General features: G+C 31.3%; 11 protein-coding genes and 1 pseudogene across 18 annotated transcripts; 8 read left to right on the top strand and 4 right to left on the bottom strand.

The window, feature by feature from the left end:
- Positions 1 to 2,135: 2,135 nt before the first annotated feature.
- LOC114192997 lies at positions 2,136 to 4,634 on the top strand. Its single transcript, XM_028082681.1, has 3 exons — positions 2,136 to 3,258; positions 3,356 to 4,308; positions 4,394 to 4,634. Exons 1-3 carry the CDS (start codon positions 2,169 to 2,171, stop codon positions 4,604 to 4,606), a joined length of 2,256 nt encoding a protein of 751 aa, XP_027938482.1. The 5' UTR covers positions 2,136 to 2,168; the 3' UTR covers positions 4,607 to 4,634.
- An 851-nt stretch (positions 4,635 to 5,485) lies between these two features.
- On the top strand, positions 5,486 to 11,039 carry LOC114193017 (beta-glucosidase BoGH3B-like). Of its 6 annotated transcripts, none has more exons than XR_003606197.1 (10): positions 5,486 to 5,761; positions 5,952 to 6,165; positions 6,864 to 6,954; positions 7,893 to 8,038; positions 8,556 to 8,811; positions 9,085 to 9,189; positions 9,265 to 9,447; positions 9,722 to 9,923; positions 10,086 to 10,612; positions 10,718 to 11,039. XR_003606197.1 is itself a non-coding variant. In XM_028082706.1 (10 exons), exons 1-9 carry the CDS (start codon positions 5,611 to 5,613, stop codon positions 10,556 to 10,558), a joined length of 1,821 nt encoding a protein of 606 aa, XP_027938507.1. In that variant the 5' UTR covers positions 5,486 to 5,610; the 3' UTR covers positions 10,559 to 10,593; positions 10,718 to 11,039. The 6 variants fall into 6 exon arrangements, 3 of the variants coding, with proteins under 3 accessions (XP_027938507.1, XP_027938508.1, XP_027938505.1); XR_003606199.1 differs by having other exon boundaries at positions 10,704 to 11,039; XR_003606198.1 differs by having other exon boundaries at positions 10,701 to 11,039.
- A 4,662-nt stretch (positions 11,040 to 15,701) lies between these two features.
- LOC114194660 (transcription factor DIVARICATA-like) lies at positions 15,702 to 17,915 on the bottom strand. 2 transcript variants are annotated; one of them, XM_028085016.1, is made up of 3 exons: positions 17,377 to 17,911; positions 16,796 to 17,214; positions 15,702 to 16,479 (listed from the first exon to the last, which is right to left on the bottom strand). In XM_028085016.1, exons 2-3 carry the CDS (start codon positions 17,041 to 17,043, stop codon positions 15,987 to 15,989), a joined length of 741 nt encoding a protein of 246 aa, XP_027940817.1. In that variant the 5' UTR covers positions 17,044 to 17,214; positions 17,377 to 17,911; the 3' UTR covers positions 15,702 to 15,986. The 2 variants fall into 2 exon arrangements, with proteins under 2 accessions (XP_027940817.1, XP_027940816.1); XM_028085015.1 differs by having other exon boundaries at positions 16,796 to 17,915.
- Positions 17,916 to 44,741: 26,826 nt separating this feature from the next.
- LOC114193539 (laccase-4-like) lies at positions 44,742 to 47,597 on the bottom strand. Its single transcript, XM_028083376.1, has 6 exons — positions 47,394 to 47,597; positions 46,949 to 47,100; positions 46,614 to 46,858; positions 46,310 to 46,438; positions 45,301 to 46,224; positions 44,742 to 45,184 (listed from the first exon to the last, which is right to left on the bottom strand). The coding sequence occupies exons 1-6, from the start codon at positions 47,487 to 47,489 to the stop codon at positions 45,054 to 45,056; spliced, it is 1,677 nt and encodes a 558-aa protein (XP_027939177.1). The 5' UTR covers positions 47,490 to 47,597; the 3' UTR covers positions 44,742 to 45,053.
- Positions 47,598 to 56,040: 8,443 nt separating this feature from the next.
- On the top strand, positions 56,041 to 59,598 carry LOC114194017 (annotated as a pseudogene).
- A 430-nt stretch (positions 59,599 to 60,028) lies between these two features.
- LOC114193743 lies at positions 60,029 to 60,990 on the top strand. Its single transcript, XM_028083659.1, has 2 exons — positions 60,029 to 60,164; positions 60,362 to 60,990. Exons 1-2 carry the CDS (start codon positions 60,125 to 60,127, stop codon positions 60,799 to 60,801), a joined length of 480 nt encoding a protein of 159 aa, XP_027939460.1. The 5' UTR covers positions 60,029 to 60,124; the 3' UTR covers positions 60,802 to 60,990.
- Positions 60,991 to 65,049: 4,059 nt separating this feature from the next.
- LOC114193073 (protein OCTOPUS-like) lies at positions 65,050 to 66,828 on the bottom strand. The gene has a single exon (XM_028082770.1). The coding sequence runs from the start codon at positions 66,620 to 66,622 to the stop codon at positions 65,126 to 65,128; it is 1,497 nt and encodes a 498-aa protein (XP_027938571.1). The 5' UTR covers positions 66,623 to 66,828; the 3' UTR covers positions 65,050 to 65,125.
- Positions 66,829 to 68,297: 1,469 nt separating this feature from the next.
- LOC114193552 (acyl-coenzyme A thioesterase 13) lies at positions 68,298 to 70,344 on the top strand. The gene is made up of 3 exons (XM_028083393.1): positions 68,298 to 68,567; positions 68,694 to 68,834; positions 69,998 to 70,344. The coding sequence occupies exons 1-3, from the start codon at positions 68,301 to 68,303 to the stop codon at positions 70,139 to 70,141; spliced, it is 552 nt and encodes a 183-aa protein (XP_027939194.1). The 5' UTR covers positions 68,298 to 68,300; the 3' UTR covers positions 70,142 to 70,344.
- Positions 70,345 to 78,599: 8,255 nt separating this feature from the next.
- Positions 78,600 to 83,433, top strand: LOC114195270 (probable anion transporter 4, chloroplastic). 2 transcript variants are annotated; one of them, XM_028085676.1, is made up of 9 exons: positions 78,600 to 79,124; positions 79,431 to 79,657; positions 80,096 to 80,465; positions 80,732 to 80,776; positions 80,860 to 81,006; positions 81,802 to 81,939; positions 82,026 to 82,059; positions 82,500 to 82,679; positions 83,170 to 83,433. In XM_028085676.1, exons 1-9 carry the CDS (start codon positions 78,738 to 78,740, stop codon positions 83,178 to 83,180), a joined length of 1,539 nt encoding a protein of 512 aa, XP_027941477.1. In that variant the 5' UTR covers positions 78,600 to 78,737; the 3' UTR covers positions 83,181 to 83,433. The 2 variants fall into 2 exon arrangements, with proteins under 2 accessions (XP_027941477.1, XP_027941478.1); XM_028085677.1 differs by having other exon boundaries at positions 78,601 to 79,124; positions 83,173 to 83,433.
- Positions 83,434 to 88,559: 5,126 nt separating this feature from the next.
- Positions 88,560 to 89,162, top strand: LOC114193519 (histone H4). The gene has a single exon (XM_028083349.1). The coding sequence runs from the start codon at positions 88,631 to 88,633 to the stop codon at positions 88,940 to 88,942; it is 312 nt and encodes a 103-aa protein (XP_027939150.1). The 5' UTR covers positions 88,560 to 88,630; the 3' UTR covers positions 88,943 to 89,162.
- Positions 89,163 to 96,222: 7,060 nt separating this feature from the next.
- Positions 96,223 to 100,034, top strand: LOC114193283 (calmodulin-binding receptor-like cytoplasmic kinase 2). Its single transcript, XM_028083013.1, has 6 exons — positions 96,223 to 96,614; positions 96,808 to 97,052; positions 97,225 to 97,390; positions 97,475 to 97,564; positions 97,722 to 98,017; positions 99,488 to 100,034. The coding sequence occupies exons 1-6, from the start codon at positions 96,368 to 96,370 to the stop codon at positions 99,824 to 99,826; spliced, it is 1,383 nt and encodes a 460-aa protein (XP_027938814.1). The 5' UTR covers positions 96,223 to 96,367; the 3' UTR covers positions 99,827 to 100,034.
- A 1,791-nt stretch (positions 100,035 to 101,825) lies between these two features.
- On the bottom strand, positions 101,826 to 103,426 carry LOC114195340. The gene has a single exon (XM_028085766.1). The coding sequence runs from the start codon at positions 103,039 to 103,041 to the stop codon at positions 102,118 to 102,120; it is 924 nt and encodes a 307-aa protein (XP_027941567.1). The 5' UTR covers positions 103,042 to 103,426; the 3' UTR covers positions 101,826 to 102,117.
- Positions 103,427 to 114,947: the final 11,521 nt, after the last annotated feature.

Below are 114,947 nucleotides of genomic sequence, written 5' to 3'. Positions count from 1 at the left end.
GTGGTTTTTGTATGACACCGCGTCGTGCACACACCCAATGCTTATCTATGTCCGTAGTGCATCAAAAGCTTTAAAAGAGTCGATAAAACAATTTTTTAATATTTTTTAACCATTTCACTAATTCGATATTTATAAAGTTTGTAGAGATTTTTAAGATATTTTTCATTTTATTATATATTTTATTTTAATTTTTTTTATGATTTGACTTTGTTTAATAGCGTATTGAATAGTTTTTAAATACACATTTTATCATTTTTATTTTCTTTAATATTTTAATTTATTATTTATTTTCATCATGTATGTTTTTTTATATAAAATGTTTCATTTATTATAATATAATAATTTAATATTGTTATTATTATGGATTAAAGTTTAAAAATTTATGTTTAAATTTGAATTATTATTAGTTTAATTTCTTTTTATTTTTTGTGTGAGGTTCAAGTAGTATATTATAATCTTTATTAGTATATAAAAATAAATTTCATTCGAATTTAGAGAAAAAAATAAAGAGACATTTAAAATATTTTTAAATTTGCATATTTTTTTCTATAATTATTTAAAAGAAATAACTTAATCAACTTGTTTTCATTAATTTTTGTAAAATTAACTGATGTTTTAGTTATGAAATTTTATTTATGTATAATATTTTATATAATTGTTTTACTATTATCTAATTGTTATATAATACCTTGATTTAAAATTTATACCCGTCAGCTAAAGAGATAGAGATATGACAAATATTTTACACTTATTGTTAGGAATAGTTCAAATGTGAGTCAAGATCCCATATTAGATAAAATAGACAAAGTTAAACACTATATAAGATAAAAGATCCATAAACTTATTGTCTTAAGGTTTTGAAAATATAAGAATTAGATAAAGTTATTCTTGTTTAGCTTCTACCCGATTATGTCTAGTGTCAGTAGATTCACTGGTCAAATTTTTCCTTGATCAATGATATTTGAAAAAAAAAAACATTCATTTTACCTTATCTTTCACTATCTCTCACTCTTCTTCTTTTGTAAATAGAAAAGTTCACTTTTTTATCACTATTTTAACTTTGTATTGTCAAATAAATGAAAGATGTATGAAAGTATCATCACTCCTTTGACAAAATAAACAATGGGTGTACATTTGAACTCAAATCCTTAATCATCTCCACATGGTAGCAACCTACGATCCAACAACATATTATAAATTATTTCTAAATGCGTGTAATATTTTGAAAGAATGTTATTATAATACTTGTTGATAATTATCATTGTTAAATGAACTTTTTCATTTTCTTTTAATTTTATCTGGAATCAATTATGTTATATGATAATTAAACTTATTACCATATAGTGAAATTACTCACTTGTAAAATTCGAAATACTAAATTTTCACTTAAAAAACTTTGAAAATAACATAAAATTAATGAGCCATTTTACGTAAGAATTCAAATATAAAATCCCCCAATTTTCAAGAGCCCTGTGTTTTCCCAAGTAACGAGTGTATTGCAACTTTGAGTTTGATTTGTGAATTTGTTTCGTAAATTTTAGCCGTTTTGTCCCTTTTTTCCGGTTACCCAAGTGGATAAGAAACACAACACAGTTAAATTCCTAAATTAGAGGGCTCTGTAAAATTCTCAACCGAAGGAAAAATTTCCTAAAAAAGAAAAAATAAATAAATGGTCATAGTTTCAACGGCTAACCATTTGTTAGGGAGAGGGTAAAAAATATTTCCCACTACTGACCGTAATTTAGGAGTCCCTTTACCTATTTTCTCTTTATTATTCTTTCTTTAGTTTTTCGATTTTCAGAATGTTTTGTATGGACTGAACTCAAAAATCACATCAATATTTTCATTTCCCATCATTGAAATTCTTCCACTTTGTTGCGTAGCTTAGAACACAAGTTACACATACATTTTGTTTCCTCGTTCATGGCAAAGGACCACATTTTTCTTTAAATGTTTCAATCGAAGTTCGCAAAAAACATGTCAACCCAGTTTGATTATTACCACGATGATTATAATAACGACTTGTTTGGATATGGAATTGGCTAAAATGTCCCACATAAGAGTTTTCCATCGTAGGGTTGTGACAAATGCATGCATGCATGCAAAAACAGAACCTTGAAAGAATCGTAGTTACATATATTATAGAACCTAGTTTGAAGGAAACAAAAATGGGGTTGAATTCAAGGGATATTCAACTTCGATTGTCCAGAATGCTTCGTGTTTCAGCTGAGATTGGATACAGTTTCATGAGAAAGCATCCATTGATTTCGGGTGCTTTGTTGGTGTTCTTCCTTTTGTATATTTTTCTCTCTTACATTTACAACCTGCTGGTCTTCTTGTCCCCGTTTTTTGTGTGCATCGCCATTTTTGTTAGAATATTTTGGAGCTCTGAGCAAAACCAACTTGAAGAAGATGTGAAAAAGGCAAAGGAGAAAAGGGTTGAGATAAAATCTCCGCCAAAAGTGGTAAAGAACGAGAGACGTGGAATGCTGTATAAGTGTCTATCACATAATGCAACAAGCAGAAGAAGAAATTTCACTGGGAAGAGCTTGGAGGTTTATGGTGGTTTGGAAATAAGAGCCAAGAATTTATCATCAGTGTTTCGTAATGAATTCACCATCTCTAACAGAGATTTTAGCAGAAGGTTTAAACTTTACGATGAAGACACATGTTTTGATTTCTCGGAGGCTCCGACAAAGGAAACATTGATGTCTGAACCTTTTATGCTGGAGCCGGTGGTTCAGGGTGATCATGGGCAACAGAAAAACACAGAAAACAAAGTGGATGTGGAAAAAACTCGATTAGAAGATAGCAACAAAAGTGTAGAACCGAAAGAGGATGATCAGAAGAATGCAATGGATCTTGGGACGAGTGCGTTGGAGAGACACAAAAGGCTAGAGAGTCTAATGGCGAGGAGAAAAGCAAGAAAACAATTGAAGTTGCAGATATCGAACGGTGTGATTGACATAAAATCGATGTCCTCAAATCAAATTGCTCCTTTGTTCATCTCAAGACTCAATCATTTTGATTCTCCGAGAGAATTTGAGGGCATACAAATGCCTGGTTCTGCCCCATCATCTTTGAGAAGCCCATTTGATATTCCATATGATCCTTTTGAGGAGAAACCCAACCTCACAGCACGCGAAGGTTTTGATCAAGAATTGAAGAATATATTAACAGAACCAAGACAAGAAGACCTTCAAGCCAAAGAGCACACATTGTTAACAGAACCACACCCAATAGACCAAAGGCTTCAAGGTATAATTTATCTATTTTCGTAATATATGGAGAAATTTGCTTTTATGTAAAAAAAACTTGATGAAACTGAATGTTTATCTTATGCACAATCCTACAGGTACAGGAGATAATAATCCACTCGAACAATTACCATTGGAAGAAGCCAGTGAAAGTGAATCCAAAGCTTTTGTTCCTTTAAGTGAAGAAGGAAAGGAAACAGTTCCTTTAAGTGAAGAAGGAAAGGAAACAGCACAAGAAGAGAATGCAAAATGTGAAACTGAGAAAACGGTTGACATAAATGGCAAAGAGGTGGAAAATAATGCTGAAACAACAAACTCCATTTCAGACCATGCAAATGAGTCAGACATAATTCCAACAATAGATGATGATAGAGCTAAACTTTTAGAGAAGGTAGAAGAAGCAACAGTTGCAAAGCCTGAAGAGGGTGACAACAATGTACCATTAACAAGTGCTAGTGCTACCAAGATCAATGACTCTTTGTATGGATCTCTTCCACCATCTGTTGAGAAGAACAAGCCACCAAGTTTGAGTGGTGGCCCAATCCGTCACACCCCTTCATGTTCTTTGGCTTCTGACTTACAAGTGGAGGTTTCTGAAATCGGTTCACCTACACTGACGGTTGACGAGAACAACGAGACCACAACAACCACCGACGGAGAATCCATTATTTATGATGGCGACATTGACAAGGATGTTACTTCTGGCAGTGAAGACATGTGGGGAGCCTCGTTGCATTCAAGAGAAGTTCGTAGAGTAAGTGAGCAAGATATTTCAGAATTAAACAACTGGAGGGACATTTCTTCACCTCTTTCTTTGCAAAACATAGATGAAGAAAATGCAGCTGATGTTAGCTCCATATCTTCTGACATACCTGATGATACTCCAACTTATTCAATGACCAATGACCAAAATAACATCTTTGGTGTCAAGGATTTCGTCATGGAACCTTCTCATTCTTCAGTTGTTGCAGCACGTTGGAAGCGGTTGATGCGATTGATGGATAATCGTGCTAACCATTCATCACAAGAAACGCATTCGGAAAAACCAAGGGTGAGTCAAATTTCGTGTTGTTTTTTACTTCATGAAAGATGTTCTTTTTTTTTTGTCATTTTTAATGTTTGTTGTTGTTCAACAGGAAGTGTTCAACATCTCAGAGGATTCAAGTAAAGCACAAGTTACGAATGATGGGAATAACTCGACAACCTCTGAGCAAGAAAACACGCATAACTCACAAGGTAATAATGAAGCGTTAAATTCAGAGGTTCAACAAGAAATAACTGATGAAGTCTCCATCAACTCTAATTCATCATCTTCATCTTCGTCTTCGTCTTCAAGGGCAGAACCATAGAGTGGGCAATTTAAAATATCATAGCTTGAAAAAGAACCATTAAATTTTGATACTAATGATGTATGTAAGAAATTTAACATATTTTTTTAATGCACATATGTAATATATAATTTTCTTGAGCATGCGATACTAACACACAAACGCGAGTAGTACATAAGTGAAAACCGATGGTGAATGACAAGATGACAGAAGAAAGTGGAAAATAATAGCAGCTCAAAACAAATAAAAAAATAAACATCCTTAATTTTTCAGAAGAGAGACTAAACCGATAGCATACAACATCACCAATAAAGTGTTTATCTTTTAATAATATCAATATCAATTTAGCGAATTTGTATAGAATTTAAGAAAGAAAAGTCTAGAGTGAATAAACTCTAGAAGTTGGTGTCTTTGGTACAACATATTCGTAATGATGTAATTCACATTCTAACCGAAGAGTATAAATGTCTCCCAACATTATAAAATTACGTTTACCAATTTGAATATAAAGAAAAATAACAACTTGATATTTAGTAAGTAAAAGTAATATATATATATATATATATATATATCAACAAATTATGTAGCTTATATGATAATATGGACTTTAGGGTTCCTTTATTTTTATTTTTTAACCTTTTCTGGTTAGAGAAAGATAATCATAACATTTGTTTATAAAGAATAATTTGAAGCTTTTTCAGTTTTCTAGAACTTTTTCTTCTATACTTAATTCCTTAAAGCGTGTTTGTCTTTATTTATTTTTTATTATTGGAACTTATTCTGGTGTAATCAAGTAATCTAACACTAACCTGAACTTAGTAGGGCTTTAGATGATTATTAATTAATTATGATTGATGTTAAAAAGGTGAAAGGTTATAAATTCTCGTAATAAATAATAAAAAAAGTAAGGAGAAGGAAGAATAAAGCTTTGGTTGAGACTTGAAAGGTCAAATTCTTTCAAGGTTTGGTTTTGGAGGCGAACTCTGCATGAAATTGCAGAGAAATTTGGTTTAACATTACATTCCATGGATTGTGTCTACATGAATCCCCATGAAGCCATTGAAGCACGTGTGAAACACCTTCTTTCTCTTATGACATTGAAGGAGAAGATTGGTCAGATGACACAAATTGAGCGCTCAGTTGCTACCCCTTCTGCCATCAAACACTTCTCAATTGGTAAATGCTACCGTTCACACATTTATATATAAAATCTGTGTTTGTGAGTGTGTTTTGACTGAATCATGGAAATTGGTCACCTGGGGTAGAATAAAGATGGTTTTTTTATAGTTGAAATGAAATCTCTGCTGTGGTATTATTTATTACTTTCATTTTGGTGAGTTGTGTGTGTTTTTTGGTTTGAGCACAGGGAGTGTATTTAGTGCTCCACACAATGGAGTGAATGGACCTTTTGAGAAGGTACTCTCATCTGATTGGGCTGATATGGTGGATGGGTTTCAGAAGTCGGCACTTGAGTCACGGTTAGGCATACCAATCATTTATGGGGTCGATGCAGTTCATGGTAATAACAGTGTTTATGGTGCTACTATATTCCCTCACAATGTTGGCCTTGGAGCTACTAGGTTGGTATACATTCTGTTTCACTCACTCACTACTTTTATTTTCTAGGGTGAGGCTTGGTTAACTTTGTTATGATCCATTCATTTTTTTATGGTGTACAATGCTCACACGATATTCCATTGATAATTTCATGTGTATCCCTAGTGGGTTGTTTGATTAATTGATTTGACCTTGCATCTTTCCGATTTTAGCCAATTATCCCTGCCTGAATTTTCCAATTGACTTTGATTTGCTAGTAGGAAAAAGAATAAAAGTCTTCAGATTGATCTTCTTATAGTTTCTATCGGTGCTTCTTCTTATACTTTTAGATCTTTCAGGTACTAATTTGGTGATATCTTACAAAAACTTTTAAAGGACCAGGCCCATGCAGTGACATGATAATTTTTTGAATACCAATTTAGGCTTTACTGCAGAAAAGTTCCTGCTTGGTTTACGGAAATTTCAAAATATAAATATTACAAAAATAACAGGTAGTTACTGAGACTTTTTAATGTTGACAAGAATTGAAAGTTGCGGGGTTATTTGCATTTTATATGAAACAGTCCAATGATTTTTATGTTCTTGATTTTTAAGAGCAAGTCATCTGCTGATTTGACCAGAGAATTCTCTTATGCTCATGTACAATTGTGCTTGTCTTGACAAACCATTCTCGCTTTTATCTTAAACAAACATTGATTTTTCATTCATGGTGTTCTTGTAGAGATGCACATCTAGTTCAAAGAATTGGAGCAGCAACAGCTCTTGAACTTAGAGCAAGTGGAATTCACTATACTTTTGCTCCTTGTGTGGCAGTAAGGCATCATATCAACTTTCTGAATTTATGCTGATAAACTACAACTGTGTCTGTGTTAAATGGCATTTCCGTAACAGTTGATACTTATTTCTTACGATGTTGTGCAAAATTAATAAGCTTTACTTGAAAGGAAACAACACGATTTAATTTGCTAGAGAAATAAACAAACTCTGAATATCAAATTTATGTGGTAGATTTTGGATTGCTACTATAGAAGTTTTGTGCATCCTATCTCATTTGTAAAAAATTGCCTTCCCAAAAGTTGTAGAGCAGCAGATTTTGGCACTTCTTATTGAGAATCATTTGAATTTCAAGAGGATATCAAATGGAACCTGATTAAAAGATGTTAAAATACTTCTTCCATGACCTGGTTAAAGTTTTGCCATAAGGATCATTTATGCAAGTAGTGTATAATGTGACTACAACAACCCTTAATGTATATTGAACAAAAACACGTCAAATTCATTATATTGATCAGCATAATCTGTGGTTTATTCATCCTTGAAATAATTAATTTTGTATATTGGTACATTTGGATAAACAATTTGATGAAGCATTATGGATAGCTTATCACCAAATAACATATAGCTTGAGAAAATAGCTCATGACACTTCTGTAAGCACTTTTTAACATATTTTGGTAAGCTTTTTCATGGTTCTACATCTGTATTCTTATTCTCTGCTGTACTACACTGTCTCTTTACTTTTCTAAATAAGACAGGAATAACAGTAGAGACGTATACTGATATAAAACATTCATACTAAGGGTTCTCTCTCTAATGTTTCTTCTTTCTACAAAAATTATATAAAAACATCCAGGATAATTAAGATATTATGTTGTGTCTCTTTTTTACTTAAATCTATGCCTTCTAAAAATTTGTTCCAAACAAATAGATGAAATGCAAATGTTATCTCACTTGGATGGGTAAATGGATAGGTATGCAAAGATCCCAGATGGGGAAGATGCTACGAGAGTTATAGTGGAAACACTGAAATAGTCAGAAAGATGACTTCTGTTGTTCTAGGCTTGCAGGGTCATCCTCCAGAAAGACATCCGAGGGGCTACCCTTTTGTGGATGGGAGGTACACAGAAGCCACCAATTTTAACTTCCATTGCATACAAAATTTGCATACTATCTTCATTCAATAACAGCTTATAGAGAATTAATTTCCTGCAGGAGGACAAAACTTAATTTTCCTTTTGGTGTCATTTTTTTTTGTTTCTTTTATGGACCATTTTGCCTAGATTCTGAATGCACATGAAAAATAAATAAATAAAAGAAAAGAACAAAGAGAAACCTCTTTGAGCATCTTGAACTGATTGAGAAAGGGACAAGGATTCCCCTTCCTGTCACTTTTAGGTGAGAAACAAGATTTTTTTTCTCAGGGATGTATTTTACCTACTATCCTAGGATAACCAGTTCTGCTGTAAAATGTTTTATGCTGGTTATTTTAAACCATTAAATTTGTTACATATTTTCAAGTTTGTAAGTTGACGTGTTGTTTGTTTCTGTCATGGGGAAGACTAACTATCATTTTTGAAACTCAATACTGCGTAAGGATCCATATATCTTCATCAAAATCACTTTCATACATCTAGTTGGTACTTCAGGAACAATGTTATTGCCTGTGCCAAGCATTTTGTTGGAGATGGAGGTACATTGAAAGGTGTAAATGAGGGGAATACCATACTATCATATGAAGAATTGGAGAGGATCCACATGGCCCCTTACGTGGACTGCATAGCTAAGGGAGTTTCTACCATTATGGTCTCATATTCCAGCTGGAATGGAAATAAACTCCATGGTCACCATTTTCTACTTACTGAAATTTTGAAAGAGAAACTAGGTTTCAAGGTAGATCTTTTAGTCAATGACCAAATTAATCAAATTGCCTATGTTCATTTGTCATTTTTCAGTATATTATTAGTTATTGCTGCATAAAGAAAACACATGCCAAATCCTTTGAACATTTTTTTCTTTGTTCAAGAAAGGAGAGTTTCACTTGTATTCCTTAATTCAGCGTAAAGTGAAACAAGATACTATAAAGCATGATTGAATCTGTTCTGCATTTTTCTTTTCCTGTGAATTCAAATAAAGCATTGTGTATACACATATGCTCCACTGTAGGGATTTGTGATTTCTGACTGGGAGGGAATTGATGAATTATGCTCACATTATGGGTCAGATTATCGATATTGCATCTCCACTGCCATTAATGCTGGAATTGACATGGTAAAGATCTTCAATTCCCATAAAAAATAGCACAGATTCCTTGATTTCATTATATATATTCAATTAAATATGCAGGTGATGGTTCCTTTCAAATATGAAATATTTATAGAAGAGTTGATGTCTCTAGTTCAATCAGGGGAAATTCCAATAGCCAGAATTGATGATGCTGTTGAGCGCATTTTGAGAGTAAAGTTTGCGGCCAAACTTTTTGAGTTTCCTCTAACAGACAAAACTTTGCTGGATGTAGTTGGTTGCAAGGTAAGAAAAATTCAGTTCATAGTGAATTTCTCTTTCAAGTTTTTAAGGCTAAAATCACACTCAAACCAAAATGTTGCAACTTAGAATGTTGTACGAGGGAAAATCATCCTAACTAATCAGAATTTGTATCAATATTGCTCCTTTTTAACGTAAAAATAAAAAAGTATGTTTTTATCCAAAATGTTAATGGCTTTATACTCTTCTATCATCTGATTACATACGTGAAATCAATGTAATTGGTAGATTATGCTTTACCATATAATTGTTGCTACAGCTACACAGAGATCTTGCACGTGAAGCAGTTCGAAAGTCCATGGTTCTGCTGAAAAATGGAAAGGATACTAGTAAACCCTTTCTTCCACTGAACAAGAATGCCAAAAGAATCCTTGTTGCTGGAACTCATGCTGATGACATCGGGTATCAATGTGGAGGATGGACAGGTACTAAGTATGGATCTAGTGGCCAAATCACAATCGGTAAGACAGTGTATTTTTTTTTATGTTTTTATTCATTATGTCTCAACCACACATGTCTGTTTCTTCAAAGAAGTTTCCTTATTTTGTGCAATTGCCTTTCTTTTGTTACATTATTTAGCTGTGGATGGTTGCTATAGGTCTCTTATATGACTGCAATTTCAGGCACAAGTATCTTGGATGCTGTTAAGGAAACTGTGGGGAATGAAGTAGAAGTTATCTATGAGCAATGTCCATCAGCAGACACCATAGAACGTTACGAGGTTTCTTTTGCCATTGTTGTGGTTGGAGAAGGTTCCTATGCTGAATGTGGAGGTGACAATTCAGAGCTTGTTATCCCATTTAATGGTGATGGAATTATAAGCTTAGTTGCTGAAAAAATCCCCACACTTGTGATTCTGATATCTGGTAGACCTTTGCTCTTAGAACAGTGTCTATTGGAAAAGATAGATGCTCTTGTTGCTGCATGGTTGCCAGGTACTGAAGCACAGGGAATCACAGATGTTATATTTGGAGATCATGACTTCAAAGGTCAACTACCAATGACTTGGTTCAGGAGAGTTGAACAGCTTGATCAAACAGTTGTTGAAGTTGGTTCATCTGACCCTTTATTCCCTCTTGGTTATGGCCTGGACTAGACTAGGCCCAACCTATCTGGCATAGTCCCACTCGGGTAAAAATTCATGGAAATGGTATAAAAAGAGTTCATTGTTTATGAGATAAAACTATTCATTTATTATATTATGCATTGCATCTGACATATTGTTGACTTGAGCATAGAAGTGTCTTGTAAACAGATCTGTCCAACCAATTGGCTGAGGAAGATGATCAAAGTAAGGAAGGGATCATCTCGAGGCATAGGAGAATCTTGTAAGGACAACTCGGCTCTTTGCAAGAACATCTTATTCTGTATCTCATGATGTTGTGTAATGGATATTTCAAGCATCTTCACTGGCCTATCTGGTCTTGTAATATTGTTGAGAGGACATGTCCTTTACCTTTTTATTCCTCCATAAATGCCTAAATTGTTAACCTTTGTGCCTATATTGTGGTTTATTCCCATTGGTCTGAATCTTTTGGGAGACAATTGCAATCACCCAATGGGGTATGATGCACCCACTATCAGTCATTTTGGTACATAAGCCCCACTATTTATAGATTCATAGATTATGGCCTTATAAAAAGCACCATAGAAAATTGTACCCACTTTTCTAGCAGCCTTTAGACATGATTTCTGATTAATAATTCCATTTGCAAGCTACTTCAACATTGGTTGCAATGTTTTTGGTTTGAATTTTGATTCACCCAAGAAATTTAAGTGCAATCCTGATTCACTTCAATCTGATAAAGGAGAGTCAAAGACAAATACGCTTTAAATAAGTGGTGACTGTTGAAGAAAAATTTCTAGAAAGCTGAAAATTTGATTTCTCCAAAATTATTCTTTATCAAAAAAATATTATGCTTTATATCTTGCACTGACCATAAAATTTAAAAAAATAAATAAAAAACAAAATTATCCTAGAGTGTTCAATGTTATGTGTGTGCTATATAAGTTGTTGTATGTATATACACTATCACAGTATTAAGAATGTGTAGAAGAAGAATACGGAACCACAAAATAATGTGTATAAAAATTAATTTAGTTTTCAAATATTTTATATAAAGTAGAAGTGTTTTTTGTTACAATTACAATAATTTTACCTTAAAATGTATACTTTTTAATTCTTTGTTTTTTCAAAATCAAATATTTAAACTGATTTTTCAGAATAAAAACAATTTTTATGAAAATAAAAACTGAAATAACCATATGCTCTAAATGATTTCTATGATTTAAAGTGAAGGTAAATGATAAAGTCATAATAAGTTTAGTGAATCGTTTTGATAATCATTCTCATAATTTTCCTCTACAAGTTATGTCGGTTATTTCAATGACCTGGAAACCATTTTGAATCTAAAAAAACATACTTTTTCATTTTATTTTTTCTTATTCCCCTAAACTTTTGGCATTTGGCAATAAATAATGAAGAAAATATGGAGTTATAATTAATACAACTTGCCAAAAAAGAACAAAACACTGGCTTTGAGAAAAGTTGGTGGTTTGTCTCGTCAAACCATGCTGGCCCATTTGGCTTGTACTCTTTTTCATTCTTGATTTCATTTTAGAGGTAAAATGATGAAATTTGCTTTATATATACTGGCTTAAATACAGTGCTATCGTGTTTACTTACGATTTTTTAAATATACGTAATATTATATTAGTAAGTGATAATATTGTAATATTATTAAATTAATATATAAAATAAAATTATATTTATTAAAAGTAATATATATCAGAAAAATGAGAGAATGAACGTTAATAAATAAAGACGAAAAGAAGAGGTAGAACAAACAATTTTATAAAAAATTTGTAAAAATAACGATAAATTTTCAAAAATTTAATAAATAATTATATTTTAAAGAATAATATTTGTATTTTGAAATGTGGATACAAAAGAAATAATTGTTTTTATATATTGTTATAGATTTCATTGTTTTATTAAGCTCAGATTAATTGCAAGCATTGCCAAAAACAGTCCCATTAGCATCAGAATTATGTTAATTGAGAATACAAAGATAGCAAAAGTAAAATAAACCTTTTGAAAATGTTACATTTGTTTCTTTGAGAAAACACACTTGGTTCAGTTAAGCTACCTGAAGATTGTTTTTAGCTCTTCAAAGTTGAAAATATTAAGGATTTGTTTATGTCATTTCCGTAACTTTCAACCAAGTTCGTATGAATGAAGTTTGATTCTTAAAATTTAACATTAATTTTTGTAGAACTTAATGAAATTTTAAGTATTTATTTTTAATTGAAAGTTTATTAACAAACATTGTTTTAGTATCTAAAGTATTTTATATTTTTGTTTAAATATTTTATAATTTGGTTTTTCTATAAATAGGTCGTAGGGTCATTTTTTTATTGATAAAAAAAACAAATTTAAGCACATAATAAAGAAATTTTTAATAGTGTGTGGGGTCCTTAAAATTTAATTAAGTTTTACAATTTAAAAAGAAATTTTTTTGTTTCATTATTTTTGTCCAAACATTGCATGTATAATTAAATAATATACAGTTATTTTTAATTAACTATATAAACAAAATCTTTAAACATGTGACAAAATGAAAACAAACTAAAAAATTATGTTTAAATTTAAAAAACTAAAACAAAGTTATTTTTTATTGAAGATTTGAAAAAAAAAATGAATCAACCTAAATTTAAACTTGAAATTATTTGAAATACTAATTAAAATATGTATTATTTCCTTTTAGTTCATCATTAATATTTTTGTTGTATTATTCTTCTTTGAGTTACTAATGAAATATAACTTATTATAATAATATAAGTGGAGAAATTGATCAAACTCAAATGTTTCTATCTACATTCAAGTGAAAATTCAATAATTGTTTCCATTCACTAGTTGTGGATTCAACAAATTATAATTCATGGACTATATTAATGTCAAAGACCAAGGTTGATTTTTGGCCGAAAGTATTTAGCAACCTCTAAAAATTTATTCTAAGTATTGTACAAGGAAAAAATGTAATAATGTAATTATGTTATTGATGATCTGATTTTATTTTATTTTTCTTTAACAGTTGTATAAATACTTACAAGAAGAATGTTATGATCAAGTTCTTGTTGATCAATATTTTTCTTTTTTAATTATGTAGAATTCTCTATTCTTCTATTTTAAACACATGTATTTTAACTTCTCTAAACTCAAATTTATTTATGGGCACAATTTATTTAGTGTGTTTGTGTTTGTATGAAAACATTTTTTATACTAATATACCTTTGTCAAAATCTGGTATTATTTTATTTACTCTAGAAGGAGAAGAAACTAAAACAAACAAAGTTAGATGGTTAATTATAGAAAAAAAAATTATTTATTCGAATATTTCTAATAGTCTTACATTTTTAAAGCTAAAATCACTGACAATTCAAATATATTTTTCTTCTTTAATTTTTCGAGACATCTTTTAATTGACTTCAACAATGTTATTTCAATGAATTTAAGATCAAAACAATGTAATATATATCACATATTTTAACAACCTAATCGGACAATAACAATATAGTAAAGATATATTTTTGTTAATATGACACTTCTTTTGATTGATCTAAAGAGATATGATCTCAATATATTTAAAATCAAAAGACACGTAATATAATAATTTTTAACAACATAATTAGACAATAACAATATGGTTAAGAGATTCTTCATTAATATTATTAGCAAGAATAATTACGAAGTTATTTAATACATTAGAAGTATTTCTCCACACACACTTGGACATAAATTAATTTCTGACAAAAAAAATTATATATTATTTTTCTAATTTTTTGTTTTTAACTAATACATAAACATTTTGATTCATAAATACATTTATTTTTCATCCAAATATTTATGGTAAATTTGGTCCAAACATATTTTTTTAAGACTTATTCGATTTTACCATAATTGCTTTTAACAAATAGACTTGTCCTCTTTATTAAATATACAGGATTAAAAAAAGGTCAAGCAATATTTTCTTTGGGGTAGGTTTCCTCCATAAATGAGATCAACAAGAAGTTTTTGAAGTTACAAAAATGTGATAAACGATTTTGAAACGTAGATGTTGAGAACAGTGAAACGTTTAATTTGTTTAATGGCCATGTTCCGTACATTCAGGATCACAAGGACTATGATGCTTTCTTTGGATTAAGTGTATACAGTATTACTTACTACCCTACATCACCAAAATCCACTTTTCTTAAGAATATATTGCTGTCTAATCACTCTTCTATCGCTCTTTCTACCATGTTTTACTCTAATTAAATAATTAATACTCCACCTGTAAGGAATCTTTCTCTTCATGTAGGATTCTTAAGAACAATTTTAAAACTTATCAACTATTAACAAACTCAACAGCACTTGAAGTACGTGATTCTTGAATTACTGCATGCACATTATGTTCATGTGAAACCAGTAAAACTCAAGTCTAAACAAAAGAGACAACAAGAAAAACAAGTTGGCCATTCAATTCTTTGATACCTAAAATTGAGTGCAATGTCAGGCCTTAACATAAACTCATATCGATCTTAGTAAAAAAACATAAATGTGGAGGAACAGAGATCTTCACTAGTAGTCACCTAGACATAGGACACTTGTTTATTGTTAAAACAATCTTTTAGGTGCAATCATATCTCCAAATCAAATTTGAACAACTTTTGTTTGATTCTAAAATGATTTCTCAGATATCACTATGAATTTTACCATACCTGAACTTTAACATCTCTGATATGAACTGACATCTTACAAATCCTGTGCTAACTCCTTCTCTTGTCTACTTAGAACAAATCACAATATCACCATGCAATTACACAATAGAGATCAAGCTCCAAATAAACGTATCTTTATTATCATGTTGGCAGAAACATTCATTACCCTTATCATGGAATCACTTTATTGTTGCACAGCATTCATAGAGATGCTTTTTGGTCTTTCACTAATTGAACTAATGGCGCTTGCAGGGTTGGCAAAGCCCTTCAAATAGTGATGCATAATATTCTGCTTAATCTTACCCTTCAAATAACTATTGCCAAGTATCAGATTATGGTTTCTGAAACAATAGTTTGCTTTGATTTCAATACCAGTAATAGGATACTCCATACACACACAAACATATATATGTGTGCCTAGATAGTTATCAACTTGGAAGTGTCTCTTTTCCTCTCTAAGTTGGCATTCCATTATAGACTTGGCTTGAAATCCATTATTATTAGACAACATAGAAAACCAACCAAGACACAACGTTATGGACTTGGTTTGCCTGCAACTCTCCTTACAAGAAGTGTTTATTTGCTGAAGAAACAAATGTATGTACCTTCCTTCAAGTTCATTACTAACCAGCATTCTAGGATATATTCACATGAAAACTCGGGGAAAAAGCTCAACTCAAGCACTGTACTTATTGAAATGGACACAAGATTCGGGTTCTATCCATTAATAACTCACTACAACAAGGGCTAAATGATGCATAGGACTAGTGTTGTGAGGACTGTTGCATTTGGAAAACCATGTTCTGTGTCTGAGGTCCCAAGTAAGAAGACTCGTTATGCAGATTCCGTGCTTCCATTTTAACCCCAAAGGAGTTAGCACCATAAGGAGACATGAAAACTCTTTCATGAGCAGGGTTGAAAGTCATTGCCATTCCTGTGCTTGATTGATTACTCCACTGAAAATGAGTTGTGGGTGTAGTTGGAGTAGAATTTTGCTGCTGCTGCTGCTGTGAGAGCACATGTGGTGAGGTGGATCTGTTGGTGTCTTCTGAAGAAGTTGTGGTGGTTTCTGTCAGATTCACCGTTGTTATGTCATGTATGCTAGCCCTTCTCTTGTCTTTGCCTCCTGAAAGTTGCCTTATGAAGTACTTCTGAGCATGGCTAGCCACTTGTGTTGGGGTTCTAGAGATCACAAAGTTGCGAGAAATATTTCTCCAATCACCTTTCCCATACTTCTTCAGACCCAGAAGAAACAATCTGCAGAGAACATCCAAAGGATGTTTAAATTCCAAAACTTTAAAGTAAAGAAAACAGCTTTTTCCACCTAACAATTGAAAAAAAGTAAAATCCAACCCTTTAATATCTACAATGAATTCTTGTCCCTACACCTCTTGCTTTAATTAACATTAAATTCTATCCACCAATTCTAGCTTTTTCACACCATGCTTTGAAACAGATGTACATTCCCAAGTGATCATGATATCATGTATTAAAAAATCTACATGTATAGTTAGCAGCACCATAAAGAAACAGTGTATGTGTAAAAACAAATGCAAAAGGTGAAAAAATTTACTTATGTTCCTCTTCAGTCCAAGGTACTCCTTTCTTCCTTTCCTGCTCATGAGGTCTCACTGAGGATGATCTCTTGCCACTTCCTTTGAAACCATCATAACCAGGAGTGTTCACCCAATCTAAGGTGAAGGGTGAAGTAGCAGTGCTATAGCCAGGAACTGGGATTAACCCAGCTTCTATATTGCTAACATCAGCTTCAAGTTCCTTGTACTGCTTGATCACATCAACTACTGTTTTTCCAGGAATCATTTCAGCCACTTTGTGCCACCGATCTGGAGTGTCTTTATCATGCACTGCAAGAGCATTTTCAAACAGTTTGTTCTCTTCAGGAGTCCATTTTGTGCTCCTGTTATTTTCCACCAACCAATTGGTGCTGGAGTTTGGAGAACAAGGTGTAGGAGAAAGGGCTAAAGTTTCCCACTTCATCAGTTCAGTTTACAAGTTCATACAATCAAATTTAGGCTTATTGATGGGAAAATTGAAAACCAAGATAAATCAAAGAGAAATGAAAACAGAAGTTGAAGCTTTACCAGAACAATATCAAGGATAAACCCACAAACACTTTGAAGGGAATCAGAATACCTTTCTCTATAAGAGTAGAAGAGTCCTCGGGAATCTAGAAAAGACCCACTTGATCAAAAAGATCAGAGAGAATGCTCCAAATTGGTGATGAATGAAAACTAGTATCTGTGACTCAATTGGTCTAAATTCTAACAAGATCACAGAAAACAACAATGACCCAGAAATAAAAAATGGAACTTTTAAGTGAGAAACAAAAAATGGAAAAGCAAGAGGAGAAGGTAAACACAATGAATGTGATAAGTGTTAACCCAATTTGGAAACAAAAGAAAGAGTCAAAGAGTTTGAGAGCAACAGAGGGCAGAGAAAGACTTATTCAGACGTGAGAGGGAAAAAAAAACTGTTCTTTCTCCCTTTTTCCTTGTCTGTGTAACAAGGAAAGGAGAAGAAATAATAATAAAGAAACCAACTCAGCAGAAAAAAGAATTATAGGATTCTGAAGCAAGAAAGAGGATGAAGAAATGAATTTAAAGAAAATTCCAAGATTTTTCAGCCTAAAATAAAGTGAAGTTGATGTTGTTGAGTTGTGATTGGATATAATGTGATTGTGGGGACTGTGTCTGCAACTATAGCAAGAAAGAAAGTTCTCTCTTCCTATATAATGGACACCATTGCTTCTGCTGTGACATTTTTCATACAAATAATAATTATTAACACATTACTTACTTCATACATACATAGCTTTGCGAATTGCAATGCGTTTGTTTATTCATTATTTAATTTAATAATTTTATCATTTTTGAATTTTCTTGTCTTCCATTGGTTGGAATTGCGACAAGAAATGAGGATTGGCAGCTCATCATAAATGATGGAAGAGCCAACTGCTACGCACTAGTCAATCACATTTTGCTAACATCAATTCTTAATTCTTTATTTATAGCATGCAAACACACTAAGCCAACTGTTTAATTTATTTTTAAAACTAATTTTATTTATTTCACTTACTTTTTCTCTTCATTATATGTTTTCTTTTAACCAGGGCGGATCTTGGAAGTATGAGAGGGGCCTGTGGCCCCCCCAAAATTTTTTATTTTTATTTAAATATATGTTAATTTTTTTTTAAAATAAATTTATAAATTTTTTAGAGAGAATTTTATGTTTTTAGTAAAATATAATATTTGTAATAAATAATAAAATATAAAATTAAATATAATAAGAATAATGAATTGTATTGAAATTTTTTTTTCTCTTTTTATTAAGTTTTTCACATATTATATTTATCTTTTACTCTTACGTATCTTTTGTTTTTTTAAAGGAATAGAAAATTACACATAAATTCATTCATTATGTTCTCATTTCGGTTTTCTAACATTTTTCAATATAGAAAATATAACTTTTTGTTGTCTAGTGATAATAAAATATTAGTTTGATATTTAGTATTTTGTTCATCTCATGAGTTTTTTGTATATTTATTTTTGTATGGATATAGAAGGAAAAGTTATGTTCTATATGTTTTTTCATAATCATTTTTTAGCATATATTTTCCTTTTACTAATTATGTTTCTCAATTCTCGATTAGATTTTGATAAAATATTTTTGAGTCTTATTTTTTTTTTAAATAGGTATAAGAAAAATATTCTCAAATATTAATATCCAATGAGGGGGAAGAGATCAAATTAGAAAAGGCTTATTTTAAATATGTTTCATATCAAATACAACTTCAAAATTATCATTTTTTTTTCTAAATAGAAACACAAAGAAATTTCAATACTAATTTATATATACTATTGGTACATTAGTAACAATGATTAACTATATAAACTTGGGTTAAGTATACTTTTAGTTCTTAAACTTTGACCCAAAATTGGAATTTGTCCCTATCTGAAACTTCAATACATTTTGGTCCCTAAACTTTAAAAATGAATAAATGTAGTACTTTTAACCCAACTACTTTAACATCTTGTGAGGTGTCGAATGCATTTTCCAGCAAATATTGAACCGAGAATGTGTCAAAGTGTAAACAACTTTAATATTAACATGAAACGCGTTCCACACGTCAAAAAAATTTAACGTGGATTAAAATAACTATATTCATTCATTTTTAAAGTTTAGAGACCAAAATATATTGAAATTTCAGACATGGATGAATTCCAATTTTTTGTCAAAGTTCAGGGACTAAAGATATACTTAACCTTATAAACTTTAAATATATTATTTTCAGCCCTAAAGTATTTTTCGTCAAGATTCGCCACTACTTTTGATGTTTAATCTAATATAACTCGCATCTTCTATAGCTGACTGAAATCACTTGTATTGTATATTCTTAATATGATTACTCTATTTCTCTCTCATTCTTGTTAAATATAAAAGGTATTTAAAAACTATGTAAAAGCAAAAACTTGATTAGAAATATGACTAAACATGAGTTGGTATTTTAATTGGTTATTTTTTGAACTAGGTTTAGCTATGACTAGCTAGATTCGGGTACTAACCCCTAACTTTTTAAAACAAATTTGTCAGCACTAATAAATTTAGATATTATGTATTTTTTTCATGCAATATTAGTAAGACTAAATTGAGTGTAATAATAGATTATTTAGATATTATATTTTAATAGAGTAAAATTTCAGAAAAAAGAGCATAGTTGATAAAGTGATTAAAAGTGTGTTACATTCTCAGAAGGTAGAATTAATATTTTTGACACTAATTTATGCCTATAGATTTTACTTTGATCTTAAGTTTATAAAATTCAAGCTATATATAAGGTTACAGTAGAGTTGATTTTTCTATAATTGAATGGGTATAACAACATTTGTTATAATTCACATGAATTTTGGATTACACCCCTTAATAATAAAATTAAATGTATGTGACCTTATCCAATCTTAAAAATATTCTGCATTTACTTTTAGGATATCACATAACCCATTAGTTAAAAAAATTAAAAAGAAGAATCTATGAAGTGTCCAAGTAGAAATTAGACATCAATAAATTATTAACAGAATTTTCTTTTAGAAAAATGGTATTTTTACTACTAAATTTTTACAACTTTCTCTTACAACATGAGGTGACATCTTTTAAGTGGTATTGAAATATTGATAATGAAAAAATACAAATATGAAAAATCACTTAAAAAATGACACCTAAGGTTGTAAGAAGAAATTATCAAAAAGTAGTCAAAAAATCATTTTCCTTCTTTATAATAATATTTATTATTTTTTAAGAGTAGAGTTAATGGTTTTTATTAATGAGAGAAACTGATAAGAATTTTTGGTCATATAAATACCACCAAACTTACTAACATCTGTTCATAAAACTTATATTTATTAACATCACAATATATAGAAAGAACTAATACTAACGAGCGACTTTAGGTATTAATTAATAAAATCTAAAATAGAGAAATTCAGTATTAATGTATAAGTAACTTTAAATCTGTAATACATTTTTAATTAAAAAATTGTCATTAATTTCCTAATTATAGAAATTTCAAAGAGAATTCTCCGTTTATATTTGTAAGATCATTCTCAGAAAAAAGAATGTACTCTTTTTCATAAGTTTCCTCTGTAATTGAATAACGTATTAATATTTTTCCGCACAAATTAACATGTTTTTTATCGTAAAAAAAATAAAATACTTAAAATGAATGAGATAATATTTTCCCTATCCGATTTCAGAATATAAATACTCGAAAGCATCAAAGTCTTATTCAACTACATTCGTTTAAAATACAATAAAAACAATTTTGAAATATTAATATAAATTATTAACCAATTTCTTATTTTCAACTAAATATTTAGAATACTATGAATTGTTTAAAACGATGTTATAAACAGAAATAGTCGAAGTTATTAAGAAAGTGAATAAATATAATTTGTTATTATGAAGAATCTAGAGCTGTCAAAATGAATTGGAATCTGCGAATCAACTCGTGTCATCATAAGTTCGGATTGGATTGAAATTCTTTTACAAATCTTAATATTGGTTGATTTTTTATCCGATTAACCTAGAACCCGCATGATGAGCCGGGTTAGCTCACCAACCTGCAAATAAAGAGTTACACAAGTATTTTTTGTTAAATTGAGTTTTGCATTTATGTCAGGTTAGGGTTCTTTTTAGCCAACATATAGATAATTTGTATTTTTATGATTTTAATTTGTATTTGGATGGTATTAAATTTTATTTAGATTTTAATTAAAATTATAATTTAGTTTTGACTGAAAAAAAAAATATTTTTTTAATAAAACAAAACCGTGAGTCAATTTGTTTAACCAACAAATCCGTAGTGGACCGAACTTGATTAAAAAAAATTTAGTTCATTAATAAGTAAATCGAATTAGATAAATTCATTAAATGTGATGGATTGTGCCGAGTCGAACCGAATTTATTATTTTAACACTTATAGAAGAATCCGGTTAAAATGTAAATAAATTGTGGAAATAAAATAAAATAGAAATATTTGAATTTAAAAAAATTAGACAATACTTAAAAGTATGCAATATTATTTAAAAAAGTTGCGAAACCCGAGGTAGCCGCCAAAGCAACGGTTGAGATGTATGGGTGGTAAATGACACGAAACAGCAAGTTGATGCGGTGGGTCCCACAAATGGTTACAACATAACTCACGTCCTTTTCTCATTCGGTGTCTTCCCAAAATAATTGTAGCATATTTAGAATCTCTAGGTCGTGGGCCCCACCCTTTCAGATTGCCACACGTGTACTTCATTCATTGGCTCAGACCACCGTTGTACCAACCAACCAATGACCTCCCTTTACGGTAACCAGGTACAGTACGCTATAAAAGCAGGTTTTTTGTGCATTTACTTTTGCCTATGCATCCACACCACTGTAACAATACTCTCTTATCAATTCTCCTTTTTCTTTCATGTAAAAACATTAAATAAATTAACTATGTATGTACAAATTTACGATCATTTTTTGTGTGTTTATTTTTGCATCAAATTATATAGAATTGATTTTTTTTAACATAGAATTAATTTTCAAAATTAATTAAAGGATAAAAAATTATGTTAAATGAAATATAACTAATTTTTATTTTTAGGTTGGAAATTGATTCAGACGACGAACCAAACACACTCTTAATTTATTCGATATAACTTTTTTCAATTTATTGAGTTAGGTAATTTAGGATTAGGTTTAATTCACTTCATTTTTTTATGTAAATTTGAATGTTTTAATTGATTTTTTATTAAACTTTCTCTTAAGCATTTAAATTTTTTTATATATTTTAATTGAATCTTTAATTTTCACTTTTTCGTTATAAAACAATTGTTTTAGTTAAAGATATGTTGGATAAAGAGATTATGTTCTCGATGACTTTTTTATCATATTTTTTGTCATCACCACTATTAACGAAGGTGATCGTCCCTTATTATCTAATATATTTTTTAATTAAAATAATAAAAATGATTTATATTAAGGTTAACATCATCCTATATTAAACATAAAGCATCATATTTATAAATATATAAAAATAAACAAGCATGAAATAAGATAATAACTATGTCATTCAATTAATGAAAAAAATAAATAGTAAGTGTATATTATACACGACTTATTATACTTATTATCCGCTTCCTTTTATATTTTTATGTTTGAGTACATGTATATATTTTAGGAGAAAATTAACAAGGATAGAAATATACTCCAATAATTCTGTAATGGCTGAAAAATGTATACATATGCTTAACATTAGAGTGTTTTATATGTTAATTTGGAGAAAATCAAAACCCTTTATCATCAAAATGTGACTTAATTTCATGAAACATTATTCTAAAGCTGAACCTATCTTTATTCAAGTCAATAGACCAAATGGTGACACATTGACAATTAAAACAATATAATGATAAAAGAATAGATTAAAAAGAAAATTTGAGATATTAAAATATCTTATGTTAAACATAAATATAATATGATGAACAAAAGTTCTATAATAAATTATAATATAATTTTGACATATTATTTATTAGAAACAATATTTTATATAATTTTCATAAAATATAGTTAAAATAATTAATAATTTAATTTAAAAATATAACATAATATTTATAATAATTTAAGGACGAAATATATGTTTGATTTAAAAAATTATTAATAATATTGTAGATTATTTTTATTTTAATACTATACACTACATAATTTTGAAATAAATATTTATTGCATTGGATTATTTGTATTAATCGTTATTCAGCGTTTTTATATGAATATATGTTTGATTTAAAAAAATTATTAATAATATTGTAGATTATTTTTATTTTAATACTATACAGTACATAATTTTGAAATAAATATTTATTGCATATGATTGTTTGTATTAGTCGTTATTCAGCGTTTTTATATGAATAGTTATATGATTCCAAAATAAGATATAAATTTGAATAAAAAAACGATAATTGTATATAGCATATACAAATTTTACTTAGACTTAATCAATTACGATCCCATAAGCATCATTAAAGAAGTTTTAATATTTTTTCTCCGGGAAAGAGATAATAGAAATGCATGCTAATTCCATCATATTTTTTCTTATTGCCAATTAATTTTACAAAAGAATAAGAAAAATGTCTTATCATTTATTATTTTCCACTCCACCCTATTTTCCTTTCTAATTTAACAATTGTTGGCATTTCGTTGAAACGTGTGGGCCACGGTGTGCGTTGTCTCTCGGAGTGGTTATTCACCGGAGTGTGGAAGGCACGCGCCGCTGCCCTCATTTACTCATACCCGTGATTTTATAGCTTATAGTTACAGTGTACTGTCAGACACTATTAATTAAGATTTATTTAAAAAGTACAAAAAATGAGTAGAAAAGTGTAGTAATTATGAAGTGTTTCACTAATATTAATAATTTTAAATAAACTTCTCTCAATACTAAAAATTGTGGTAAAATAAAATATGTTAAACAAAATATTTTTATATTTTTTTCAGAAACCAAAGCAGTTACCTCTACACTTATAAGTTCTATGCTTCTGCGTCTTCATTTAAGGACTCTCACTGTCACATGACCCCTTTTATTTAATTTGTTTGTATAAAAATATATTTAATTCAACCAACGTTAATCCATTTCTTGGACCATTATCCCAAATTTGTTTCATCTAATCCATCCAAAATTGCTCATGATTGGATTAGAGAGAGTTCAACGTGACATGAATTTAGTTTAATATTTTCATTAGAGTGTTATCTTAATTATAGTTTAGAAACAATAATTACTTATAATAAGCCTATCTAAGAACCCTAAGCCAACTTTATACTTATTTAACACGTTTTTTTTTTTTTGCAATTATGATAAAGATGAGGAAACAAAAAAATTGCCACGTTTTGCTATTCAAAATTAAGAGGAAAAAAAATCGTTTTCACGTAGAAGGCCTTAAAAAAATATCTAGCAACGATCTTTTATTATATTTGTTTTACTTATTTATTCATTCAGAAATTATGAATGTGATTTTGATAGTGCAAATAATAAATATTAGGGGTCAAAAGCGGTTGATTTGATTCCTCTGATCTATATATTTTACTGTAATATATTTGGTTAAAAATTAATTTTTTATTTTAATATTTTGCTGTTGAAGTTGATGGAACAAAATATATAGGAAATACGATCGAGAACCGTCAAACTATTTAATTATTGTTGTTTATTAAGGATGTCAAATTATGAACTGTGGGAGGAACCATTATTGTGACACCATGATTGAGGAACATGAAAAAGTTTTACACTTGGATTTGAAACAAAGAAAAATGTTGTTTAATCAAACCGTATAACTCGGTTAAGTAACAATATACGAATTTCTGATAATCAAATTTGATTTTTTTCTTATAAATTATTTAAAATTAATATATATATATATATATATATATAATATAACTTTTTAAAACTAGTTTATCTATAAATTAGTTTTTTATCTCCTAAAAAATACTCAAACATAGTTTGTCCAAATATACTATCCATTACATTTTTTTGTTGACACACATGGTACTTAATTTCAAATTTAAAAAATTATAGTACTTTAAGACCCATTCTTTTTATATTCTGGAGTTTCGTTTGTATTAGAAAATTAGAAATACTAACATAGTTATATATACTTTTTATATAAAATAAATTTATGACCTTCATTAAAATAATCAGGTAGAACCATAATGCAAACTTTACTAAATTTGTAATAGAACTACAATAAAGAATTTGTAATAAAGCATACACTATGAGGTTCCCCCACCCAGTGCCCATTATTTTCTCTTTTCTTTTCTCCTTCTCTCCCTTTTCTTTTTCTCATTTTTCTTCCCCTAATCTTTCTTTACATTCTTCATTCCATACTTTATTTTTTTTTTCGGAATCTTTCAGCACTTCACAATAACTTAGAAATAAGAAGATATTTTTAACTGATAAAAATTTTAACTAAAGTTTTTTATTTATTCTAAAAGATTTTTATTCTTTCTTTTACTAATGATTTTGTCATGGATTAATTGAGAAAATCATCATTTCAACTTGTTTCATCATATATTAAAATTTAGTTATTTCACTACTAGAAATTTTTATATTACATGCGATTTTTCTTACAAATTTGTTAAAATAATTTGTAAGAAAAGACTTTTTTCTGCCATTTTTTTAAGAATTTTAATTGGTAGTTAATTTCTTCGTGGGTAATCATTTCCTACAAAATTATAAAATTTGCAAGTATTTTCTACAAAATTTGTTGCGAAAAGTGTTTTATACAAAATATTTTGCAAGAAAATTGGTAGCAATTTCTTGCAATTTTTTTTTCTTAACAAAATTTGTAAGTATTTCTTATGAAAAAATTTTCAAAACAAAATTGGCAGGAAATATGAATTTTTTTAGTAGTGTTTGTTGCATATATTGCTCTAGGTCCTTAAACTTTAAGTAAGGAACAAGAGACACAATTGGAATAAAGGATTATATTTTAAAAAAATTATTTATGAGTTTTACATAACGATATGGATAGATTATTTGGATGTGAAAGTGACTTAGTCACTTGATTTTGGGTTCTATGTAAGGATTGTGATTTGATTTAAAACTATTTAAATGTTTATATGAGTTGTTGAATATTGTTTAAATGATTGTTTTAAAATGTTTTGAATTGCATATTTTTATTGAAAAATTGCTATCATGATTAAGTTGTGCATGTTGAGATATAAAGATAATTTTTGTAACTTTTATTAAGGTATTTTATGATTTTTATATGAATGTAAGTACTTATAGTATGAGTTTAAATGATCACGGTAGAATTAGGGATGGCAAAAATACCCGTGCCCGCAGATATCCGCGGATAAAATCCGCGACGGATAGTTACTACCCGCGGGTAGTGGGTAACGGGTATTTTAATACCCGGTTATAAACGGGTCGGGTACGAGTATCATACTATCTGTACCCGCGGGTACCCGTTACCCGCAAAAAAAATTAATATTTAATTTATATTTTATTAAGTTAAATTTAATTAAAATTAGAAGTAATAGTATATTTTATTATGTCAAATTTAATTATAATTATAATTTAATTTAATTTATATTTTATTTTTATAATTTTATATTAAAAAATTTATAAAATTCATATTTTTTTAAATATTTGCGGGTATCGGGTATCCACGGGTACCCGCGGGTTTTAAAAATATCCGTGGGTATTTTTTAAGCGGATACCCGGCGGGTAAACGGGCGGGTAACGGGCGGATTTTTTTTAGCGGGTCGGGTACGAGTATCATAGTATCCGTGCCCGACCCGACCCGTTGCCATCCCTAGGTAGAATGGAAACATTTGAAGGTTGGGATTTGAATTGATTACTTAAATTGTTTAGAAGTTGTATTTATAAAGTGCTTTTTAAGATATCTTTGAAGCTTATTGATTTTTTTACTACGATTGATATTGTGTAAGAAAAATCTACATAAAGTTTAGATTCATTACATTCAATCCCAATGAATAGGGAGTTTAGCTACTTCTACACATTTGAAACTCAAAAATGGATAAAAAAAAAGTGGAATGGATGAAGGAAAATGAAGGTTTTGAGCTTTAGACGTGCCTCTATCGTTGCTTTAGTCTCTGGTTGCGTTCCCACACCAAAAATTACCCATCTCATTCTAAAACTTAACTTTTCAACCACTAACAAAAATCATATTCTCATTGGGCGAGAGATTACTTTTGTGTTAGGAATAATTGCTCTCATTCATTGGGTGAGTGTCCTACACGTTGCACAAGTATGTAATCATCTCGTTGAGCGAGTATCTGAGTCATTGAGTGAGAGAGCTCTTATGGCTCAACGAGGAAGTCTTGGAAGGTAATTTCTCATTGTTCTCCAATCTTCCACCTCTCTGCAAAATAATCCAACAAAAAGGTAATTACATCTATATTAAAAGAAAATATTAAAATCTTAAATATTTTCCTTGAAAATAACACAAAATGCATGATACATAGATAAATAAAGGATTATAACAAGTTTGAAAAATAGATTATCACATTTATCAACCCTCCAAAACTTTGTACTTTTTCATGTTTGCATGAAAAATAAATCTAGCAAAATAAGAAGAAGAAATTAAGGCCAACATGATCAACATAAACAAAGAAGTAGATGATTTCCAAACACACTTTCCTTGTCACAAAGCAGAGATAATTTTTACTTGCATTTCCAAAGTTCAAGATAATATGATAGGGTGTTTTTATCAAAACATAACCTTAAACCCAAAATGGGATGTGACAACCAGATAATTGAATCATGAAAGCTCACACGAAGGGAGTGTTTCACTCTACACACGTGTTTATAGGTGACAAACTCACAATTAACATGTTATAAATTACTTCATCAGCTTTTTCATATCATCTCATTCACACAATTTACACACATTGGTTTAGATAAAAAAAAGTTCTTTCAAGGATTATAACTTGCTTAGCTAGAAGAATCTAGTTTTTCAGGGATTAAAAAACATCACTTGAGAAAAAGAGAACAAATATATGCATATATTACTCATTGACATCCTCTACACCCTTACAAAATCAATCTCCCATTTCCTTCTTAGAACTCAACCCCTTTTTCATTTCATGCAACCTTTTTGCCTTGTCTTGTTTTTTTTTTGTTTTTTTTTCTCTTTCTGAGAAAATTTAAGAGATATACAACCATCGGACTAGAATATTTTCAAATAATTCACTCCTTTCTCTTTCATAACTATATTCATTCTCCCTCAAACTTAATCCCATCTCATGTCATTATTCTCATTAACATATTACTTGTTCTTTTCTTCTTAGATGTGGGACAAGATTGTTTTTCTTTGTAGACTTGGGGTAAAGAAAGAAAGAATAATTAGGCACAAAAAGGTTCAAAGAGATTCATTGAATGCTTCAAGGTTGGCTATTTGGCCAAGTGGTTAATTTACATACATCACAACAAACAAATGCCTTTCTCATTTCTAACCAAGTGTGTGTTTGTGGTTACAAAATTATGAAAAAATCAAATTCATATCAATAACAACTCTCTCTAAAAGCTCTATTTCCATATGTTGACAAACACTCTGATATGTGTCATCCTGAAGCACAGACCAAGGAATGAAAAACATCACATTTATCTCCATACAAGACACTAGCTCGTAGATGAGATAGGATCACTCTAAGTATGAAAAAAAATGAGCTCTACATCTGTGCTAGTGAGCTCAAATGCTTCATCGGGATCCTCATGACTTGTTAGTATAGCTAGGGAAACACAAAGTAGACATTATTTTAATTTGGTCCATGTGACCACTCAACAATATACTATGAGAGATAACTTGCCTAAATTATATAAGAGTAATCCTTAAGAAACTCTTTGTCTTAATAAATTATTATTATCATATAACATAATATATATATATATATATATATATATATATATATATATATATATATATATATATATCAAGTTCCACGTCCAAGTTAACTCACATACCATGTTTTTCACACCTCTAAACAATTATGTTATTGGTTAGATGTGAATATAATTTCCAATACCTAGTTAAACATTCTTTACCACTTCTAAAAATATATAAAAATTCAAGTAAATAAGTCAAATATCAAACTATATCCTAACAACGTTTTTCATTTTCAAACCACTCCTATATATATATATATATATATATATATATATATATATATATATATATATATATATATATATATTTACACTTTCCTAATAGTTATCTATCCTTACTTAACTTTTATTTTAGGTTAACATATAATTTTTAATAATTATTCTTTAGGGTCAACTTATTTCAAGAATAACTTAAAATAATTATTTCACATTTTTTATATTCTTTTATTATGATAATTTAGAAAAGAAAAAAAATCTTTAACTTAAAAGAAATATTAATTTTTAAATAATTTAATCTTTTTAATAGATATATCACGTTTGAATTCACACTAGGATGATTTCAAAAATATATATACAAATGAAACCATGAAAATGTGGGTTTAAGATTTGACATCTCACATTATTTATATATATATATATATATATATATATATATTAATGAATTTTAATTGCACTAATTTATTGTGTCTGTATCAGCACATGTTGTACTGTTGTCTCTTAGAGGTCCTGTAGGGACGGGCATGGGCAGTTGTTGGGAAAGAAAGTGTCTCCATATGCATAAATAAAACATTATTATAATCAACGTTCAAAAAAAATTCATAACCAATTTAATGTTAAATATTAATTATGAATAAATTAACATATGTATTATTATTATTATTATTATTTTTTCATAAAGTCACCACTAAATCGTTTCCATAAAAGGAAAGATTCCAATGTAAAAGTCAAAAGAAAAGTCAGAAAATGTGATGGGGGCTTTTAGAAATCAAATAGTTATCTTTTGGAGGGTCCTTTCAAACAAGGACATAAAAGTAAACATATTGATCTGGATGCAAACTAATTTTAAGTGATTTTTGTTTTATTTAAATTAAATTTTAAAGTTATAATTAATAAATATTTTTAAAAAAATGGAACATTATTTTTCAGAAACATCCAATAATAAAAGTATTCTCACGTGCAAGTGTGCAAGTATGCAAATCCAGCCAAGAAGGATCCATAGGCATAAGTTGTCTACACCTAACTCAATAATGCTTATCTTTTCACAACCTTTTTTTTTTTGTCAAATAATTGGAAATAATGACCTAAAAATTATTAGAAAAAAAAACCTCTTTTTTGTTTTATTTCAACGATTGAGAAAGAAATAACGTAATCATACATATTTTAAATTAAAGTGAAGTAAATAATCCATTTTTTAAAATTTTGCTGAGGCATTTGTGTCCACATTCAAACACATTTTCTTTTGGTACAATTATTTAAGCATTCAAAGCAAACATTCACTTTGGTAATGGGTTTGGTATTTATTTTCTTGCTAGCTTTCCATTATAAGAATTGTTGTTTTACTAATGTGTAGGATTTAATAAAATACTATAATATATGTTCTCATATTTATATATTATAACAAGATTCTCGAAATTAGATTCACACTAGTTAGAGTAATTAATAATTTTCATAATTATATTCAATTTATTGGTTACCTAATTAACCTTACACGTAACACGTTTTCTTACCCGCATTTTAGTTAATTAGGTAATATTAAAAAGTTATTAAAATTTATTGAAACTTGACAACTATATTGTCAGTGCATGTAAGGTATGGGCCCATGGCCCATTTTTTTTTTCTCTTTCTTCATTAACTGTCTTTTGTTTTTTCTTTTTTTTCTTCTTCTGTTTTTCCTTCCCTTCCACGTCTTCCTGTTTCTTTATTTCTTTTTTTGGTTTTTATTATACTTATAATGTTTAATTAAATTAGAAATTTTAAACTTTTAATTAAATTTTTATTAAAAAAAATATATTCAAGTTCAAAATATTATTTTATTCTATTTAAATATTATGTTGTTAGACTTTTGTGTATAATGATTCATATTTATCAAAACCAGTCTTAAAAGTTCAACTTACTGAATTCAATCTTCACACTAGAACCCTAAAGTATTTAAATAAAATCTCTAGCAATTTCATTTGCCAAAATGTCTCAAATTTATAGTTAAGTTCTCAAGACATTACTTTTGAAAGACTAGTGTTTTGAATAAACCCGTGAGACTTTATACCTGTTATATTTACTACCAAATTCAGTCCATAATATAATCACATCCAAAAACACATGTTCATCCTCTAGTTATGACATGATTAACTTCGCTAGTTCCATGAGTATAATCCTTTTTCATATCATATTGTTTGCTTTGTGAGCTTTATTCAACTCTCGCCACTTGTATATATTTTTTTTTATGTGAATTAAATACTTAATAGAGTCCAAATAATCTCATTCACGAAATCCCCTTCAATACACATACACTAGTAGTATTTTTCCTTGAAAATAACTACTCAAACCTCACATTATCAACCAAACTCTAATTCACAAATTATATATTTTTAAATCATAATCATTGTCACAAAATCTGCTTAGCTCAATAGATCCACCATCCAATGCTAAAAATACATGAACTCTCTATGACATATACAATCATTCCAAAGCAATTTGAATTACATTGAAACACCATCATTTGAATCTTAACCATGGGTGCAGATCTCATAACAATTCTTTCACATTAGATACACTAAGTTTCTAATAGTATAGAAATCAACATTTGACCAAACCCAACCCTTTCCATACCAAGTTCAAATGGGACATAACAGTCTGATTTCAATCTTACAAAAGCACCACAATTTCAATTGTCTAAATTTTCTTTATATTTCAACTTCACATAAGAGTATGTGTCTAATCGATTTTGTTTTTCTTATCAAATCATAATCTCAAATTTCATCTAAAATTCACAATTCAAAATTTTCATTCACCATAAGTTTTCCATTTAAACATTTATAATTAGAATCAAAATTACCAAATTATTAGTTTCTCTTACCGTAAGAGAGATTTTTAGCACTGCACTACCCTTGCACAACTTTAAAATGTATCATTACTTTATCTACACAATGAAAGCTCGATCAATAATCATAGCATGATTTCTTTCCATATGTAATGAGGTAGATAATATTCAATTACATACGGATTTTATGCAATACATACGAATTTTGTCCGTAGAAAAAATCGTTCTTTTTTTTTTTTGCAGTGCTAGAAGATAGGAAAGCTACGTGAAACCGAAAGAAAGCCGCGTGCATAAGAGAAAACAAATTACTCAAATGAATAATGTATAATTTGAACTTACTTAAAAGATGAAATTGATTTGTAGGTTTGTGCACTTTGTAAAGATCACTCCTATAATTCTAGATATTAAAAAACTTGAAGGATGAAGTCATATTTTAAGAGAGAAACGAGAGAGAACCGAAAGAACCTTTGGTTAGAAAGATAGTGAGATTTATAAAAATGAACTCATTTTTTAAAACACTATATTTATAGTTTAAAATTTTTAATAATAAAATAATATAATATCATTTTACCATACATTGTTATTAAAATTATTTTCTATATCCTCACAAAAATTACCTAAATCTATAAAATATTTAAAATTTAAGTAACATATTTTTTATGATTAGATCATACTAGAAGATGTAATTGAGTATAAAATCACTTATATCTAATTATATCTTATAATTTAGTTTTAAAGTAAATTAGAGCTGTCAAAACGGGTAACATGGCTCGACCTGGCTCAATCTACCACGGATTGATGATTTAGTGAGCCAACCCAACTCGACTCACTTTTTAGCGAGTCAAAAAAATTTGAACTCGGTATGGCCCACCACGGGTTGGCGAGTTAAATAGGTTGGCTCACGAGTTCACTTAATTAAAAAAATACAAATTATATATTTATTTTTTAGTCAAAACTAAATTATAATTCTAATTAAAGTCTAAATAAACTTTAATACAATCCAAATGCAAACAAAATAAAATACAAATTATTTGTGTTGGCTAAAAAAAACAACCTAACATGACCCAAATGTAAAGTCCAACTTAATAAAAAAACACATGTGTGACCCTTTTATCTGCGGATTGGCTCACCAACCCGGTTTACCACGAATTCAACCTGGATGAGTCGGGTTCTAGATGAGCCGGGTCAAAAATCAATCCGTATTGAAATTTGTAAAAAACTTTCAACCCAACCCGGTTCGAACCCGTGATGAGCCAAATTGACTCGCGAGTTCCAATCCATTTTGACAATTCTAGAGTAAATATTCTTTTGCATAAAATCTCTCTATCCTAAATTCTTCCTCTTTATATATGAAATTTTTGAAATTTATATCAATTGAAAAATAACATTTCATTTTCAATTTATCCTTTTGTCATATATCATTAAGTCTGCTAAAAAGTGCATTTAACAACCTCCAAAATTGATCACTATTTACGTTATTAGATTAATTAAGATGCTAAAATATTCGTTGAAGTTTAAGTTTGACCATTGTTTTTGATCGAAAATGTGGTTACAATTTTTATTTTAAAAAAAATGTTTACAAATCAAATGTAAATTCTGTAGAAATATTTACAAATCAGGATATATTTTCATCGCTGATTTAGTTGAAAGCTATTTGTCAAATTTGATGATTTTAGTCGTTATTTCCGTAACCATTGTTCTTAATTATGCTATTTCTTTTCTAAAAAGTATACATGCTAGTAATTATTGCAAAATTGATAGGATTTTGATTACCTAATTTAAAGTAAAAAAGGGTTTTTAATCCATAATGACATTCACACACACGCACACATATATAATAAAAGTTAAATAAATTATTGCATCAATTTAATGTGAATTTAGAAAAGTTCACAAGACAACCTAATTAAAATTCAAAAACTTAGAAAAAATAAGTAAAAAAATAAAAGAAACTCAGAAACTATATAAGAGTCAATATAAATAAAAATGACAAAATTTAGTCAAGGGTTTTTAGTTATCTCATCAATTTAAAGTATCATTAATACTTTGATTGTGATCATCTATAGTAATTTGTGGAGAAGGGATTCACATTAAATATTGTAATATATATTGTATTTTTTGAGCATCTTTTTTATATGTACCTCTAATTAATTATTAATTTAAAATTATAAAAATATGGATTTTATTTTTTTATTTAATATTTGTAATAATTTTCAAAAGAAAATTAATTTTTCAGTTTATATAATTTATTTGAAAATATATGGAAGAATATTTTAATGAAAAGAAGAAAGAACGTAACACAATTTTGAAATTTGAAATTCAAATTTATTAGTAGATTTAAAGATCACGAAAATGGTTTAAGAGTATTAGTGATTTTAAAGATGATATTTGATTATTTTATCAATAAAAAGTTCAACAATAAATAGATTTTAAGTCGAGATTTATCTTATAAAAACTAACAATTTTTCTAAAAAGATTTTAAATCTTTTTCTACATTTTCTCCAACTTGAGTCATCTCCCATATGTTTGACAACTAGAGACTACCAGTGGATTTACAACGAAGAGACATACATTTCTGATGATCAAACTCTAAAATAGAATAAGTTCACTTCTTAGCTCTATTCTTGAATTAGTTTAGCATTTTGAGGCACACATGATTCTATGTTTCATACATGTGACTCAAAATAGTTCAAAATGAATATATCTTTAGTTGTAATCTTTGTGATATGCTAAGATCATTGGTTTGATGTTTGTATAGGTAGTTAGAGCATTTTGTGAGAATTAGAGCTCTAGGAGCAGGCTTGGGTTAAGGGTTTTCTTGCACCAATTAAGGGAAGCTAGTGTTATTTTGTATATATTGATAGATGGATTTATTCGTATGTTGATTTACGATGATATTATATGATGATTGGTTTATGAGTTTAGATATGCGATGTGCTTATATAAATTTTGATTATGGATCTACATAGGATGAATCATTTTAGTGAATTTGGTCCATCTAAGACACTTTGATATGGTAAAAATTCTATTTTTTTAAACTAAGAAATGTGTAAGAATGCCTATAGAGGTCAAATAGTTGATCTGATACACCTAGGGTGTTTCTTGTTTTATGCAGACTTTCTTGGCAAGTCAAACCATTGCTGAGCAAGAGAGAAAAAGAAATTACAGATAGCCCAGATCTTTCCACTACTGGGTGAGTCAACACTAATTGGGCCAGCTTGATAAAATTAGCTCCCAGAGGTTTGCTTGTTTAGCGAATAGAAAGAGTCGTTGAGTGAGTTATTTTGAAAATTCTAGAAGCTTGAGGTGGTTTGGGATCACTAGGTGATAGATAATGAAATTTAAGTGATGAGAGTTGAAAGAGTTCCTAAAGCGGGTTTGAAGTGAAAAAGCACCATTCTGACGATGCTATAGTGAATTAACCTTATCATGGATATCAAGTCAGGATGGGCCATGTTCATTGATTATAATTATGTTGGGAGGGGTTAGGTCTTGAATCACATCACATTATTGTATTTCTTGACAGGACTTCATGCGAATTCGACTCAATATATGTTATTCTGTCATGTCAATGTTTTGATGAATGGTGAATTGATTAAATAAGATTATGTGGTATATTAGTCTTGCGGGTTGCATAGTTTTCCCATGGCAGATGCTAGGTGGGCCAAGGCCTAATCCAAGTGGGATTTCTAGTAGGACAATTGCTGAGGGGGAGATTGTTGCATGTGGCATCAATTGTCCCATGGCGGAGACTAAGTGGGCTAGGTCACAATTGAATCGTGGTGCTTGGACTGTTATACTCTTAAGTAAAAAGAGTTGCGCCCTAACTATTGGCTATAGCTTTTGGTCTAGTGGTACGCACTCGATCCAAACAATTGGTATCAGAGCCAAGGTCATATCTCCATCGTACATCAATCACCAAGCCATGCGAGCACCAACTGCGACGTCCTTCACAAATCCAGAGCATCTCGCCACACGCAAACTCCACTACAGATCCAACACGACTCACAATCCTTGAACCTCCACGAACCCCAATTGCAGATTCACTACGTCAACACAACACTGACAATGATCCTTCCATCAAATTTCTCATTACAACTTTAGCAACCAAGAATGATTCTCCAATAACAAGGAATTGGTCTTTTCTTATGTGGAAGATCGAACTATGCTGCAACCACATAGCATACTAGGAAAAAATCCTACCGAACCATAGCTCTTGATACCACTATTGAGAAAAATGCATAATCAATTAAGAACATTACCGTTTTTATCCTCAAGAATCACCCTATTAATAGAGAAATAAGATAAAAACAGGGAACACAAGAATATAACGTGTAAATCCCAAAATCAGAGAAAAACCAAGTACACCCACCCTCTCCAAAGAAAGAATTAAACTCAAACCTCACAACACTCTACTATAAGAGTATAAGAAAAGTCAACTACAAGCTTAAAGTGTGTTTGACTGGAGCAAGGAACATCATGGACTTAGAGCCCATTATATAGTCATTAATACCCACCCCCTTGGTTATCTTAGACGATGTGGGACTTTTCAAGACATGTTATTTTTATTAGCCCAACAACTAGTTGGTTGAATTAGTGTGTGGTTTAAAATATAAATTGTTAAGACTTCACTAGCTTTACCTTGTGTTTTTGTGTGATGTGGTTTATTCACATGTTATGATCATATATTATATGTGAGCAGAAAATAATACATGTGGAAGAATGTGCAACAGTGAAACTCTTAAGGATCGAGTAATGGATTTTTATAAATCGAGTAATGGATTTTTATAAATGTACAATATATAGATTATCCTGGTTTGTGGATTTTTATATACATGTTTTAATTTATGATTTCTTATAGAGATATGTAAATACTATTATATATCCTATAAATTATTTAATACTTATACTGTAATAATTTAATTAGTAATATGACCCTATTCAATTGGAGTGTTACATATGAAAATAAAATAGTCCAAGCAAAACTTCTCTTGAAAGTTTTAATTGGTCAATCTTAATTTATCTTTTGTTGTTTTCTCAATAATAACATTTACCATAATTAGACTATAATCCATAAAATTAGAGAAAACCTAGATTTTAGAGAAATAAAATTTTATAATAAATAATGAATAAAATACTTTAAATATATTTATAATATTTCTCTAAAAATAATATACATTCTATCTTTAATTTAAATTTTATCATGAAAGCTTAAAAAAACTAATCTCACCTATTTTACTATCATTTCAACGACTTTGTGTTACGTAATGACATTAAAAAAATAAATAACTTAAAAAATGAAGACCTTACAGTAAGTAAAATACTTTAAAATAAATTATATTTTACAAAAACTATTTAATGTAAAAGTGGAAGAAACATTAATTTAATCTTCATATTTCCATCTATATCCCCTCTTCTTTTATCTTTAAATTTGGGTGTTGACCCACACTTAGATTTATTTTTATTTTTTTCAATAAATATATTGAACTTGTTTTCAAGCAATGACTGTTTTAAAGCAATAAATATAAATTGAACTTGTTTATAAGCTGTCTTGATAACTTTGTGGGAGTTATTGTTAGAATTAATTGACGAATTAATTCTATTAGTGACTCATTTGAAATATTATGATGGGCCCAATTGTAATTTAATAAAATATAAAGACTTATTGGTTATTATTATGGGAAGTGATAATAAAATAAAGATAAAGATAAAATAAAAACCAACTTGATGGACGTTGGTTTATAAAAGGAATTGGGGTTCTGTCTCTGGCCATAAGGTTCTTTTCACTGTAACCCATCAAGAACGTGTGAGAAGAGAAAGAAAGGCAAAGAGATAGATTGGGAAACGGTGGTTGAAGAGCACACAAGATTATAAATTGAAGAACGCATATTCACAGGATCTCTCATGGATCAAGGTTAGTGCTCTATTATGATTTATCGTGTGAGAATTATAAATCTTAAAGATCCTTAATTAAGTTTTACATGTGGTATCAGAGCAATGTTGTAGGATTTATGATTCTCCTCTTATGATGTTTGTTTCCATTTTTTATGAGCCCTAATTAAGTTTGAAGGGTTATTTAAGTTTTCCGCCGTTGCCATTAAAATGTTGCATCCACTGTTGCCATTAATCAGAATTTATGCGTGCGCGTGCTTTACTGTAATTTACTGTAATAGTGTTTTGTTTTTAATTGGCAATTGAATGGATGTGTAAAAATAAAACAAAACCGTTCCTGTGCACGTAAACGCAAATGGCATTGAATGCAAGTTAAAACAAAATTGTTACTGTGTGAACATTGAACATGGCATTGAAAGTTTTTTTTAAAAAAAAAAAAAAACGTACCTGTAAACGTGAGTTTGAAATGGGGTAGTGAATGAAATAAAGACTGCCCATATCTGAAACGTGCGTAGAGAAAATATGTATGTTTTGAGTGGTTTACGTTACAAATAGATTAATATTAATTATTTTATTTATATAAATAATTAATATTTTAATTTTAATTTGCAATAATATTTATGTTTGTTATTGTTAAATTAAAATTAATGAAGATGCTATATAAAGTTTATAGCAATTAAATGTGTATTTATTTATTTGAAATTAAGTATGATAAATTTTGTTAGTCACCAAAGTGGCCAAAATTTTAATGTTTATATAATTTCAAATTATTAATGTTTTTTATTTTAATTACCCATAGTATGGATACTAAATTATGAATAATTAAATTTATGGGTTAATTAAAATTCATTAATTATAAGACATTTAAGGATCGCCCAAAGGTTGATTAATTGTTCTCATAATTAATGAACATGATTGTAGATAATTTTGTATGCGTCACTAGTTTTATTTATATACCCAAAGGTAGTAGGTGATTCTAGTTGATGCATATTTTAATTATCAATAATGTTATAATGTGATTAGCATCATTATGTTTATGTTTGTGTATTAGTGGATCTCCCAAAGGAGAACATTAGTATGCATAGAATGATTGTTTATATCTGAATCTGTTTTTACGTTTAGTTTTATGACTCAAAGCATTAATGTTAGGCATGTGTTAATTGCAGTCTCTGTTCCGGTATCTTTACACGCGCTTGCTTCGTCTGTTCCAGTCTTTAATGGGTTGAATTTCCCTGACTGGAGTGAGCAAGTCCAATTTCACTTAGGTGTGTTGGATCTTGATCTAGCTCTTCTAGTTGAAAAGCCGGCTGCTATCACGGATGCTAGTAGCAATGAAGAGAAAACCCATTATAAAGCCTGGGTAAGATCAAACAGACTTAGCTTAATGTTTATGAGAATGAGCATAGCAAGTAATATAAAGTCAGCTCTTCCCAAAACTGATGACGCAAGAGAATTTATGAAATTTGTGGAAGAGCGCTCCCAAACTGCTGATAAGTATCTCGCTGGGACACTGATGAGTACGTTGACCACTATGAAGTTTGACGGTTCGCGTACTATGCATGAGCATGTGATCGAGATGACAAATATCGCAGCAAGACTTAAGTCTTTAGGAATGGCAGTGGATGAAGGTTTTCTCGTGCAGTTCATTCTAAACTCATTACCGTCTGAGTATGGTCCGTTCCAGATGAACTACAACACCATGAAAGACAAGTGGAATGTGCATGAATTGCACAGTATGCTAGTTCAGGAGGAGACCCGACTGAAGAACTTAGGAAGCCACTCTATTCAATATGTGAAGAATCAAGGAGCTGTTGGAAAGAAAGTTGCTAAGAAACATGGAAAGGGTAAAGGACCACTAAAGATTGACGAGTCCTCAACCAAAATCCAGAAGAAAAATGACAAATGTCATTTCTGCGGGAAGTCTGGACATTTCCAGAAGGACTGCATAAAGCGTAAGGCTTGGTTCGAAAAGAAAGGTGAGCATAATGCTTATGTATGTTTTGAATCAAACTTAACTGAAGTTCCCCATAATACGTGGTGGATTGATTCTGGATGTACGACTCATGTTTCTAATGTGATGCAGGGATTTCTTACAACCCGAACCATAAACCCAAATGAGAAGTTTGTCTTCATGGGCAATAAAGAGAAAGTTCCAGTGGAAGTGGTCGGGACTTATCGTCTAATCCTCGACACTGGATATCACTTAGACCTTATGGATACTTTTTATGTACCTAGTATCACTAGGAATTTAATTTCTTTGTCTAAGCTTGATATTGCTGGATATTCTTTTAAGTTTGGGAATGGTTGTTTCAGTTTGTTTAAGCGTACTTTTATGATTGGATCTGGTACACTTTATTATGGTTTATATAAATTGAATTTGGATAATTTATATGCTGAAACTCTTATGACTTTGCATCACAATGTTGGCACTAAACGTAGTTTAGTGGATGAACGATCTGCTTTCTTGTGGCATAAACGTTTGGGACATATTTCCAAAGAAAGAATGCAAAGATTAGTAAAGAATGAAATCCTTCCGGATTTAGATTTTACTGATCTGAATGTGTGTGTGGATTGTATTAAAGGCAAACAAACTAAACACACAAAGAAAGGAGCCACGAGAAGCACTCAGCTTCTTGAAATCATACACACCGATATATGTGGTCCATTTGATGTAAATTCTTTCAATAAAGAGAAGTACTTCATCACCTTTATTGATGATTTTTCGCGTTATGGACATGTCTATTTACTGCATGAGAAATCTCAGTCAGTAAATGCCTTGGAAGTTTATATAAATGAAGTGGAAAGGCAATTAGACAGAAAGGTGAAAATCGTAAGGTCTGATAGAGGTGGTGAGTATTATGGAAGATATGATGAAAGTGGACAACACCCTGGTCCGTTTGCTAAGTTCCTTGAGAAACGTGGTATTTGTGCTCAATACACAATGCCAGGCACACCACAACAAAATGGTGTATCAGAAAGGCGTAATCGAACCTTAATGGATACGGTTAGGAGTATGTTAAGTAATTCATGTTTACCCGTATCATTGTGGATGTATGCTTTAAAGACTGCCATGTATTTGTTGAACAGGGTTCCTAGTAAAGCTGTTCAAAAAACTCCTTTTGAGTTATGGACGAATAGGAAACCCAGTTTGAGACACCTGCATGTTTGGGGTTGTCAGGCAGAAGTAAGAATATACAATCCGCAAGAAAAGAAACTGGATGAAAGAACAATCAGTGGATTTTTCATTGGTTATCCAGAAAAATCAAAGGGGTATATGTTTTACTGTCCTACCCATAGTACAAGAATCGTTGAAACTGGAAATGCTCGGTTCATTGAAAATGGCGAAACCAGTGGGAGTGAAGCTTCACGAAATGTGGAGATTAAGGAAGTTAGAGTACAAGTTCCTATAACTAGTACTTCTTTATCAAGAGTTGTTGTTCCACATGTTGTAGAAACTCACAACAATCAAGAAGAACAACAAATTAATGATCCCGAGGTTAACAATGAACCGATAGTAGAACAACCACAAGAAATAGTATTAAGAAGATCTCACAGAGATAGAAAGTCTGCTATTTCGAATGACTATGTGGTTTATCTACAAGAGTCAGAAAATGACTTAAGTATTGATAATGATCCAATTTCTTTTTCAGAAGCCATTAATGGTGATAATTCTGATAAGTGGTTAGATGCCATGAAAGATGAGCTTAAATCAATGGCACATAATGACGTATGGGACCTTGTGGAATTGCCAGAAGGATGCAAGAGAGTTGGGTGTAAATGGGTCTTTAAGACTAAGCGTGACTCTCAAGGCAATATTGAACGTTACAAGGCCCGTCTTGTTGCCAAAGGTTTTACTCAGAAAGATGGCATTGACTATAAGGAAACATTTTCGCCTGTTTCTAAGAAAGATTCTTTTAGAATTATCATGGCATTAGTAGCTCATTATGATCTTGAGTTGCATCAAATGGATGTTAAAACTGCTTTTCTGAATGGGGATTTAGAAGAGGATGTCTATATGGACCAACCGGTGGGGTTCGCTGAAGAAGGAAAGGAGCACATGGTGTGTAAACTTAAGAGATCGATATATGGACTTAAACAAGCTTCTCGGCAATGGTATCTTAATTTCAATGATACTATTGTGTCCTTTGGATTTAAGGAAAACACCATTGATCGGTGTATATATCTGAAGGTCAGTGGGAGTAAGTTTATATTTCTGATTCTGTATGTTGATGATATCTTGCTTGCGACGAATGATCTTGGTCTATTAAGTGAGACTAAGAGGTTTCTCTCTAATAACTTTGAAATGAAAGATATGGGTGAGGCATACTATGTGATAGGAATAGAAATATTCCGTGACAGATCACAAGGATTGTTAGGTTTGTCTCAGAATGCATATATTAATAAAGTTTTAGAGAGATTCAGAATGGATAAATGTTCAGCATCTCCTGTTCCAATACAGAAAGGAGACAAGTTTAGTCTCATGCAATGTCCAAAGAATGATTTGGAACGGAAACAGATGGAAAATATCCCTTATGCATCTGTTGTTGGGAGTTTGATGTATGCTCAAACCTGTACGAGGCCAGATATTAGCTTTGCAGTTGGTATGCTTGGTAGATACCAAAGTAATCCAGGTCTGGAGCATTGGAAAGCTGCAAAGAAAGTTTTAAGATACCTACAAGGAACAAAGAATCACATGCTTACTTATAGAAAATCTGATCACCTTGAGGTGATAGGTTATACAGATTCAGACTTTGTCGGCTGTGTGGATACAAGAAAGTCTACATTTGGTTATGTGTATCTTTTAGCCGGAGGAGCGATTTCATGGAAAAGTGCGAAGCAGTCTGTCATTGCTGCATCCACCATGGAAGCTGAATTTGTGGCATGCTTTGAGGCCACAGTTCAGGCTAATTGGTTGCGGAACTTTATTTCAGGACTTGGAGTAGTCGACAGTATTTCCAAGCCGCTGAAAATTTATTGTGATAATTCCGCAGCAGTCTTCTTTTCTAAAAACGACAAGTATTCTAAAGGTGCTAAACATATGGAGTTGAAATACTTTGCCGTTAAAGAAGAAGTTCAGAAACGTAAAGTGTCAATAGAACATATTAGCACAGATCTTATGATTGCTGACCCTTTAACAAAAGGGTTACCGCCCAAATTGTATGCTGGTCATGTAAAGAATATGGGCATTATGTCTACTAGTGAATGTTAAATGTTGAATGTTAATGTTTTTTAATGTTTATGTGACACTTTGAGCTCCCTAATGTATAAATTTCTGAAATCTGTGTTTTCTTCTTTATGTTTATGCATGCAAATTATGATGAAGAAAACAAATTATGTTATGTTATTGTTTTGTAAAATGACATTATGTTTGAACCCATTATGGACTTCTCGTTTTTAAGGTCATATTAAGGAGAAAGGGATGATATAGTAGTACATGGAAGGGATCATGTCGATCAAATGATGTGTGACCGCCATGACTCTTATTATTTCTGTATCTTTAATTATGAATAATGATGAAACCAATTTATGCAAGGTCTTTTATTGCGCATTATGTTTATGTATTAAATCACATATTGTTATGAAATCATATGAGTCAAGTGGGAGAATGTTAGAATTAATTGACGAATTAATTCTATTAGTGACTCATTTGAAATATTATGATGGGCCCAATTGTGATTTAATAAAATATAAAGACTTATTGGTTATTATTATGGGAAGTGATAATAAAATAAAGATAAAGATAAAATAAAAACCAACTTGATGGACGTTGGTTTATAAAAGGAATTGGGGTTCTGTCTCTGGCCATAAGGTTCTTTTCACTGTAACCCATCAAGAACGTGTGAGAAGAGAAAGAAAGACAAAGAGATAGATTGGGAAACGGTGGTTGAAGAGCACACAAGATTATAAATTGAAGAACGCATATTTACAGGATCTCTCATGGATCAAGGTTAGTGCTCTATTATGATTTATCGTGTGAGAATTATAAATCTTAAAGATCCTTAATTAAGTTTTACAGTTATTACCTCTCCCATATGGGAACTTTGAGTCTTCGCTTTGTTTTCATGGCTCTGTAATCTTCTTTATCATGCAATCATGGATCTATACCATGAATATGTTTGGCACATCCACTCAAGTAAAAAAAACATTTAAAAGAAACTAAGGAAGAGGTATTATAAATAAAATTATTGTTTTACATGGAGATTTATTAAAACAATTCCTTGAAATTAAGGTTATTTAACGTCTTTTTCATTTCTTGTACATTTTTCTTAAATCACAAGAGTACCTTAGTTCTTATTTTTAAGAAAAAGATCACTATCTAAAATAAAATAGATTCTTAACATAATTTTCCCACTAGTGAAACACAAAAAACTAAAGTTCAAGAAAAGGGGTGAGGAAAAATCACTACACAGGACGAAGAGTATACCACTACAAAATAAACAATTAATTCAAGTTTATCTTAAACCATTTCAACATGAAAAGAAGTATTTATTTGAAGATTTTTCCTTGGAAACATAACTTTGATCTTAACTGTGATAAAAAAAAATAAAATTCAATGCTCTTCAACTACATTGCATAACAAGAATTGAAGCTTTGCAGAAACAATAAACAACTTAACAGAACTGTTGATGCAAGTATATCAGACAAGCATTTAGGAAATCCTTTAAATTTAGATTCATGCTGTATACATAATTATAGAAAGCGTAAGTTATTTTTCAAGAAGAAGAGAGATGAGAAATACAAATAATGCAAAAAAAAAAAATGAAAAAATTACAGGGAAAAAACTCAGAAACCGAAGACATGTTAACTGGTCTTATTTTCCTATTTTCAACTTGTTCTTTTCATTTTCTTCAAGAAAATCTTGTTATTAGCTTTGATGGTTGAATCCATTTGGAAAGTATATTTTCTTTCCATGTTTCCCTCTCTTCCTCTTTAAGCAAAGATTTTACATTAGTCCTCTTCTCAACATTTGGGAAGATCACTTGGAGGTGGTAGCAGTGACTCATTTGGTCCTTCACCATTGTCAACCACAAATGCCATCTTTAGTCCCCATGTTGTGTGAATTTCCAAATGGCAGTGCATAAACCAAACACCTAACCAAACCAAGAAAAATATGTAAGAAAAAAATGTGACTAACAATGCAAAATCTTTGATCTTTCTATGAACATAGCCTCATAATTTTATCAAACAGTTATATCGATCACTTCACCTGGATTATCAGCTCTGAATCTAATAGCAGTCCACCCCCCAGATGGAACACCAACTGTGTTTCTCTCCACAGGATCAACAAGGTTAAACTTTTTGGTGTCCCTTTTGGGGTTGAAGTTCCCTTGTCCTCTACCAACCACAAAGAAGTTGAATCCATGGAGATGAATAGGGTGGTTCTCAGGTGTGATCATTCCAGTATCTTGCAACACTAACTGAACAGTGGAGTTGTAGGCAAGTCTATACAACCTAGTCCCTCTGTTGGTCCTCAAATTCGCAGGTTGTTGTGTCCCTGTGAAGTCATAAACCACCGAAGGCTTTCTGGGAAAATCATCAGTGAAAACCCCACTTATGTTGAAGAAATGTGCTTGGAGAAGAGAGACTTTTGGCATCACAAAGGTGACATTGTTGATGGCTGCAACCACCCTGCTACCGTTGACACAAGTGGGACAAGGGTTGACTCCAAGGCTCACGGTGAAGAACAAGGAATGGTCAACCTTTGTAGGGACTCTAGCAGGGTAGTTTTTGGAGTTGAGGCTTCTGAGTGAGTCAGTGAAGGTGGTGGCAACTGGGGTGGCGTTTTTGGGAGGTAGTGAAGTGAGGGTTGTGATGGTGGAACTGAGTGAACCTGCATAGTGCAATGTTGCAGTGGCAGTGACATTGTCCACTGCAATAGGAGAGTCCATGAAGGGAGTGGCTGCTACTAAGTATTTGCCTGTGGCACGGTTGGCTTTCAGAAGCACGTTTGTGGTTTGACCAGGTGCTATAACTATGGTGTCGGTTTTCAAAGGTTTTGTGTAGACAGCATCAACCTCAACAACAGTGAGTTCATGACCTGCAATCTTAAAGAACAACTCTTCATTCAGTGCAGCGTTGATTATTCTTAGCAAGTAGGTGTTTCCAGCATGAACTTGAAGTTTGTACCCTCCTGCATGGTGAAAGTTACTATGTATTCAGTCTTTGACATTTTTGTAACCATTAATGAAATTATTTCCATGTTATGTAAGTTTCACCTTGAGAGGCACACTGTTGAACAGAACCTGGGTGACCATTAATGGTGTGTGCATCAGAGACATTCGGGGCCAACCCAGATTTCAATGCTTCCTTTATTATGGCCTCTGTATCTGATTTCCACCATTCACCTGAACAAAATTCAATTTTTGAAACATGTCAATGTAAGATACAAGCATCTATTAAAATGTGTGTTACTAATGTGTTTTTACTAGGGTTTCTGATATGAATTCTTATGGAAACTTTCTGTTTTGTTTTCTCTAATTCAATGAAACAGTATGAAAAGGAAAATGCAGGGAAACTGACTCAATAGGATAACTTTCTCTGCATTGGGTTTGGGAAAAGGGTAAGGAACTCCAAGCTTAGGCAAAATGACCAATGCACCATGCAAAGTTGACCTAAGCCAGAGGATATGTGCATGCCACCAAAGTGTCCCTCTCTGCCCAGTGAGGGTGAAATTGTACACAAACTCGTGGCCGGGTTGAATTGGGCATTGGGTTATGTATGCAGGCCCATCGGCCCAGCCCGTCCTCAATTGTCTCACCCCATGCCTGTTCAATTTTAGTTCACCATCAAATTAGTTAAAAAAAACAAGAGTCAAAGTTTGACTTTAGAGTATATAGAAATTGTAGCACACCCACCAGTGGATGCTAACGTTGTATTTGACATGGTTAACCACCTTCACCAAAACAGTGTCATCTTCCCTGGCATAGATGGTGGGGCCTGGGAACTTTCCGTTTACTGTTACTATTGGCTTTGTTGAACACAATCTTGTCACATTCTTCACCACCACCTGTCCACAACATAAACCAGTTAAGGTTTGATCAACAAGAAGCATAATAAAGTGTAACTGCATGTCTCAGACATCCACCAAACTTCAGTGCCTTGCATTGCTCAACAATATATATGCCTCTACCACTTTGCTCTTTCATAAAGATATGCATGCCTATACATATATACACATAAGCATGCATGTGAACAAATATATCCAAATATGTAAAAAAAACCTTAAATGGAACTTAAACTGATGGAGAAAGCAACTTATATGATGATAACTAAAATGAGAGTGAAATGCAATGCACCTACGTTGAACTTGTAGTGGCGAACCATGGCTTCCACTGAAAGAGGAAGCATGCAAGCCGATAATAGAAGAATGAGTCTGATCCACATGATGATGGCCATGAACACCTTGAACTTTCTCTGCCTCCACACAAACCAGAGATGGTAGTTTTTCCTTTGTGGAATGCAGTGTGCAAAGAAATTAAGAGAGGGGCATGCTTATAAAGAGGTATTCTCTGTTGTCATGTCCTTATAATCAGTTGGTTGAAGAAATACTTAAGACAGAATAAGCAGAATTAATAAAATATTATGCCGCAGAAGAAAAAAAGAAGATGGCCAAAAAGTTGTATTATTTTTCTTGTATATCACATAAAGTAGCAAGTTATCCATCAACTAAGACAACTTTTGAAGCTAAGAAAGTTGAGTTTTCTGGGTGATGGTTTTTTATAATGTTTATTTTTGTTTGTGATGGACTAGGTGGTCACATCAGATACTGGGTTTGGTCTAACCATATTGGGTGAAGTACAACGATTCTCAGCTAACATGGCAATTGGTGGAATGGATACACGGTTTCATCTTATGAAGTCAAGGAGATGACAGATACACCACAACAAATTATCAAATCTTTAACAATGAAAAAAACTGTTACTTTTATTTAGTATCGGTTATTGGAGTTTTTGGTTTGGTTGTTACAAACTAAATTTGTGACAGATTAGTTCCACTTCTTGAAAACAAAGTCATTCATGTACGGAATGCTAATTACTATTAATTTATTTCCCTCTGTCCCAAATGGAAAACATGAATTTGCAATGGGTTTAGGGTAAGCGTAAAATTAATTAAATTATGTTAATATAATTAATTACTGTCATAATTCATTATAATTAAAACTTTGTTTAAAAAAATTTACTGAAATGTTATCTTTAAGGGCGAAATTCTTGATCCAAAGTTCTAATAGAATAATGTGTAGAGAATATAGACGGCGAAAAATATTTGTATAGTGATAATTAATTTAAGCATTGTTTTTTTCTCTTAAAAAAAGAGAGAATGTTAAGAGTAAAGTGAGGGAAAATTAAAAATAGAAATTCTTGAAGAAAAGACCAACATCCACTTTCTGGTGAGTTATACTGCTATTTGAATACGATTTAATTTTAATAAAAATATTATATTAATGTTAAAAATCTATTAAAAATGAAGTTTCTAACAGATTCTCCAGACTCCATAGATTGGTGAGGAACTTGACATCATGGTAAGAAAATAATTATCGTAAAAAATTGAAACTGTGACTCATAAACAAATAGTTGTTTTTAATAACTTAGAAGTCTACCTGTTTGAAATTTTTTTGCCAACTCAAAATCAATTCGCATTAGGCACACTTGCCAAACCACTTTTATTTGAATCAAGCTTTAATTCCTTTCACTTTGCGTTGAAATATTTTAGACGAACATCAAAGATGTTAAATGAATACATCAAGTTTGAGGATACTATTTTAATAAATAAACTTTTTTATTTAACTCAATAAACAAAAATGAATTTATAAAATGAATTTAACATTTTACTTAGATATCATGATGTGAGAGATATATCTAACACTCTCTCGCTAAGACATTAATATCTCACATATGAGACTAGACATAAACATTTATAACTAGTATGATAATAATTCAATAACATTACGGATAATGCGATAGATTCAATAATTTTTTATTAAGATGAAAGTAAATTTAACCTAATTCATTCTCATAAAATTGGATTATAATATAAAAGATTACTTTTACTAATATATGATGCAAATTAGTCTAATTTCGAATCATAACATAGAAGCTCTAATAGTATACTTTTTCTTTAATATTCATGGTTTGATATTCATCAAAAGTTCAAGTAATGATTAGTATTGATAGATTACAATAGTTTTTACCATAATCTCATGACATAATTTTTAAGATAATTATCATAAAAATGAATAAAATAACATGGCACTTTGTGATTCGATAACCATGTAGCTTTTTTATATTACCAAAAGCAAAGAATTAAAGAAATGTTATTAATTATACTAATATTGTGGATGAACTAAGATTTTTCTTTGGATTTAGCATTTTAACCTTTAAGGGGTGGTGGTGGGTGAGGGTGACATAAGTATTATAATGGTAGCCCAACAAAAAGAATATTGGTGAAAAATGGTTTTCAGGAATTGCTGACAGTGGCAGATTAATATTTTTTTTCAGATCAAAATTACAAGTTTGTTTTTCTTCAAAACCAGATATTGGAGGAGTTGGTAGCAGTTCATCTCATTAAACAACTCTTATCATCACATTCATCAATTTAATAATTAATTCAATTTATGCACATTTTTCTAACTCCTGCCGCCTTTCTACCTGTTTTTTCTTCCCACACCAAATTCAAACAGATGAAGTAATATCTAAGCATTTTAAGCCTAACAAATATTAGTGAATTTAAGTAATACTATTTTAACATACATTCTTAAAAATATTCATATTTTCTATTAATTTTATTTCGAATTTTTTTTTAATAAATACTTATAAATTTTGTTATAAAAAATACAGGAAATTGCTACCAATTTTTTTTAAAATATTTTGTATAAAATATTTTTTACAACCAATTTAATAAAAAATACTTGTTAATTTTATAATTTTATAAAAAATAATTACTTACGAAAAAATTACTTAACAATTAAGATTCTTAAAAAAATAATAAAAAAGAATCTTTTCTTATAAATGTTTTTGACAAATTTTAAAAATAAAACTCATTTAATTTGAGAATTTTTAGCGGTTATAGTTTCACCATTTTAAAAACAAACAACTACTGGAAAAAAAAAACATTATTTTGGTTACCCTTGCATCCCTTCAGAAACATCATAAATTCGCTTCTGTTAACTATTTTCTTTGTATTTACAAACGTGGTAATATATTGTGTTAATTAAATTAAAATGAGTGAATGTGATGGTGTATGAAACTATTTACAAATAAGATGTATGTACTATGTGGTACAATTGTTGACGTACGTTGTAAACAGAAATTTATAGTTGGTTAGGTTTATACACGTAACGATTTATTTTATTTTTCTTTTGAAAAATAAAATAACTGTATTGTAATGTATGACATAATGTTTTATGTACTCACCTAAAACAATTATGTGGATAAATTCTTTTATATCCTTCTCAATCATAATGGTGTTTACCAATAGTCTTTGGATCACTGTGATGTGGTGGTGTAATTAGCAGGTTTGATACCTTAAACTCTAATCCTACAAAAATGACGTTTTAACAATGCATTTCAAATATACAATAATTTATTTCAAAAATATAATAATATATAATATACATATTTTTTTTCCAATTTTACTTTATTAGTATCTGGTATAACAACCAAATTAATCAGGTTATGTCTTATTAATCAAGCCATTTCATAATAGTATAAAGTATTCTTAAACATTAGGCTTGCATATGGATATATCAAAAAATATACGGTTTTTCATAAAAGTTAAGAGGAATTTTTCAAAATATAAAGATTGTATTGTTCGGTTATGTGAAGAGGGAACATTTTCACACTACATATGTAGATACATATCAACCCTTGCCTTTATCTTGTGTTTGGATTTGGAATATAGATTTCAACAACTTTAAGAAATCGAAATACCTAATAATTAATTTTATGCAATTGAAGTCTCTTTATTTCTTAAATAATTAGTTTGGGTAAAGTAATTGAAATATTTTAAATTTTAATTTTCTTGTTTGTATAAAGCAATTTAAATGAGTCGTGTAGACCCGTTTTGACATCCTTACTTCTGAGTCTAATTTAATAAAGCTCGACCTTCAATTCGATATAACTCGTTTTTATTTTTTATTCAAGTCGACCTTCGAAACAATCCGACTCATAATAATTATTTTAATTTATCCAATTAACAATTAAAAGCTTAGAAAATATTTATATCATTAAATATGTTTTAAATGTTTATTTATAAGTATATACACAAATAAATTTTAAAAATAAAAATTACAAAAATGAAATAAAACAAAACAAATAAATAAACTTAAAAAAAAAGTGGATAAGTTGCAATTTTTGTCCCACTTTTTTGTGGAGGGCTAGTCCGACTCATCCTACTTTGGACGGACTAGGTCAAAACGGGTCGAGCTGACCATTTTGCCACCCATATATATATATATATATATATATATATATATATATATATATATATATATATATATATATATATATATATATATATATATCCATGATAGATTATGGATGCTAGAATTACTTCAATAACATAATACACAAGAAATACTTAAAGTTCATAAAGCATTCTTTATGAACAAAGTGCCATAGCACCCAACATTGAATTTTCTGCCTAGTGGCACTCTTTAACGCTCAACGTCATTCCATCAACGCCCATTGTTGAGACCCCTAGAGCTTTCTATGAAAGGACTGACCTGCGTTACCTGTAGCAGTTACCTCCACGACCTACTAGAGCTCACTGTTAAGTGATCGTCCAATGGCCACAGGCAGCACCTAGTGCCAGACACCCTTTATGCCCTTGACTTGGAGTGTGCCTAACAGAACAAGAGTGGCGCCTAGTGCCAAAGCTCTAAAGCTCTTTACTAGATTGGCAACTAGCAATTCTCAGCGACATCCAATGCTATTAAAGTTAGCACATTTCCTTCCATTTGTGATTGAAATGGTCCAATGACTTATCTAAGTGCTTTACCTTTTTCTAATTTACTTCAAGAAACAATCTTTGATTTTCAAGCATCTTTGATAGCATTAGTAAACCAATTTGATCACTCTCATACCACAAGTTTATAATACCAACATACCAATCCAATCACAAAATAACATATATCAACAATGTGAATACTTTCTACCAATTCAACTACAATAATGTCCAATACATAAAAATCACAGTTCATACGATTTCATCAAATCATCTACTTTCTTCGGCTACATTTCAAACACCTACATATTAGAATGCACCAAAATATAAAATCATATGTTTCCCTTACCTTGAGAACGATTTCTACTATAACCCACACATTATACACAATTCCTACATTTATAATTGCTTTGTCTACTCAAAGAAAAGTTCAATCAACAATCAAAGTATAACACTATGATCACAAATAGATTGAGACTAACATCAAGCATCTAAATGTTGCATGCACTAAAAGAAACCCACATACACAAAGAAACAAGTTGCTCAACAAAGGAAAAAAAGTGGAAATAAACTTACTCTAAAAGAAAAATTGATCAGGAACTTGTGAAGAACTCTTCTTAAGGATGAATCCTACAATCATATCTTCAAAAGGATAAAGATGGAGTAAAGATTTCTAGAGAAGATAAAGAAGGATATTTAAAAACAGATTCTAAAGAGATAATTATTTTAATAAAATTGAACTTGGTCAATAGATTTTTTTTATAATTTCAATCTTTAATTAATAAAATAATTGAGAGTTATTTCTATTAAACATTTATGTACTCATACACTAGTTTATAGATTCCTATATATACTTTTTAAACTTAAATAACAAATAAAATATCTAGTTATACAATAAAACAAATTAAATATAATCTATAAATATTAATAAAGAATTTTTTTATATGGACTCTATACACGTACTAATTATACCTTTATGAATATAATTTATTTTATTATTTTACCTTTTACATTTTGTATGTGTTTTTTAGATTCATTCAACTATTTACTACAACAGCAACAAAATATCAATAATAAAATTATTTATTTTATAGTTACTCTTTAAGAACATTATTTTACAAAAATTTAATGAAAAAATTTATTTTAATCATAATGATAAAAAAATCATTTTATTATCATAATAGAAAAAGTAGACACGCATGCACATATTTTTCCAATAATAATCATAATCTACACTTATACATAAGAGAGATTTCTCTTTTTTGTGTCATGATTTGTTTTTCAATTTTAACCTTTAAAGTTTTTCTTAAATTAAGATAATTATTCTATTAATATTTTTTTTAGTCTGTTTGTTTAAATTTAACCATTTTTTATTTGATATTTTTTTAAACTTAACATTTTTTTAATTAAAAATTACCTATAAAACAAATAAAAAAAATACTTACAACAAATTATAAAAACTATTTATGTTTAATTTTATAATAATAATAATAATTTTATTATTTTTATTATCATAAAAAATAACACACATGTATATAACATATATGTTTTCACTAGTAACAATAATAATGATAATAAGATTTATTTGATAAAACAAAATTACTAATGGCTTACTTCTTATCAAAAATTTGTCGGTAAAATATTCATCAATAAATTTTACCAAAAAATAAGAAAAATAGTTGATAATTACCAAATATTTAAATTTACAGACAATTATACATTGTTGATTACTAATGAAGTTTAGACGGTTATTTTTCATTATATGGTAAAAAGAGTTGGTAGGATCAATTTTTCTTAATTGATTCTACCACGATTGACAATAAAATCATAACAAGAATAATAGAAGAAAAAAATGTATGGATAAAGTAAAGAGAAACTTACTCTATCTTAATATCTTATAAGACAAAAACCTCTCTTACTCCTCGACTATGAGTTGTCGTCAAATTTTGAAAAAAAAACAAAGATTAGGAGAAAAAACATAAAAAGAAGAAATAAAAGAAAGCTTAATAATAATAATAATTTATACCATTATATAGTATAATTTCCTTTTGACTTACACATGGTTTTCTAATTTTATTTTTCAAATCATTGTTATTTTAAATTAAAATAATTATTTTATCAATTTTACCTATTATTTTAAAATTTGTCGCTTATTTATTTAATTATTTTTTAAAATTAAAATTATTATCTATAATAAAAAAAATTACCTACAATATAAATAACCACAATCTTCAATAAATTATATAAATTATTTATGTTTATTTGTATTTATGCTATTATATAAATAAAATTCTCTACATAAGTATGTTTTGAGTAAATAATTATTTTATAAATTTTATTATTTAAGTAACCATTTTTTAATTTAAATTTTTTCAATTTCATCGTTTTTTTCTAAAGTTTAATTATTTTTTAAATTAAATTAATTATCATGATAAAAATTATCTAAAAAAATATATAAACATTACTTATAATAAAATTATAAAAATAATTTAAATTTACTTTTGTAATAATAATAGTAATAATAATTTTAAAAGTTATGTTAAGTTACGTGTCTATTGGTGTTATCGATACTAGAAATTAGATACCTTTTTTAAATTAAAGAATCTATGTATATTGTTTTATTTTCTTATAAAAGAATGTATTAAAGCGACATTAAGGTGATGTTCTAAATAAAAGGAGGAAGTTGATGCCAGATATTCTATTCTCGTTTACAACAACCCTAACCCCTTTCATACACAAGAGACCCTAGTTGATAAGTATTTTTTTATAATGAAAAAGGATCAAATATGTTTCAATTTTTCTGTAATTATGATCATATTCAAAATTTTACTTTTTTTCAATAACAAAATAAATTATATAATTTTTATGGTAAAGTTTATAATTTTGATTTATTATTATGTTTTAATAAATATAAATATATTTTAAATACAATGTAATCAATATAACCCAAAATGACCTTTGTTAGTTTGTCTAAGATAATACCAGAGTTTTATAACAATATTATTAATTAATATTTGTATATACATGATACTGTACAAATATTAATCATATAATATACAACTGCATTTTTTAACATATCAATAGGCACCCCTAAGTTGGTCTTAAATGGTCATTTAGACCTGCAAAATAATTTGTTTTGCGACATAATTAAATAAACCAACACGAGCAAAAGGTAACCTAATATTTAAATCAAATCACACTATAGATTTAATGCATAAAATTAATAAGTTCACAATTTTATCATAGGTAAACAATATGTGTAACCATAAACTAACATTTGATTTGTGAATTAACTTTTATTAATACATCAACACCAATTAAGTACAGTCACGATAATTCCTTGCACTTATTTTATAAAGTTTTGGTAAGAATTTTTTTAGTTTCTCAATATATCATATTTTAATTTACATTATTAAAATTAGTGAAAAATTAAGATATCCTTTTTTATTGAATTTCCACTACTTATTTAAGGGGAAGAAACTTATTCTAATCAAGATTTCGATTGTTAAAATCATATTAATGTACAACCTTTTAAATAATGCAAATAAGAAAAAGATAAAAATTTATTAAGAATCTTAGAAAAAGAAGTAAGAGAATTTAATGTTATTTTTATTTATCCTTTTGTTACTTAAAATAAATAAATTATTCAGTATTCACTAATCTTAAATTTCTTCATCAATGAAAGGGATTCTTAAACCAGGAACACATTAATCCTTAGTTTCTTTGAAATAGTAAGTAAATCTTACCCATAAAAATAAATATATTGGTTTAAAGTTAGGTAAGAATAACACTAATTTTAAACCATCAAATATAATTGAATTTGAAATGTGTGTTCAAATTAATCTGAACTATATAACCTTGCATTGGAGACATTAATTTCCAAACAAACATCCATTACTAGTTGTCATTAGAATATTTTACATGGGTCAGAAAACAAGAAAATGTTCATTTCTGATTGTCCTTGTTGTATTATACATGTCCTATTCCAGCAATGATAAACCCAACGTCACGCAAATAAACACATTACAATTTACAAATGATCAAATACTATTTTACTGCATTATTTTGCAGTTTAGTTTTCAGGGCAAACTTTGGTTCATAATAACCATATACATGACAAGCAGAAGCAGTTCCGTGATGATTGGATTTCACCCCTTGTTTGCATAGGTTTGTATAAGATTCAGCAGATTCAATGCCTTGAACAAAACGTCATCCTAGTCTCACACTACAAAACACTATATGTAACTTTTTCTCTCACTCAGACTCTTCATCAAACACTTGCCATACAAAGTGTTTTGCTTCTTAGGTGACAACTTCATCTCAAGCTGTGGTGAACAACCATAAACTATACTATTTCATGTAAGGTAAGGGTTCTACTTTCTAACCATGTGGCTATACACCAAGAGGAATAATGGTTTTTGGTTTTTGACATCTTAAGAAGTGGATTATTGTATTAAGAAGTGAACTGACTCAATCTTACAAAATACGTTTGTAATGTAATGTTTACATAGTGTAAATCTGTCTTATTTCTGGTTGATGTCTGATATCTGACGTGACATCAATTTCTAGCTTGATTGGTTGCAAGTGAATCCATTATCCCTCCACTGAATTACAATGGCTGAGGAAGATGTTTACACAAAAGATGGAACAGTAGATTACCTTGGAAATCCTGCTAACAGAAAGGAAACTGGAACCTGGAGAGCATGCCCTTTCATTTTAGGTAACCACTGTGCATCTCTATTCTCCAACAATTTATGTTTTGTGAGTTAAGAAATTAATTAGACCAATATACAGGAAATGAATGCAGTGAGAGATTGGCATACTATGGGATGAGTACAAATCTTGTGTCCTATTTCAAGACTCAACTAAATCAGCATAGTGCTACTGCTTCCAAGAACGTTGCAAATTGGGGTGGAACATGCTTCATCACTCCAATGATTGGAGCCTTTGTGGCTGATGCCTATCTTGGAAGATATCTGACCATTCTCTATTTTTCAGTAGTTTATGTCATTGTGAGTATAGTCTCTTCAATCTTTACATGGTTACTGTTAACTATCATGGTAGAGTCAAGAGAAAAGATAATCAGAGAATCCGTAAAATGTGAGAAGTAATAACCAAATCTTTTAATTTTTTTTTTCTTGCACAGGGAATGACACTCTTGACATTGTCTGCATCAGTTCCTGGGATGAAACCAACCTGCGATGCAGAAGGCAATTGTCATGCTACTGAGGGACAGAGTGCAATTTGTTTTGTGGCTCTTTACCTTATAGCTCTTGGGACGGGTGGGATAAAGCCTTGTGTTTCATCATTTGGTGCGGACCAATTTGATGATGCAGATGAAGCTGAGAAGGAGCACAAGAGTTCTTTCTTCAACTGGTTCTATCTGTCAATAAATGTTGGTGCCCTTGTTGCTGCTTCTCTGTTGGTGTGGGTTCAGACTAATGTAAGTTGGGGATGGGGATTTGGCATTCCAGCAGTGGCCATGGGAATTGCTGTGGTGAGTTTCTTTTCAGGTACAAAGTTGTATAGGAATCAGAAGCCAGGAGGTAGCCCCCTCACTCGCTTGTGTCAGGTTATAGTTGCATCCATAAGAAAGTATCATGTTAGAGTACCTGATGATAAGTCTGAGTTATATGAGATACAGGAAGACTCAGAATCAGTTATTCAAGGAAGCCGCAAGCTTGAGCACTCAAATGGATTAAGGTAAACCATAGCCACTAATGAAAAATACCCTTTCACACCCTTTATTATCTCATGTGATTGCCATTGATAGAGATTGAGTCCAAGTTATATTATATCCACGACATTTTTATCCAATAAAAGTTGAGAATGTTGGAAGTCCCACGTCGACTAAAGTCAATTTACAGTATATAAGTAGGTACAAACCCCACCATACAAGCCGGTTTTTTATAAGGTTTAGTTAGACTTAAAATTCACTTCTTAATATGGTATCAGAGTTATGGGTTAGAATTTATCCTAGCGAAATTTGTCATCTGTTAGGTTTATTATTCCACCCACTATCAGAACACCTATTAATGTCTAGTCCCACGCACAAGATGTATATATCTCGGCGTAAAGGGGTGTGTTGAAAATCTCACATCGACTAAGATCAATTTACGGTAAGTGGGTGCAAATCTCACCTTACAAATCAGTTTTGTAAGATTAAGTTAGTCTTAAAGTCCACTTCTTAACAGAAGAATGTATCAGTTTGCTGTCAAATTTTCTCCTATTCAAGACTAGAAGTAATTCTGAGGTTGCTCTTGATTTCTAACACAGAAAGGTAGTCAATTGGCCAGCACTTGTGTCATTTCACATGTCATCCTATCAAATAAGGACAATTTCATAAATCAATAGACTTCTAAAATTTTTGGTGGGGCTACAATTCTTGGAAATCATAAAACGTTTGTCTAGTTTCTCTTTCAACCTATACACAACAACTCAGTTTTAAGTCACAAAAAGATAGATAAAAAAAAAGGCATTGACCTATTGCTTTATCTGGTGTTTTATTCACATTTACCACTTGTGTGTTGCAGATTCTTTGACAAAGCAGCAGTGGTAGGAAATTCAGATAGTGTGAAGGACCCAGTGAATCCATGGAGACTTTGCAGTGTGACTCAAGTGGAAGAGCTGAAAGCTATTGTAAGATTGCTTCCTGTATGGGCCACTGGCATCATATTTTCTACTGTTTATAGTCAAATGGGCAGCTACTTCATACTGCAAGGGGGCGCCATGGATAACCATGTGGGCAACAACAAAAAGATACAAATCGCACCAGCTACTCTTTCTGTCTTTGATACCATCAGTGTCATTTTTGGGTCCCAGTGTATGACAGGATCATTGTGCCAATAGCAAGAAAGTTCACTGGCCACAGAAATGGCCTAACTCAGCTGCAGAGAATGGGCACAGGCCTTTTCATATCCATATTTTCTATGGTATATGCAGTGATTTTGGAGAATGTGAGACTTAAAATGGTGAGAAGGCACAACTACTATAAACTGGACGAGGTTCCCATGTCAATATTTTGGCAAATTCCACCATATTTCATCATAGGTTGTGCTGAAGTGTTCACCTTCATTGGCCAGTTAGAATTCTTCTATGAACAAGCCCCTGATGCCATGAGAAGCACATGTTCTGCTCTGCAACTCCTCACTGTTGCATTTGGACAGTACTTGAGCTCTTTGCTTATAACAATTGTCACAAAGGTTACAACCATGAATGGTGGTCCTGGATGGTTACCTGACAAACCAAACTACGGTCACCTTGATTATTTCTTCTTGCTACTCACAGTGTTAAGTGTTCTGAATTTTGCTGTCTTCCTTCTGGTGTCAAATTTGTATACATATAAAAAACCTGTTGGAACTCTTCGTTGAAAACTGGGTTAACTTGTACAAGATGTTCAAATTATGCCGTTTCTATATTAGTGTCTTGTAAATTAAGTGCTATGTTCTGGTGCATGCAACAAGGTGGGGCATGTTCAGCAAGAGCACATTAGAAAGTTTTGTGCTTTGTTTTCACCTTGTATGACATCATTAACAGTTGTCATAATAATGTAAAAAATCCTTGTTATTATTAGTGCTTTCATTCAGAATATGTGTCAGATCTTTCTCTTCAGCATGCTTTCATTTGATACTCAATAAGCCTTATCATGCAGCTCATGATATGCAGAAATCAGAATCAATCATTACCTTCACAACTATAATCAGTAATTACTGATCTTAGAAAAAAAAAACTATAATGTATTCTGAAAGTTAATATAGTACAACTGTGAAGGTATATTTTAGTATATAACTATTTATGTTTTAAATTGTATAACTATTAGTTATAATAAATTAAGTGGTCTACTATTTCGGATTGTTTAATTTAAAAGATTTCGAATTCAATATTGTTATAAAATAAAATTTAAAAAAAAGTACAGTGATGATTTTGAAATAAATGGGGTACACGAAAAATATAATGGGAGTGCAGAAAGTAATAGCCCGACATCCTATAATGGGCTTATTCAACTTTCCAAGCCTTAGCCAACGCTACGAAACCACGTCATCGCCACTGGTATTCAGTGTTGATCGAAAGATCGAATTCTCACTCTCGCAATGCCTCGGAAGCGCTTTCAGGAGCAACAACCCAAAACAGGTACCTGTCTTTCTACATACCCAAAATTTGGAAGAACTATAAATAACTTAACAACGTCCGTGTTAAACCATATCAAAGTCATGCGGGTCGATTTTCGAGTTATCAAACCCTGAACACAAGGTGTTTGATAAAATGTTTCAGACAGGAATCTTGCATCTCTGATTAAGTTTTGTGGACCCGTCTATGTTCCAACGCAGGTGTACAACATGCCCAGGATTTTCTGAGGAAAATTGGATTGGGGAAGGAGAACTACTACTTCTGGAAGCAGATTGGAAAGGCTTTGGTATGCACGTACGCAGTGATGGGGGCAGTGTGGTGGTACAACGAGACATCGCCACTGGGTTGGTGGACACTGAAGCCAAAGCCAAAGGAAGAGAAGGAGCTTGCTCATTTGTACGAGCGGAGGATGTTTCCTTATCCAGGTGATGAAGAAGCAATGAAGGAGTTCATTGCCAAGGGTGGAATGATTGGGACAAGCATTGGTCCCAAAGGAGCTGCTGAGGAGGATAAGGATGAGAGTGACTACAAGAAGGAGATGAAGGACAAGAAGTTTAAACAGGAGGCTCAGAAACTTTGGTTGAGGATGAGGAATGAGGTCATTGCTGAGTTTAAGGAGAAGGGCTTTGATGTGGAATGAATGGCTGAAGTGAGTGCTCAAAACTATTGGTGGTAGTAAATATTGAGTTTGTTTGGATATTGTAATTTCAATAAATTTGACATAAGGGAAAAGACTCATCACTCTAATTTGTTGTTCTTTGTTGATGGATATGTATATGTGAACAACCTGAGTATTGCCACAGCAATTTCACTTGTTGAACTGGGCTTTTCTCCGTTTTCCTTATTTACAATTTTCATAAATTCAAACAATGGCAATGCAACGAGCATCGGTAAATATATTATGAAGCACCGATAGAAAAATGCAATAAAGTGAAATAAATTTTCTAATATCTTCGTTTTTGAAACAAAAAATGTAAGAGATTCTAAGAAAATAGAAATACGTTTTTATCCCCAGTTTAATGTTCGGGAGGATATAACAGAGATTAACTTTCAAATTCAAGAAGTTGTGGAGAGGCTTTAAAGGATTTGTCAGTCAGATGGAGGACATTGTAAAAATGTTAGTTTAGAGAAAATGACTCGTCAAAATCTGATATACAGGTCACACAGTGCTAATTATCTTTAACAGAGAATTTTTTTTTCTAGCTTCTTTTTGTCTTTTCAAACCACGAGTAACGTAATAAACAATATTTATCTCGGAGGATTGTCTTTAAGTTTGAGAGTTAATTTTCAAGGATGGAGGGGGCCTTTTGTTTTATGCACTGCTGTTCAAGTTTTATACAACATGGGATTCTTTTTTGTACTATCAGTGATGAGAAATAAAACATCATTTGCTTCATTTTGATATCCTTCTGCGGTATTTAACTCCATTTTATCTTCTTTAAACTAAAAAATTCTCAGGTTTTGCTAATATTATTTTGGCTTAAATAACTTTTTTGTCCTTATTTTCGTAATGTTTGTTGTAGATGGTCCTCATTTTGACAGAATGTTTAAAATACTCATTTTTACCCAATGTTTAAAATGGTCCTCATTTTCGCAATTCGTGTTGTGTTTTATTTGATCTTTTTTGTATTACGTTGCATGTATTATGTTGCATTGGGGTGTGTTACGTGTACTGTACAGATGACTAATTAACGTTAATTTTTTAATTTGGGGAAAATTTTGCAATTAGGACTTGAGTTGGACTGCAGTCGCGCTCTTCAGAGGTGATTTCTTCATCTTCGTCTTTCTTGAGCTCGGATTTGCAGAGGAAGCAGCTAATACTTGCCATTTCATAATTGGATTGCAGTCGCACTCTTCATTTCAATTTTCTAATTAATCATCATCAACGAGGTTAGTGGGTTTAGGATTTTCTGGGTTGTGTTTGCTCATGGATTAGGATTTTTATAATTCTATGTTGGGTTTGTTTGTGTTTGGATTGTTGTCATGTTTTGCATGGTCTCTAGATTACAACATGTACAGTACACGTAACATTTAAACGGCGTCACAAAGAAGCATCAAATAAAACACAAATTGCGAAAATGAAAACCATTTTAAACATTCGATAAAAATGAAGACCATTTAAAACATTCTGTCAAAATGAAAATCATCCACAACACTACGAAAATGAAGACAAAAAAGATATTTAAGCCTATTATTTTTATTCGTTTGTTAAAAAGTAGAGTAAGTTAACAATCTGTTTGGATTTAGGACAATCTAGTATTTCCTAAGATTTTATCTCAAAATTCTTTTTTCAAATTAAAATCGATTATAAAACTACATGTTTAAATTATTAATTTTATTTAAAATTAATTTTTATGATGGTATAACCAATCGAAACGGTCTTTGTTAATAACGTTTTTAAAAATTATATTTAAAAGTATCCTTTCTAAACAAGGACATAGCAAGTGTGCCCCGAAAAATCTTCTTTTATCATCCTTTATCAATCTAACAATATTGAGGAAAATAATATTACGTAAATGTGTCCCAAAAACGTGATTATACTTAACTAATTTACAGCTTCCAAGTCAAAGTTGTGCTTTTGTTCCGAAGCACCTTCGTAAATAAGCCAGATATTTGTCTAATTTGCAATGATGTGGTATGGTCACACCACATCATTGAAAGAGCAGTGAAAAGTAAAGTGTTTAATGGAAAGTAGTCAGAGTTTCAATTTACCAACGCTTAAGAGTTATAGTAAGTCCTTTCTCTGTAGGGTCAACATCTGATGCGGTATTGATTTCATTCATCAGCAAAACCTATGACTATCAGCAGATAATACAAAAGAAAAGTCAGAAAGAAAGTATTTCAAAATCAGAAAAGTCAATTACAGATATCTTGAATTTACTTTAGACAAATTATTTTTCATATAATTGTACAATTGTTTTAACAACTATGAAGGAGATGAAAAAAAAATGTGAAATAGTATTATAAAAATATTGGGTAAATTTTATAACTCTAAACAAAACTACAAGGATTATGTGCTTGGTGGCAAGCTAATATATTAAAAAAATGACTTTTTGACTATTAAATTTTGACAAATTTCTCTTACAACTTTAGATGTTATCTTCTAAGTGATTTTTCATTTTTTCTTTTTCTCATTCTCAATATTTAAAAATCACTTAAAAAAATATTATAAGAGAAAGTTGTCAAACCAATATATTAATGGAACAGTGAACTAGCTAGCCATAAAATAAGAATCGCCTCGAAGGAGTCCATGGTCATATTTCCAAATCCTAGAAGCATGTGGCTTCAATGAGAAACAGAATGCTTAACCAAAAAAATAAAGCACAAACACAGAAAAGGAACTTGCAACGGAGGTAAACAAAATCCACAGGCACATATTCCTAACTGCAAACCAATCTGAGGAGTAAACAAGGATGTGCCTCAAAGCAAAAGAAAAGAAAAGTAATCAGTACCATCAGAAGTAGGACCATGAGAAATTTTAGGTTTGAAAAACCAACACATACAAAGGATAATAAAGCAGTGACAACAGATTAGACTATAATATTTTCTCCGTGTTTTTTAATAACAAGCAATGCGCTTTTCTCTCAGACAGACAATTAAACAAGGAGAACATTTTTTTTTTCCCAAGCTCTTGCTAAACAAGCCATTAACCATCAATGAGTAATGACTATTGACGAGCTTTAAACTTAAAATTGTTCTTCAGTTGCCTATTAATGCCTATTGTTGCCCCCAAAGCCCCATTCAAGTGCCAAATTACAATGGTAACAGCCAGAATCCAGATATTGGTGATTCTCTATTTTGAAAGGCTATAACCCTGATACAGAATATGTTGTTTACAGACAAGCCGTAAAATCTCTACAACCAAGTATTATGGGGAAGGATTTTGCTGTGTTCTTTTGGAAAGTTATCCTCCATTATGCAGTAGATGTTTCCACTGACAGAATTATCTTCCATGGAATATAAACGTGTGGTCCTTGACAAGGAAAAAACTAAAAGAAAATTAACTCATTCTCTGGGACAAATTCTAGATTCCAAGTGGTTGATAATGGGGGTTCCCGTCCCCATTCCATATAAAAGAACCCATTACTATATGTAGAGACTAATCATTTTTGCCGCCGTTATGTTTCAAACTTTTCCCCTCTGATCTAGCTGAGTAGGAAAATTCTGAAGACAAATTATAATCCACTTATCTTTACTACGCTTGCCCGACAGCCCAAAAGTTTTGGGTCTGTCATAAAGTATGAGAAAGGATATTCAAAACTCCGTTTTCGAGTTTAGAATGAGTTATAATTACGTAAATCTAAAATATGCCCTTCTATATAGTTCCTGTATCAATTACATATATCAGGCATTCTCATCTACGTCATAGTCTTAACTTTTCATTTTAAAGCTAAAAAGAATTGTTTAGCAGATATAACAGTATAAAGGTTATCGAGTATGTAGATTATTAAGAAACGTAGGTTACACTTCAAAATTTATGGTTCAATACATCAAACCAACCGCATAGCTGAACTAGAACTTGGAAGCTGAAACTTACTCTGTAATATGAAAATGCAGCATGAGAATCTCAGTGAACCTTTCGTGCTGCATTTAGAGAGAGAGAAACACCTGCATCTTGCATGAAATGCCATAGCCACCAGCACTTGAGGCAGCAAATTACCCCTTCATACACATTTCATCAACAAAATATAAATCAATAAAAAGCGTATGACACATTCTTGCAGTAAATTCTAGCAAGATCAAGGTTTGCTCCCAACCTCCTAGAACCATCACAATCAGGAAGTTACCATCTGAACAGCATTGTGGAAAGAATACTTTATTTTTTCTACCAGTAAAATTAGACAAATTATATCCATAATACCATAATAATGTTACCTTACCAGCACAATTTGAAAAATTGGAAATTAATATTATATATGATTTTACAACCAAGCGTACTTTCAATTTCAACAGCTAATACAGTTTCACAAGCCACTTCTGGTTGCTGAATGCAAATCCTTAACACTACTCTTTCCGGCCTTGCTTCTCTTATAGCTCTTCGACGGAGTCAAATAGAACCTCAGCAAGCCAGTGTCAGGATTATTTGGCGAATATCTAACACTCCGGTTCCTCTGAAACGTAAACTCGTGTCTGCCATTACTCCCTTTGCTCTCAGAATCATCGGCGAAACCATCCGTTCTACAAGGGCTTCTACAGCTAACGCTATAGCTTCGCATAAGCTTCTGACCAACAGGCTCACTTGCTTGCACATTAACCACCCTCCTAAGCCTCTGCAAAGACTCTGCAAGTGGCTTATCAACCACAACACTAGAATCACACTCCTCTTCCCCACTCCTATCATCCCTTCTCTCAGTTCTCTGTACTAAACCCAACTTGCTCCACACATCGCGCCATTTCTGCAACTTCTTGACACCCTTTGGCCCATTGGCCGCACCAGAAACATCCTTGGAATCAGATTCCATCACACAACCAGATTCAACAGCATCAGCTGAAGATCTCACATAACTATCCATCAACTCTTTTTCAGTAATCAGCAACTTGGCACCATAGAAGGTGGCCGGAGACACCTTCGGCGACACCCTCGCATTCACATTTGAATTTGACGTCAATTTCAACTCATCAAGCCCCGCAATTGACTGTCTCCTACGAGAGCTTGATCTATCAAAACCAAAACTCCTTCTACCGTCGCCAGAACTCCCCAAACCAACACTGTTATTGTTGCTATTGCTGTTGCTGTTAATGGAATTGGAATCTTCATCGACTGAAAGCATCGGTGAAAGCCTAGAACACGATTTCCCAATCAAACACCCATCCCAGGAAGCGCGAGGGCAATCGAACGAGATTCTTCCCGCTTCAATCGAAAACCTCGAATCCACGTCGCAGGATCTTCTCCCTAAATTGCATTCTCCAACCTCCGATTGAGTCTCTCTCAATCCCCGCGCTCTTCGCTTCTCTGCATTCCTCTTCACATTACTATCCGCGTCAGCGTTTTTCTTAGCCCTGTGTTTCCATTTCCACTTCTTGAACTTCTCCGCGGCAGCGTTCCAGAAGGTCCTGGAATCCCTGGCACCATTCCTCTTGCGGAGCTGCAGCTCGAGATCTATAAACTCCTTCACCGTCTTGCTTTCCTCGTCGGCATCACCGTCGCCGTCGTTGGAAACCGTGACCTCGGAGGCGTGTTTGCGCGAACGGGATTTTCGTAGGTCGTCGCGGTTGAAGAGATCGGAAAGGGAGCTGCGGGGACGGACCTCACAGGAGCGACGGCGGGGGTCGGCGACAGCGGCGGCGTCAGAGGCGGTGGGGCGGGAGCAGGATTTGGATCGCCGGAGGGAAGGAGAGGGAGGGGAGTGGTCGGAGGGGATGCCAGCGAGGCGCTCCCGGAGACAGAGGGCGCAGAAGCCGGTGATGGGGGCGGTAGGGTGGCGGTGGCAGGCGGAGAGGCGATGGGATTTGGGAGTCATGAGTGCAGCATGCGTTGGTGTGCGTGAGTGAGTGTTGGTGGCAATGCCATTGTTGTGTTTGTGATGTGTTTATGAGTGAAGAAATGAAGAGAGTGGGAGACACGGCATAAGTATGCACAGAAGAGTACGGAATCAAGTGCTCAAAACACCAACCATCATAATAATCTTCTCATCATTCATCTTTCTTAATTACACAACTAAACCCTCCTTAACCCCCATTTTTCTCTCTCTAACTATTTCCTTTTTTTTTTATTCAACATAATTTATCACAAAAATCTCTTTATATAAATTAGGGGAAGTCCTTTCGATAGGACCTTAGGTGGGCCCTTAATGCAACTTAAGGAAAAGAATAAGAAATTGAAAAAAGAAGATTTAAACAAATTAAAATTATTACTCTCATAATTCATTTCCCAGTCCTATCAATTGAGCTGTTAACTAACTACTGTTGTTACTTTATGAGCGTCGATGAAGGCCACACATTCAAGTTACAAAACCTAACACGTCAAGAAATTAATCTTATTAATTACACAACCAAAACATCTTAATTACACATTCAATTCTCGTTAATACCTTCCTCGAATACGAATCTTCAAAATTCGGCCATTTATTCAACATTTTTAATTTTCATACATCATTGCGTGTGGCAATCATATAATTTCTGAAATAACTTCGTTGCAAAGTTTAATGCTACAAAATTAGTCCCACTTTAACTGTTGGGGATTTAGGTGATTTAAATAAAATAACATTTATTTTTTCTCGGTTTTGAAATACATACTTATACTTACTTTTATGCATGGAATAAAAGACCTTTTTCTCGTCCAATCCCTTTCGTAAGTTCGTTGGAAGTTTGAAATCGTAAGCATAAAGCTTCATCATATCAATGAATGCTGGTATCTTCTGCAACTAAAATTAGAGATAGAGACCAGCATAAAACTATATGTGTAAATAATAATTAAAATATAAAATATAATTTATATAATTAAGTTTAAATTATATAAACTAGTTTTAAGGCACGTATCAAATTAGTATTTTAACGTGGATTTAGATAAGTTATAAAATGATGAGTTGACCTTAAGGTTTTTGGGCAAATTTACAAGTCAACCCTCTCAACCCAACCAAACAGGCACAGTGATCTGTTTGGTATGGCATGAAGCGTGGGAATCTTACAGCAGTATAAATTTTCGCAAAGTTAGCAGCACTGCGATGCTTAAGATTTTAATTGGGATGCGAACCCTAAGTGGTCACCACACGTGCACCACTTCTTGAAATTCTCGCTTTCAGCCTTTTCTTTTTAACATTATCAAAACTAAAAAAAAATAGTAAAAACAAAAAAATGCAGACTTAAATAATTCTTTAATTTGATCAACACATCACCTTACATCTACTCAAAGTTAATTTTATGAGATTTATTATAAATTATTTTGGGTTAAATCTGAATAATCAAGATAGTTCAATACGCAGTTCTATCATTAAATTAATTTGATTAAATATAATTTTAGTCTTAATATGAAATTAAAATTCATCATACTTTAAACTCTAATACAATTTAATTTTTAAATTTAAAATATATAAAATTTAGAATAGGAATTAATTTTAATTTTAGATCCAAGTATAAGAGTACAACAATATTTAACCCAGTAATTTTCTCTTTTTTTTTCCTTTTAAGCCCAATAGGCCCATGAATCGAAGATCCAGACAGCAACCAAAACAGGTACAGAGGAAAAAATTTGCGGGCGGAGCAACGCAAAGGATGGAGAAAGCAAAAGCGATGCTAAGCCTGACGCAAGAACAATACGACGCCGTGTCAAGACTCCAATTTCTTCCTCCTCTCAGAACCGGCGATAACTCCTCCTTCTACGAACACTTCGTCCTCGCCGGAATCCGAGTTGACCGAGTTGAACCCGGTTGCGTCTCGTGCTCCTTCATAGTCCCTTCTCGCCTCGCCGTAACTTCCATTTCATAAACTTCTATTATCGTTATCATCGACCAATAATCCTCTTTCGCTTTGATTTCATTTTAATTGGAGTTGATTCAACTTGTTGAGGTTAATTTTGAATGTGTTACGTTACAGGACAGGGGTGGGAAGTTGGCGAATGGAGCAATTGCGAATCTGGTGGACGAAGTTGGAGGCGCTGTCATCCATGAAGGGGGTCTCCCCATGAATGTTTCCGTCGACATGTCCATTTCTTTTCTCTCAACTGCTCGCGTTGGCGTAAGTTGTAACAACTGAAACATTCAATGAAAGTAAAATGTAGAAATTAATCATTCATGTGTATCCAACAACCCTATTTTCGCTTCCTTAATTACTTATTGTCCTTGTGTTTAGGGTGCCAAATTGATAATCACTCTATCAAACCTACCAACTAGGTAGTTACTGTAGGAATTGCATTGGGGATTGGGGAAGTTTGTGAATTCATAAACCCGGATTTAATTAAGGTTGGTCAGATTACTTATTACTCATGGCCTCCATTTTGTAGAGAGACATGATAGTTCATAATGAACTGCACACCTACTCAACCTTTCTACCATTCTACCATTCAACCATTCAAAACCTGTTTAAAAGCTGAACACATAAGATTCAACCTGTTCAGTTCTTAGACATTAAGGACGTGTTTGGATAAATTTTGTCATAAACAATTTTTAAAGAAAAGTAATCGAGAAGAGAAATGAAATAAACTGATTTGCCGAACTCGGTTATATTAGTTTCTTCAAAATTAAAGTTGTTTATTCATGTATAAGTTAGTTTTAGCATATGAAATACATTTCTTAAAATTGTTTACGATGTAGTTTACCCAAATAAACCCAAACCACTTTGTTTGTGTTTGTATTTACATTCAGTTCATAGTAAAGCCAATCCTGGTCCTCCCTTCCTCTGAGTTTCTGCCACAAAATGCCTAAAATTTTTATTAAACTTGAGTTGAACAGCTTTCCAAACACAGTCATTCTCTTTAAAAGTGTTCTTTTATAGTTCAATTGGCGAGTCAACATAAATAAGGACTTGGATTCGAATTTTATAAACCAAAAGAAAATGATAGAGCTCTATCTCCTAAAATGGATTCATTGATTAAACTGAGGGTTTAAAAAAAAGTGTCCTTTTGAGAAGGTTCAGAGTTCGGGTCTGATAACATGTTTATTGTTTGTATCAATTCCATGATTCCAACCGTTTCTTATTATAAGACTCCCGGTTTAGATTTCATAAATTGGGTTCATTGCTCCACAGCCAACTTTCCTGCTCCTTTTTCTCCCTATTTTCCTTCTGGTGCTTGCATCAACATGCATTCTTACGTTATGAACTTGCTGTTTATTTAGTGTATGAAATGTACTTCTGCATAGATTTTTTATACCTACTGAAAATATATTGGTATTATGTTGCAGGATGAACTAGAAATTACTTCTAGGTTGTTAGGAAGGAAAGGAGGTTATTCTGGGACAATTGTTCTCCTTAAAAACAAAGCCACGGGAGAATTGTTAGCCGAAGGTCGTCATTCACTGTTTGGTAGACATAACAGCAAAATGTAATTCAGTATGTGTATGAAATGTCTGTACATGAAGATTGTCTTTGGGAAACTTACTTGACTTGGGTGAGTCACTACTTATTAATTGGATAAAGTTCTGAGTAAGAGCATGATATGATATGAATAAAGTTCTGAGTGAGAGCATGATATGATATGAAGACGTGCAATGAAAAGTGAAATTTAAAAAAATCAAACTTGGTTTATTTAGTTTCTGTGACCATTTCCAGTACTTCTCCTATATCACTGTATTGTTGACAGAGACTTCGAGTTTCAAGGAACTTTAATCTGAGGAGAAAAGAGTATATTTTTCCTCTCCAAGTTGCAGATCAATTTCATCATGCCAAATGAGAATGCCCAAAAGAAAGTGAGAGTAGCATCACACCAACTATTTGAAGTTTGCATTGTGTTTGTGTTCGTAATTTCTAAAGTTGGATCATAACTAGTTGGTTCAACTTTGTCGTGGGGTTTGAGATTCACAGATTTGGAATAATTCTATGAATGAGGTTACAATTATAAAATCTGTATAAGTGAAAAAAAAAAAGGGGTAAAGCGTAGTGAATTACTAATTCCACTTATTTAATGTGATTGTGTTAAAAATATTTTTAAGTTAATTCAAGTGAGAGAAACATTAGAAAGGATAAAAAGTTATTTAGAGATAATTACAACTTTTCTCTCATCCAACCTCGATAAAAAATTATATATAAACCAGGAGTTTTTAAATTCTTTAAAAAAATTGCACAGGTTTTAAAATTAAAATTTAATTATTTATTAAGCAAGGTGGAATCTACACTATTTCAGCCCAAGATTGAGGTGTGCGAGCTGCAGTGATTCTCCAAAGATTTCTTCCTGTGTCTCTAAGATTTTTTCTGCACTCCAAATTTTCGATTGTCCCGATTATGCTCTTCAGATAAATAAATGAAAATTAATAACTTAATTTGCTAAACAGTAATTAATTATGGATGTTGGTGGCTGATCAAACTTATTTATTGCGGTGGTTATATCAGTGATCTGCACCTCCAAATAATTTCTCGTCTCTCATTCAAATTGAACTGCACTTAAAACCTAAACAGATGGATATTTGGTTTCAAATGTTACTGGATTTGGAGATCCGGTAAGAAAATGGCACTTTTGGTTTGTGATAATTTCGGTTTGTGATAATCCCGCTTCTGGATGCACATGAAATCCTCATACTTTCGGTTGACATTTGGTACTTACGTGTTTTTCGGATGTTGACATTCGGTAATCATGACAAATAACACAGTTTCTGAATGTTAATATCCGATAAAGTTATTCGAATTGTTTTTCAGACGTCAAATTTTGAAAAAAAAAAACATGAAATCCTCGTACTTCTGAATATCCAGATTTAGTATGCATAGGTATTTTTCGAATATCGAGATTTGGTAAAGTTTTTATGGTTGTTTTTCGGAAGTTGAGTTCCAAAAGAAAGATGAAATCTTCATATTTTTTTATGTTGAGATTCGGTATACATAAGTGTCTTTTAGATGTCGACATCTGGTGACAAAAATATTACATGATATAGTCTTGGGATGTCGAGATTCGATACAATTTTTGTAGTTATCTTTCAGATGTCGAGATCTAGTAAAACTTTTGCATTTAATTATTTATTTATTTTTAATTTATTTGATTGTTGTATGAATTTTTTTCATTTTCTTTTCACTTATTATTAAAAAAACTCGCCATAATATAATCGTGTTATGTTATAGGTGGTGAGAGTATAATGGAATACATCCCTTTAAGTTTTATGAAATCACAAGTAAATTCTAGTTTCATCTCATATTTCTATTCTTTTATAAATGAAACGTGTGAGGAAAACTATACACATAAGTCGAGGTTATTGTTGTTCCATGACGACCCTGACCCCTTCTACACGCAAATGTCGTAGGTCCATGTCTAGGTTGTTGTTGTTCAGAAGTCTCACCATATGTAGAACTCTCGCCACGATGTGTGGATGCTTCTCTTATACTAGTTATATCTATAATAAACAAATTCAAAAACACATTACAATTAAAAGTTACAACACAACATAAAAACATTAACAAAAAAAACAACAACTAAACTAAAAAATATAAATGAAATATTTCAAAAATCTTAAAAACAATAAAATTTAAAATCAAAAATCAAAAATAAAATTCATAGAACCAAATATAACCGGATGTCAACATCCGAAAGTTCCCCAACCTTCAAAGGATGTCGACATCTAAAAGCAACCTTCACCGAAAGTCGACATCCAAAAGCAACCCAAAAAATTGTACACCAAAAGTCTAGATCCAGAACTTTCTTCTCCAGAAGTCGACATCTGGATATATTTTTTCTTGGATGTCGATATCTGATTGCTTTGAATCTCCAACTTAATGTGAGATCCGATGGTAGTTTTCTAGTAAAATTTACATTAATTATGGAAGAGAGTGAGGGAGAAAGGTGAGGTTAATTTTTTTAAAATTTCACTGTTGCTTTGGTCAAATGATCAAATAGTCAAAAGGTATTTTTAAAATTTGGAAAGGACTTAAGGTGCAAAACAAATTTTGGAGGTGTAAGAAGAAATCCCAACTCATCCATTATTTCCCAATTTTAAGTTTGCTATTTATAGTCTCTGGATTTTCAAGAAATAAATTCTTTTAAATCCCTTTAGAGACATATGACAAATAAAATAACTTTGGATTCATGGAAAAAAATTAAATTTTAAATAAGATTTTCAGTAATTTCAACTCTCACAACTGATTAAAAAATTGTTTTCAATTCAAGCCTTAGTAGTGGTGCAGTGAAAAAAATTAAAATGTTTTTGTTCCACATGGTTGATGTTATGCTACAAGTTTTAACTTATCTAAAAATATGTGAAATGAAACTTTATATTCGTCTAGTTACATTCTCAAATAGAATTTTTTTGTAAAGATTGTAATAAAATTGCTCATGAGTTAGAAAAAAAGAAAAAAACATTTAAAATATTTTGAAGTGTTGAGTATTTTGCAAAGGTTAATATACATTTTAATAACCAAAATAAAATGTGTTGATTATTTATTTTGAATTGAGTAAATTCCTTACAGTATTATTATGAAATATAGAGATGTTTCCTTTAAAATATAAATTAATTAAAATTGTGTGTGATACATTTAGTACTTGTTTGTCATTTAGTGATTATATTATTTGTGATTTTTATAGTTATGTCTTCAATAAGTGAAATATGCTACACAAATTGTTGTTTCATGATCTCTACTATGGAAATAAAGATTATTGTTGCCGATATTATCATTGTTGAAGAAATTTTTTTAATGTTTTATATGATTTACCATTATTAAGTAAGTATATACTTCATATTCATTACATTGTGAGAATCAAGTTATAATATATAAAGTTTATATCACAAATTTTAATGAAAAGAAAGCAACGTGATCCATGGAAACAAAGTTGTTGATGACTAAAATATATCAATTCAATTTATGACAATCAGTGGCGGAATTTGACCAAAAAATTTAGGGAGACCAAATTATATTTGTTATATATAAATTATTTTTTTTAATTAAAAAAAAATTAATTTCTTACATCATTTTTTATTCAAAATAAGCACTCATGACAATATAATCCAAACAATATAACAATAATATATATGAAAGAGTAACATAAAGTTTATCATCAATAATAATATATAAAAAAAAAACAAAAGTTACTTTTAGTCAAAATGGTCCTCCAACTTTTAAAACCTATAAAAAAACATTCAAAAAGTTAAAACATGTTAATGACAATCAACTTATTGCAAATTAGATTCAATGAAAATAAACTCAATTACATGTAAGAATGAAAACATCTGAATCAAGTCCTCCGCTTGGTTTTTTACTAAAAATATAGCACGGTAAGCAATATGTAGGATCTTTTAATGGCGAAAATAAGTTAAACCATGTGTACTGAAATCTTCTTGGATGATCATTTTTACAAGACAACGGATAATTTTTTAGATGCATTTGATATGGACCCCATTTTAGATAAGCCCTTCGTACCTCATCAATTTGATTTGGTAGGTATTGCCAGATTTGAAGACGCTTCCTCGGATCACATTCTAAAGTATTTTCAAATTCATTATATGTAACTTTAGGAACCTTAGAGAGTTGTTTTTCGTTTTCTTCAATATTTGGATTATCATGAAGTTTCTCAAATTTAGATGACGTAGATGCATTTTTTTCATCTTCATCACAAGTCTTCCTCTTAAAAAAAGAATCAATTCTTTTACTCTTTATCATATTTTTTCTAATATAAATTTGTCAATTCTTTTACAAAAAAATAAAATTATAAATACCCCAAATTAAATCTTAAAAGCAAGACTCAATATTTTAAGAAAACTAATAACTTTTAAATGATTAGCTTCATTTACCTTAGAGTAGATTCCTAATCTTGTTCTTCCCTTACACAACTTCAAAGCCTAAAATAGTTCTATTTACACAAAGAAGAGTTTGATCAACAATTAAAGCATGATTTTATAATCTCTAACAGATAGAGATATGCCTAGAGCATAGAAAAACCACATACACGAAAACAAATTGCTTTAACAAAAGAAGGGAAAAAAGGAACTTGCTCAAAAGAAGAAATTGTTCAGTCCAAAATGTTTATTAACTCTTCAATTTTATCGTAGTGCAATTTGATTTTGAAATAATAAGGAATGGTGGTGAAAATTGAGATGAAAATAAAATGAGAGAAAAAGATGGAAGCACAGGAGAGAAAAACTAAATCAAAAAATATAAAAAGTTATAATAGAAAAAAAACATGATTTTTAAATTTAAGAAAAATAATTCAAACTAAATTAATATAAATAAGGTAATAATATATAAATAAAGTAGTAATATATAAATAAAGTAATAACGTATAAATATATTTATTTAAAATATATAAAACATAAAATAAAATAAAAATCAATTAATATAAATAAAATAATAATATATAAATATTATTTTTTAAATAAATAAAATAAAAAGGAAAAAAATGGTTGGGGGAGTTGTGGCTCCCCTGTGTTCTAACATTGTTCCGCTCCTGATGACAATTCTATGCGTATCGAACTCGTTTAACTCGGGTTAAATAATTGAGTTCAATTCAATCAACATTTAAAAAAATTAAAATTTTTCCAACCCAACTTCACTTAAACCCATACCCATAGTAAGTTGAGCTAGCTAATGAATTTTAACTCATTTTAACCTCTATATTACACACACATTTATTCATTTCAAATATGAATATATAATTATTTTGTTACAACTAACTTAATATGTAATTAGACATTAATATACGTTAAAAAAACTTCTCCAGCTAATAAGTAGTTAGAAAATTTAAAAACAGAGTTAAAACTGTAACGTCCCATTTAATTATTAAGCGAAATTAAAGGAAAACGTCACACAATAATAATACTGCAGCGTGGTCTTGGGGTCCTTAACACAACCCCTACAAAACTAGGGCACACCACGATGCCAAAGGAAAGCTGAATACAGGTCTAACAAAGAGTGTAGAGTAGAAATGCATAAAGAGATACATGGGCCATAGCCCTAAAGAAAAACGTGAAGAAAACTCCTGCCCAGATGGCTAAGCAGCAGAATCACCATTCCCTTATTGACCATGAGAACCTCGCCCATCTGCTCCCATCAATCAAATTGATGATCATCGCAAGAAAGAACAACCACATACAATACAACCATGCAACAAAACGGGTAAGCTAGAGCCAACACATATTCATCATACAGTCAAATACATTATCATCATCCCATATCCATATAGCAACCAAGCATGTCATGACTCTTCATTCAATACACTACGACTCGACTCGACTCATCCGGATACGTATAACTTAGTTGAATTCAGCGAATGCTTGCACTTGTGGTGGATATCTCTGCTCGACCCTAAGCTGCTCATCTCCGAGCTATGTGTTACAAGTGTTACGATGAATCAAATCTCCCTCACCACAAGGTTAGCCCTTAATGAATTTCAGGCCTCCTGCTACTCTCACCACAGGAGTCAGTCCGCTCTAAGTGAGACTAACTGGTCCCTTAGAGTGTCAGGATGCAGTCCTTACCTTGAATCCTTACCTAGTTATACAGATGGGGCACCACCATGGACACCCACTAACAGGGGCCATGGAATTACGTCCCGACCACTGAAGCGCAACCCTGAAAGTCTCACCTAGAGACTCCAAGGAATTATGCACTGACACAGATCGACCTCATTCACATAACCAAAATAATAATTACCACGCATAGATATACATCACTCGTACCAACCTTTGAAGCCAATGCCTTTCGTGATCCAGGCCCCACTCATTCCAACACCTTATAGTTTATCCATGTAAATAAGATCCAACTCATCATGTTATCATGCCACTTTAATATTATCCGTCTCATTTGATTCACATGCAAATTCTCATACCAACCCATCATCTACAATTCATGAATCATGCCAAATATACTTCATGCTCCATTATATACATATCACTCATCATACAATCATACCCAACCAAAACAGATCATTCAGGAACCAATAGACATCCAAACACAGCACTGTCTCGCCCAGCACCCCGCTCAGGCGAGACAGTCTCGCTCAGGCGAGTTCCCCCTCCGCCTAGGCGAGGGCACAAGATCAGGGGCATGAGCAACGCGGGATCTCGCTTGGGCGAGACCCCTCTCGCCTGGGCGAGTGGCATGCTCGCTCAAAATTTTGAGCGGGTCGCCTGGGCGACCTCTCGCGTAAAAGGAGTTTGGGCGAATCCCTGATTGTCTCGCCTAGGCGAATCCCTGATTGTCTCGCCTAGGCGAGACTGGCTCGCTTGGGCGAGATTAACAGGTCTCGCCACTGTTTCACCTGCAACAGCCATGTTTTTCGAACCAACCAAGCATACAAGGCATCCTCACACATCAAATTGAAGCATTCATTCATAAAAGCAATAACTAACTCAAGAACGACCAAAACAACATCAAAAACTGGAACCCTAACTTCCCGTACCTGGAAATGGGTTCGTACAGGACGTTCGACGCGTAACCAAGGAGCACAGCAGCTCTAGAACGCACTAAGGAGCTGAAAACAGAAGGTACACGGAACCAGGGCATATTAGTACCAAACCCTAACTACGAAAATACAAGGGAAAGCAAAAAGGGAACTCCGATGATTCGGAGTAGAAACTGATTCAGAGCTAGCTTGAGAGACTTGGGGAGGAACCCTAGCAGAGCTCTAGTGCGGAAGGAGAAGGTGACGGCTGTTGAGTTTCTGCAATAGTGAAAATGAGTGTGGAATTAGAGCAGACCTAAGGACTCTATACGTTGGGCCAGCCTTAGGCCCACTTACAAGGGCAGCCCACCAACTTTATGGCAGAAATAAAATGGGGGCCTTACAAAAACTTTACAGAAAATACATTGAAAAAAAAAATAGTTCAAGTGTGATTAAGAAATAACTTAAAAAAAGAAAGGAACATGCTCCACTCTCTCATTCTCCCTTATATTAATCACTTTTATAAAAGAAAAACTAGAAACCTATTTTCTTTTACATAGTTTTTGTTTCTGTTTCGGTGCCAAACAAAATATAACGGGCAAGCTCCCCTTTGTATTTGTCGGAGAAGGAATTAAGGTGTAATAAAAAAAATTAACTGAGTTGGATTTAGACAACAATTGAATAGATTCTTTTACTAAAAATGGTAAATGTGTTCCTAATTATATTAGGAATTGGTGTTCTTCACTACAACGGAATTTAAATTAATTTTACACATTATAATTTTATGTAATATAAACTTTACATAGTCTTATTGTGTATAATATTTGATTATACTGTGTTTGGTTCTTTAAATTCAATACTACATATATTAATCTTAAATATTCACAACTTAACTATATCAAATAAGACATAAAAAAAAAACTCCTCAAATTTAATACAAATAATTGTTAACCCACAACACACACTAATATTTAATCTAATCATTAAGTTGAAAATTTTCTAGTGCTACGTAAGAGAGATTATCACGACGTTTAATGTGGGTCTGACATAATTTTCAACACGAAATCTAAAAATTTATATCATGAAATCCAACAAAAATAGTTAAATTTTTCTTATTCTTTTTATAAATTACTGCAGCTACTATTATTTTGTTTGACCTTCTTATTTCATCCATTTTTCCGAATTAAAAATATTACCTAAATAAATATTAGGGTTAATAATTTGTATTTCATATTTGCATATTTTTTATGTTTTTCTTGTCTAAATTCTCTCTCTCACTCTCTCTCTCTATATATATATATGAACATGTTCTAATTATTACTGTTGAAAATGATCGAAACTAATAAGACTTAAATTTACATATTAATTAAATGGAGATAAAAAATAGTGTTATTTATGAGAACTAGGATAGATAAATGCTTTGCGTAAGGATTATTACGTGGACGGTTGTACCCTTTAAAGGTAAACGAGTTCAATACTTATTTACTATTAAGTGAAGTGAGTGGTAGTTCAATATTCTTCAAACTGACACTTAAAAAAATGATCAAACGAAGGCCATTAGCGTAATTGTGAACCACCGCACCAACCAACTCAGTTCTGTTACACACTGAAACCTTCCACCGTCCGCGGCCATGGCTGCGCTGTCCTCCGCCATTGCTTCCGCCGCCAAACCCTTCTCGTTGCCCCAAACGCGCCGAGCTAGAGTGGCGGCGGTCCACTTTCCCAAACCTTACTTCAAGAAAACGGAATTCAACTTCGTCGAAGTTTCACACTCACTCCGTTCCCTTCCCCGTCTTCGTGTTTCCTCCAACGACGCTCACTTCAGCTCGAGCTCCGAGGAGAGCCAACAGCCACAGCCGAGTTTCGCAGAGTTCATCACTTCAGAGAGAGTCAAAGTGGTGTCCATGCTGGCCCTCGCCCTCGCCCTCTGCAACGCCGATCGCGTCGTCATGTCCGTGGCCATCGTGCCATTGTCCCTTGCCAACGGGTGGAGCCGCGCCTTCGCCGGAATCGTCCAGGTTCTGCATACCAACTGTTTGAAGAATTGACTCTGATGTATTTCTATTTTCGGTTCTTGATGTTATAAATTTTATGGACATGCAAGTCTTTAGACTCTCAACTGACTGTAAATAATCCTTGGCATAGATATCGGAGTCATGTCTTAGATTATATTTTAGTGAAGTTGGTTGTTTGTGGGGTTTATTATTCCACCCACTATATTAAAATCTATTAAAATCGATAGACATTTTTTGAGTTTGTGTGATTTGTTTGCAGAGTAACACTTTATTCTGATTTTATTGTGGGGTTGGTTTGTGGTGATGTAGTCGTCTTTTCTGTGGGGGTATCTTGCTTCTCCTATAGTTGGAGGGATGTTGGTGGATAACTACGGTGGCAAAGTGGTAATGGCTTGGGGAGTGGCGTTGTGGTCACTTGCTACTTTTCTTACGCCTTGGGCTGCTCAGACATCTCTCTTGGCTCTCCTAGTCGTTCGTGCTATGCTTGGCGCTGCTGAAGGAGTCGCTCTTCCTTCCATGAATAACATGGTTGCACGGTAAGGTGACTCTTTACAAACTTGATTTTGGTCAATGTTGTGTCTGAAGTGAAGTGATTAATGTTTGGACAGTTTTTTTTTTCCTCAAAAGACATGTTTGTAGTAAAGATTAGTGTAAATTGCATAATTCAGCGCACCAAACATGAGTTTGAGTACGGGACTGTGAAACTGAAACCAAATACAGCGCTCGTTTTATGCCTTGGGCTGCACAATTTTCGTTGAGGTGGTAGTTATAATGTTCTAATACTATGGTTATGTTATGACTTACGAGTTTTTATCTTTTGTCATGACATGAAAGGGGCTTTGCTTGTCTCTTTGTCGTGATTGTGTGAACTATGAAGTTGCTGGAGTGAGAAAGGCTTGATATTTGATGTCTAACATGAGCTTGTTGGGAAAGGCTTAATATTTATAATGATTGGTTTTGGTTCTTTGTTTAAGATGGTTTCCACAAACAGAACGATCAAGGGCTGTCGGAATCTCAATGGCTGGGTTTCAGCTTGGATGTGCAATAGGGCTCACACTTTCTCCCATTCTCATGTCGCAAGGTGGTATATTTGGTCCCTTTGTAATTTTTGGACTGTCGGGGTTTCTTTGGGTGTTGGTGTGGTTGTCAGCAACGTCTAGCACTCCTGACCGGAGTCCTCAAATATCAAAATATGAGCTGGAGTATATATTGAATAGAAGGCAGACGTCTTTTCCAGTGGAGACATCTAAGTCTAAAAAAGTTAAAGTGGTCCCTCCTTTCAGGCGCTTGCTTTCAAAGCTGCCAACATGGTCTCTGATCATTGCAAATGCCATGCACAGTTGGGTAATGTTTCCTACTCCAGCATTTGTTTAGTTGTTACTGGTGCTCTTAATTGGAATTGCTAATTGTCATGTTTGATGGCAAATTGTCATTTATCATGTTGCAATTCGAATCACACATCTTGTTGCAATTTCCATGTGGCAATCCTAACCTTCTGTTCCCAGCCTAGCCACATCATGTCGCTCAGGAGCCCACATCATGCAACATTGTTGTTATTGTTCATGCATATTCTTATTTTTTCCCCTTTTGATACGTTTTCCTATTCACAGGGTTTTTTTATTGTTCTTTCCTGGATGCCCATATACTTCAGCTCAGTAAGTTTTGTCTTATTTAGTTTCGTGAGTAGTAAAAATATTTAGAAATCAAACACTCATGTATAAATGGTTTTACATTGTAGGTATACCGTGTGGATCTCAGGCATGCGGCATGGTTTAGTGCAGTTCCATGGGCTGTGATGGCTATCATGAATTACCTAGCTGGTTTGTGGTCGGATATGATGATACAAAGTGGTACGAGTGTCACTTTGACTCGGAAGATTATGCAGGTACGTTGCATTGCACATTATAAAGAGAGAAGAGACATAGGACATATTACATTTCTACAAGGATAGACTTTACATTTATGCCTTCTTGTAGATTGCAGATGAATTGTGAATTATCGGTAACAACTTTCTATTTCTAATTTAGTTAAAAACTATATTTCGCTATTGTATTAATGTCATGACTCATTACAAATTGCTCCTGGATTTTCGGGAGAATTTGAGATAGGCCAACCCAAGTGGCCATTTAGGAATTGAAACAGAATAATCACAGTGAATGATTATTTGGACATTATGCATAAATCATTCCAGGCTGACCCTATCTGAATTTCTTCCAATATCTTATTTTTCAACCTTTCAATTTTTAGTTTTTTTGTCTTTGGATCTTTTAAAGCGTAAGATCATTGAGAAGTATGCAGTTAAGTACCATTTTGTCCTTGCTGTTGGAGGCAGAACATATAGGACAGGTGTCGATTGATGAATGGAGAGAGAAAGGGGGAATTATCCTTTGTTATTTCAGTTTTTCATCTGAATCTCATAGTTTTTTATTCTTTCTTATTGCTGGGTCCTATCAAATGTATTTGAAATTCATGATCATCTAATTTTTAAGTTTTTTGTTTTGGATGGTGCCCAGTGGTGTCATTTGATTAATGTAGTTGACCCCATTTAGTGGGAAAAAGCTTTGATTGTCTTCTTATTGTAGTTATCTTAATTTTCTCTAATCATATCCTAGTTTGAATTTTGTTGTTCTCACTATGTACTAGTTTACATGGTAATGCTTTTTGTGCACATTCACTGCAGACCATTGGTTTTGTTGGTCCTGGACTCTGCCTCATTGGCTTGGCGACAGCAAAAAGCCCCTCAGTTGGTTCTGCTTGGCTTACTTTAGCTTTTGGCCTGAAATCTTTCAGTCACTCTGGCTTTCTTGTGAACCTTCAGGTTTCTATTTTATGTCATGTAAAAACTTTTTCTTTTTTTTGTTAGAAGTCCTCTCTCTCTAATATAATGTTTGTTTCCTTTGTCAGGAGATTGCACCACAGTACTCTGGTGTTTTGCATGGTATGCTTTCATCTTGTGGTAAATGTATAATATATGTTTTGGTACTTCAATAAAATTAGTAGCACATTTTTACCGGTAATTACATTTGAAATCTTTTGGAGCCTGTATTGGGTTATCTTTATAAGTGATGTATTGTAAAAGGTATTATTTAACTAGTAAAGGAATTTACTGAAGAAATTTTCTTGTGCTATTTATTTAATCTATTGAACTATAATTGGCCAAGCTGTACTGTAGATGCACTTCATGAAAGTTTCATGTTGCTTGGATGGATGCAAGACCTGGTATTGGATAGATTGGACTTTGACTTTTAACAAAGGAATTTTAATGCTAGGAAGTGGTCTTTTAATATATATGGAGAAAGTAGGGTGAATTATGTGCAAAATCTGTGTGATTTACAATTAGATTTCTTATAATGAAGACCTCTTGGTTTCTTGCTGTAGGAATATCAAATACTGCTGGAACATTTGCTGCTATAATAGGAACAGTTGGAGCTGGGTTTTTTGTTGAGCTAGTCGGTTCCTTCCAAGGATTTCTGTTGCTTACATCGGTCCTTTATTTTCTTGCTGCTATTTTCTACTGCCTATTCTCTACTGGAGAAAGAGTAAATTTTGACGATCCTGGTGAGTATAAATATACGTAGATTTGCTTTTCAACTTGCATATATGTTTAGAACTTTTTCCTGCCATACTAGTGTTGCTTTTGTGGACTGTGGACACTGGTACATCCTCTGTGTAGTCTTGTCCGTCCCGAAAACTAAATCGAATATAGGGAGGATATAAAGTAAATAGTATTTTATTGTTTGAGAAAAAAAATATTGGATCTAACATAAATCGTCAAGATTAAACCACTAACAAATGTGGCCTTTTACGCTACATTTAATTTGTATCATCTACATGACTTAAATGGTTAAAGATTTATTCTGCTCACTTATAATAAAGAAATCCTCCCTCAGTGAATATGTTCTCTCTTTAATTCCATATGAATGTTGTATTTTACAGAGTATTCTTTTGTGTGTCAAAATGATTTTTTGAATTCTAGTTTTTTTATAGTAAATGCAAAACTCTTGTTAATTTGTAAATTGCTGATAAGATGTATATCAAACTCTCATAGCAGTTGCCTAAGAGTGCTGGAAGTTACTGTATCTTGTACAGTTCAATTTCTTGTATGCCAAAGGAGTCACGCCAAAGGAGATAACCGAAGAATGACAGAGATGGTTATATGTGCTGACTATCAAACTTGTGAGGTGTAAAATAGATACTTACCATTTACATAGTCTAAAATGATTCATGTATAGTTTGTGTTCCGAGAATGAATTTAGAAAAAGAGAAGAAAAAAAACAAAGTAATAAGGTTTATTTTCTGATTTTGCTCATCATGGAGTCCATTTTGGTGCTTTGCACTCCCTAAGCCTCTGTTTGTTTGTCTAATTTTTCAATTAATCAAACAAAATTATAGCACATACACATTTATAGACACTAGTAGTTTATAACACTATTATTTCTCTATTTCAATTCTTAGTACTTCAAAAAAAAAAAATCCCCCTTTGTCTCTTAATGGGCAAGAAACCCTAACAGCATTATTTGTTTCAATTTTTTATAAATTGCAAATTTAACTACTTAGTAAAATAATAATAATAACTTTAAAATATCTTTTAATCTATAAAATAAATGAAATTACACAACAAAAAGTCGTATCTACAAATCCCGTTTTCTTATGTTTAAGTAATTGAACAATATTTTTGCTAAATATTTAATGTAGTAAACTACTTTAATTCCTGAACTAAGCATTTTCATGGGATACATTTAATACTTCCATTCAATATAGGTTTTTTCTATTAAAAAAACATTTAATATTTAGCGGTTACTTCAGAAAGATGAAAAAGACTAAAATCAATCCTTTAAGAAATAAAAAGCATGTGATTTCCCACCTACGGTTATATGAACTCTTCCACAAATGACTCAAATTTACATTTCTGTCCCGCACCCCATACATTTCTCTATGCACTCCAAAAGCCTATGTAATAGAGAAAAATATAATTTTGTAATTCTCCATATATTTTGGAAATGCTATATAAATTTCGCCTTACGGAATATAAATAATTGGGTTACTGGTGCTCCAAAACAATGGTGAAATACATTCTTGAATGTAAATTTAATAATTATATTAAATAAACATCATTTGCATAAATTTGAGTTACACATTCTAAAAAAAAAAATAGTATCAAACACGTTCAGAGTATGTAAATTACAATATGGTCGAATGTTTTCCAGCAGAATGACCATTATAAAATAATGACAAATCGATAGTTTGAAATACGCATTCTATAATTATAATTATGTAAAATTAAAATTCTTGAGTTTTTATTTATTATAAAATAATCAAGTTTGGTATGTTTTGTTCTTTTATAGAAATTGTGATCTTTTCTACGTAACAAACTTCTTGTTATATTACTATTAGACAAATTCAGATATTGAAATGATTATATCTTGCAAAAAGTACGAGTTATTGGATCATAATAGCGGTGATAACAAGAGCTCAATATTCGGAGAAGACTAATATATAATGAATATTTTTTTATTTTATTTTCAATATATCCAAAAAATATAGCGACTTATTAAAAAAGTACCTCATAATTTAATTCACTCTTAATATATCGAGAAACATGAACAATTTTAAAAAAAGTTTGCATGAGATTTGTACTTTATAGGGTTGGGATCATCCTAGTTCATTATTACAACCACCATATACAAGGAGATATCATATCAGATTAGTCAACATCATCTCAGTCTGTTCAGAACGATAACACCTCAATACAATGTTACAATATGATATTTATTGTAGTTTGTAAACTTTCCCAAAGTAGGGCCACATTTCTAAAATAGAGATGATAAGCTCAATCGGGTGAGGGCCTAAACGGTAAAGTATATATACATAACTTACTACCAGGTAGGGACATATTCAGATATATATACACACAATCGGGTACTTATATCACTTTTTACTTACTTGAGCGTCAAAATATTTGCAGGTACACCAACCCCTATCATTCAAGACTCGATGTAGGACATACCATCGTGTGTACTTGGAATATATGGTATGAACGAGGAACATGACTTTGCACGATCGACTACTAGTGACAAGAGAGCCTAATACTGCAAATCCAAATGTTTTGTTGTTGTTATATATACAAAGACAATTTGGATGAAATGCAGAGAAAAAACGAAAAGGAACTAAACAATTTGAGGGAGGAAAATCAAAGGATGCGAAGGCAACTAGGAAAACAACTCGGAACACCGACATCTCACGTCGGTCGAGAACAATGGGTGAAAAGGACACTATCAAAGGGGAAGGAACACAAACAAACACAGTCACTATTCAAACTTTTATAGGGATGGGAACATCACACGAATTAACAAATTATTTTGAGTTTGCTTACAATAGAGTAGTTCATAGGACTACTAAGCTATTTCCTTTTGAGGCTGTTTATGGCTTCAATCCTCTCACTCTAGTGGTATTGTTATCACTTCCCTCATCTTTTGACTTTGTTCACAAAGAAGGGGTAGCAAAATCTGATTTTATAAAGAAAATGCACGAGAGGGTTAAAAGTCAAATATAACAACAAACTGAGAGGTATGCAAGGTAGAATAATATAGGAGGGAGGGAAGTTAATTTTGAAGAAGGGGATTGGTTTGGCTTTATCTAAGTAAATATATATTTTCTAAGAAAAGGAAGTCCAAAGTTAGTCCCCGAGGAGATGGTCCCTTTAAAGTGCTTAAGAGAGTGAACAATGACACTTACAAGCTAGAGTTGTTTGAGGAATATGAAGTTCATGCCACCTTTAATCTTACTGAAATTATGATGGCAACATTGATCCAGATGAGCATTTGGATGTCTTTGTAATGCAAGTTGTATTATACATATAAAATGGTGCTATTTTTGTCGAGTTTTCCTGACATATTTAAGTTGGTTTACCCGTCATCTACCAAATTCCATAGATTGTTTTGAGACTCTAGTTACTCGTTTTGGCGTTTAGTTTGCCCCCAAGAGACCTTACCACTTAACATCTTTAGCATTGGTCAATATCTGGTAGGACAAAGGAGAATCGATACAAGTGTTTATGGAGCATTTTGGCAAGATTGCGTTGAATATACAAAATCTCTACCCATATGTGGCATTACATAATCTCGTCATTGCTTTGAAACCAAAACCTTATTGTGGACAACCTGTATAAAAAGCCTGTGGCGAATATGGATGAATTAAGAACAAGAGTTGTTAAGTTCATGCAGATGAAGGAGTTGAGGAAGTTTTGTAATACCATTAGAGCATATGCTTCTAGGAGTTGAAACACCAAGGTTATAATAATTATACACTCCTAAATTTTAGCAGGGCTTGAATCTTGGAAGAGGCCTTTAATGCCGACCTTATCTCAACTCCAAGAAAATAATCAACACCCCACAATGTAGATACTACAAAGCATTGTAGGTGTCATCGTAATCATGGGCATACTACTAAAGATTGTTTTGCTCTAAAAGACAATATTGAAGAACTAATACAAGGTGATCACCTTTGTTATTTTATAAGGAGCAAAGAGAAAGGTTGTCCGAGGAAACATGACAGAGGAAGTCGAGATGATGACAAACCCATTCGGTCATCTAGGCACCGAGATACTAGAAAGGAAAGTTTAAGAAGAAGGGTTACTTAGAGAGCCAAAGACCAAAAGCATCATGAAACACCTCTTAGAGTTATCATTAACACAATTGTAGGAGAATTTCTAGGATGTGAAATTACTATGTCAGCTTGCAAGAAATATCTTAGAGCAATACAAATTATTAATGCAGTCTCTACACCGCCAAGAAGAAGGACATTGTCCATTGCATTTAGAGATGAAGACTTTCAAACAATTTATCCACAATACAATGATCCATGATCATTTATACTAAAATCATATTACAAAAGATGAAAAATAAATCTAATAAATGAGAAAAAAAAGCTTTTTACACGAAAATAATAAAGATTAAAAAAAATTTGTCATTAAACATTACTAATAAATGTAACAACTAAAAAAATAACAACATTTGCCAAATTAGTCTTCAATAATTTATGTTTTAATTTATTTTCTTTGCATCTCTTACTACACTTATTCAATTATATCAAGATTTTTGTCCAACATAATGAACGTGATTTGAGATGTACAAACATATTTGTTGGATAAACAACCACTCTTAAGCTTGGTGTTTAAGATGATAGTCCAATTGTTATGGGTAACACTATTTTGATAAAGAAAATTAATTTCACCAATTTAGATTAATTAATATTTTAGATTGTAATGAGTTATTATGCGTGATTCAACCATGTGTACTTGTAGATACTCAATAAAATTGATGTAATACGGTTAATATAATAATCATTTGATTTCTTTAAATAATTATAATTTAAATTAATTTAAATTAAGGTTAAATATGTTTTTAATCTTAAAATTTTAAAATTGAAATTTATCCTTTTTAAAAATTTGTATAAAATTCATTCGTATATTTTAGTAATGCATACATCTCCTAATTAATTGGTGGTACGTTTATTACAAGACTAACAATGATGTTAAGTGGGTTAAAAGTCTCACTTGTATAGTTTAAAAAAAATCTATTATACTTTCTCTTAATTAGAATACATGAAACTTGAGAGAAACAAATATAAACAGAGAAGGAAATACAAGTTAAAAATGAAAAATACTTAATATTTGAGTTTTCAAATATTTGTAAATATGTATTTTTTTAGTCAATTATTATTTTTGCTTCTAATACTTATAAATTTGTTATTTTTTAAATCAAGAAAATATACTAATTTTTTTGTTTGTTTTAGTCTAGATGAAATGTTAGCAATAAGGAATGATAACATTAACTAAAAACAACAATTTTGAAACTAAATTAAAAAATATTTTTGAGTTTTTTCCGTAGATATCTTTGTCTCACGTAGGATATAATAAGATTTATCAACATTGCATTCAGGTTTTTCTTTGGTGTCAGATCTCAATTTAAGATCTTAAGTAAGTAACTATATATAGGTCGTCAAATTTCTTTAATAGAAGATAATTTAAAACTTATTTTTTAATAATTTGAAGATTTTATAAGTTCTTAGAACTTTATTCTTCACTGTGAGTGGAAATTTCGTTAGAAAAATATTTTATAAGAGTTTAAAAAGAGTTAACATATTTTATTAATAAAAAAATAATATCATTAAATTTTAGATGTATATATATATATTTTTTAACCACACTACTAAAAGATGGTAAAGTAAAGCAGCTTGCGATCCACAGCGTCTTTCGAAAAGCCAATCCAACCGTCCAAGAATTACCATCAACGCTCCACATAGACTCATACACCTTGCCACGGATCACAAACACAAGCCGTCGATTAAAAACCCACGAAAGGCCACGATGCAAGAAACACCTCGAGATTCATACCCGCACTCTTCCCGCTCCAAATAAATACCACGTTCGCTCCCCCCTGTATTTCATCAATTGAAATCCCTAATTTCTCAACTCCTCACAAAATCCCAATTCAAATCTTAATCACACAATGTCTGGTCGTGGAAAGGGTGGAAAGGGTTTGGGAAAGGGAGGCGCCAAGAGGCATCGCAAGGTGCTCCGTGACAACATCCAGGGTATCACGAAGCCCGCCATTCGCAGGTTGGCGAGAAGAGGTGGCGTGAAGAGAATCAGTGGGTTGATCTACGAAGAAACTCGCGGAGTTCTCAAGATTTTCTTGGAGAATGTGATTCGTGATGCGGTGACGTATACTGAGCACGCAAGGAGGAAGACGGTGACGGCCATGGATGTTGTTTACGCGCTCAAGAGACAGGGAAGGACCCTCTATGGATTCGGAGGTTGATGGGTTCTGGTATTGGGCCTACTGGGTTGGGTTTTGTCTTGTGGGCTTTTGTTCTGTAAATGTATGGACTTTGTGTTTTGTGTAATGGTTTTATTACTTGATTGTTCTTTGCTTGGTAGAGCATGATGGAATCAAGTTTGTTCTAATTCTCCTCTTAATTGCAAGTTAATCAGTAGAATTTTGAGTAAATTTATTGGATTATAAACTTTTTGCTGCTTTTGTTTTATGCTTTTTTGATTACTGGCTCTTTAGACTCTCGTAAGTGAGATAGAGTTAAATGAGTTTGCAAGTTGATTCTTATAGTTTTATTTTGTTGCGAAGATATTGTTTCTGAGAATTTGAAAACTTGGTTTTCGAGTTGGTTTTGTTTTTTGGGTAGTTTTGGAGCTGGTAGTGAGAATTTGATGGTGTTTTAGATTCAACATTTTGGGAATGGTGGTTATCTTTTTAGATTATTTTGTTCAAATTTTCAATTTATTTTGCACAAGGTAGAAGGAAAATGAGTGGTTTATTGTTGACGAATATGATCTTGATTAAGTCATCTGGTATACAAACTATGTAGTTTACTGGTATTAGTTTATACATGTTAGAATGAGAAAATTTTAATGTTAAGTATTTTCACCAAGAATATTATAAATATATTAATTAATGACATATTTTGTAAATTTTATGTTATAGCATTATATTGAGGGTTTTTAAATACTCAATTTTAATTTTTATATTGAAGCAGTTGTATTTAAAAAGAGGATTTTTAAAACATTATTTTTATGAGATTTATCATTGAAGCCCATTACATATAAATGTCTAATCAAAAACTTACTTTATCTTTTGTTGTACACGAAGAAACTTAGTGTCTTAATATTTGGGTTGATTGTAGTATCTGTACAAATAATTATTATGCGCATATGAAATTAACATTAAAGCGCGTATTTAAATATGAATTATAATATGTTAGTATGTAAAAATAGTGTAATGTTATAAAATTAATATATAAAATAATTTATATTTATTAAAAATAAAATAAATAGAAAAATTAATTATTGATAAAAATAAATAAATTATTTTATAGAAAATAGATAAAAATAATTGTTAATTTTATAAAATTTAATAAATAATTATATTATAAAGGATAGAATTGATATTATTAAATATGAAAAAAAAATTCTCTTCATATATTTTTATTGTTATGAAATAAAATGAATAATAGAGAGAATAATAGATAATAGAGAAACAAATCAACTTAGTTAATACAAATATTTACCATAAAGAGTAATGAATCATATCAAAGTACAATCATTAATTCATAACACTCCCCCTTGAGTGTCCATTGATAAATAATGTGCCTCGTTCAAACCTTACTAGGAAAAACCCTTTGGGATAAAAAACCTAGTGAAGGAAAAATAGTACAACATTCTGTATTCTTTAATACAATATTGTTCATTACATATTCTATTTCTCCCCCTCATGTAAACTTACATATTCATAACAATATTGTTCATTACAATCATTAATTCATAACACTCATGTAAACTTACAATATTGTTCATTACAATCATTAATTCATAACACTCCCCCTTGAGTGTCCATTGATAAAGAATGTGCCTCGTTAAAACCTTACTAGAAAAAACCCTTTGGGATAAAAAACCTAGTGAAGGAAAAAGAGTACAACATTCTGTATTCTTTAATACAATATTGTTCATTACATATTCTATTTCTCCCCCTCATGTAAACTTACATCATTAAGGTGAGTCCGAATTTGTGAGTCATTTACTCAAAAGTTTTTCTTGGCAAAAACTTTACAAATAGACTTGTCATATTTTCAGATGAACGAATTTTTGGATATCTATATCATCCTTTCAATTGAACAATACACTATTGTCTTCATATATGGTTGTTGATTCCATCTTTCTCGGGGATAGTCACAAGTTTCTTGCACATGTTGAATTATAAACCTTAACCAAACATATTCACAACTTTCCTCGTAATTTGTATGATTAGACGATGTTGCTATTATGGTTTGTTTCATATACCTTCATGAAACCATTGTGCTACCACATGTGAACAAACATCTTGTTTGTGATCAACCATTGTGACATTGTAAGAATATGTAAAATAACATGCATATCCATAACCCATTGGTCTGAATCTGAATCATTTGGATGGAATAAGCTTATATTCGTAGTACCCTTAAAGTAACAAAGTATATGTTTTACTCCAAATCATTTTCTTCTTGTAGTTGAAGAACTATATCTTGCTTAACAAATTTATAGCAAATGCAATATTAGATCGAGTATAATTCGCAAGATACATTAGTGTTTCTATGACACTAAGATATGGTGCTTCTAGACCAAGAAGATCTTCATCATTTTCTTAAGGTCTAAGAAGAGTCTTTATCAACATCTAACGACCTCACAACTATTGGAGTACATAAGGGACATGACTTGTCCATTTAGAACATTTTAAGCACCTTAATCATATAAGCCTCTTGATGTATAAAAATACTTTTATTTAAATACTCAATTTCTAATTTCAAACAAGACTTTGTCCTTCAAAGATCATTCATCTCAAATTCTTTCAATTGCCTTGTGAGCTCATTAGTAGTTTCAACGATGTTTATGTCATCTACATAAACAATAATTATGAAAAATTGATTTTCTAATATTTTCATATAAATACAAAGACAAAAAGGATCATTTCCATATCCTTATTTTAATAAGAACTCAATAAGATGGTTATACCACACACATCCTTACTTTAATCAATAAAAGAGCATGTTCAATTTTATTGAATAACCCCTTTTTAGAATTTGTCTTGTTGGGCAAATAAAATCCTTCAGGGATTTTCATATAAATATAATTCTCAAAAGAACCGTACGAATAGGTTGTAACATCATCCATTGGATGTAAATGCAAACCTTGTTGTGCAACTAGGATAATCGAATATTGCAATGTTGTTGCATCCAATACTAGTGAACATGTTTTTTCACTAATCAATACAAGGTTTTGTGAATAACCTTGAGCAACCAATTATGCTTTGTATCTAACAATTTCATCATTTTTAATTTGATTTTTGCGCAAAAATCCATATGTACCCAACGAGTTTCATAACTTTAGGTGTGCGAACTATATGTTCAAAAACCTTTCGTTTAGCAAACAAATATAATTATGCTTCTTTGCATATTTTCATTTTTGGCCAATCTTTTCTTTGCCGACAATCTTCAATGATCATTGCTTATTGATCCTCATTGTCATTCATAGCATTCATCGCTATGTTATAAGTAAAAGTTTCGTCAATGTTAACTTCATTTTGGTTCCATATTATATGATTCATGACATAATTTATTGAGATCTCATCATTTTCAACCATTTCAGGTACCTGAGGTTCTTCTGGAACCAAATCATTAATTATGTCAAATGAATCTTTTGGGATTTCAACCTTTTCGATTAGGTTATTTTGCATATTAGCCCCTTTTCTCATTCAAGAGTTTTTATCTTTGGAACCAATAGGTCTACCACGCTTCAAACGTGTTCACATGAGTTTTTCAACCCTTTTTTTTCCGCATCATAATAACTGATCATGTCAAACAAGTCAATCATTTTGATTTGTAAATTTCTGGTTTACCATGACATGCATTTCAATTGTACTAATAAACTTGTAGTACAAACTATAAGAGAATGTTGATAATTTCTCCAACACACTTTCTTTTTCAACTCAATCATAGAGATATAAAGATATTTCATATCTTTTTCATTGTTTGTCTCAATATAATATCCATTTAGACAAATATCATTGAAACTTAATAAGTTTCTATTCAACTTCTTGGTAGAAGTATAATAGCTCTTCTAGAGTCTTCAAATATATTTGTAGTACTATAAATAATACTAACATCGATGTCTCACATTATCAAACAAGAGAAAAATTTATTACTCTTGAGAATTGTATAAGTTGTTGCACTATCAATAAGACACATTTGATACTAGTGCAAACATTCGTTTTTTTATATAAACGTAAATTTCAATATGAGATTTTTTTTTGTAACACTCTCATAATCAATGAGGTGATCAATGCTTCCATTTTCTTTAGCAAAGAAAATAACAATATCAAGATGAGTAGCATCCATATGGCCATAATCAGAATCACCATCTTCATAAGCAAATTGTTGCTGCATTCACTTCTGGGAATGGAGCAGAACCAATTTGGACAGGTTTCATGATTTTTTATCAAAAGCTCATTGCTTTGTTCAGCCATACAAAGGCATGAAATAAATTCATAATATTGATTGCTGCATTCACTTCTGGGAATGGAGCAAATTAGGCGGATCTCATGATTTTTCATCAAAAGCTTTATTGCTTTGTCCAGCCAGCCATACATAGGCATGAAATAAATTCATAATATTTGTGAATCCTTTTTCACAATATTTTTGTCGCATGAGCAAATTAGTTGCTTAGATGCTTTATTTCTTTATTTAATGGTATCCCAATATCCATTGTATTTTAAATGTATTTCAACATTTAAAATCCAATATAAGGAATTCTTCCTTGCAATATCAAGGGTCACAAATCCAAATTTTGCAACGTTTCGCGTGTTTAGAACTAACACATAAAATAATAATATTAATAATAATAATCATCATCAAAATAATAATAATAATAATAATCACCATCATAATAAAAATAATAAGACACAGATGAAAATTGATAAATTCAAACAATTCTTATCATAAGAGAGGAAGAATATAAGGTAAAATTATAAATTGAGAAAGGATTAGAAAGAGTCTGGATTGAGACACGCATAACACTATCATTAAAGAGAAAAAGCTTCCACTAGTCCTCAATTCGTTGGAGCATCGTGCTGATAACGTGTTATGAAATAAAGTTAATAACATAGAGAATGACGACAGATAATAGAGAAGAGAAAAAACAAGAGAGAATAGAGAATGAGAGAATAGGGAGCAACTCATCTATGTATTATTATTTATAGGAAGAGTCCTATTTATAGATACAATATGTAATCCATAAAGGAAACAAATCAACTTAGTTAATACAAATATTTACCATAAAGAGTAATGAATCATATCAGTAAATGTATCAAATCAATGGACAATTATTAATTCATAACAATTATAAGTATATATGTATATTTAAAAAAATAATTATTTTGTATTTATAATTAGAGAACATTAATTAATTATATTAAAAGTTAAAATTACATTTATTTAAATAGACATGAGAATCTTAAAATTTAGATTTTTAATATATCTAAGGATCAAGTAAAATATTAATTAATAATTATCCTTATTTTTATATTTATGTTTATTGTAATATTTGAAATATTACCTTTCTTAAAATTTATAATTGATATGATTTTATTTTTAAAATACGGAGTAAACAATATATATTTATATTATCTTTAATTTGAATGCTATTAAATGTATCTAAAATAATTTATAATTAAAATATAAGAATAATAATTCATCTTTTAAACAATTTGATATTCACATTTAAAAAATTGAGTTCATATATTTAAAAAACATCAATTTTTTTATCTTAGAAGAACATTTTTTTTGGGTAAAAATATTAATAAATAAATATTATACTATGAGAAAGATATAAACAACTGCATATATATAAAAGGAATATTCTAAGATCATTTTGAATATTGTTGGATGGAATAGAGTAGAACATATGCAATGAATTAATGACCCAATGTTTGATGTGCCAGCTTGACTTTCAACATACACAATAACTCATATTGACCCATATACTTATAGCTATTGAGGCTATAACATATTCTATGTATATATTTATTTATTATCTTTCAAGATAATAGGCATTCAAAAATTTACATAAATTTATAATAAATGAATTTTAGATCAATTTTATTAGAAGATGTAAAGTGTAGGCCACAATAAAAAGTTAATGAATAATAATTTGGAAAATTATATTTGGATACAAAGTGAATATTTTTCAATTTTATAAAGGAATACAAGTAAATTTAAATATTTAAGTAGAAAGCAAATATTACTTGATTTTAATTTTGATTTGATCATATATAAATCATGTTAAGTATTGTTTAAAATAATTACTATAAAAATTCGTTAATATTATTTAGATAATGTGTGATAATTTAAAATCAGTTACTATAATGTAACTGCATAGCAAGAAAAACAGGGTATGCATTGACCTTATAAGGTAGTTTTACTCGTCTAAAAAACTACAATATAAATATAAATATAAATATAAATATAAATATAAATATAAATATAAATATAAATATAAATATATATATATATATATATATATATATATATTTTGCAGAGGAAAATTGAACGTGTAAAATTTAGAGGTGCCACTAGAAAAAATCCACTTAGTGAATCCAATTCGCCTAGTGAATTTTGAAGAAAACTTAAGGGTGAAAAATTCACTTTTTTACGAAAATAGTATGCTACAAAGGTGGATTTAGAGTACAAAATAAGGTTGAATATATAAAGTTTAATATTTCAAACACGATTAGGTTTAATATTTGAATGATATCTTCTTATTGATGTTATAAAATGATTTTTCTTTTCTTCTTATGACATGTAATCTTACATTATAAGAGCTATTATATAATATCTTAATTAATTTTTCTACATCTTACACTATCAAGTCACTCCTAATATGTGAAATTTTACTTCAATAAAATGATTTTATATAAACTCCACCTTAACTAATTGTTATTTGTTTGCTAATGTTTTTAAGAAAAAACAAACCATTTTACTAAAAAAAAACCTCAATCCGTTGAATAAAATAATTTCTCATCCCGAAAAATAAAAAATAGAAACAGTTGGAAAAGTAAAGAGTGACGTGGGTCAATACCATTGGCCAAAGAACTTCCACATTGGCACTGATGCCGGCCATGATGTTACAATGTTCCACTGAGCTATTGACCTGGTATCACAACAACCAAAACCATTGACCTAGTTTTTTCCAAATAAATCATCAAATTATCATTTAATTTTCAAACTGTAAAATGCCACTCATTCTTATCTCTATAAACAAGTTTGTTCAAACAGATGTTAAAATTACAGTAATTTTAATTTTGAAGCTTTATTTGACAATTTTTTCAATTTCTTTTCAAAACCTAAAATTTGGAACCCAGTTTATCATCATTATTATTTTGAGTTCATTCTTTGACGTGGTTGCATGATTGCTAGAATATTTGTATGACTTTGACTTTCAAAATGTTAACTTGTAAAGGCAAACCTACTGTTGCTGGCAACTTGTGTTGATTGGACTGATACAAACCATGAATGAAGAAATGGTCTGAGACAAATAAATTATGAGGCAAGAAAGTAACAGATGAGCAGAATGAATATGAAACCTTCTCCTTTATATTTTTGACACAAGAAATGATTTGGTCTTTGAATAACTCTTCCATCTCTAAATGAAGAAAACATCGTCTCCCAAATTTCAGCAATCTAGCCAAAGGAAACAGAATGCTAATCTCCAAGTTCTTGCTACAGTCAATGATGAACAGAGGCATAGTTCTGCACTCAAATATTTCAAGAATGCTGTGAAGAAATGTGCACAAGTTTTTTCATTGTTTCTACTTGGCAAAAGAAAATCAGCTTCATATGTTGGTGGAAATGATGACAGAAAAAATACATCTAAAGTCAGAGGGGTGGCATCATGTAAGTATGATGATGAAAATAGAAAAAAGTTTTGGTTTTTTGGTGATCTGAAATGATTTTTTGTTGTTCTTGCTAAAGATCATCCCTTTATGTTACTGGGTTCTGATGGCAAATGCCAAAGCACTTCAGGATGATGCTTTTGTAGAATTCTTGAGTGAGATTTTCTTAAATTGAGATGTGCCCTAATTTGCAGCATCAACTGATTTATCTTCGGAGAGTAACACCAAGAATTCATCAAAATGGAAGTTTTCTTATTCCTACGCTTCATCTAGCACTGCAAGTGGACAACTTGGAATTGGAAACTTCTCTTTTGAAGAAATTTACAAGTCAACTGCAAAATTCTCACCAGATAACGAAATTGGACAAGGTGGCTTTGGAACTGTCTACAGGGGAAAGCTAAGTGATGGATCCATAGTTGCGGTAAAGCGTGCCAAGAAGGTAAATTAATGTTCATATTTGACTGTTTCCCATCTCAAAATTGTCTCAATTGTGCTGCAGATGATGAAAGTGAAACATGTTCATCAGATACTATAATTCTTACAAGCACAGTTCATTAGACTGCTATCTTTCACAAATGTGATATGAGCCTAATGTGGTGAATTCCTTGCAGGAAGTAATACACAATCACTTACATGAGTTCAAGAATGAAATATACACCTTGTCTCAAATTGAGCATCGGAATCTGGTGAGGTTGTATGGATATTTGGAACATGGAAATGAGAAGATCATTGTTGTTGAATATGTTGGTAATGGTAACCTTCGAGAACACCTTGATGGTAAGTCCTGTGTATTAAAAAAAAGTTACTGAATCCGTTCCCTACAACACAATGGTGAGTTAAAAGTAGTGAATTATATTGCAGGGATTCGAGGAGAAGGATTAGAAATGGGGGAGCGTCTAGACATAGCAATTGATGTAGCTCATGGAATAACTTACCTTCATATGTACGCAGGTATGTTCATAGAACTAAATTAGAAAGGAACAAATCTGTTACAACATATTTGAATTCTGTATAACTGTGATGTATATAATTGAACAGTGAGGGAAGGGTATTTGCAACATCTGTTGAAGTAACCTTACTCTGCGTCTTGTATTGATGATTAATACAGATAATCCAATTATCCATAGAGACATCAAAGCATCAAACATCTTAGTGACTGAGAACCTAAGGGCCAAAGTGGCAGATTTTGGTTTTGCACGGTTATCTGATGATCCTACAGCAACTCATATTTCAACTCAAGTAAAAGGAACAGCTGGTTACATGGATCCTGAGTATCTCAGAACATACCAACTCACAGAAAAAAGTGATGTTTACTCCTTTGGTGTTTTGCTTGTTGAAATGGTGACAGGAAGACATCCAATTGAACCAAAGAGACCCCTTGATGAAAGAGTGACAATCAGATGGGTAAGTGTATCAGTTCTTCAAAATTTCAACTTCAGAGTTAAAATTACCACATTACTTTGGAGTAAGCAGTAACTGTTTCAACTATACTTATGAAAGTCAAACAAAACTTCAATCAAAATTCTGAAAGCAAGAACTGAACTTTTTACCGGCATGATAGATACACATTATCTAGTTAGGTTAGTGGGTTGAAGGAACAAGACTTTTTGCCCAAATAATAAATAAGAGAAAGGAGGTATATTGTGGCTTGTGAGAGAATTGATGCTTTGGGGAATGGGAGGTATCTTATCTAGAGAGAAATACCTAATTCTCTTTATGATAAATGCTACTACCATCACACATTATTTGGTTGAAATTGATTGAAAACTAAGTTTTCAGCAAACTTTAATCAAATGGAAGTTTGTTCTGTCTTTCTAATTAGATACTATCTGTCGGTGTACATGTGAGAAAAAATAGGAGATGCTATTGCTATTAGTTACCTTGAAGATTAAATTATCATCTATAATAATTAATAAAAACATAAACTTTTAGAAGTGCTTTTTTTTTTTTTTTTACATAAGGCAAGTTTATACTTAACATTGTGCTAATTGTTGTTCTTTTCACGTTAATTTTTTTTTTTGAAAAAATTATGCACACATAAGTGCAATAGTCCTTTTCCTTCTTTTCTGGCCTAGTTCAGCTGTGAAGATTTCTTATATTTGAAGTGCACAGTCAATAAATTCCATGATCATAGAAAAATAAATTTACTTGCTACAAGGGAAGTCAATTTCGGTTTCTCTGTTCATAGAATATGTGTATGGAAGATGTGATATATAAGCATTTTTGCTTAATCCAGTGAGTCATGAAGTTAGATCCTTACAGTCTTCCATGCTAAACAGGGTCAGCTTTGGTCATGTTTCCAAGTGATTCGGTAATTTTTGTGAGATAATTAGTTATGCAGATTACCATGTTGTCTGGTGGAGATCCCACATTAACCAGATGAATTTATATCATATAAGTGGGTGCAAACCCTATTTTAAAAGCAAGTTTTGTAGGTTGAGTTAGGTTTAAAGTTCACTTCTTAAGATGATATAAGAGTCATCCAAAGACTATCCTAAAAAAATTTGTTGTTTGTTGGATCTATCGTATCATCCACTATCAAACTACTATTAATGTTAGTCCTATACTCAAGATATATATGTTTCGGCGTGAAGTGGTGTGTTAAAGATCCCACATTAACTAAAGATACGACAAATTTATTGTGTATAAATAGATACAAACCACCTTATCAAGTTTGATTAGAAATATGGTCAAATTGTCTTATAACTAAATCATAGTATTTTACATCACTTAAAAATATGAACAAACTACTTTACAAGTTTGATTTTTGTGAGACTGAATTAAGCTTAAAAAATTTAGGTCTGAATCTAATGTGAGAGTCTAATATGTAGTTACATGCTCAAGATTAAAGAAACATAATTTGCATGGATGCAGGCAATGAAGATGCTGAAACAAGGGGATGCTGTATTTGCCATGGATCCTAGGCTGAGAAGAAATCCAGCTTCCATCAAGGCAGTAAAACAGGTTCTCAAGCTAGCTTTCCAATGCGTTGCTCCTTTGAAACAATCACGGCCACCTATGAAGAACTGTGCAGAGGTTCTGTGGGAAATCCGCAAAAGTTTTAGAGATGAAACAAATTCTGATCATCCTTCTCTTCCTTCTCACCATTCTGCAGATTTTCCTCAAAGGGAAAAGAATAAGCATACAGTGTTTGGCATTGAAGATGATGACAGCTATAAATTTGTCTCTGTACCTAATCATATTCATTCATAAAATTTTGTTCATTGTTTGTTCAGAGTTGTCAACATCTTGTCAGTTTGTTTTCTGCCTCATTGGCCTCAATATAATTGTAATTTTGGTGCTCTTGTGATATAGATTCTATTCCTATTAGGTCTTTGATTGATGAAAAAAGGTTTAAACTCTTTGATGCAATTTAAATTGTATGCATCAGTGTAACTACAAGGAAGGAAAGTTGGCTGAACCTTGGAGGATTAGTACAGGCTAGATTGGGCTTAAAACATGAAAAAAGAAAAGAAATCAATACAACTTTCTTAATCCTTCAGTCTGCAAGTTCTTCTGATATAAGATCCTGTTCTCATGAACCTGATTAGGAGAAAAACAAGAGAAAAATAAAATGGATGTTTTCATTTCTTTTATTTTTCTTTTCTACAAGTGCTTATCCAAAGAATTTGAGAATCATGTGGATGGAAATTATGTAAAGGTAACTTCATTAATTTCTTCTATAATTGTAAATAAAACTCAGGCAAAGGACATTTATAATTATTTGTAGCCCAGGTTTTTGTCACATATACTGGCCTTGTCCCCACTTTGCTGTTCTGTATCACTGGAAAAGAAAAACAATAAATGGTACCAAAATCTAAGTGTGGCAAGGTAGCATGCTGCATAATTAAAGAAGTCTCTATCAAAGAGTGTCAAACTGCACAACCTTTGTCTGTTGTTGCTACTATTTTCAAACGAGTCTAGATTCTCTACTGAATTTATGATACTTTTTTTTTTTCTTAACCTTTAAAATGTATTGATGTTAGTATTTTATATTTTTTAATATATTTTAAAATATCAAAATCAGTATCCATCGGTATATTTTAAAAATTGAGAAGAGGGTTAACACAAACAATTGAACAAGAGAATGCAAATTCTTTTCAAACCAACACTATCTTATCCCTTCACATGATAATTGCTTGCTTCTCTCTCTCATCTTTTGTGTTTGTGTCACTTCATTCGCCACTCTCATCTTACATTCTCCCTTTCTGGTCTAGCATAACTACCAATAGTGAAAAATATTCTTTTATCTTTTGACAGGATTTGAACAATCAACACCCAATTTTCTGTCTAGTTAATTTTCCTCTCTTTCCTGTTCTGCCTGAAATTGTAAATGGTAATACTCTTGAATTGATGCTTTCTGTTTATGATAATTTTGGAAGACAGTGAAAAGTTTGCTATTATGAATAATTGGGTGGGTTTGATTATTAGGTAATTGTGCGACTGTGAGAGAGAGTGATGGGGTTGAGTGCTATAGGTCACATTTTCAATGTTGGATGATGTATGATATAAAGGGAAGTGTGATTCATAAGATACTATCTACCATTCTATGTACAAAAATGTTGTATTCAAAACCAATAGTAACACAAACTACAAAATTTTCAAATTTACAAAATGGTTCGTTTTCCCCTCTCATGAGATGCTCTTTGATGTGATGAGAACATGGAAGATTAATCAGATTGAAGAAGGATATTGAAATCATTTAAAAAAAATACCAGAAAGTGAGTAATAAAGATAGTGATAAATTATCTTTTTAAGATTATATAACTGAGAGATCCATAAAATTCTTATAAAGAGAAAAATGATTTTTCTTTCAGAATTCATATCTCATTGCAATGCATGATTATTTCTTATTATAAAAATATGAATGATTCATCTCTCTTGTGCTTTTCATCTTTCTATGTGACAATTCAGCCACTTCATTGCAAAAAAAGGCACAATCAAAACTACAAAAGAAAAAACTAAACTTATATTGATCCACTTTAGATCATATCTCTTGGCTGTGGTCATTTCATCAAAATGAATGAAACATATCTTCTGTCAACATATTCAGTCTCAATATGCATATGCAATTCAGGTTTGTGAAGAAATAGCAGAGAAGGTAATTGGAAAGTAAGTAGAGTTCAGCTGGTTTATTCTTTTTGCATTGAGACACAGAGTAATAGAACATTAGAAACCATGTTCATTAACACATACTAGGATCAGGTGAAAGTTGTAATGTTCTTTGCTATCTACTCATACGGCAATTGCTCACAAAAGTGAAAATTTTCACAAGCCATAGAATAGCTTTAAAATAGATAGTCTTTTTTAAGAAAACATCCTGCAAATATTATGAATCACTCTATTCTGATTTCAAAATCTGCCAGTTACCTAGCATAAGCAACATTGGCTTCACAATATAAGTAGTACATCCATCCACCAGAACAGAAAAATACAACTATCTTTACAACCTTGTTACTCTTTGCCCTCAACTATCTCACACACACTTGTGAATGTTTTATCTGTTACTCAATTTTGTAGGCATAGAGAACGAGGCAGAACTCAATGGCTGCAACATTCATAGTTGAATAATATCCAACACTGTCATCTTCACTCTCACCACAACCCTCCATAACACTCCCTTCTTTCTCATTCTCAGGTTCTGGAGGCCCTGGCTTGAAGATGAAAAGCCCAGGTCCTGAACCAGACCCACTAAACAACCAATCGTGCACATCCCAAAACACTTGCACAGGTTGTTTGTTAACCATCACAGTTTGGTTCCCCCTGAACTTCCACTGCAGGTTCTTGACATTGATCAACAAAACCCCATCTATGGTAATCCACATCTCAGGGTCATTAGGACCCCCAGTTGTGCAGTCCACAACAATCTCACTATCTTTTCTCTTCTCATCAAACTGAGCCTTCGTTGAGAAGCTTTTCTTGGAAAACACGTTTTCTTTCTTGACCAACAACATAGCCTCAACAAGGGCAGGTCTAGATTTTGTTCTCTTGTAAGCCTTATTATCGTAGTCCCCCAACAACAACACAACCTCTTCATCACACACTAAGGCTACGTAGTAGTCGCTGCTGGGTTCCGGGGAGCCGGAGAATTTCGCCGACCGGAGATCCCAATACAGCTCAATCTGGTTGCCATCAACCTCAAAGGTTTTGTACCCTTTTTTGCTCCAAAAGTGCCAAGGCTTCACGTCAATCTTGCAACTATACTGCACCTCACCTCCTACGCTATCAATCGTGATGTGCAAGGAATGGTTCATGTGATTTTTGCACCACAGCACAGATACGTTCCTCCAATAGCCCATAATATTGGCTTGGTAGAAACATGTGACGGTGCTTTGTGCTACTTTGCTAGGCAAAGGCTCCTCTATGGTTCTGTCGGGTAGAATTGTTCCCACTGAATGTGATCTTAAAGAACGATGGAAATGCATCATCTTGTCACAGATTTTGGAAAGGAACAAAATTTTAGACCCCCATTTGCGGCATCAAAAGAAAGAGAGCAAATTTTTCATGCTGGAATCTGATTTCATGAAATCCTTGTGAGGGGAATCAATGGAACTGTAGATGACCCTTTGGAGAAGCAATGGCATATTGGTCGAGGAATTCAACGCAATTTATGAAAATTCAAAAAGATAAAGTAGTTGCTGTGACTGATGATGATGAGGTTTGACGACAATGTGAACCTTGATTGGTGATGGAGTTGTGAATCGAAGGGAAATTTGTGTGGGCTGAGAAAGAGAAAGGGGAAGAAGAGAGGGTTGAGGAGAATGTTTGTGTTTTTATTCTTTGGAGAAAAAGTCTCCATTTAGAGGCTAGAAAGAAAATGTGCCCGAAAGACAAGGAACAGAAGCTAATGAACCGTGCTTTCAACAAAGTTTCTTCAACTTTCACAAGTTGAGACAAAAAAAAGGAAGGTTAGTTAATACTAATTCTTTGTCTTATGGCTCCACCACCTACGATAATGTTTTTTTTTATATTTCTATCCACTTCAAATTTTAATTACGAATTATTGGTTATTAAAATTTAATTGCAATAACCTCCTTCTAATGCTAGGGCATCTAATTTAATGTATAATTCAAGTTTTTTTAAAAAAAAAACATATACAAATATTAGAGATAACTTCATTTTAATTAAAGTTTTTCTAAAAGCATTGCGGGATAACTTAAAAGAATTAACATAATAATATTATAGATAAAATATAAATAATTTCTTTCATGGACTTAAAAAAGTTACAGTTTATTAAGTATTTAATTTAAAGTTATGAGATACTCGAAACAAAAATAATTTATTTGAGCCTGAAACTGTGGACTTCTATTAATTTTAAATTTCAAAAGTCTTTTGATTGCATTATACGAGAGAAAATGAAAAGAAAGAGAAAAGTTTGAAAATTGAATTGACAAATAGAAAGTAGACAAGAAATTTAGATTTTTTATTTTCATATTAAATTAAATATCATTACTTATAGTTTTGCCTTATCACTTTGTTTCCTATGTCCCATTAGAGGCTAAATGAAAGTGTTGTGTAGTGAGTCTTTTCTGTGTGCTGGCATCGTTTGAATGGTCAACTAATAGTCAACTTTATCCACTAATTGATCATTCAAAATTATAACAATACATTCAATTTTTTCTCAAATTTAAATCCAAATTAATATAGATAAAGACTTTACATCTCTAAAATCCCAAACATATCAATTTTTCTCCACACATGTTTTTACTATCCATCATAGATCATCATCAATCATATTGAATAACCATTAAGAAAAAAACTCACCTATACTTGTCTAGTTAACTTGCAACACGTTAATCCCAAGGTTTGCCCAAACAAAACCGATCACATGGTTGAAATTGATATAAAAATAAAAGGAATAAGTTTGAAATGTATGAACTCTTCTAATTCAAACTCATTAAACTTCTATTGATCAACCTTAGGCCCTTTACTACATGGTTACAATTGCTTCTTTTATGACAAGGTTGACTCTTGAGTCATTTTTTCTTATGCTTCTCAATAATCTTAATAGAGGAGTATAAATTTGTTTATGCTAGCTTCACAGTGAAAATGTAATATAGTTAGTTGGCACAAACATTACATTTATTGGTTGCTGTAATGTATTAAACTCAAAATCACATAACCAACTAATGTAACAGTAATAATATAATATGAAAACAGAACAAAAGCGTATCCTAAATTGTTCAATGCACAATTTGGATTGTATTCTTTAAACAACTCAATACATCGAATTAGAAATAAGATTGGCATAATTTTTTGATAACTTGTGAAGGATGTGGGCTTAATAAACATTCAATTTCTACAATTGGGAATCAAGGTATGATGAGGTAAGAAATGGAGAATTATACATAAAAGTTGAAAGTTGAACTTAGAGAAAGAAGGTTTCGGAGAGAATAAGAGAGAAAGTTTCATACTACTCAATGCTAATTCTCTCTCACATAATCACGCCATTTAACACTCTCTTTCATGACCCCACAACTCGTATGTGGTCCATTTGCATTTTCTTTTCTGGACATGTGGCTTCTATCTTCAACTATTTCTTCCTTTATACTAGCAACAAACCTTTCGTTTATATCAATATTGAGCCCATGACAACATTTCTAGTCAATCTTTTGGATGATCAAATACAAAACATCTTAAATATATTTCCAAGGTTTTGTTTAAATTCTCCATTTGGCCATCTGACTGTGGATTGTAGGCTGAAGTCATTGCCAAATTTGTGTCGTGCGCTATAAATAGTTGCTTACAAAAATTGCTCATAAACACCCTATTTGGATATGATACAATAACTTTTGGAAATCCATGTAGTTTAACAATGTTCTGAATAAAGACGTCAACCATAATTTTGCTATCAAATCCAAGCTTTAATTGTATAAAATGAGAAAATTTTGATAATCTATCGACTACCACCATAATATTAGAGTATCCACAAGGTGAAGGCAACAAGATGATGAAATCCATAGCAATATCTTTCCAAATCAGATTGGGAAAGGAAAGTAGTTGAAGTAATCCTATAACAATGATCAAGTTACTTTGGCTCGTTGGTAGATAACACATTCTTGAACAAATCGTCTTGTATCTTTTCTCATTTTATGCCAAAAAATTGGCCACTAATTCTAGCAATGGTGTGGTGAATACCAGCATGACCACCAATTTTTGTGGCATGAAATTCACTGATAATCAATTTGATCAAAGTCTTATCCCTGGGCAACAAAATCCTTCCTTTCCATATAAGCACTTCTTGCTGTAAGGAATACTTTCCATTTTTCCAAGCATTGTTCAAGCAGTCAATATAGATTTTCATCATTTAATCATCCTTCTTCATTGCCACCGTTACTTCATGGAGCCAATTATTCACTGGTTATGACCAAGCCATATGAGGACTCCTAGATAAAGCATCCGCTGACACATTTTCTTTGCCTGGAGAGTAATGAATTGTAAAATCATACCCAAGAATTTTGGGAGCCATTGTTGCTACTCCAGAGTTTGAAGTTTTTGCTCAAGAAGATCTTTCAAGATCTTTTATCTGTCTTAATAATTAACCTGTGACCCAACAAATAATGTTGAAATATGGACAACGAAATTGTGATGGTATTACATTCTCTTGTGTAAGCATATGGATTTTGCATCCTTGATGATAAATTTTTTGAAAAGTAAGCAATTAGATGTTTATTTTGGCATAACAAAACACCAATATTAGATCTTGAAGCATCAATTTTTAAAATAAATGGTTCTGCAAAATTGGGAATGGCTAAAACAAGAGTAATGGTAAGAGTTGGTTTTAATTCTTAAAAACCCTTGTTTGCAACTGTAGTCCACTTAAATGCATCAATTTTCAATAAGTCAGTAAGTGGGGAAAGAATTTGAGCATACCCCTTAACAAAATGTCTATAATAGCCTGTGAGTCCTAAAAATGCCCTTAACTATTTGACTGGTGTTGGATTCTTCTAGTTGTTAACAACTTCTAGTTTCTCATTGTCCACGGTTACTCCAACAATTGACAAGGTATGTCCCATATAGCTAATTCGTTGGACTTCAAATGTGCATTTGGAAATTTTGGCAGAGTTGATTTTGTTTTAGAATTTTTAGCACTATTTCCAAATGATGCAAATGATCCTTCCAATTAGTGTTATACACTAATATGGCAAAAAAAAGAGACAAATCTTCTCCAACACCCACTGGAAATCTAATTCATTAAACACTAAAAGGTTACAGGCGCATTAGATAAACCAAATAACATTACAACCTATCGCAACCGAAATCGTGACAGGACAGCGAACCAAAATAAAATTTGAAAATAAAAGAGTTTGGAGTTGCCACCATAACTTATTATGAAAAACTACGAAAAAAAGAATAAGGTCTACAAAAAATTAGATTTTGGGTCTAGAGTCAGTTACGCATGAAGAAGATATTAGCACCCCACAACATCGGTCCTAAGATGGTACCCTCAATTAAACATGCAAAAGGATGTGATTTTCAAAATATATAATTTTCCAAAAAAATAATAATAAAAGAATGTACAAAAGAAACAAAAATAATTTTTTGGTTTTTTGTGTCTGACAATGATTAATCATCGCTCCTACGTATCTCCATTTACAATGGAGAATCAGGGTTACGTAGAAAAAACTATTTAGAAAAATGTTTTGACCTTTTTAATAATTTTGAAAAACTTTTTATTTAAAATTTTAGTATTATCTTAAAATTGGTGTCACGCGACGCGATCAACTGGACATATACTAAATAAATGAGAAAAAATATTTTTTGATGATTTAAAAAAAATATAATAAAAATTGAAAAAAATAAATCAAAAGAAAAAGAAACTGACAGTGACGTACCATCAAAATATTTCAATATATTTTCTTCTATATCAATCTCACCCTCTCATTTTGTACATTACAATTACTTTTTCTCTTTTCTTTTTCATGCCTCATTTTCTAGGATTTTTGTTTTTTTTTCCAACAGAGATAAAAATGAGATGTGTATGTATAGGTGGTAATGAGAAAGAAAGAGAAAGTGCATAGAATGTTTTCTTCTTTTTTTTCTCTTTTCTTTTTCTTTTTTGCTAAAATTAAGGTTTGAAATCTTTGAAGAAAAATTTTATTTCACCTTTTTTTATTCACCATTAACTAAAATCCATTTCATTTTTTTATTTTTTTCCAAAAATAAATTTATTCACCCGAACGAAATTTGGTGTTGACTGTTGCCCCCTCTATATTTAAATTTTACTAGATAATATAAAAGTTTGACTTTTTCATATTATCGTAGTAAAAGATAAGTAAATATAGAAATACTAATTTCGTTCGGATTTCAAAAGAAAACAAATTTAAAGACAAACTTGACCATTCCGAAGGAAATGGTCTCTATTTGAAAGAAAAAAACTAGGTGACTATTACCAAGTAGAGGATCTCCATCCGATATACCATGTTTTTGTTTTTTTTTTTACTTTTTGAAAAAACCAAATTAGACCATTCCCGTGGAAAAGGTCTATTCATAGGATTCAATGATCATTACCATGTAGAGGGCCCGATCTAAAAATCCACATTCTTTTTTGTAAATTTGACATTTTGAAAAAAATATTAGGCTAATCCCGAGGATAGGGTCTATATTTAAAAGATTCAGTGACCATTATCATGTAGAGGGTCCCAATCTGACAAAACACTTTGTTTTATTATTTTCTTTTGACTTTTTGAAAAAAACATATTAGACCAATCCTAAGAAGATGGTCTATATCCAAAGAAAGAAATCAACGACCATTGACTCACAGAGGGCTTTAATGTAAAGAAATCGATGACCATTGCTTCGTAAAAGACCTCGATATGACAAAGAAATCAATGATCATTGTCTCGCAGAGGGCTTTGATGTAAAGAAATCGATGACTATTACCTCACAAAGGGGACTTAATGTAAAGAAAAACCATTACCATTGCCTTGTAGAGGGTATTGATGTAAACATAAGGAAAACAATGACCATTGTCTCGCAGATAGTTTTGATGTGAACATAAGGAAATCAATAATCATTGCCTCACAAAGGGTCTTGATGTAAAGATAAGGAAATCAATAATTATTGTCTCGCAAAGGGCCTTTATGTAAACATAAGGGAATTAATGATTATTGCCTCGTAGAGGGTCTTGATGTAAACATAAGAAAATCAATGACCATTGACTCGCAGAGAGTCTTGATGTATAAAAGGATAACCTAGATTTTGCTGTTGAAGTGACGACAAACACTGCGTGAATGCCTAACATTTGTGAGACTTACACAAAAAATTGACATTTCTATTTTTTTTTTCCAAATTTTTTTAATTTTTTTGGAAATGATTTTCAATTGGTTTTGTGGAGTATGATGGATGACATGATGTGATGATACATGACATGTTGTTATTTTCTTTTTGAACCTATATGATGATGCATACATGGATGCATGACTAGAATTTGCCTTTTTTCATTTTTCATTTTTCCTTTATTTTAATTTGACAACAAGGAAAACTAGGTTTAGAGGCTAGAAAAAAATGGATTTGAGGTAAACAAAACTGGGTTTGGGGGCTAGTGTGGAAATTGGGCTTGGGGGTCAATGTGAAAACTGGGCTTGGGGACCAATGTGAAAACTGGGCTTGGGGACCAGTGTGAAAGCTGGGCTTGGGGACAAGTGCGAAAATCGAGCTTAGGGGCTAGTGTGGGAACTAGACTTGGAGACCAGTGTGGAAACTGGGCTTAGGGTATATTGGTTATTCATATGAATGAAGAGTACCATGAATTTGAGAAACATCATAGAAACAAATTTGGTTTTTTTTTTTTAATTTTCTTCCTTTTAAAACCCAAAATAAAAGGATTCGACAATCATTCATATGAGTGAAGATGATTTTGATTGAAAAGGTGGAAAATATTTTATTGAAAAAGATGGATTATGTATGGATGACTTAGTATGATGTATGAAATGCCTTATGTATGAACTTTCCTTTTGTATTTTTTTAAAACAAATTCAAATTGATCCCCATTTCATTGTTATTTTGAATTCATGGAATCATTCTACTTTGAATTTTTTTTACTTTTCCAAATCATTTCTTTTTTCTAATCATTTATTTTGAAACACTATTTAACATGCATGAAATTGTCAAGTACTTGAAAAGACTTAGATGCGGTCATGAAGATTAACTAGGGAGTTGCCCCAATTTGAATTGGTATCGATGCACAAAATATGTTTGGGCTTTCCGTAGTTATTGATGGTATGAAGGAGATGATGGGGACTTTAAAAATTTGCCCCTAGTGTGAGAGCCTAGAATGGCCTCAGGGTGCAAAAGCCTGTTTGACTTTTTCCAATTGAGGAGATTGAAAAATGACGGGATTTTCACAAGTTGCCCTTAATGTGATCACAATCTTTAATATAAATAAATGCCCTAATTCAGAATGAATGATGAGAATATATGATGTACTAATAAAATGACTGTCCCAATTTGAGTTTGGGATTGATAAAGATTATTTTAAGGTTGATCAAGGTTGAGGCTTAGAGTGGGATGGAATTTCATGAAAAATGAATTGAAAGGGGACAACCCAAATTTAACTTAATTGTCTGATTGTTCATGCTAATTTTGAAGCTTTGAAAACATGTCACCTAAAAATAAATTGTGCTAGTGTTTAAAAGCAAATCTCTGAACACACTTCTTTAATCCTTTTTTTATCATTTTTTTAGAACAAACCTGTTAGCGAATCAAAATTTTTCTCTAAATTAAAACTTTCGAAAGATAACAACCAATCTTTGATCGGTGTGGACTTTATTAGGCTTGTATCATGGTCAAGGATAAGAGTATGGATGTAAATAATAGTAAAGACCCAAAAAGTGATGTGAGGGTTGTTTCAAACAAGGATATTTGAATAATGTTAAATTCAATATTTGTTTGACTTTTTCTTGTTCAAATTTTGCTTCTCTTTTTCTTTTCTTTTCTTGATATAACCATTTCTTTTTTTTTTCTTTTTTTATTTTGATATTTTTGTATTGGTGAACTACCAGTCAGATGAAACAAATACAAACATTATGTCAACCCTTAGTGTGAGGGTGACCCTTGTTTAGGGTAATTTGGAAGAATATTTTTTGGAAGACTCAAATTGGGTAGCAAAGAATAATTATTTTTGTGTGTTTTTTTTATAAAGAAACATGGCCACACATCATTTCAAAACATGGTTCTTTTTCTCAACAATTTTTAATTCATATGGAAAATAATTTATTTCATATGACAGGATGCCCTTGTTTTGTTTTTGTTTTTTTGTCTTATTCTTGACTAGACGATCCTTCAGAGTTTTTAGTTTAACAAACTTTTCTTCATTTTTTGTGTGTTAAAAGAGTTGTTTGTGATCATCTTAAGGCAGTGCCCATTTTTATGATAAACCTTCATGAAAATGAAAACAAGGTTTATGGTGGGAGAGATGGAAAGGGAGATGGATTCGAGCAATTTCATGCATGCAAGATTAGATGAGTGCTTCAAAAGAAATGATAACAAAATATTTTATTTCTTTATTAAATCCACAGATTTGACCAAAAAATGTTTCATTATTCTCTCATTTTTCATAAGAAAGATTCCAAGAATTTGGTGATAAGGAAAGTGGGAAATAATTTGAACTTGTTGTAGTGTAAATTTTTTTTTTTGTTTTTTTCCCAAAATTTATGCCGATGCATGCTATGTGTTTGAATCTTTGAACAAGGTACCATGAATGACCACAAAATGAAAATGCAATGCATGTTTGTGCATTGCAGGCACACTTATTCACATGATATGCTAATGAAATGTATGTTTATGCCTTAGAAGACATTTTTTCCTTTTTCTTAATAATGGTGCGATTGTGATGAATTTATTATTATATACAAGGAAAGGTGAGGGTAAAGTACGCAGAGAGTCTCCTTTTAGTGCCTTAAATTAACATAGATTTTTTACGCTTAAAGTTCTGAGGCGAAGCTCACAAGGATAGCTCCCTAATACTTAAAGATCAAGGTCATTAGAGTTATGATCCACTTCATGGCATTTTCCACGTGAGTTGGTAAACAAATGGAAGTGGGAGTACCAATGAAGCAAACAACTCTAGCTGGGGTTCTCACAATGACCACTTGGGAAGTACATCAAATGTGACACTACTACACAATACCTTCTAATTCTAAGCAACTCATACCCGAGTATAGGGTCTCACTCATGTAATGAACAAAATGCGTGTGTGCAAAGGGAGAATACAATGTATACCCAAACACCCGCCTAACAAACATTCCAAATACCAAAATAAAGAAGAACATACACATACAACTATTCAAAATATCAAAAAGAGACAAGAATATACATACCCGAAAAGAAAAAAAATTGGGGAAAGAAAAAATATAAAGAAAAATCACATCAATTTTTCATATCCAAATAAATGGCCGGACTCTCTAGCTTCCCCAATGGAGTCGCCATCTATCACAACCGAAATCACGACAGGACGACGAACCAAAAATAAAATTTGAAAAAAATAGAGTTTGGATTCGTCACCATAGTTTATTTTGGAAAATTACAAAAACAAAAACAAAAAAGTAAGACACGGTCTGCAAAAAACCAGATTTTGGATCATGAGTTGGTTACGTGTGGAGAAAGTATTAGCACCCCACAACGTCCGTCTTAAGACAATACCTTCAATTAAACATACAAAAGGATGTGATTTTCAAAATATCTAATTGTCCCAAATTGGTGTGCAATAAGAATGTAACATAGTGTATTTACAATTTGTCAAGACTAAACTTTATCTACTTCATTTTGTTGCATCATTAATCATCTCAATTCCATATTCATGTTAAAATAAACTCACAAATATACTCAAATCCTTCAAGTTTAGATTTTAAAGATATTTCAATTCTTCAAGAATCACAAATTAAGCATAGAAACAATCTACATCACAATTTTACACAAAAATTCAGTGTTTTTACATATAATATCAACAAATAGAAACTGCTCTCCATGGTGGAGAGCTTAGGATTTTACAAAATTGAAGAATAAGAAAGAAATTGAAACTTAATTTTTAATTTTGTAGCTTTCTTTTCTTTTAACTACACATTTTTTTCTCTTTTTTCTAGTAGTTGGACTTATTACCATAAAATCAATTTATATTTCCAATATATTTTTCTCTTATTATAATACTTATAAATTTATGTTCAAAATGATGTAGATAAATTAAATATTTTTTACGTTTTATATTTTAGTATTTTAATATTTTAATATTTTTATTTATTATTTATTTTATTCGCATAAGAATGTTTAATTCTTGAAGTGTCGAATAATATAAAGTCTTTACAAAGCAATATAAATCGTCTTATATCTCAAATTCTAAAGAATATGAGACTATTAAATTTATGGTAGTAAAACATAGGATTAGATTTGTATTGCGTAAATTTAATGGATAAGTTTTGTTGTTGATTTGAATTTTGTAGATTTTTTAATATTATAATTTTATCCATATTGACAAGGACTAAAGTGGTGTTTCACTATGCAGTAACCTCATTCGTTATTTTTCATGCATGGAATTTAGTTGAGCATTGTCTATGACGTGAAAGTGACTTTGATATGACATTAAATCTACGCAGTTTCTTTATAATATTTATGAAAATATTATATTTACATATTTAACATCTTAAAATATAAACGAAATGCATATATTACTAGTTAGCTCCCTAATTAGATGAAAGAAAGTACGTGATTAGTTACTCATTTTAATTACTGAAAGATTAATATACTAATTTATATACATCCAAATAAAAAATTTTACATAAATAAATTATTCAATAGTGCATTGCCTTATACCTTAACTTTTTTCGCTTTCAACAGACATTTTAAGGATTTTATCAAGGAAAAAACACTTTCTATATCTTATTTGTAAAAAAAAAATCTATTTCAGTGATTAAATAAAGTACCCATTCATTAAACGTCTCATTAAAACTGGTTAATTAACATTTTATGCAAAAATTAGTTATTAACAAATGGAAAGAGGACAATTAAATGGATTCAAGTGTTACTTTGTTGTGAGTTTGTAGTAGATATTGAATATAAAAAAAGTCATATAATTCATAAATAATAAGAATCAATAATTTATCGTCAAAAAAATTGAATTTAACATATTGTTCTAATATTTTTTATGAATCAATTTATAATTCATTAATGTCAAATATATTTTTTAAGTTCATAAAATAAAATAGAAAAAATGACGAAAAAGATGAAGATAAAAAAGAAGTTTGGTGCATTGTAGTAGTTTTTGTGAAGATAATGGTAATGAAATGAGATAAGGTTTATGTTGTAAAGGAAAGTGATTGATGTGACAAATGTTGTGTTTTGAAGATACCCTCCTATATCAAACACATAATCCAAGTAGTGGGGAACACAATTCTTCCTTGTTATGAGAGTGTGTCACTAGGAAATAAAATGCATGTTCAACAAATAATAATAATAATAATAATAATAATAATAATATTATTATTATTATTATTATTATTAGGTTTATTTCCCTCTCACTCCAGTTCAGGCTTGCAATCCAACCACAGCATTGTTTTTAAGGTTTAATGAATATTGACTAAATCAATAGTGCTTTTGTTAATGTCCAAAGTATCATTATTATACTTACTATATTAATTTTATTTCTAAGCATTTATTGAGTAGATTGAAACTTTCACATATACATAAATATAATTACTTCATCGATGGTGATATACTTAATAAATTTGACCCCGGACACGACACAATTCATTATGTGATGATGACATGATAATTGACATAATATTAATCTTATATTACAAACAAAGTTTGAGATAATTTTTTTTTTACAAAATTAAGGTATTTTTTATAAAATATACTAAATTAACCAATTAATAAATTGAAAAAAATAAAAATAAACAAGTTAGATTTCAGAAGCAAGTTCCATTAGTATAAAAATATTGTAAATATTGTTTGGGTAAACATAAAAAGTATCAAATTTTGAATTGCATATTTTCTTTACAGAGTAACTAAATCATGATTAAAAACAGTAAAATCTCCTTATTTTGGCACACTTATTAGACAAGTACATATCGATAATAAGTAGAAAACAATTTTCGATTATTAGATTAATATTAGCATAAATTTAGAGGATATTAATTTTAAAAAATTGTTATATTTCAGTGTGGTAAAAAGAAATGGATATTTGACTCGGATGATGTTAGAAAGTGGGAAAGAAGGGTTACAGGTAGTTTTTGTTATATTCTTATAATTAATATATGGAACAAATTATATTTGTTTCACATAAATCCATATAAGACATCTAGTGATCTAAAAGTCATTTCTGTACACAAGGTTGAAAGTA

Source organism: Vigna unguiculata, chromosome 8 (assembly GCF_004118075.2).
Source record: "Vigna unguiculata cultivar IT97K-499-35 chromosome 8, ASM411807v1, whole genome shotgun sequence".
In the NCBI taxonomy this organism is placed as follows: domain Eukaryota; kingdom Viridiplantae; phylum Streptophyta; class Magnoliopsida; order Fabales; family Fabaceae; genus Vigna; species Vigna unguiculata.
This window is presented reverse-complemented; position numbering and strand designations above follow the sequence as displayed.

Coding starts and splice junctions, on each gene's coding strand:
- LOC114193552 (XM_028083393.1), top strand. CDS start 68,301: ATGAATCGAAGATCCAGACAGCAACCAAAACAGGTACAGAGGAAAAAA. Junction 68,568..68,693: donor TAGTCCCTTCTCGCCTCGCC/GTAACTTCCATT, acceptor GTTACGTTACAG/GACAGGGGTGGGAAGTTGGC. Junction 68,835..69,997: donor TCTCAACTGCTCGCGTTGGC/GTAAGTTGTAAC, acceptor ATTATGTTGCAG/GATGAACTAGAAATTACTTC.
- LOC114193519 (XM_028083349.1), top strand. CDS start 88,631: ATGTCTGGTCGTGGAAAGGGTGGAAAGGGTTTGGGAAAGGGAGGCGCC.
- LOC114195340 (XM_028085766.1), bottom strand. CDS start 103,041: ATGATGCATTTCCATCGTTCTTTAAGATCACATTCAGTGGGAACAATT.
- LOC114192997 (XM_028082681.1), top strand. CDS start 2,169: ATGGGGTTGAATTCAAGGGATATTCAACTTCGATTGTCCAGAATGCTT. Junction 3,259..3,355: donor AATAGACCAAAGGCTTCAAG/GTATAATTTATC, acceptor ACAATCCTACAG/GTACAGGAGATAATAATCCA. Junction 4,309..4,393: donor CGCATTCGGAAAAACCAAGG/GTGAGTCAAATT, acceptor GTTGTTCAACAG/GAAGTGTTCAACATCTCAGA.
- LOC114193743 (XM_028083659.1), top strand. CDS start 60,125: ATGCCTCGGAAGCGCTTTCAGGAGCAACAACCCAAAACAG. Junction 60,165..60,361: donor GGAGCAACAACCCAAAACAG/GTACCTGTCTTT, acceptor GTTCCAACGCAG/GTGTACAACATGCCCAGGAT.
- LOC114195270 (XM_028085676.1), top strand. CDS start 78,738: ATGGCTGCGCTGTCCTCCGCCATTGCTTCCGCCGCCAAACCCTTCTCG. Junction 79,658..80,095: donor ATGAATAACATGGTTGCACG/GTAAGGTGACTC, acceptor TCTTTGTTTAAG/ATGGTTTCCACAAACAGAAC. Junction 80,777..80,859: donor TGCCCATATACTTCAGCTCA/GTAAGTTTTGTC, acceptor TTTACATTGTAG/GTATACCGTGTGGATCTCAG.
- LOC114193283 (XM_028083013.1), top strand. CDS start 96,368: ATGAAGAAAACATCGTCTCCCAAATTTCAGCAATCTAGCCAAAGGAAA. Junction 97,053..97,224: donor CGGTAAAGCGTGCCAAGAAG/GTAAATTAATGT, acceptor AATTCCTTGCAG/GAAGTAATACACAATCACTT. Junction 97,565..97,721: donor TTACCTTCATATGTACGCAG/GTATGTTCATAG, acceptor TGATTAATACAG/ATAATCCAATTATCCATAGA.
- LOC114193539 (XM_028083376.1), bottom strand. CDS start 47,489: ATGGCCATCATCATGTGGATCAGACTCATTCTTCTATTATCGGCTTGC. Junction 46,859..46,948: donor TACAACGTTAGCATCCACTG/GTGGGTGTGCTA, acceptor AAAATTGAACAG/GCATGGGGTGAGACAATTGA. Junction 46,225..46,309: donor TCAACAGTGTGCCTCTCAAG/GTGAAACTTACA, acceptor TTCACCATGCAG/GAGGGTACAAACTTCAAGTT.
- LOC114193017 (XM_028082706.1), top strand. CDS start 5,611: ATGGATTGTGTCTACATGAATCCCCATGAAGCCATTGAAGCACGTGTG. Junction 6,166..6,863: donor GTTGGCCTTGGAGCTACTAG/GTTGGTATACAT, acceptor GTGTTCTTGTAG/AGATGCACATCTAGTTCAAA. Junction 8,812..9,084: donor AAGAGAAACTAGGTTTCAAG/GTAGATCTTTTA, acceptor GCTCCACTGTAG/GGATTTGTGATTTCTGACTG.
- LOC114194660 (XM_028085015.1), bottom strand. CDS start 17,220: ATGAAGTGGGAAACTTTAGCCCTTTCTCCTACACCTTGTTCTCCAAAC. Junction 16,480..16,795: donor TGGACTGAAGAGGAACATAA/GTAAATTTTTTC, acceptor TGTTCTCTGCAG/ATTGTTTCTTCTGGGTCTGA.
- LOC114193073 (XM_028082770.1), bottom strand. CDS start 66,622: ATGACTCCCAAATCCCATCGCCTCTCCGCCTGCCACCGCCACCCTACC.